General features: G+C 50.3%; 2 protein-coding genes and 1 long non-coding RNA gene across 5 annotated transcripts in view; 1 reads left to right on the plus strand and 2 right to left on the minus strand.

The window, feature by feature from the left end:
• Window positions 1-18724: 18724 nt before the first annotated feature.
• On the minus strand, window positions 18725-96333 carry LOC132396584 (complement component C7-like). Its single transcript, XM_059974264.1, has 18 exons — window positions 95217-96333; window positions 80333-80376; window positions 78477-78543; window positions 77646-77787; window positions 71513-71654; window positions 70174-70312; window positions 66255-66413; window positions 65723-65966; window positions 59736-59849; window positions 51716-51882; window positions 45256-45487; window positions 40288-40462; window positions 37231-37318; window positions 36126-36261; window positions 34371-34559; window positions 28429-28525; window positions 22932-23116; window positions 18725-22491 (listed from the first exon to the last, which is right to left on the minus strand). Exons 1-18 carry the CDS (start codon window positions 95220-95222, stop codon window positions 22316-22318), a joined length of 2502 nt encoding a protein of 833 aa, XP_059830247.1. The 5' UTR covers window positions 95223-96333; the 3' UTR covers window positions 18725-22315.
• Window positions 96334-97158: 825 nt separating this feature from the next.
• LOC132396587 (uncharacterized) lies at window positions 97159-120463 on the plus strand. The gene is made up of 3 exons (XR_009513030.1): window positions 97159-97192; window positions 116535-116631; window positions 120446-120463. It is a non-coding gene; the product is annotated as an uncharacterized LOC132396587 (long non-coding RNA).
• c6 (complement component 6) overlaps window positions 102984-143654 on the minus strand; it is a 119823-nt gene continuing 79152 nt past the window's right edge. For all 3 annotated transcript variants that reach the window (XM_059974261.1, XM_059974262.1, XM_059974263.1), the window contains exons 8-18: window positions 142238-142478; window positions 140177-140299; window positions 138524-138690; window positions 137392-137617; window positions 129053-129224; window positions 127097-127220; window positions 121727-121859; window positions 112021-112212; window positions 107445-107526; window positions 104113-104351; window positions 102984-103266 (exon numbers count right to left, since the gene is read on the minus strand). In XM_059974261.1, the coding sequence (XP_059830244.1) occupies window positions 103118-103266; window positions 104113-104351; window positions 107445-107526; window positions 112021-112212; window positions 121727-121859; window positions 127097-127220; window positions 129053-129224; window positions 137392-137617; window positions 138524-138690; window positions 140177-140299; window positions 142238-142478 (1848 nt within the window). In that variant the 3' untranslated portion in view covers window positions 102984-103117. The remainder of the gene's footprint in view (window positions 103267-104112; window positions 104352-107444; window positions 107527-112020; window positions 112213-121726; window positions 121860-127096; window positions 127221-129052; window positions 129225-137391; window positions 137618-138523; window positions 138691-140176; window positions 140300-142237; window positions 142479-143654) is intronic.

The raw sequence follows: 143654 nt of genomic DNA on the forward strand, positions 1-143654 counted from the left end.
ACATTCTCCCGTCACACACTCCCGGCAATAAGTTTTTCAGTTTGTACATGGACTTCCCACACACATGCCACTTCTGCGGGCTGGTGGAAACCGTATACCACGTGTACATGGAGTGTGTGAGGCTGCAGCCTCTTTTTGCATATTTGCGTGGGCTGCTTCTCGCCTTCTGGCTGCATTTTAGTCCCACCCTGTTTATATATGGTCATCCAGTAAGGAAGGGGGCAAGGAGGGATGAGGATGTCCTAGTCAACTTGCTCCTGGGGCTGGCGAAATCCGCCATCCGTGGGTCTTGGAAACGGGTGGCGGGAGGATCTCCCCGGGCAGACTGCCTGGCAATGTTTAGGGGGTATGTTCGTGCCCGGGTAACTATTGAAAAAGAACACGCGCAGTCCACAGCGGCCTTGGAGGAGTTTCGAGACCGTTGGGCTCCGCGGAGTGTAAATGCCATCGTAGATAGGGATGGCAACATTCTGGTGTAATGTCTATTGTCTATTTGTAGTGCAGTAATTGTGTTTGCCACTGTTTTGTATATATTGTATAGCACCGAAATTTGTAATAAAGGATTTTGTAATACAAAAAAAAGGGTCAGACACAGAGTGAAGCTCCCTCTACACTGTCCCATCACACACGAGTTGAGTAACTGGCGGGAAAAGTTTGTACTCGACAGTACCTTGCTGGCTCGGTGCCAGGAATTCCAACGTCGGCCCTGCAGAACTTCCAGGCCGTGAGAGGTCGAGACGTCCCAAACGATGCTTCGGCTGTGCTACACAGTTGGCAGCCGTCAACAAACCAAGTCCAAACTGGCAGAAAAACTCCAAACGAAGCTTCCACACCAACCCAGCCACTCACTCACATGTCTAACAGACAAACCACTTCCAAAGTATCTCACGAACTTAATACTGTACAGTATTTTTTCCTCAATTTCTCCCAGCTGAATCAGAACAGCTCCACACTGTGTCTGACCCCTTTTTTTTATTACAAAATCCTTTATTACAAACTTCGGTGCTATACAATATATACAAAACAGTGGCAAACACAATTACTGCACTACAAATAGACAATAGACATTACACCAGAATGTTGCCATCCCTATCTACAATGGCATTTACACCCCGCGGAGCCCAACGGTCTCGAAACTCCTCCAAGGCCGCTGTGGACTGCGCGTGTTCCTTTTCAATAGTTACCCGGGCACGAACATACCCCCTAAACATTGCCAGGCAGTCTGCCCGGGGAGATCCTCCCGCCACCCGTTTCCAAGACCCACGGATGGCGGATTTTGCCAGCCCCAGGAGCAAGTTGACTAGGACATCCTCATCCCTCCATGCCCCCTTCCTTACTGGATGACCATATATAAACAGGGTGGGACTAAAATGCAGCCAGAAGGCGAGAAGCAGCCCACGAAAATATGCAAAAAGAGGCTGCAGCCTCACACACTCCATGTACATGTGGTACACGGTCTCCTCCAGCCCGCAGAAGTGGCATGCGGGTGGGAAGTCCATGTACAAACTGAAAAACTTATTGCAGGGCACTGCCCTATGCAGTACCCTCCAGCCGAGATCCCCCAGGTGCATGGGAAGAACCCCGGCGTAAAGGGACTTCCAGTGTGGACCCTCCTCACCTCTGGGTGGAAGGACCGACCGCCATGGCGTGTCGGGACGGTGTACAAGGGCAAGGAAGTGGAGGATGTGGAGTAGCAGCCCATACAGATACCTCCTACTTGCATCCCTGAATGGGACTGTGGGTATCGATGAGAGACGGCTCAAGTTGTGCGGACACGGCTCCCGGAGAAGATTGCGGGGTCTGGGCCCGACCAGCAGCTCGGCCTGAGTCGGTCCACACAACTGAGCCGCACCGACAGCCACTGAGGTAGGGCAAGGGCCGGCCAGGACCCCGCCCTCCGCCTGAGGAGGGGATTCCCGGCCTGAGGTGACCATGTTCCAGACTCTCAGTAGGTCCTGATAGAAGCCGGGCAGACTCCGCAAAGCAGTACGGCTGACACCCGCCGGTGGTAGCCGCATGTCTTCATGAAGACAGCAGCCCCTCCGGAGGAAGAAAGTCGCCAACACGTGCCACCTGGGAGGGTGCTCGGCGTACAGGAATCTCTGCAGAGTCCTGAGGCGGAGAGCCGCCAGCCGCGTTCGGACGCACACCAGCGACTGTCCGCCCTCTCCCACTGGGAGACTCAAGACCGCTGCAGAGACCCAGTGTTTCCTGTTGCCCCAGAAGAAGTCCACTAATTTCCTCTGCAGTCTTGCAACAAACGGGGCAGGAGGGGCCAAGGTGACCATCCGATACCACAACATGGAGGCCACCAGCTGGTTTATGACCACCACCCTGCCTCGATAGGAAAGCACCCTGAGAAGGCCTGACCAGCGCCCCAGCCGGGCCATGACTTTCATCTCCAGGTCCTGCCAGTTCGCCAGCCAGGTCTCCCCAGAAGGACTCAGGTAGACTCCCAGATAGAGGAGACGCCGAGTACTCCACTCAAAAGCTCTCATCTCCTCCGGCAGGGAGTCCACCTGCCACTGACCCACTAAGAGTCCGGAACATTTCGCCCAGTTGATCCTGGCGGAGGATGCTGCCGAGAAAACTTCTTGGCACTCGCGCATCCTCCGCAGGTCATTGGGATCTGTCATCATGAGGAGTACATCATCGGCGTAGGCCGAGAGGACGACCTCCATGTCCGGTTCACGCAGAACCAGACCTGTCAGCCTTCGCCGTAGGAGGCTCAGGAATGGCTCGACACAGATCGCGTACAATTGACCGGACATGGGGCATCCCTGACGTACTCCTCTCCTGAAGGGAATGGGTGCTGCCAGTGATCCATTGACCTTAACAAGGCACTCTGCGGCAGAGTAGAGGAGCCGAACTCGGGCCACAATGTGTGGTCCGAGCCCAAAGGCCTGCAGAGTGCCCACCAGGAAACTGTGGTCTACCCGGTCAAACGCCTTCTCCTGGTCAAGAGAAAGAAACGCTGCCGGGGTCCCAGTCTCCTGGTACAGGTGGATCAGGTCCCGTACTAGGTGGACATTGTCCTGGATGGAGCGGCCCGGGACTGTGTAAGATTGGTCAGGATGAATCACCTGTCTCAGTACTGAACCAAGACGGTTGGCCATTGCCCGGGCGAAGATCTTGTAGTCCGCGCACAAGAGGGAGACCGGGCGCCAGTTCTTTAGCAGGCGAAGGTCTCCCTTCTTGGGCAGCAGGACCACGACAGCTCTCTGCCATGAGAGGGGCAATTCCCCGGTGGCTAGGCTCTCCCCTAGAACAAGGCTGTAATCGACCCCCAGGACATCCCAAAAAGCCTGATAAAACTCCACACTCAGACCATCTAAGCCAGGGGATTTACCCCTCCGGAGTTGCCGAAGGGCAGCAGACAGCTCCTCCCCAGTCAGGGAGGCGTCCAGACGCGCTGCGTCATCAGGGCTGACCTTTGGCAAATCTTCCCAGACCTCACTGCACGCCCCCGCATTTGACGGATCCGGTGAGAATAAGGACCGATAGAAAGTGCGGACTTCTTCGATAATTTCGTCAGGATCCGTGATGGAGGAGCCATCAGCAGCCAATAGCTCCACCAGCTGCTTTTGAACTCCCCGCCACTTCTCCAACGAGTAGAAGAAGGGTGAGCCGCGGTCCAAATCTTGCAGCATTTGGATCCGCGACCTCACATACGCACCTCGGGACTGCTGAAGCTGCAGATTCCTGAGTGCGTCCTTCTTCTCCTGGTATTCCTGCCACGTTTGATGGTCTCCACCGGTCGAACCAAGACGGGTCTCCAGGTCAAGCAACGCTCTCTCAAGCCGCTCAATCTCAGAGTCCCGCCTCTTTGTCGACCCCCTAGTGTGCTCCCGACATAAAAACCGGATGTGGGCCTTGCCCACATCCCACCACAGCCGTAGGGAGCAGAACTCTCTCCGTCTCTCTCTCCAGGCGGCCCAGAACGCTCGGAATGAATCATGGAATCGGCTGTCCTCCAGCAGCCGGTTGTTAAAGTGCCAATACCCGGATCCCACCCGAGGGTGCAGGGGAGTAAATTCCATCCACACAAGGTGATGATCCGAGCACGACACCGGCTGCATGGAGGACGCCGACATGAGGGAGACATAGGCCCGAGAGATATACAGGCGGTCTATCCGGGAACCCCCCTCTCTCGATCTTCTGGAGAAGGCGCTAGAGTCGGGGTGAAGATTCCGCCAGCTGTCCACCAAGTCAAAGGAGCCGACTAGCTCCTTTAACTTTTTCGCTGATGCCGGGTCGCGTTGGATGCCGAGCGGTCCTCCACCTCGAGGGTACAGTTGAAGTCTCCCCCGAGGACGACGCAGTCCCCCGGGTCGATGGAACTCAGCAAGGTGGACAGCGGACAGAAAAGGCGCGTCTGCATCACCCCGCGCCTCGGAGCGTACACGTTGATAAAATGTAACGGTACACCATCCAGGCGCACAGCCAGGTGGAGCAGACGGCCGGGCACAACATCTTGGACTCCTACGATTTCTGGCCGAAAGGTTGGGGCCAACAGGATCGCCACCCCACTAGAGTTGGAGCTAAGGTGACTCATGTAAACCCCGCCCTGCCACTCCAGGAGCCAAGCGGACTCGTCCCCCGGGGTGGTATGGGTTTCCTGCAGGAAACTCACCGCGTATCTCCCGTCCCTGAGGACTGAGAGATTGTTATATCTGCGGAGAGAGCCCCTGCTACCGTTTACATTGAGACTAGCTATGGTAAGCTTCATGTCGGAAGCACACTAGGCCTCAGCACCAGTCCCCTTCCCACTGAGAGCGATGGCGCCCTCAGCCGCACTCTCCCGAAGAAAACCGAGAATATCCTTTGCTTTCCGGGCCCGACTGCTACCATCGCTACCCTGTGACCCACCATCTCCCGAAGGAGCGAGGCTGCTTTTCATCCTGATGTCCCGCACCAGGTCATCCAGGAAGGATTTCAGCTGCCGCCTGTCATTCCCTGACACAGCATTCCTCTTCCCCTTCCCCTTCCGTCTGAGGATGACCCTCAGGGACTTCACCAGCCTCGGCATGCTAGGCCAGCGAAGCGAGGCTAGTTTAGGCCGATGCTTTGCACCAACGGAGGAGTGAATAAACTCTCTGATCTCCTCCACTGGTGTCAATGGGGACTTCTCTGGAGGGGTGAGGATGTCCATTGTCTCGCTGTCAAATGAATCCCCCTCCAACCCCTCACTGCAGACAGATCCCCCACCGTCCTCCTCAGGTGGTGTATTAGGTGGCTGCCCCTGTAACCTACACTGCACAGTGGGTACCTCCCCCATACCTTCCCGCTCCACCGTCGCAGCAGTCTTATCCACAGTTGCGACGATGGAGGGAAAATCCCAAGGGACTCCCTGCAGGCCATTAGTTGATGGGGTCGGCATGCAGGTTACATCACCCTCCCCAGGAGACAGGCATGAAGGGGACCCCAGCAGCTCTGGCCCAATGGATTCACTGGCAGCCTGATGCTGACTGTGAGAGAGCCTGGTCTCCGCTCCACCTGTACTACTTAATACATTTGCCTCCAGGGAGGCGCTGACTGCTAAGTCCTGGGTGGAGGGCTCCAGGTCTGTTTTAGGCGTGCAAACAGGCCCAGCACTAGCTTCATGCATAACCACACCACCCACCCCAGGACTGGTGTCTAAATCTGGGGATTCAGAGTTAGACACAACTCCCACCTGGATCCCCACCCCTTTCTGGGACTCCCCCTCATCTGCATTCTCTGCTCTCTTGGGGGAACAATCCCATCTCCTCTTCAAGCCGGAGGAGCACACAGGTGCGGAATTCACCGACAGCGCGGTACTCTCCGCTCCTATCGCCCCGTCCAACCGTACGCTTCCCCGAGTCTCCCCCTCCACCTCAGGGCAAATGGGCGTGAGCTCTGCGGTCTCGGGGGCCGACTTCTTCACGTGTTTCGACTTCTTCCTCGCTTTCTTGCCCCGCCCGGACTCCACCCCGTCCCTCGCCTGAACCTCCCCACACGTAGCCCCAGGATCACCCGCCTGAACCACAGGGGTAGGAGCAGACGTAGGAATAGGGACAGGGTTAGAGACAGGGTCAGGGGCAGGAGCAGGGGTCGGCACAGGTGTTGGAGCAGGGATGGGATCAGGGGCAGAGGTAGCTGGGGCACTGGTTCCCGAAGTGGACTCTCTGGGTTTTCGGGTGCTAGGACAGTCCCTCCGAAAGTGCCCCACCTCCCCGCACGCATGGCACCGTGGGCGCTCAGAGCTCCAATACACCTGATAATCTACCCCCCCGTGCCGGACAGTAAACCGGCCCTCAACTTCATCCTCCCGTGCCAGTTTCATGAATACCTGTCGCCGGAAAGAGATTACGGTCCGGAGGGTGCGCCTCCTGAATTTGTGCCTGATGGCAGTTATCTCTGACCGTACTTGCCCCAAGCGGGTCAATGCGGGAAGCAGGTCCTCGTTGGGGATGAAAGGCTGTACGTGACCGAGGACGATGCGTTGTGTGGGAGCTGTCACTAGCTCCATCTGTAAAAAGATGTTCTCCACCGTGATCCCTCTACTGAGGGCCCGATGCACCAACTCATCATTCCTCAGGTAAAACACCGCCTTCCCGAACTGCTTCTCAGCGGCCAAAACACCATCTCTCCCCAACAAGTCCTCCATGGCCTCCGCGCACTTTTCCAGGGTAGTTCCAGTTCGCAAAATACATTGCACCCCGCGTTCAACTTTCACCGTCCGAAACAGGGCGTTGTCCGAGGCCGGAGAGGCAGCCGCCTTTGCATAACTCCCCGAAGGCCTGCGACTCCCCGCAGACTGGTCCGGCATGTTACTTGTGTGTCCGAACCGAGAATGATACGGTGGTGCTGGTTATAAAGTCTCGGAGTGAGTTGAGTAACTGGCGGGAAAAGTTTGTACTCGACGGTACCTTGCTGGCCCAATGCCAGAAATTCCAACGCCAGGAAAGGCTCCGTTAGTCCTGTAGAAACTTCCAGGCCGTGAGAGGTCGAGACGTCCCAAACGACGGTTCGGCTCCAACACCGAACGAGAATCCCGACGATAGAGATGGAAGGAGGTTGCCCCGATGTCAGTGGGGACAAACAACGTCGTTTGCCTCCGGTTTTGGGAGCGAAACTGCTTCACGGCGAGTTGCCAGCCGCCACAGCAGAGTGCTACGCAGTTCGAAGCCGTAAACGAACCCCGTCCAAACTGGCAGAAAAACTCCAAACGAAGCTTCCACTCTAAACCAGCCGCTCACTTAGAAGTTCAAGGGACGTTGGAAACCAATTTCCAAGCCATTCAAGACCTTCATAAAGTAGTTTTTCCCCGATTTCTCCCAGCGCAATCAGAACAGCTTCACTCTGTGTCTGACCCTGGGAGTGTGTGATGGGTCAGTGTAGTGGGAGCTTCACTCTGTGTCTGACCCCGGGAGTGTGTGATGGGACAGTGTAGAGGGAGCTTCACTCTGTGTCTGACCCCGGGAGTGTGTGATGGGACAGTGTAGAGGGAGCTTCATTCTTTGATTGGCAGCGTGGTGGGAGCTTCATCCTGTATCGTATAAACGATGAGATTATTCTATCCAAGGGACATGGGCTTCATAAATTGAGCCAGTATTTAGTCGTTGATCAGCTTCACTCCATCTTCAAAAAGTGATGCTGAGTGGCGGCCACTCCCATTCCTATCCCATCCCGACAAGTTGGTCCATTGCCTCCTCTTCTGCCACTCTGAGGTTGGAGGGGCAACGCGGTATTCCAACCTAATTGCAAGAATATCGATTTCTCCAGCTTCTGGTAATTTCCCCGTCCCCCTCACTTTTCTCACTTCCCCATTCTGGTATCTTCCCTCTTCTCACCTGCCTATCACCTCCCCCAGTGACCCTCCTCCGTTCGGTTCTGCTGTGGGCCTGTCTCCTCTCGTCACAGAATACTCCACCGAACACGTCCCAAATTCTTACTTCATCCCCTCCCCTTCTCCCATCCACCCGGCTTCACCTATCTTGTCCTCCTTCCCCTTCCCTTCCTTATTCTGGCCTCTTGCCCCTTCCTTTGGCCTGATGAAATGACTCAACCTCTCCATGGTTGAGTTCCTCCAGCATTTGTGGAATCTGTCAGCTGTTCGCGTGTCCCCTCTGCTGGCCGGGCCGAGATTAGTGAGGACAGGCCAGTGACCTGTGCCTCCGGTCTAGTGAAGTGACCCTCCCGCGTGTCCGTGTTCACCGAGACCACCTTCAGTTCCGTGTCGTGTTTAAAGCGCAGGTGAACGTTTGCTGAGCCGTGTACCGCAAACTGTCAGCAAAACCCGCGCCAGGTCTCCCTCTACCACACGCAGTCTCCCTCGCACACATACACACTCACAGTTTATCTCTCTCACACACAGTCTGTCTGTCTGTCTCTCTCCTCCTCCACACAGTCTCTATCAAACACAGACTGTATGTGTGAGATAGAAAGAGTGTGTCTGTGTGTGAAAGAAAGACTCTCACAGTGTCCCTTTTACATGGTCTCTCTCACACAAGTCTCTCTTTCACACATTCTCTCTCACACAAATACATATACACACCACCTCTATCTCAAAAACAAGTCTCTCTGTCTCACACCCAGACTCCTCTTTCAAACACACACACAAGCTCTGCTGTGTTCTACCAGCAATTTGTGTGTGTTGTTTGAATTTCCAGCATCTGCAGATTTCCTCGTGTTTGCACAAGCTCTCTCTCTGTCTTACACCGTCTCTCTCTTTCACATACACAGTCTCTTCTCCCCCCCCCCCCCCCCTCTCTGTCTCTGTTTCTCTCTCACACCCAGAGACTTCCCGTCATTGTCCGGTCCATGAGATCCGCGTTCCGGTTCGCGGTCCGGTCCATGGACTCCAGACTCCGGGTCTTCTGGCAGTCCGTTGTTTCAGTTGGGCTTAATCACAGGCACCTAATTCTCATAGTGGGGCTGGAATATTCGAGTCTGGTGGCTGGTTTGTCTTGTCAATACCCTGTCCTTGCCTCTGTGGGGTTTGTCTCGTTGGTTTCTGTCCTCGTCTCTGTGGGGTTTGACTTGTCAGAATCCTGTCCTTGCCTCTGTGGGGTTTGTCTTGTCAGAATCCTGTCCTTGCCTCTGTGGGGTTTGTCTCGTTGGTTTCTGTCCTTGTCTCTGTGGGGTTTGTCTTGTCAGAATCCTGTCCTTGCCTCTGTGGGGTTTGTCTCGTCGGTGTCCTGTCCTTGTCTCTGTGGGGTTTGTCTTGTCAGAATCCTGTCCTTGTCTCTGTGGGGTTTGTCTTGTCAGAATCCTGTCCTTGTCTCTGTGGGGATTGTCTTGTCAGAATCCTGTCCTTGTCTCTGTGGGGTTTGTCTTGTCAGTATCCTGTCCTTGTCTCTGTGGGGTTTGTCTTGTCAATATCCTGTCCTTGTCTCTGTGGGGTTTGTCTTGTCAGAATCCTGTCCTTGTCTCTGTGGGGTTTGTCTTGTCAGTATCCTGTCCTTGCCTCTGTGGGGTTTGTCTTGTCAGAATCCTGTCCTTGTCTCTGTGGGGTTTGTCTTGTCAGAATCCTGTCCTTGCCTCTGTGGGGTTTGTCTTGTCAGAATCCTGTCCTTGTCTCTGTGGGGTTTGTCTTGTCAATATCCTGTCCTTGCCTCTGTGGGGTTTGTCTTGTCTGAATCCTGTCCTTGTCTCTGTGGGTTTTGTCTTGTCAATATTCTGTCCTTGTCTCTGTGGGGTTTGTCTTGTCAGAATCCTGTCCTTGTCTCTGTGGGGTTTGTCTTGTCAGAATCCTGTCCTTGTCTCTGTGGGGTTTGTCTTGTCAGTATCCTGTCCTTGCCTCTGTGGGGTTTGTCTTGTCAGAATCCTGTCCTTGTCTCTGTGGGGTTTGTCTTGTCAGAATCCTGTCCTTGCCTCTGTGGGGTTTGTCTTGTCAGAATCCTGTCCTTGTCTCTGTGGGGTTTGTCTTGTCAATATCCTGTCCTTGCCTCTGTGGGGTTTGTCTTTTCTGAATCCTGTCCTTGTCTCTGTGGGTTTTGTCTTGTCAATATTCTGTCCTTGTCTCTGTGGGGTTTGTCTTGTCAGTATCCTGTCCTTGTCTCTGTGGGGTTTGTCTCGTTGGTTTCTGTCCTTGTCTCTGTGGGTTTTGTCTTGTCAATATTCTGTCCTTGTCTCTGTGGAGTTTGTCTTGTCAATATTCTGTCCTTGTCTCTGTGGGGTTTGTCTTGTCAGTATCCTGTCCTTGTCTCTGTGGGGTTTGTCTCGTTGGTTTCTGTCCTTGTCTCTGTGGGTTTTGTCTTGTCAATATTCTGTCCTTGTCTCTGTGGGGTTTGTCTTGTCAGAATCCTGTCCTTGTCTCTGTGGGTTTTGTCTTGTCAATATTCTGTCCTTGTCTCTGTGGAGTTTGTCTTGTCAATATCCTGTCCTTGCCTCTGTGGGGTTTGTCTTGTCAGAATCCTGTCCTTGTCTCTGTGGGTTTTGTCTTGTCAATATCCTGTCCTTGTCTCTGTGGGGTTTGTCTTGTCAATATCCTGTCCTTGTCTCTGTGGGGTTTGTCTCGTCAGAATCCTGTCCTTGTCTCTGTGGGGTTTGTCTTGTCAGAATCCTGTCCTTTTCTCTGTGGGGTTTGTCTCGTTGGTTTCTGTCCTTGTCTCTGTGGGGTTTGTCTTGTCGGTATCCTGTCCTTGTCTCTGTGGGGTTTGTCTCGTCAGAATCCTGTCCTTGTCTCTGTGGGGTTTGTCTCGTCAGAATCCTGTCCTTGTCTCTGTGGGGTTTGTCTTGTCAGAATCCTGTCCTTGTCTCTGTGGGGTTTGTCTTGTCAGAATCCTGTCCTTGTCTCTGTGGAGTTTGTCTTGTCAGAATCCTGTCCTTGTCTCTGTGGGGTTTGTCTTGTCAGAATCCTGTCCTTGTCTCTGTGGAGTTTGTCTTGTCAGTATCCTGTCCTTGTCTCTGTGGGGTTTGTCTTGTCAGAATCCTGTCCTTGCCTCTGTGGGGTTTGTCTTGTCAGAATCCAGTCCTTGTCTCTGTGGAGTTTGTCTTGTCAGAATCCTGTCCTTGTCTCTGTGGGGTTTGTCTTGTCAGTATCCTGTCCTTGTCTCTGTGGAGTTTGTCTTGTCAGAATCCTGTCCTTGTCTCTGTGGAGTTTGTCTTGTCAGAATCCTGTCCTTGTCTCTGTGGGGTTTGTCTTGTCAGAATCCTGTCCTTGCCTCTGTGGGGTTTGTCTTGTCAGAATCCTGTCCTTGTCTCTGTGGAGTTTGTCTTGTCAGAATCCTGTCCTTGTCTCTGTGGGGTTTGTCTTGTCAGTATCCTGTCCTTGTCTCTGTGGGGTTTGTCTTGTCAGAATCCTGTCCTTGCCTCTGTGGGGTTTGTCTTGTCAGAATCCTGTCCTTGTCTCTGTGGAGTTTGTCTCGTCGGTGTCCTGTCCTTGTCTCTGTGGGGTTTGTCTTGTCAGTGTCCTGTCCTTGTCTCCGTGGGGTTTGTCTCGTCGGTATCCTGTCCTTGTCTCTGTGGAGTTTGTGTTGTCAGAATCCTGTCCTTGTCTCTGTGGGGTTTGTCTTGTCAGTATCCTGTCCTTGTCTCTGTGGAGTTTGTCTTGTCAGAATCCTGTCCTTGCCTTTGTGGGGTTTGTCTTGTCAGTACCCTGTCCTTGCCTCTGTGGGGTTTGTCTCGTTGGTTTCTGTCCTTGTCTCTGTGGGGTTTGACTTGTCAGAATCCTGTCCTTGTCTCTGTGGGGTTTGTCTTGTCAGAATCCTGTCCTTGTCTCTGTGGGGTTTGTCTTGTCAGTATCCTGTCCTTGTCTCTGTGGGGTTTGTCTTGTCAGAATCCTGTACTTGCCTCTGTGGGGTTTGTCTTGTCAGTATCCTGTCCTTGTCTCTGTGGGGTTTGTCTTGTCAGAATCCTGTCCTTGTCTCTGTGGGGTTTGTCTTGTCAGTATCCTGTCCTTGTCTCTGTGGGGTTTGTCTCGTCAGTATCCTGTCCTTGTCTCTGTGGGGTTTGTCTCGTCAGAATCCTGTCCTTGTCTCTGTGGGGTTTGTCTCGTCAGTATCCTGTCCTTGTCTCTGTGGGGTTTGTCTCGTCAGTATCCTGTCCTTGTCTCTGTGGGGTTTGTCTCGTCAGAATCCTGTCCTTGTCTCTGTGGGGTTTGTCTCGTCAGTATCCTGTCCTTGTCTCTGTGGGGTTTGTCTCGTCAGTATCCTGTCCTTGTCTCTGTGGGGTTTGTCTCGTCAGAATCCTGTCCTTGTCTCTGTGGGGTTTGTCTCGTCAGTATCCTGTCCTTGTCTCTGTGGGGTTTGTCTCGTCAGAATCCTGTCCTTGTCTCTGTGGGGTTTGTCTCGTCAGAATCCTGTCCTTGTCTCTGTGGGGTTTGTCTGGTCAGAATCCTGTCCTTGTCTCTGTGGGGTTTGTCTTGTCAGAATCCTGTCCTTGTCTCTGTGGGGTTTGTCTTGTCAGAATCCTGTCCTTGTCTCTGTGGGGTTTGTCTTGTCAGAATCCTGTCCTTGCCTCTGTGGAGTTTGTCTTGTCAGAATCCTGTCCTTGCCTCTGTGGAGTTTGTCTTGTCAGAATCCTGTCCTTGCCTCTGTGGAGTTTGTCTTGTCAGAATCCTGTCCTTGTCTCTGTGGGGTTTGTCTTGTCAATATCCTGTCCTTGCCTCTGTGGGGTTTGTCTTGTCTGAATCCTGTCCTTGTCTCTGTGGGTTTTGTCTTGTCAATATTCTGTCCTTGTCTCTGTGGGGTTTGTCTTGTCAGTATCCTGTCCTTGTCTCTGTGGGGTTTGTCTCGTTGGTTTCTGTCCTTGTCTCTGTGGGTTTTGTCTTGTCAATATTCTGTCCTTGTCTCTGTGGGGTTTGTCTTGTCAGAATCCTGTCCTTGTCTCTGTGGGTTTTGTCTTGTCAATATTCTGTCCTTGTCTCTGTGGAGTTTGTCTTGTCAATATCCTGTCCTTGCCTCTGTGGGGTTTGTCTTGTCAGAATCCTGTCCTTGTCTCTGTGGGTTTTGTCTTGTCAATATCCTGTCCTTGTCTCTGTGGGGTTTGTCTTGTCAATATCCTGTCCTTGTCTCTGTGGGGTTTGTCTTGTCAGAATCCTGTCCTTGCCTCTGTGGGGTTTGTCTTGTCAGAATCCTGTCCTTGTCTCTGTGGGGTTTGTCTCGTTGGTTTCTGTCCTTGTCTCTGTGGGGTTTGTCTTGTCAATATCCTGTCCTTGTCTCTGTGGGGTTTGTCTCGTCAGAATCCTGTCCTTGTCTCTGTGGGGTTTGTCTTGTCAGAATCCTGTCCTTGTCTCTGTGGGGTTTGTCTCGTTGGTTTCTGTCCTTGTCTCTGTGGGGTTTGTCTTGTCGGTATCCTGTCCTTGTCTCTGTGGGGTTTGTCTCGTCAGAATCCTGTCCTTGTCTCTGTGGGGTTTGTCTTGTCAGAATCCTGTCCTTGTCTCTGTGGGGTTTGTCCTGTCAGAATCCTGTCCTTGTCTCTGTGGGGTTTGTCTTGTCAGAATCCTGTCCTTGTCTCTGTGGAGTTTGTCTTGTCAGAATCCTGTCCTTGTCTCTGTGGGGTTTGTCTTGTCAGAATCCTGTCCTTGTCTCTGTGGAGTTTGTCTTGTCAGTATCCTGTCCTTGTCTCTGTGGGGTTTGTCTTGTCAGAATCCTGTCCTTGCCTCTGTGGGGTTTGTCTTGTCAGAATCCTGTCCTTGTCTCTGTGGAGTTTGTCTTGTCAGAATCCTGTCCTTGTCTCTGTGGGGTTTGTCTTGTCAGTATCCTGTCCTTGTCTCTGTGGAGTTTGTCTTGTCAGAATCCTGTCCTTGTCTCTGTGGAGTTTGTCTTGTCAGAATCCTGTCCTTGTCTCTGTGGGGTTTGTCTTGTCAGTATCCTGTCCTTGTCTCTGTGGGGTTTGTCTTGTCAGTATCCTGTCCTTGTCTCTATGGAGTTTGTCTTGTTAGAATCCTGTCCTTGCCTCTGTGGGGTTTGTCTTGTCAGAATCCTGTCCTTGTCTCTGTGGAGTTTGTCTCGTCGGTGTCCTGTCCTTGTCTCTGTGGGGTTTGTCTTGTCAGAATCCTGTCCTTGTCTCTGTGGGGTTTGTCTCGTCGGTATCCTGTCCTTGCCTCTGTGGGGTTTGTCTTGTCAGAATCCTGTCCTTGTCTCTGTGGAGTTTGTCTCGTCGGTGTCCTGTCCTTGTCTCTGTGGGGTTTGTCTTGTCAGTGTCCTGTCCTTGTCTCTGTGGGGTTTGTCTTGTCAGAATCCTGTCCTTGTCTCTGTGGGGTTTGTCTTGTCAGAATCCTGTCCTTGTCTCTGTGGGGTTTGTCTTGTCAGAATCCTGTCCTTGTCTCTGTGGAGTTTGTCTTGTCAGAATCCTGTCCTTGTCTCTGTGGGGTTTGTCTTGTCAGAATCCTGTCCTTGTCTCTGTGGAGTTTGTCTTGTCAGTATCCTGTCCTTGTCTCTGTGGGGTTTGTCTTGTCAGAATCCTGTCCTTGCCTCTGTGGGGTTTGTCTTGTCAGAATCCAGTCCTTGTCTCTGTGGAGTTTGTCTTGTCAGAATCCTGTCCTTGTCTCTGTGGGGTTTGTCTTGTCAGTATCCTGTCCTTGTCTCTGTGGAGTTTGTCTTGTCAGAATCCTGTCCTTGTCTCTGTGGAGTTTGTCTTGTCAGAATCCTGTCCTTGTCTCTGTGGGGTTTGTCTTGTCAGAATCCTGTCCTTGCCTCTGTGGGGTTTGTCTTGTCAGAATCCTGTCCTTGTCTCTGTGGAGTTTGTCTTGTCAGAATCCTGTCCTTGTCTCTGTGGGGTTTGTCTTGTCAGTATCCTGTCCTTGTCTCTGTGGGGTTTGTCTTGTCAGAATCCTGTCCTTGCCTCTGTGGGGTTTGTCTTGTCAGAATCCTGTCCTTGTCTCTGTGGAGTTTGTCTCGTCGGTGTCCTGTCCTTGTCTCTGTGGGGTTTGTCTTGTCAGTGTCCTGTCCTTGTCTCCGTGGGGTTTGTCTCGTCGGTATCCTGTCCTTGTCTCTGTGGAGTTTGTGTTGTCAGAATCCTGTCCTTGTCTCTGTGGGGTTTGTCTTGTCAGTATCCTGTCCTTGTCTCTGTGGAGTTTGTCTTGTCAGAATCCTGTCCTTGCCTTTGTGGGGTTTGTCTTGTCAGTACCCTGTCCTTGCCTCTGTGGGGTTTGTCTCGTTGGTTTCTGTCCTTGTCTCTGTGGGGTTTGACTTGTCAGAATCCTGTCCTTGTCTCTGTGGGGTTTGTCTTGTCAGAATCCTGTCCTTGTCTCTGTGGGGTTTGTCTTGTCAGTATCCTGTCCTTGTCTCTGTGGGGTTTGTCTTGTCAGAATCCTGTACTTGCCTCTGTGGGGTTTGTCTTGTCAGTATCCTGTCCTTGTCTCTGTGGGGTTTGTCTTGTCAGAATCCTGTCCTTGTCTCTGTGGGGTTTGTCTTGTCAGTATCCTGTCCTTGTCTCTGTGGGGTTTGTCTCGTCAGTATCCTGTACTTGTCTCTGTGGGGTTTGTCTCGTCAGAATCCTGTCCTTGTCTCTGTGGGGTTTGTCTCGTCAGTATCCTGTCCTTGTCTCTGTGGGGTTTGTCTCGTCAGTATCCTGTCCTTGTCTCTGTGGGGTTTGTCTCGTCAGAATCCTGTCCTTGTCTCTGTGGGGTTTGTCTCGTCAGTATCCTGTCCTTGTCTCTGTGGGGTTTGTCTCGTCAGTATCCTGTCCTTGTCTCTGTGGGGTTTGTCTCGTCAGAATCCTGTCCTTGTCTCTGTGGGGTTTGTCTCGTCAGTATCCTGTCCTTGTCTCTGTGGGGTTTGTCTCGTCAGAATCCTGTCCTTGTCTCTGTGGGGTTTGTCTCGTCAGAATCCTGTCCTTGTCTCTGTGGGGTTTGTCTGGTCAGAATCCTGTCCTTGTCTCTGTGGGGTTTGTCTTGTCAGAATCCTGTCCTTGTCTCTGTGGGGTTTGTCTTGTCAGAATCCTGTCCTTGTCTCTGTGGGGTTTGTCTTGTCAGAATCCTGTCCTTGCCTCTGTGGAGTTTGTCTTGTCAGAATCCTGTCCTTGCCTCTGTGGAGTTTGTCTTGTCAGAATCCTGTCCTTGCCTCTGTGGAGTTTGTATTGTCAGAATCCTGTCCTTGTCTCTGTGGGGTTTGTCTTGTCAATATCCTGTCCTTGCCTCTGTGGGGTTTGTCTTGTCTGAATCCTGTCCTTGTCTCTGTGGGTTTTGTCTTGTCAATATTCTGTCCTTGTCTCTGTGGGGTTTGTCTTGTCAGTATCCTGTCCTTGTCTCTGTGGGGTTTGTCTCGTTGGTTTCTGTCCTTGTCTCTGTGGGTTTTGTCTTGTCAATATTCTGTCCTTGTCTCTGTGGGGTTTGTCTTGTCAGAATCCTGTCCTTGTCTCTGTGGGTTTTGTCTTGTCAATATTCTGTCCTTGTCTCTGTGGAGTTTGTCTTGTCAATATCCTGTCCTTGCCTCTGTGGGGTTTGTCTTGTCAGAATCCTGTCCTTGTCTCTGTGGGTTTTGTCTTGTCAATATCCTGTCCTTGTCTCTGTGGGGTTTGTCTTGTCAATATCCTGTCCTTGTCTCTGTGGGGTTTGTCTTGTCAGAATCCTGTCCTTGCCTCTGTGGGGTTTGTCTTGTCAGAATCCTGTCCTTGTCTCTGTGGGGTTTGTCTCGTTGGTTTCTGTCCTTGTCTCTGTGGGGTTTGTCTTGTCAATATCCTGTCCTTGTCTCTGTGGGGTTTGTCTCGTCAGAATCCTGTCCTTGTCTCTGTGGGGTTTGTCTTGTCAGAATCCTGTCCTTGTCTCTGTGGGGTTTGTCTCGTTGGTTTCTGTCCTTGTCTCTGTGGGGTTTGTCTTGTCGGTATCCTGTCCTTGTCTCTGTGGGGTTTGTCTCGTCAGAATCCTGTCCTTGTCTCTGTGGGGTTTGTCTTGTCAGAATCCTGTCCTTGTCTCTGTGGGGTTTGTCCTGTCAGAATCCTGTCCTTGTCTCTGTGGGGTTTGTCTTGTCAGAATCCTGTCCTTGTCTCTGTGGAGTTTGTCTTGTCAGAATCCTGTCCTTGTCTCTGTGGGGTTTGTCTTGTCAGAATCCTGTCCTTGTCTCTGTGGAGTTTGTCTTGTCAGTATCCTGTCCTTGTCTCTGTGGGGTTTGTCTTGTCAGAATCCTGTCCTTGCCTCTGTGGGGTTTGTCTTGTCAGAATCCTGTCCTTGTCTCTGTGGAGTTTGTCTTGTCAGAATCCTGTCCTTGTCTCTGTGGGGTTTGTCTTGTCAGTATCCTGTCCTTGTCTCTGTGGAGTTTGTCTTGTCAGAATCCTGTCCTTGTCTCTGTGGAGTTTGTCTTGTCAGAATCCTGTCCTTGTCTCTGTGGGGTTTGTCTTGTCAGTATCCTGTCCTTGTCTCTGTGGGGTTTGTCTTGTCAGTATCCTGTCCTTGTCTCTATGGAGTTTGTCTTGTTAGAATCCTGTCCTTGCCTCTGTGGGGTTTGTCTTGTCAGAATCCTGTCCTTGTCTCTGTGGAGTTTGTCTCGTCGGTGTCCTGTCCTTGTCTCTGTGGGGTTTGTCTTGTCAGAATCCTGTCCTTGTCTCTGTGGGGTTTGTCTCGTCGGTATCCTGTCCTTGCCTCTGTGGGGTTTGTCTTGTCAGAATCCTGTCCTTGTCTCTGTGGAGTTTGTCTCGTCGGTGTCCTGTCCTTGTCTCTGTGGGGTTTGTCTTGTCAGTGTCCTGTCCTTGTCTCTGTGGCGTTTGTCTCGTCGGTATCCTGTCCTTGCCTCTGTGGGGTAAGTCAGGCCATCCTTGCCGTTACTTTATGGTGGGATCTGTCTCTTTCTGTCCTTGCCTCCATTGGGTAAGTCAGACTGTCTTTGCCGTTACCCTGAGGCTGGATTGTTCCCTTCCTTCGCTCTGAAGCCAGGCCTGAAGCCCTGCGGGCAACCCAGCCTGCGTCCTCGTCTGCATTGCTGTCAAGTTCAGCCACCGGAGTGAGACCGGAGCCTTGCCATGCCAACAGTAGGAACTATCGTTGAGCTTGGAACTGTCTCTTCATGTCCCTGTGTTTAGTGTCCGTGTATGAGTCCCGGCTCTATATCCTGTTCCCAAGGAGGGGTCCTGGCTCTGTGTTCAGTGTTCCTGTACTCCAGTCCAAGGCTCAGTGGAGGTTCTATTCCATGTCCAAGCCCAAGCCATAGCCTAGGCCCTGAGTCCTGGTCTCGTCCAGGACCAGTGTCCTTGTCCAGCTACGCCTCTCCCTGCTTCTGCTTTGCTCTTCCTCGATCAAGACCAGGTCTGAGCTTCGTGTCCTCATCCAGCCCTGGAGTCCCACGTCCTGCCCCCACGTCCAGTCCTCGCCTGGATCCAGAGCCCGAGTCAAGACCCAGGTTCCGGGTCCCTGTCCAGTCTCTGCCTTGGAGTCCTTGTCCAGGTTCCTAGTTCCCAGTTCCTAGTTCTTCATCCAGGTCCCACTTTCCTACTCTAGTTCTAGCCCATGCCCTGTCTCCTAGCCTTGTCCAGGGCCTGTGTCTTGTCCAGCATCGTTTCTTCCCCACTTCCCTTGCTTTCTCGATACACCTAGTCCTCTCCCTAGTACTTCAGTGTTTGTGTCTTGCATTTGGATCTGTTCCCAATGTCCACCTTATGACACTCCGTTTCTCACACAGACAGTCTATCTGTCACACAGTCTCTCCCTCTGTCTCTCTCACACAGACATGCACAAAATCTCTCTCTCAGATGCACAGTCTCTCCCTCCTCCTCCTTATCTCCCTCCCCCACCTCTCCCTCTCCCTGTTCTCTCCTCCCTTGCTTTTCCCTCCCTCTCCCTCCCCTCCACCATCCGTGAAGGAGTCTCCAGTCTGTGCAAACCTGCTAAGGTGACTGAACATTTATTGTGATGAAGGGAGTCAGTGACAGGGGGAAGAATGAACTGGACTTTCACTGAGAGCCACAGCGCCCTCTCAGGGCCGACCAAAGGTGCTTTTTACTTGGTGAGATTTGTTTTTTACGATCCAAAGACAATTCAACTCCAAGAACGGTGGGTACCGCAGGGCTCCCTCAGTGAGCTGCTCGTCGATTGAAGTAGCTGGACTGATGTAAGTGGCAGGGCCGGTCGGGATATCGGGAGGGAATCGGTCAGGAAATTGGGGGAGTTGGTCGGGACATCGGGGAAGGAGTCGTTTTGGTTTGGAAGAGTTGGCCAGGATATCAGAGGAGACTGTCTGGAAAGTGCTGGGCAAACTGAAAGGTCTGAAGGTGGACAAGTCACTTGGACCAGATGGACTACTTCCCAGAGTCCTGAGAGAGGTTGCTAAAGAGATAACAGATGCATTGGTCATGATCTTTAAAGATTCACTTGGTTCTGGCATGGTCCCGGAGGACTGGAAGATTACAAATGTCACCCCACTCTTTAAGAAGGGAGGAAGGCAAAAGATAGGAAATTATAGGCCAGTTAGTTTAACCTCAGTGGTTGGGAAAGTGTTGGAGTCCATTATTAAGGATGAGGTTTCAGGGTACTTGGAGACTAATGATAAAATAAGTCCAAGTTAGCATGGTTTCTGTAAAGGGAAATCTTGCCTGACAAATCTTGTAGAGTTCTTCGAGGAAGTAACAAGCAGGGTGGACAAAGGAGAGGCAGTGGATGTCATTTACCTGGATTTTCAGAAGGTGTTCGATAAAGTGCCTCACGTGAGGCTGCTTAACAAGATAAAATCCTATGGTGTTACAGGAAAGCTACAGGCATGGATAACGGAGTGGCTAACAGGCAGGAGGCAGCGAGTGGGAATAAAGGGGCCTTTTCTGGTTGGTTGCCAGTGACTAGTGGTGTTCCTCGGGTCAGTATTGGGACCGCTACGTTTCACATTGTCTGTCAATGATTTGATGGCTTTGTGGCAAAGTTTGCGGATGATACGAAGGTAGGTGGGGGAGTAGGTAGTGCTGAGGAAGCAATGCGATTCCAGCAGAACCTAGACAAATTGGAAGAATGAGCAAAAATGTGGCAGATGGAATTGGGAAATGTACGATAATGGATTTTGGTAAATGGAACAGTAGTGTAACACCATGGTTCATGTTTACTACTGTTACGCTGTATGTATCTCATTTTGAGCAGCTTGTTTTCAGCTTATGTTTAAGAAAGGAGAAATGTGTGCCATCCAATTAGAATAGTTGGATTCAGGGGAGGGACACTGAGGTTGGGCTTGGGGTTTTTGTTCGAGAGGAGATGAAGAGAGAAGATGCTGGGGAGAACCAGTCGAAGCGTATGATCCTGTGGGAGACCCGCTTGTCCCAGGCGGACTGCGAGCGACGTTCGGAAGCTGATGTGTGCTTTCACGTTGACCAGTTGAGGGTCCAGTGTGTGAGCGACAGAGAAGTTCAAGATGAGCTCCAACTTGTGCACGTTTGACGGTTTAATTAGAATGGGCCCTTTTCTTTTTGTTATTCTGCACTAACCCTTCAGTGAAGATCCATAAACATAATTCATTTAATCGTATGCAGTGTAACATCTGTTATTTCTTGGCATTAATTTGAAACAGGGTAGTAAATGACACAGTATCCACAGAAACTGGGGTTTAGGGTGGGATCGAGGCACCTCAATCTCACGAGTTTGGAGATTGTCTTCCCTAGGCTTACGCAGCCAAGGGAACCAGGGTATTTCAATGGTGCAGACTATTATCTAACTGGGGAGGAGGTTCAAACATCAGGTGCTGAGGGACTAAGGGAGTCCTCGTGCAAGAAGGTTAATTTACAGATTGAGTCTGTGGTAAAGAAGGCAAATGCAATGTTGGCATTTTAAAAAAACCTACAGCACAATTCAGGCCCTTCAGCCCACAAAGTTGTGCGGAACATGTTCCTACCTTAGAAATTACTAGGTTTACCCATAGCCCTCAAGCTCCATGTACCTATCCAAAAGTCTCTTAAAAGACCCTATCGTGTCTGCCTCCACCACCGTTGCCGGCAGAACGTTCCACACACTCACCACTCTCTGAGTAAAAAATTTCAAGGGGAACAGAATGTAAAAGCAAGGGGATAATGCTGAGTCTTTATAAGACACTAGTCAGGCCGTACTTAGAGTACTGTCAACAGTTTTTGGGCCCATATCTCAGAAAGGATGTGTTGTCATTGGAGAAACTTCCGAGAAGGTTCACAACGATGATTCTGGGAATAAAGGGGTTAACATGAGGAGCGTTTGGCAGCTTTGGGCCTGTACTCACTGGAATTTAGAAGAATGCGGAGGGATCTCATTGAACCCTACTGAATATTGAAAGGACCAGATAGGGTGGATGTGGAGAGGATGTTTCCTCAGGTGGGGGTATCCAGAACTAGAGGGCACAGTCTCAAAATTGAGGGGCTACCCTTTAGAACAGAGGTAAAGAGGAATTTTGTTAGCCAGAGAGTAGTGAATTTGTGGAATGCTCTGCCGCTGACTGCGGTGGAGGCCAAGTCCATGTGCATATTTAAGGTGGAAGTCAATGTTTTCCTGATCGGGCAGGGCATCAAAGGATATGGTGAGAAGGCAGGTGTGCGGGGTTGAATGGGATCCAGGATCAGCCATGATGGAATGGTGGAGAAAACTCGATGGGCTGAATGGCCTAATTCTGCTTCTATGTCTTATGGTCTTGCGACTGGAAAGGAGATGGTTGGGGTATCGGAGGAGCCAGTTTGGGTGTGGAGGAGCTGACCTGGCTGCAGTCCATGTTGCAGCCCGCTACTCAGAAACGTCGGATTTGGTGCAGTAAAACCGTGGGAAATTGCCTTGGACGTTACACTTGATATCGCAGGACACCGTTGGACAGTGATAATGTAAGTTGCCACAGGCCTGTTACCCTTGTCTGGTGGTGGGACAGGCAACATGGGAGCTGTGTGGCCTCAGCTGTAGTGAGAACTAAGCCTCAAGCCTTGGGCTAGCCAGCTGCTGCAGACCAGGTGAGAGACGTGGAAGTGCTACAGCATGGCGTCCGCACTCGGCTGTGGGCCTGTCATTGCTGCCCCCTGTGTTTGAGCTGTGGAATCACGTTGCCGGGAGACTCTACCATCGATTGCTGGACATTGTCACTCAGGGTCCTAGACTATTTATGTTTTTGTACAGTGAATTTGCTTCTTTGCTCGATATTTTGAATGTGCTATTCTACCTGCTTTGCCCCACTGGCCCAGGGTGCTGTTTTATTCGCTGTGCCCATAGCTGGTTAAATGATAATTAACTTGACTTGAGGGAGGGTGAGGCTTGGAGGCAGAAAGAACAAAGGTTTGAGGGGGAGAGAAGGTAGGATGTGGAGGTTTGTGGAGGGAGTTGTTGGGCTGTGAGGAAGATGTGGGTATCAGGTGGTGGGGAAGGGGGTAGCGTGTCAGCCTAGAGCAATGGAGAGGTGTGTTGCGGACTGTGCCAGGGGCATGAATGGTGGGCAGTGTAGGGGGAGGGATTGGGAGAGGCTATATGGACAGTGTAGGGAGAGGAGGTGCCCGGTGGTCAGGGGCAGGGATGCGAGGCGGTGAGGGTGAAGGCTTGACCCCGACACTGCCGGACAGCGGCCTGACACTCGCTAAGGGTCTGCTCACCCTCGCTGTCCTCCAGCTCGGCACAAAACTCAATCCCCAGCTGTGGACACTCCGCCAACTCCGAGCACACACAGCTGCCACTCTGGGCTGTAGGGAGAGAGAGGGGGTGAGGGAGAGGGGAAGAGAGAGAGAGCGAGAACTGTCATCAAATACCAGCCTAGACCCTCAGCACACCACTGTCCCAGGACACAGGGAGACCCTACTCAGCCCACCTATCCTTCCACAATGAGACTCTCTTCACCACATCCATACTCCCACAGTGAGATCAACTCCCTCCTAATGTTCCCTGCATTCTTACTGCCCCTTCCTCCTTACCATTTCCCTCGCACAATGACATCAGATGTTTCCACTCCACACCTCCCTCAGTACCACCCTACCACAGTGTGACCCTCCCTCAGTACCACCCTCCCTCGGTACTGCCCCTCCCTCAGCGTGACCCTCCCTCGGTACTGCCCCTCCCAATGCTTGTGTCTGGAGCAGTGTTGGAGGGGCTGCCCCTCAGCAACAGGCTGATGATCGATCCGTACCGTCACACGTCTCCCAGGGCGCGCAGGCCCCGCAGCGTCTGGCCATAGGGGCTGGGGCTGGGCAGTCTGCGTCTGCAGCCAAGTCGAAGGCTTGGCCGAGGCACTGCAGCGACTGTAGTTTACACCAGGTTAACAGCACGTTACGGCCGCTCCCTCTGTCCCTCACACAGACTGGCAGAGAGGCACTGAGGAGAGAGAGTCCGATCCGGATTAGAACCAGGTTCAATATCACTGGCACGTGTAAGGAAATTTCTTGTTTTGTGGCAGGACATTGCAGTACATCATAATTAAAAACACTCTTGAGTTTGGTGTTCAGTTCAGACATCTTGTGTAAGCACATTTGTACGTTCTCCTGGAGAGCACGTGGGTGCTCTAGTTTCCTTCCACAGTCCAAAGAAGTTCTGGACTATAGGGTAATTGGTCACTGTAAATTGTCCTGTGATTGGTTAGTTCGTTCACTATGTGCCACGTCGTATGACATGGGCGATCACAGTCTTTCCATGACCGTGTTTGTACCTGGCAGATTTTACTGCAGGAGTGGTTTGCCATCGCCGTCTTCTGGGCAGTGTCTTTACAAGACGGGTGACCCCAGCCATTATCAATACTCTTTGGAGATTGTCTGGTATTGGAGCTCACATAACCAGCACTTGTGATCTGCACCAGCTGCTCGTATGGCTATCTACCACCTGCTCCCATGGTTTCACGTGACCCTGATCCAGGGGAGGGAGGGAGGGGCTAAGCAGGTGCTACACCCTGTCCAAGGGTGACCTGCAGGCTAGTGGAGAGAAGGAGCACCTCACACCTCCACCCAGCCATCCACTTCTAACCTCTGATCAGGCTAGCGGGGTGATTTAAGTTCTCCTCTCCCTCATTCGCTGCCTTCTCACGTGTCCGACAGCATCTATCGTATTTGCCTCCCCCACCATCCCCGGCGACAGTCTGCACGCGGAGTAAAAAGCCTTGCCTGTGTAAAAAAAAAAAAATTGTCCCCCTTCATCCCAGAAGCTTGCCCTCAAGTATTCGGCATTTCTGTCCATGGAAAAAGTTTTAAAATCAGGTTTACTAGTATGTATGTATGTATCTATTTGTTTATTTAGAGATACTGGCCCTTCTTGTCCACCGACTTACACAGCCCATCAGCCTCCAATTTACCAGCAGCCTAATCACGGGACAATTTACAATCAACGATTAACCTCCTAATTGGACTGTGGGAGGAAGTCCACACTGTCACAGTGAGAACGTACAAAGGTGCTGGAATTGGACTCCAAATCCCAGAACAGCCCAAGCTGTAATCGTGCCACACTAATGCTGCCTACATTGTGAAACTGTTTAGTGCCAGTAGTACAGTGCAAGGTAGAAGATTACTATAAGATCTAATAAAATAATGCAAGAGAAAGCAATAATTGTGGAGAGCTGTGCCCACAATGGAGCAGCTGAGTTTACAAACCACTGTAACGGCTGTGCATTGGAGTCTCTGCGATTCTCCTGGCAGAATAATCGAGTTACCTAATTAGTCTGTTGTGCTCAGTTCTGGTTGCCTCATTGTAGATGTGTGGAAGCTTTAGAGAGAGTGCAGAGGAGATTTACCAGGATGATGCCTGGATTAGAGAGCATGTCTTATGAGAACAGGTTGAGCGAATGAGGGCTTTTTTTCTCTATGAAGTGAAGGAGGGTGAGAGGTGACTTGATAAACAGATACTTTATTGATCCCAACGGAAATAACAGTCTTGCAGTAGCATTACAACAGCACAGATACACAGATATTAGAAGAGAAGCAAGGAAGATTAATAAGTTACCTCAAACAGTTTGACAGTAGGGGGTCATCATTCCCCGGCTATAGGTTGACTCATTATAGAGCCTGATGGCCGAGGGTAAGAGTGACCTCATTTGCACTCTTTGCAGCAGCTCAGCAGTCTTAGTCTATTACTAAGAGTAATTAGTCTATTACAAAGAGTTGATGTTGATGTTGATGCCATTGCCCCAGCTCACCATTGCATAGAAGACTGTACTGGCAACAACAGACTGGTAGAACGTGTGAAGGACAGGCCTTCATGCTCTGAAGGACCTGAGTCCTCGTCAGGAGGTAGTGACGACTCTGGCCCTTCTTGCACACAGCCTCTGTGTTGATGCTCCACTCAAGTCTGTCATCCAGGTGCACCCCAGGTACCTATAGGTCCTCACCACGTCCACGTCCTCACCATCAATAGTAACAGGGAGCAGTGCAGGTTTAGTCTTCCTAAAGTCCACCACCGTCTCCTTTGCCTCACTGATGTTGAGCTGCAGATGATTCAGCTCGCACCAGTTGACAAAGTCCTCCACCAGGGCCCTGTATTCACCCTCCCACCCTCCCTCTGTTGCTGAGTCATCAGGGAATTTGTGCAGATGACGTGACTCAGTGTTGTATCAGGAAGGGAACCAATACAGTGTTCTGTGGGGTCCCAGTGCTGCTTATAGCCATGTCTGACACACGGCCCTGAAGCTGCATGAACTGTGGTCTGCCAGTCACGTGGTCATTATCCAGGATACAATGGAACTGAATGGAGCTTTTCCCCCGGCAGTGAGGGCCGTATGGTATTGAAGGACTTGAGAAATGAAAAGACATGATCGTCACAGTGCTGCCCAGCTTATCCACGTGGGAGCAGACTCTGTACAGCAGGAAGATGACAGCATCGTCGACTCCAACGTGCTCCCGGTCAGCATACTGCAGGGGATCAAGGCCTGATCTGACCAGGGGTCAGAGGTGAGCCAGGACCAGCCTCTCTAGGGTCTTCATGCTGTGTGAGGTCAGGCCACTGGACGGTAGTCATTGAAGATTTTCATTTGGCCCTTCTTGGGTACCAGGAAGTGGGTACATGATATTTTCCACACAGTCGAAACCCTTTCCAGGCTGAGACTCAGATTGGAAATGCACTGGAGAACTCCACACAGCTGATCAGCACTCTCCTTCAGGACCCTGGGGTTCACACCATCTGGTCCCATTGCTCTGCTGCGTCTGAGGTTCCCCAGAGCCCTTCTCACCCGCTCAGTGGTGAAGCTGAGTCCATGATGACTGGGGATTGGTGGAAGGAGGGGGCAGGGGGAGGTGAAGATCGGGACAGTAGCAGTTGGGGTGGATGGTAGATGCAGGGCAAGGAGGGGATGTAGACAGTGGTAGCCTGTGTTGTTTATCCATGTGTCAAACTGGAGGGAAGAGGAGGGTCCTGAGAGAACATTGGGTGCCTCTGCACCTGGTAGTGTTCTGAGGGGATTGTGGACGGGAGGGCAATGGTCAAACCTATTGAAGAATTGGTTTAACTCATTCGGCCATTCACGGCTGTACTCCGAGATTCTACAACCTGGCTGATTGAAGCCAGTGATGTTCTTCATGCCTCTCCACACCTCTTGTGGAATACCGTGGATCTGTATTCGTCTTTAATATTTGCTTACAGGAGATCCTGTGTTTTATTTTCTGATAATTGACAAACTGACTGAAGGTGGGTAGGGTTGTAGAGAGAGAAGTGTGGTTGAAGTCTCCCGGTACTGCAATGAACACATTGGGGTGTTGAGCCTGGAGTTTCACGATGGGAGTGTGTATGTCACACGTAGCATTGGGACTGTGTCGGGAAGGCAGAATGTAGACAACGAGCAATATGGCGTGCCTGAACTCACGGACACAAACTCACAGCAGCCAGTTCGACGTCCACACTGCAGATTCGTTCTTTCACAGAAATGTGACCGGATTATACCATCTGTTATTCACAAGCACAGCAAGCCCACGTTCCTTCCTCTCACTGCACTGTAGATGAACTCTTTCTGCTCGTATCTTTGACAGAGGTGTATGAGGTGATAACAGACAAAGATCGGACAGCCAAAGATTGTTCCCAGGGCGGAAATGGCCGTACCAGGAGGCATAATTTTGAAGTGATTGGAGTAAAGTTTAGGGGAGATGTCAGAAGTATGTATGTTTTTTTACACAGAGTGGTGGATGGGTGGAACACCCTGCCTGGGGTGGTGTTTGAAGCAGATACATTGGGGACATTTAAGAGTCTCTTGGACAGGCACATGGATGATAGAAAAATGACAGGTTTGATCTTGGAATAGGTTAAAAAGTTGGCACAACATTGTGGCCGAAGGGCCTGAAGTGCACCATAATGTTCGGGGTTTATCCGACCTGTGTCCCAAGGAGTTTTATAAAGTCTATAATTTTGTAGACTTTATATTTTTATAAACATAATCATTTTATGACCTTTTCCCACCCACCCTGGTGAATCTGTCGGGAGTTTTAGAGGCCACTGAGATCCAGAAGGAAAACTCTGATCTCAAACCTCAGCTGCATGGGCAACATCTCGCTCTCTATAACCCACTGCCCCAGACTGTGTATCACAGGACGTAACGGCTACGGTCGACCCCGACTGGCAAAGAGCCTCACTTGAGATTCCTTTGTAATCAGGAAAAGACTGAGGTCTGGTTAATCTGTCTGTCTGCCCAGGGACAGCTGGTGTACGTCACTGAACGCCGGCTCGCAGAAAGCCAAACATCGAACGCAGGAACATGAACAGATATCCTTCTCCAGTCAGGAACCATGCCGGTGATACCTTGCTGCAATATTGTGTTAGGCTCGGTCTCCCGGACGGAGTGGGACACCGATCACCCGGACGGAGGGGGACACGTGCTGGACGAATGGCATGAAGAGCCACCCTTTCGCTTCCCCTCCTCCCTCACCCATCATCCTTCTCGCACTCCTCACTCCCCTTTGCCCCCGTCTCCTCCCTCTCCCATCATCGTTCTCCCACTCCTCACTCCCCTTTGCCCCGTCTCCTCCCTCTCCCATCATCCTTCTCCCACTCCTCACTCCCCTTTGCCCCCTGTCTCCTCCCTCTCCCATCATCGTTCTCCCACTCCTCACTCCCCTTTGCCCCCTGTCTCCTCCCTCTCCCATCATCCTTCTCCCACTCCTCAATCCCCTTTGCCCCCTGTCTCCTCCCTCTCCCATCATCCTTCTCCCACTCCTCACTCCACTTTGCCCCGTCTCCTCCCTCTCCCACTCCTCACTCCCCTTTGCCCCGTCTCCTCCCTCTCCCATCATCTCCCACTCCTCACTCCCCTTTGCCCCGTCTCCTCCCTCTCCCATCAACTTTCTCCCACTCCTCACTCCCCTTTGCCCCTTCTGTCTCCTCCCTCTCCCACCTCCCATTTAATACCTCCCCTTCCAGTCTCCCCCTCTCTCACCTCTCCTCTGCCCCTCCTGTCTCCCCTTCCTCTCTCCTTTGCCCCTCCTGGCTTCCCTTCCTCTCTCCTATCTCCCCTTCCCCTCCTCTGACCTCTCCCCCTCCCCTCTCTTCCTTCTCCTCTCTTCCTTCCCCCTCCTTGCCTCCCCTCCCCTCTGCTACTTCCCTTCTCCCCTCATCCTCACCCTTCTCCCCCTCCCCACCCCAGTTCTCTCCCCCTTCCCCCTCCTCTCCTTTCTTCTCTCCTACCCTTCCCCTCACCTCTCCCCACGTGCAGCTTGCTGCCATACCTGCACTCGTAAGGCAATTTGCAGACACACTCCATTTGCACGAGCTTCTTCCATGGGGCACATTGAGGTTGTGGACTGACCTCCTCCTCCTCAGGGACTGAAAGGAAACAGGAGGGAGTCCTGAGGAAGGGGTCAGTGAGGCTCCAAGTGTCCTGCCCACATCCCAAGGCTCCTCCAACCCCTCTCAAGCCTACACTTGGGGAGTGTGAGAGCTGCCCTGTCACTGGTGACACTGGCTGTGAACACAAGTGACCACGGAGACCGGGTCGGGCAGCATCGACAGTGGCAGGAGGGTGTTTCGGGTGGAGACCCTCCATCAGGAACTGGGAGGGTAGAGGAGAGAGAGGTGGTGTAAGGAGGAGAGTTGAAGAGGTGCAACAGGGACTGGGAAGTGATAGGTGGATCCAGGTGAGGTGTGACGAGGCGTCAGGTGGACCCAGGTGAGGTGCGACTAGGCGTCAGGTGGATCCAGGTGAGGTGTGATGAGGTGTCAGGTGGATCCAGGTGAGGTGTGACTAGGTGGACCCAGGTGAGGTGTGACTAGGTGGATCCAGGTGAGGTGCGACTAGGTGGATCCAGGTGAGGTGTGACTAGGTGGATCCAGGTGAGGTGTGACTAGGTGGATCCAGGTGAGGTGCGACTAGGTGTCAGGTGGATCCAGGTGAGGTGCGACTAGGTGTCAGGTGGATCCAGGTGAGGTGTGATGAGGTGTCAGGTGGATCCAGGTGAGGTGTGACTAGGTGGACCCAGGTGAGGTGTGACTAGGTGTCAGGTGGATCCAGGTGAGGTGTGACGAGGTGTCAGGTGGATCCAGGTGAGGTGTGACTAGGTGGATCCAGGTGAGGTGTGACGAGGTGGATCCAGGTGAGGTGCGACTAGGTGTCAGGTGGATCCAGGTGAGGTGTGACGAGGTGTCAGGTGGATCCAGGTGAGGTGTGACTAGGTGGATCCAGGTGAGGTGTGACGAGGTGTCAGGTGGATCCAGGTGAGGTGTGACTAGGTGGATCCAGGTGAGGTGTGACTAGGCGTCAGGTGGATCCAGATGAGGTGTGACTAGGCGTCAGGTGGATCCAGGTGAGGTGCGACTAGGTGTCAGGTGGATCCAGGTGAGGTGCGACTAGGTGGATCCAGGTGAGGTGTGACTAGGTGGATCCAGGTGAGGTGTGACGAGGCGTCAGGTGGATCCAGGTGAGGTGTGACAAGATGGACCCAGGTGAGGTGTGACAAGATGGATCCATGTGAGGTGTGACTAGGTGGATCCAGGTGAGGTGTGACTAGGCGTCAGGTGGATCCAGGTGAGGTGTGACGAGGTGTCAGGTGGATCCAGGTGAGGTGTGACGAGGCATCAGGTGGATCCAGGTGAGGTGTGACTAGGTGGATCCAGGTGAGGTGTGACGAGGCGTCAGGTGGATCCAGGTGAGGTGTGACGAGGCGTCAGGTGGATCCAGGTGAGGTGCGACTAGGTGTCAGGTGGATCCAGGTGAGGTGTGACGAGGTGTCAGGTGGATCCAGGTGAGGTGCGACTAGGTGTCAGGTGGATCCAGGTGAGGTGTGACGAGGCGTCAGGTGGATCCAGGTGAGGTGCGACTAGGTGTCAGGTGGACCCAGGTGAGGTGTGACTAGGTGGATCCAGGTGAGGTGCGACTAGGTGTCAGGTGGATCCAGGTGAGGTGTGACTAGGTGGACCCAGGTGAGGTGTGACTAGGTGGATCCAGGTGAGGTGTGACTAGGTGGATCCAGGTGAGGTGTGACTAGGTGGACCCAGGTGAGGTGTGACTAGGTGGACCCAGGTGAGGTGTGACTAGGTGGATCCAGGTGAGGTGCGACTAGGTGGTAGGTGGATCCAGGTGAGGTGTGACTAGGTGGATCCAGGTGAGGTGTGACTAGGTGGACCCAGGTGAGGTGTGACTAGGTGGACCCAGGTGAGGTGTGACTAGGTGGATCCAGGGGAGGTGTGACTAGGTGGTAGGTGGATCCAGGGGAGGTGTGACTAGGTGGTAGGTGGATCCAGATGAGGTGTGACAAGGTGGATCCAGGTGAGGTGTGACAAGGTGGATCCAGGTGAGGTGTGACGAGGTGTCAGGTGGATCCAGATGAGGTGTGACTAGGTGGATCCAGGTGAGGTGTGACGAGGCGTCAGGTGGATCCAGGTGAGGTGTGACGAGGTGGATCCAGGTGAGGTGTGACTAGGTGGATCCAGGTGAGGTGTGACGAGGCGTCAGGTGGACCCAGGTGAGGTGTGACGAGGCATCAGGTGGATCCAGGTGAGGTGTGACTAGGTGTCAGGTGGATCCAGGTGAGGTGTGACGAGGTGTCAGGTGGATCCAGGTGAGGTGTGACGAGGTGTCAGGTGGATCCAGGTGAGGTGTGACGAGGCATCAGGTGGATCCAGGTGAGGTGTGACTAGGTGGATCCAGGTGAGGTGTGACGAGGCGTCAGGTGGATCCAGGTGAGTTGTGACGAGGTGTCAGGTGGATCCAGATGAGGTGTGACTAGGTGGATCCAGGTGAGGTGTGACAAGGTGGATCCAGGTGAGGTGTGACAAGGTGGTAGGTGGATCCAGGTGAGGTGTGACGAGGTGTCAGGTGGATCCAGATGAGGTGTGACTAGGTGGATCCAGATGAGGTGTGACTAGGTGGATCCAGGTGAGGTGTGACGAGGTGTCAGGTGGATCCAGGTGAGGTGTGACGAGGTGTCAGGTGGATCCAGATGAGGTGTGACTAGGTGGATCCAGGTGAGGTGTGACAAGGTGGATCCAGGTGAGGTGTGACAAGGTGGTAGGTGGATCCAGGTGAGGTGTGACGAGGTGTCAGGTGGATCCAGATGAGGTGTGACTAGGTGGATCCAGGTGAGGTGTGGCGAGGTGGATCCAGGTGAGGTGTGACGAGGTGTCAGGTGGATCCAGGTGAGGTGTGACGAGGTGTCAGGTGGATCCAGGTGAGGTGTGACTAGGTGGATCCAGGTGAGGTGTGACGAGGTGTCAGGTGGATCCAGATGAGGTGTGACTAGGTGGATCCAGGTGAGGTGTGACAAGGTGGATCCAGGTGAGGTGTGACAAGGTGGTAGGTGGATCCAGGTGAGGTGTGACGAGGTGTCAGGTGGATCCAGATGAGGTGTGACTAGGTGGATCCAGGTGAGGTGTGACTAGGTGTCAGGTGGATCCAGGTGAGGTGTGACGAGGTGTCAGGTGGATCCAGGTGAGTTGTGACGAGGTGGATCCAGGTGAGGTGTGACGAGGTGTCAGGTGGATCCAGGTGAGGTGTGACGAGGTGTCAGGTGGATCCAGGTGAGGTGTGACGAGGTGTCAGGTGGATCCAGATGAGGTGTGACTAGGTGGATCCAGGTGAGGTGTGACTAGGTGGATCCAGATGAGGTGTGACTAGGTGGATCCAGGTGAGGTGTGACAAGGTGGATCCAGGTGAGGTGTGACAAGGTGGTAGGTGGATCCAGGTGAGGTGTGACTAGGTGGATCCAGGTGAGGTGTGACAAGGTGGATCCAGGTGAGCTGTGACGAGGTGTCAGGTGGATCCAGGTGAGGTGTGACTAGGTGGATCCAGGTGAGGTGTGACGAGGCGTCAGGTGGACCCAGGTGAGGTGTGACTAGGTGGATCCAGGTGAGGTGTGATGAGGCGTCAGGTGGATCCAGGTGAGGTGTGACGAGGTGTCAGGTGGATCCAGGTGAGGTGTGACTAGGTGGATCCAGGTGAGGTGTGACGAGGCATCAGGTGGATCCAGGTGAGGTGTGACTAGGTGGATCCAGGTGAGGTGTGACTAGGTGGATCCAGGTGAGGTGTGACGAGGCATCAGGTGGACCCAGGTGAGGTGTGACTAGGTGGATCCAGGTGAGGTGTGACGAGGCGTCAGGTGGATCCAGGTGAGGTGCGACGAGGTGTCAGGTTGATCCAGGTGAGGTGTGACTAGGTGGATCCAGGTGAGGTGCGACGAGGTGTCAGGTGGAACCAGGTGAGGTGTGACTAGGTGGATCCAGGTGAGGTGTGACTAGGTGGATCCAGGGGAGGTGTGACTAGGTGGACCCAGGTGAGGTGCGACTAGGTGATAGGTGGATCCAGGTGAGGTGCGACTAGGTGGTAGGTGGATCCAGGTGAGGTGTGACTAGGTGGATCCAGGTGAGGTGTGACTAGGTGGATTCAGGTGAGGTGTGACAAGATGGATCCAGGTGAGGTGTGACTAGGTGGATCCAGGTGAGGTGTGACTAGGTGGACCCAGGTGAGGTGTGACTAGGTGGACCCAGGTGAGGTGTGACTAGGTGGACCCAGGTGAGGTGTGACTAGGTGGATCCAGGTGAGGTGTGACTAGGTGGATCCAGGGGAGGTGTGACTAGGTGGACCCAGGTGAGGTGTGACTAGGTGGACCCAGGTGAGGTGTGACTAGGTGGATCCAGGGGAGGTGTGACGAGGCATCAGGTGGATCCAGGTGAGGTGTGACTCGGTGGATCCAGCTGAGGTGTGACTAGGTGTCAGGTGGATCCAGGTGAGGTGTGACGAGGTGCCAGGTGGATCCAGCTGAGGTGTAACTAGGTGTCAGGTGGACCCAGGTGAGTTGTGACGAGGTGTCAGGTGGATCCAGATGAGGTGTGACTAGGTGGATCCAGGTGAGGTGTGACTAGGTGGTAGGTGGATCCAGGTGAGGTGTGACAAGGTGGATCCAGGTGAGGTGTGACAAGGTGGTAGGTGGATCCAGGTGAGGTGTGACTAGGTGGATCCAGGTGAGGTGTGACAAGGTGGATCCAGGTGAGGTGTGACGAGGTGTCAGGTGGATCCAGGTGAGGTGTGACGAGGCATCAGGTGGATCCAGGTGAGGTGTGACTAGGTGGATCCAGGTGAGGTGTGACGAGGCATCAGGTGGATCCAGGTGAGGTGTGACGAGGTGGATCCAGGTGAGGTGTGACGAGGCGTCAGGTGGACCCAGGTGAGGTGTGACAAGGCATCAGGTGGATCCAGTTGAGGTGTGACGAGGTGTCAGGTGGATCCAGGTGAGGTGTGACTAGGTGGACCCAGGTGAGGTGTGACTAGGTGGATCCAGGTGAGGTGTGACGAGGTGTCAGGTGGATCCAGGTGAGGTGTGACTAGGTGGATCCAGGTGAGGTGTGACGAGGCATCAGGTGGATCCAGGTGAGGTGTGACGAGTTGTCAGGTGGATCCAGGTGAGGTGTGACGAGGCATCAGGTGGATCCAGGTAGGTGTGACTAGGTGGATCCAGGTGAGGTGTGACTAGGTGGATCCAGGTGAGGTGTGACGAGGTGTCAGGTGGATCCAGGTGAGGTGTGACGAGGCATCAGGTGGATCCAGGTGAGGTGTGACTAGGTGGATCCAGGTGAGGTGTGACTAGGTGGATCCAGGTGAGGTGCGACGAGGCGTCAGGTGGATCCAGGTGAGGTGTGACGAGGTGTCAGGTGGATCCAGGTGAGGTGTGACTAGGTGGATCCAGGTGAGGTGTGACGAGGTGGATCCAGGTGAGGTGCGACTAGGTGGTAGGTGGATCCAGGTGAGGTGTGACAAGATGGATCCAGGTGAGGTGTGACTAGGTGGATCCAGGCGATGTGCAACGAGGTGATAGGTGGATCCAGGTGAGGTGTGACTAGGTGGATCCAGGCGATGTGCGACTAGGTGGATCCAGGTGAGGTGCGATGAGGTGATAGGTGGATCCAGGTGAGGGGTTGGTTGGTAATAGATAGATCCGGTAAGGAGTGGGGAGGTGATAGGTGGATTCTGATGAGGGGAATGTCTGAGTTAAGAGGCTCGAGGAGTGAAGGAAAAGGTGAACACAGAGTATGTGACCCTGTGTGGGTTTGTAGGAGAGGGACAAGTACACGGGGCTCCATTCCCCTCTCTCCCATCTCATGCTTTGGGGTGCCCCTCAATCCGACCAAAGATGAAGGAAGCCCTGGAGGTTTGGGAAGGGATGTGACGCTGGTGACTCACCTGACTCACACCTGGTTTCATGCGGATCAGGGTCCCAGAGCAGACTGGGGCCGCATGTGATGCTGGTGGGACCATGCAAGGCCAGGGACGCAGAACAGGACAGGGAGATCCTCTGCCCAATTTTGTGGCTGGGTTTGGAAGGAGAGACCACCACTCCGGGGCCCACCACGGGTGGGACGCATTCTGTCCCTGCAATTAGGAGAAACCATCTCAGCACAATGTATCTCCCGAGAGAAACCCAGCAACACCTCCCCCACCTCAATCCAATTCCATCCCTCGCCCTACCCCACCCTAATTCCGTCCCTTCCCCCACCTCAATCCAATTCCGTCACTCACCCTTCCCCCACCCCAATTCCGTCCCTTCCCCCACCCCAATTGGGTCCCTTCCCCCACCCCAATTCCGTCCCTCGCCCTACCCACCCCAATTCTGTCCCTTCCCCCATCCCAATTCCGTCCCTCATCCTACCCCACCCCAATTCCGTCCCTCGCCCTACCCCCGCCCCAATTCCGTCCCTCGCCCTACCCCACCCCAATTCCGTCCCTTCCCCCACCCCAATTCCATCCCTTCCCCCACCCCATTTCTGTCCCTTGCCCTGCAATAGGAGAGACCATCTCAGCACAATGTATCTCCCGAGAGAAACCCAGCAACACCTCCCCCACCTCAATCCAATTCCGTCACTCACCCTACCCCACCTCAATCCAATTCCGTCCCTCGCCCTACCCCATCCCAATTCCGTCCCTTCCCCCACCTCAATCCATTTCTGTCCCTCGCCCTGCAATAGGGGAGACCATCACAGCACAACGTATCTCTCAGGAGAAACCCACCAACACCTCCCCCCACCCCACCCTGCCTGATTCCATCCCTCACCCACCAACACCTCCCCCCACCCCGCCCTGCCAGATTCCATCCCTCACCCACCAACACCTCTCCCCACCCCACCCTGCCAGATTCCATCCCTCACCCACCAACACCTCCCCCCACCCCGCCCTGCCAGATTCCATCCCTCACCCACCAACACTTCCCCCCACCCCGCCCTGCCTGATTCCATCCCTCACCCACCAACACCTCCCCCCACCCCACCCTGCCTGATTCCATCCCTCACCCACCAACACCTCCCCCCACCCCACCCTGCCAGATTCCATCCCTCACCCACCAACACCTCCCCCCACCCCACCCTGCCAGATTCCATCCCTCACCCACCAACACCTCCCCCCACCCCACCCTGCCTGATTTCGTTCCTCACCCTGCAATAGGGGAGACCATGTTAGCACCACACAACTCCCGGGAGAAACCCTTAAATCCATGGAGTTCATACCAGGCCACTCTGCATCCCCACCATCTACTTGCCCTGATTCCACTAATCACCCTCAGGGGAGACTACCTCAGTGCAACGTATCGCCTGGAAGAGGCCTTTCAGCCCATTGAGTCCATACTAGCACTCTCCATCTACCAACAACTCCTCCATCCAATTCCGTTTCTCACCCACACGCTAGGGCCAGTTTACACTGACCTGCATTGGGATTGGGGGTGGGAACCGGAGAGCCCATTCCATTATTCTCCCATGGATGCGTGAGCTTCCTCCATCTGCTCTGGTTTCCTTCCCAGTCCAAAGACAGATGAGTTGGGTTAATTGGGCATTGTAAATTGTCCCACGGTTAGACTTGGGTTAATCGGTGGGCCGATTTCTGAATAAACAAGAATCAAACTGACCTTCAAAGGAAGTAAATAAGCGGTGGTCCGCAGAGCACACTCACGCAAACAGCGAAGTTCATTGCGCTCCCACTGTAGGTCTTCCCCACACCTCACTGCTCCATCGCCTCCTGACAGGTAGTAGCCAGCATGGCACACGTACATAGCGTGAGTTCCCACTGTATAAACACTCTGAGCTTCCTACAGTAAAGATAACACAGTCCCAGTGTCAAAACCCCACCCAGGCTCCCAGATACACCCTCCCTCCCTCCCACCAACCTCTCCCAGAGCCTGTGCTCTCAGTAAATGTTTGGGAAGAGTAGGTGATGGGGGATAGTGTAGGTGGGTTGAGGGAGGGGATTGAGTGGGTGGGGAGAGTGATTGTCGGCTGTGGGAGGGGATTCATTGGGTGAGGAGAGCGTCTGTGATGGGGCAGAGTTTCCAGGGGTTTGGAAGGAGAGAGAGTTGGTGACAGGAAAGAGTGTGGGCTGTAGAAAGGGAGAGTGTGTCAGTGGGCTGTGGAAGGGGAGAGAGTCGTTGATGGGGTACAGTGTGTGGACTGTGGAAGGGGAGAGAGTCGGTGATGGGGTACGGTGTGTGGGCTGTGGAAGGGGAGAGAGTCAGTGATGGGGTACAGTGTGTGGGCTGTGGAAGGGGAGAGAGTCGGTGATGGGGTACAGTGTGTGGGCTGTGGAATGGGAGAGAGTCGGTGATGGGGTACAGTGTGTGGGCTGTGGAAGGGGAGAGAGTCGGTGATGGGGTACAGTGTGTGGGCTGTGGAAGGGGAGAGAGTCGGTGATGGGGTACAGTGTGTGGACTGTGAAACGGGAGAGAGAGGGTGATGGGGTACAGTGTGTGGGCTGTGGAAGGGGAGAGAGTTGGTGATGGGGTACAGTGTGTGGGCTGTGGAAGGGGAGAGAGTTGGTGATGGGGTACAGTGTGTGGGCTGTGGAAGGGGAGAGAGTCGGTGATGGGGTACAGTGTGTGGGCTGTGGAAGGGGAGAGAGTCGGTGATGGGGTACAGTGTGTGGGCTGTGGAAGGGGAGAGAGTCGGTGATGGGGTACAGTGTGTGGGCTGTGGAAGGGGAGAGAGTCGGTGATGGGGTACAGTGTCTGTGGGCCCTCGAAGGACTTTCGGTTGGTAGTCCACAGTGTAATTTGAATAGGTACCTGAACGAACCCATTCTCCAGATGGGGAGGTGCAGTACAACCTCTTATTGGACCATCCTGCTCTTCGAAACAGTGTGGCTCCACCGTGCTGTTGGAAGTATGTCAGGTCAGGAATCTGCCCTCAAATGCCGCGCGATTTGAAAAGGTTATTAAGGTGGTGTGTTGGTCAGGGGGTTGAGGTGAGTGTGAGTTAATGTTGCAGTTCTATAAAACCCTGGTTAGACGACACTTAGAATATTGTGTTAGGTTTTGGTCGCCTCATGGAAGGATGTGGAAGCTTCAGAGGGAGTGCAGAGGAGACTTACCAGGATTCTGTCTGGATAGTTTGCATCTGTATTCACTTTGGAGAGGGACACTGAGTGTGCAGAAGTGAGGCTAAGCAGTAGTGAGGTCATGAACCCTCCATTACAGAGGAGGAGGTATTTGCTGCCTTGAGGTATATCAGTGTGGAGAGATCCTCAGTGTTCTCACTTGGACCCTGTGAGAGGCAAGTGCAGAAATTACAGGGACCCTAGCAGAAATATTTCGATTATCCTTTGCGCTAAGTAAGGTACCAGAGGATTGGGGATAGCCAGCGTTGTTCCACTGTTTAAGAAGGGCTCTAAACATAAACCAGGAAATTATAAGCCGCTGAGCCTGACATCAGTAGTGGCAAAATTATTGGAAGGTTTTCTGAGGGATCGTATCTCTCGACATGATCAGTATGGGAGTTCATCCAAGATGGCGGCGCGACGCAGCTTGCAGCGGCCACTCTGGAGCTGATTATCCGTTATTTGTGAAGTGGGGTGCCGTGTGCAATCATAATCAACTGAAAACGTACGTGGGAGCATGGAGGAACATCGGGAAATTCCAGGAAGACCTTCTTCGTTGTTGCTGCTGCTGTGAGGTCCGGGACTCTGCTGGGAAGAACAGGCCCCCAGTCCTTGGGGTCGAGTTGCTGACGGCCGTTGGCAGGGCCGTCTTAATATGCTCGGCAGAGGATGGTGCTCAGAGAAGCTGTGCCGGAGGGGATGGTCATCGGCTCAGAGGTTCGACGGACTCGGAGTCCTTTCAACGGACTCAGGTGTCTTTCGGTGTGTGCTGCGTCTGCGAGGCTGAGTCGGGCGGCGCCATGGAAGTCCATAGCGGGGGTATTCCCTTCTGCCACCGGCGTGGGATGGCAAGTCTGTCGGAACTTGTGGAAACTGTGTGGTGATTTCTTTTGAACTTACAGTCTTTTAACATCTTTGGACTATTTTTACTGTGCCCATGGTCTGTTTTTTTTTAATCAAATATGCTATTGTTTGCACTGTTGTAACTATATGTTGTAACTATGTGGTTTTGTGCAAGTCTTGTAGCTTTAATTTTTGGTCTTGTTTTGTCTGGTGGATTTGGAGCTCCTTTCCAGGGAACGTGCTTGACAGTAGCGCGATATTAATATGCAGCAGCCTCTCCGGACTCTGGAGTGGGGATTGCCAAACGTTACGTGCATTTTCTGGTGTAGTCTGTTTGTCATATGCTTTTGTGATATCATTCTGGGGGGACGTTGTCTCATTTTTTAACTGCATTGCATTTGTGGTTTCTAAATGACAATAAACTGAATCTGAATCTGAATATGTAAACCATCTCAGAGTTTTTCAAGGAAGTTACCAGGAAAGTGGATGAATGCAAGGCAGTGGATGTTGTCTATATGGATTCTAAATCCAGGAATTTGACAATGTCCTGTATGGGAGGTTGGTCAGGAAGGTTCAGTCGCTTGGCATTCAAGATGAGGTAGTAAACTGGATTTGACGTTGGTTTTGTGGGAGAAGCCAGAGAGTGGTAGGAGATGGTTGCCTCTCTGACCGATGTCCTGTGACTAGTAGTGTGCCACAGGGATCAATGCTGGGTACGTTGTTGTTGGTCATCTATATCAATGATCTGGATAATAATGTCTTTAACTAGATCAGCAGATTTGCAGATGACACCATGATTGGGGGTGGTGTGGATAGCGAGGAAGGCAATCTTGGCTTGCGGCAGCATTTGGACCAGCTGGGAAAATGGCAGATGGAACTTAATGGAGTCAAGTGTGAGGTCAATGGTCTAGGTGCAGGTCGATGGGAGTAGACAGTTTAAGTGGGTTGGCATAGACGAAGGGCCTACTTCTGCACTGTGACTCCATTAGAGAGCATGTCGTAAGAGGGTACGTTGAGTGAGCTAGGGGTTTCTCTTTGGAGCGGAGGAGAATGAGGGGTGTACAGGATGATAAGAGGCACTGATAGAGTGGACAGCTAGAAACTTTTTCCCAGGGTGAAAATGACTGATAATGAGGGGGCATAATTTTGAGCTGTTTGGTGGAAAAAATAGAGATGTCAGAAGTAAATTCTTTAAACAGACAATGGTGGGTGCGTGGAACACGTTACCACAGCTGGAGGTGGAGGCAGGTATATCAGGGGACGTTTAAGAAACTCTTTGATAGGCACGTGGATGATAGAAAATGGAGGTCTCTGAAGGAAGATTGAATTGAGTTAATGGCCCATTCTGTACTGGACTGTTCGATCTTCTATATGTTCCTGTACACCAACACTCCCCTCCTTCCCGTGGTGCGGAGTGTGGGAACAGATCAGAGGCACGTAGGTAGAATCACGTTCACAATCAGGGTGACAGAATGAGGAGCTCACCCTGGTGCCATGGGGAGGAGGGAGTGTCTTCCCTCAGAGGGCCATGTCCCAGAGGCTGTGAGATTTCCTTGCTGAGTGAGAGGGGATAGGAATGTGAGTGGAGGGGGGGGAAGAGGGCAGCATGGTGTAAGGGGAAGGGGAGGGAGGCAGAGAAGGGGTGGGGAGGGGGAAGGAGGAGAGGAGCATGAGACAGGAAAGTAAGGGTCAATGGAGGGTGGAGGAAGAGAGGAAAGTGGAAAAGGAGGTGGAAAGAGGAGGGGGGAAGGAGTGAGTGGGGAAGGAGGGGGGAGCATGGGGGAGGAGCAGAGGAGAGTGAAGGAAAGAAGGAGGGGAGTTGGGGAGGAAGGGAGAGGGGCAGAGTGGGGGAAGGGGAGTTTGAGGGTTGGAGTGTGGGGTGGGTGCGTGGGAGATGTCTCACCGTAGATACTCCAGTTCGGAGTCTGGACAGGCCTCAGACTGCTGGTGCTGGCCCGTGCATGCTCTCCCACCGGGGCCTGGCGCCGGGTTGTTACAGTTACGGGATCGGTGTCTCTGTCCTCCCTGACACTCCCTCCATCCACTCCAACAGCTCCAGCCTCCGTCTACTCCAGTCCCTGCAACAGGAGTTTATCAGTCAGGTCAGGGGTCACGGGCAGGGGTGAGGGGGATTGGTGCTGTGGGTAGGGGGGGAAGGTCAAGGCTCATGAGGTGGTCAGGGCTGAAAATGAGGTAGAGAATTGGGTGGTGAAGGAAAGGTCATGGTTGAGCGATTTGGGTCAGGGATTTTGGGGTAAGGGTTCAATATGAGGGAACAGAGGTCAGAAGGGTTAGGGGTCAGGTAGGGTTGGTGTGAGGGTGTGGGAGGTCAGGGTGAAGGGTCATTTGGGCTCAGGAAGAGGGGTGGTGGTGAGGGTCCGAGGCTGGAGTGTGAGGGTTCAGGGTTCTGGGCTTACAGTGAGGGGTCACACCCTCCAGCACAGAGTCTGGCCCTGTAGCTCAGAAGGGTAGGAAAAGGAAGAGGAAGGCAGTAGTAACAGGGGACTCGATAGTTAGGGGGTCAGATAGGCGATTCTGTGGGCGCAGACAGGAGACCCGGATGGTAGTTTGCCTCCCTGGTGCCAGGGTCCGGGATGTTTCCGATAACGTCCAAGATATGCTGAAATGGGAGGATGAGGAGCCAGAGGTCGTGGTACATATAGGTACCAATGACATAGGCAGGAAAAGGGAAGAGGTCCTGAAAGGAGAATATAGGGAGTTAGGAAGGAAGTTGAGAAGGACCACAAAGATAGTAATCTCAGGATTACTGCCTGTGCCACGCGACAGTGAGAGTAGGAATGGAATGAGGTAGAGGATAAATGCGTGGCTGAGGGATTGGAGCAGGGGGCAGGGATTCAAGTTTCTGGATCATTGGGACCTCTTTTGGGGCAGGTGTGACCTGTACAATAAGGACGGGATGCACTTGAATCCTAGGGGGACCAATATCCTGGCGGGGGGATATGCTAAGGCTACTGGGGAGACTTTAAACTAGAATGGTTGGGGGGTGTGAATCAAATTGAAGAGACTAGGAGAGATGAGGTTAGTTCACAAATGGAGAAAGCTTGTAAACGGTGTGTGAGGGAGGATAGGCAGGTGATAGAGAAGGGGAGCGCTCAGACCAAAGATGAAGGGGAGAAGGAAGAAAAAGAACATAATGAAGTTGTTTGCACCGTTAGTGATAAACAGAGAGGAAGAGGTGGAGAATTTCTTAAATGCATCTATTTTAATGCTAGGAGCATTGTAAGAAAGGTGGATGAGCTTAGAGCATGGATTGATACCTGAAAATATGACATTGTAGCTATTAGTGAAACATGGTTGCAGGAGGGGTGTGATTGGCAACTAAATATTCCTGGATTTCTTTGCTTCAGGTGTGATAGAATTGGAGGGACAAGAGGAGGACGTGTTGCATTGCTTGTCAGAGAAAATATTACAGCAGTGCTTTGACAGGATAGATTAGAGGGCTCGTCTAGGGAAGCTATTTGGGTGGAATTGAGGAATGGGAAAGGTGTAGTAACACTTACAGGGGTGTATTATAGACCAGCTAATGGGGAGCGAGAATTGGAGGAGCAAATATTTAAGGAGATAGTAGATATTTGTAGTAAGCACAGAGTTGTGATTGTGGGAGATTTTAATTTTCCACACATAGACTGGGAAGCCCATTCTGTAAAAGGGCTGGATGGTTTGGAGTTTGTAAAATGTGTGCAGGATAGTTTTTTTGCAGCAATACATAGAGGTACCAACTAGAGAAGGGGCAGTGTTGGATCTTCTGTTAGGGAATGAGATAGGTCAGGTGACAGAGGTATGTGTTGGGGAGCACTTCGGGTCCAGTGATCACAATGCCATTAGTTTCAATATAATTATGGAGAAGGGTAGGTCTGGACCCAGGGTTGAGATTTTTGATTGGAGAAAGGCTAACTTTCAGGAGATGCGAAAGGAATTAGAAGGAGTGGATTGGGACAATTTGTTTTATGGGAAGGATGTAATAGAGAAATGGAGGTCATTGAAAGGTGAAATTTTGAGGGTACAGAATCTTTATGTTCCTGTTAGGTTGAAAGGAAAGGTTAAAAGTGTGAGAGATCCATGGTTTTCAAGGGATATTGGAAACTTGGTTCGGAAAAAGAGAGAGATCTATAATAAATATAGGCAGCATGGAGTAAATGAGGTGCTCGAGGAATATAAAGAATGTAAACAGAATCTTAATAAGGAAAGTAGAAAAGCTAAAAGAAGGTACAAGGTTGCTTTGGCAAGTAAGGTGAAAATAAATACAAAGGGTTTCTACAGTTATATTAAAAGCAAAAGGATAGTGAGGGATAAAATTGGTCCCTTAGAGAATTAGAGTGGACAGCTATGTGCAGGGCCAAAAGAGATGGGGAGATTTTGAACAATTTCTTTTCTTCAGTATTCACTAAGGAGAAGGATATTGAATTGTGTAAGGTAAGGGAAACAAGTAGGGTAGTTATGGAAATTATGATGATTAAAGAAGAGGAAGTACTTGCACTTTTAAAGAATATAAAAGTGAATAAGTCTCCGGGTCCTGACAGGATATTCCCTAGGACCTTGAGGGAACTTAGTGTAGAAATAGCAGGGGCGCTGACAGGAATATTTTAAATGTCATTGGAAACGGGCATCCTGGAGGATTGGTATATTGCTCATGTTGTTCCATTGTTTAAAAAGGGTTCTAAGAGTAAACCTAGCAATTATCGTCCTGTAAGTTTGACGTCAGTGGTGGGTAAATTAATGGAAAGTATTCTTAGAGATGGTATATATAATTATCTGGATAGATAGGGTCTGTTTAGGAACAGTCAACATGGATTTGTGGATGGAAGGTCATGTTTGACAAAACTTATTGAATTTTTTGAAGAGCTTATGAGGAAAGTTGACGAAGGTAAAGCAGTGGATGTTGTCTATATGAACTTCAGTAAGGCCTTTGACAAGGTTCCACACGGAAGTTTAGTTAGGAAGGTTCAATCGTTAGGTATTAATATTGAACTAGTAAAATGGGTTCAACAGTGGCTGGATGGGAGATGCCAGAGAGTAGTGGTGGATAACTGTTTGTCAGGTTGGAGGCCGGTGACTAGTGGTGTGCCTCAGGGATCTGTACTGGGTCCAATGTTGTTTGTCATATATATTAATGATCTGGATGATGGGATGGTAAATTGGATTAGTAAGTATGCAGATGATACTAAGATAGGTGGTGTTGTGGATAATGAAGTAGATTTTCAAAGCTTGCAGAGTGATTTAGGCCAGTTAGAAGAGTGGGCTGAAAGATGGCAGATGCAGTTTAATGCTGTTAAGTGTGAGGTGCTACATTTTGGTAAGACTATTCAAAATAGAACATACATGGTAAATGGTAGGGCATTGAGGAATGCAGTAGAACAGAGTGATCTAGGAATAATGGTGCATAGTTCCCTGAAGGTGGAATCTCATGTGGATAGGGTGGTGAAGAAAGCTTTTGGTATGCTGGCCTTTATAAATCAGAGCATTGAGTATAGGAATTGGGATGTAATGATAAAATTGTACAAGGCATTGGTGAGGCCAAATTTGGAGTATTGTGTACAGTTCTGCTCTCCGAATTATAGGAAAGATGTCATCAAAATAGAGAGAATTCAGAGGAGATTTACTAGAATGTTACCTGGGTTTCAGCACCTAAGTTTACAGAGAAAGGTTGAACAAGTTAGGTCTTTATTCTTTGGAGCACAGAAGGTTGAGGGGAGATTTGATAGAGGTATTTAAGATTATGAGGGGGATAGATAGAGTTGACGTGGATAGGCTTTTTCCATTGAGAGTAGGGGAGATTCAAACAAGAGGACATGAGTTGAGAGTTAGGGGGCAAAAGTTTAGGGGTAACATGAGGGGGAACTTCTTTACAGAGAGTGGTAGCTATGTGGAACGAGCTTCCAGTAGAAGTGGTAGAGGCAGGTTCGGTATTGTCATTTAAAAAAAATTGGATAGGTATATGGACAGGAAAGGAATGGAGGGTTATGGGCTGAGTGCGGGTCGGTGGGACTAGGTGAGAGTAAGCGTTTGGCACGGACTAGAAGGCCCGAGATGGCCTGTTTCCGTGCTGTCATTGTTATATGGGTCAGGGCTGAGTGTGAGGGGTGATGGATCACGTTCCGAGGTAGGAGATGATGTACAGAGAGGAGGCAGAGTGGCTGGTAGAATGGGTCTATACGTGGAATCTGGGAGGGTGCAGCCAGCCCATCCCTCACTGCTCACAAGCAGCTCCTTCATGGGCAGAGTTGGGAGCACCAGGTTTCTGGGTTGTGAGCGTGACTGATGATCTTACCTGGTCCCTCGATACCACCTCTTTGGTCAGGATCATCTCCATTTCCTTAGGAGACTGAGGTGAGGAAGCCTCCACCACCCCCCCCCCCCCCCCACCCCATCTTAACCACGGCCTGAGCAGCTTCATCACTGTTTAACGTGCAAGATGCAAATCCCAACAAACGATCATCGGGGTCTCCCTTCCACTCGTCCGAGATAGTTATCAGGAGGGCCCTTTGCATTGTCAGTGATCGGACCCCTCCGTCCCACAATCTCTTTGACACCCCCCCCCCCACCATCAGGCAGGAGGTGCCGTAGTACGAGGACATGGACTGTTGGGATGGGAAACAGCTCCTTCCCCCAGGCCGTGAGACACCACACAGGTCTCATCGTGCATGAAGCAACAGTAGCGTTATAAAGTTTACTTCTTATGTCATATTACACCTCACTAGTTGTTAAAATGTTTGTGGTGATATTACTTCATGTGCTGTGTGTGAGTTATAGGTACTGTGTTGTGCACCTTGATCTGGAGGAATGCTCTTTCGTTTGGCGGTATACTGGTGTACGGTTGAATGACAATAAACTGAACTGGAACTTGGCTTACCGCTCTCCCGTTCCTGAGCCAGGACACCCCTCTGACACAACGGTCCGAACGTGTAGGGTTTGCAGAAGCACTGGCAGCTGGAGCCAATGACCAGGGCTTGGCCATTGTTGGCACAGGGCCTGCAACGGCACGGGTTAACCTCGGCTTCGTACTCGGCCAGTGCCCGGCGGAGGAAAAGTCTCTTCACCCCTGCACACGGTACCTCCTTCACCAGCTCATCCAATGGTGCCAGCTGTAAGAAAAGAGCAGGGGTCAGGGGTCAACAGGAGTGGTCCACCCTTATCCAACACCCCTGTGTGTATGTGTGCATGTATGTGTTTATCTGTGTATGTATGTTGTAAGTCAGCGTCTGCGAAGGTGTGTATCTGTCAGTCGATGTGTGTGTCTGTATGTCTGAATGTGCGTGTGTATGCATGTCAGTCGCGTATGTGTCTGTATGTCTGAGTGTGTGTATGTGTGTATCTGTTAGTCAGTGTGTATGTGTATCTATCTGTAAACCTGAGTGTGTGTGTATGTGTATCTGTCATTTGGTGGAGGGGGTGGTGGTGGTGGTAGTGTGTGTGTGTGTGTGTGTGTGTGTTTACAAACTCTCCACGCATCTCGGGACATTGCGGACACTGACCAGCTGTTTGATGTGCACGTTGTGGACACTGACCTGTGTGATGTGGACATTGTGGACACTGACCTGTTTGATGTGCACATTGCGGACACTGACCTGTTTGATGTGCACGTTGTGGACACAGACCTGTGTGATGTGCACATTGTGGACACTGACCTGTGTGATGTGGACATTGTGGACACTGACCTGTGTGATGTGGACGTTGTGGACACTGACCTGTTTGATGTGCACGTTGTGGACACTGACCTGTGTGATGTGGACATTGCGGACACTGACCTGTGTGATGTGGACGTTGTGGACACTGACCTGTTTGATGTGCACGTTGTGGACACTGACCTGTGTGATGTGGACATTGTGGACACTGACCTGTGTGATGTGGACATTGTGGACACTGACCTGTGTGATGTGGACATTGTGGACACTGACCTGTTTGATGTGCACATTGCGGACACTGACCTGTGTGATGTGGACGTTGTGGACACAGACCTGTGTGATGTGGACATTGTGGACACTGACCTGTTTGATGTGCACGTTGTGGACACTGACCTGTGTGATGTGGATGTTGTGGACACTGACCTGTTTGATGTGGACGTTGTGGACACTGACCTGTGTGATGTGGACATTGTGGACACTGACCTGTTTGATGTGCACGTTGTGGACACTGACCTGTGTGATGTGGACATTGTGGACACTGACCTGTTTGATGTGGACGTTGTGGACACTGACCTGTGTGATGTGGACATTGTGGACACTGACCTGTTTGATGTGCACGTTGTGGACACTGACCTGTGTGATGTGCACATTGTGGACACTGACCTGTTTGATGTGGACGTTGTGGACACTGACCTGTGTGATGTGGACATTGTGGACACTGACCTGTTTGATGTGGACATTGTGGACACTGACCAGCTGTGTGATGTGGACATTGTGGACACTGACCTGTTTGATGTGCACGTTGTGGACACTGACCTGTGTGATGTGGACGTTGCGGACACTGACCTGTTTGATGTGCACGTTGTGGACACTGACCTGTGTGATGTGGACATTGCGGACACTGACCAGCTGTGTGATGTGGACATTGTGGACACTGACCTGTTTGATGTGCACGTTGTGGACACTGACCTGTGTGATGTGGACATTGTGGACACTGACCTGTTTGATGTGCACGTTGCGAACACTGACCTGTTTGATGTGCACGTTGTGGACACTGACCTGTGTGATGTGGACATTGCGGACACTGACCAGCTGTGTGATGTGGACATTGTGGACACTGACCTGTTTGATGTGCACGTTGTGGACACTGACCAGCTGTGTGATGTGGACATTGTGGACACTGACCTGTTTGATGTGCACGTTGTGGACACTGACCAGCTGTGTGATGTGGACGTTGTGGACACTGACCTGTTTGATGTGGACATTGCGGACACTGACCAGCTGTGTGATGTGCACGTTGCGAACACTGACCTGTTTGATGTGCACATTGCGGACACTGACCAGCTGTGTGATGTGGACATTGTGGACACTGACCTGTTTGATGTGCACGTTGTGGACACTGACCAGCTGTGTGATGTGGACATTGTGGACACTGACCTGTTTGATGTGCACGTTGTGGACACTGACCAGCTGTGTGATGTGGACATTGTGGACACTGACCTGTTTGATGTGGACATTGCGGACACTGACCTGTTTGATGTGCACATTGCGGACACTGACCTGTTTGATGTGCACGTTGTGGACACTGACCAGCTGTGTGATGTGGACATTGCGGACACTGACCTGTGTGATGTGGACGTTGTGGACACTGACCTGTTTGATGTGCACGTTGTGGACACTGACCTGTGTGATGTGGACATTGTGGACACTGACCTGTGTGATGTGGACATTGCGGACACTGACCTGTTTGATGTGCACGTTGTGGACACTGACCTGTGTGATGTGGACATTGTGGACACTGACCTGTTTGATGTGCACGTTGTGGACACTGACCTGCTTGATGTGCACGTTGTGGACACTGACCTGTGTGATGTGGACGTTGTGGACACTGACCTGTTTGATGTGCACGTTGTGGACACTGACCTGTGTGATGTGGACATTGTGGACACTGACCTGTTTGATGTGCACGTTGTGGACACTGACCAGCTGTGTGATGTGGACGTTGTGGACACTGACCTGCTTGATGTGGACGTTGTGGACACTGACCTGCTTGATGTGGACATTGTGGACACTGACCTGTTTGATGTGGACATTGCGGACACTGACCAGCTGTGTGATGTGGACATTGTGGACACTGACCTGTTTGATGTGGACATTGCGGACACTGACCAGCTGTGTGATGTGGACATTGTGGACACTGACCTGTGTGATGTGGACATTGCGGACACTGACCTGTGTGATGTGGACATTGCGGACACTGACCAGCTGTGTGATGTGGACATTGTGGACACTGACCTGTGTGATGTGGACATTGTGGACACTGACCTGTTTGCTGTGCACATTGTGGACACTGACCTGTGTGATGTGCACATTGTGGACACTGACCTGTGTGATGTGCACATTGTGGACACTGACCTGTGTGATGTGCACGTTGTGGACACTGACCTGTGTGATGTGGACATTGCGGACACTGACCTGTGTGATGTGGACATTGCGGACACTGACCTGTTTGATGTGCACGTTGCGGACACTGACCTGTGTGATGTGGACATTGCGGACACTGACCTGTGTGATGTGGACATTGCGGACACTGACCTGTTTGATGTGCACGTTGTGGACACTGACCTGTGTGATGTGCACATTGCGGACACTGACCTGTGTGATGTGGACATTGCGGACACTGACCTGTGTGATGTGCACATTGCGGACACTGACCTGTTTGATGTGCACGTTGTGGACACTGACCTGTGTGATGTGGACATTGTGGACACTGACCTGTGTGATGTGGACATTGTGGACACTGACCTGTGTGATGTGGACATTGTGGACACTGACCTGTTTGATGTGGACATTGTGGACACTGACCTGTTTGATGTGCACATTGCGGACACTGACCTGTGTGATGTGGACATTGTGGACACTGACCTGTGTGATGTGCACATTGCGGACACTGACCTGTTTGATGTGCACGTTGTGGACACTGACCTGTTTGATGTGCACGTTGCGGACACTGACCTGTGTGATGTGGACATTGCGGACACTGACCTGTGTGATGTGGACATTGCGGACACTGACCTGTGTGATGTGCACATTGCGGACACTGACCTGTTTGATGTGCACGTTGTGGACACTGACCAGCTGTGTGATGTGGACATTGTGGACACTGACCTGTTTGATGTGGACATTGTGGACACTGACCTGTTTGATGTGGACATTGTGGACACTGACCAGCTGTGTGATGTGGACGTTGTGGACACTGACCTGTTTGATGTGCACGTTGTGGACACTGACCTGTGTGATGTGCACGTTGCGGACACTGACCTGTTTGATGTGCACGTTGTGGACACTGACCTGTTTGATGTGGACATTGCGGACACTGACCTGTGTGATGTGGACATTGCGGACACTGACCTGTGTGATGTGGACATTGTGGACACTGACCTGTTTGATGTGCACGTTGTGGACACTGACCTGTTTGATGTGGACATTGTGGACACTGACCTGTTTGATGTGCACGTTGTGGACACTGACCAGCTGTGTGATGTGGACATTGCGGACACTGACCTGTTTGATGTGGACATTGTGGACACTGACCTGTTTGATGTGGACATTGCGGACACTGACCTGTTTGATGTGGACATTGCGGACACTGACCTGTTTGATGTGCACGTTGTGGACACTGACCAGCTGTGTGATGTGGACATTGCGGACACTGACCTGTTTGATGTGGACATTGCGGACACTGACCTGTTTGATGTGGACATTGCGGACACTGACCTGTTTGATGTGGACATTGCGGACACTGACCTGTTTGATGTGGACATTGCGGACACTGACCTGTGTGATGTGGACATTGTGGACACTGACCTGTTTGATGTGCACGTTGTGGACGCTGACCAGCTGTGTGATGTGGACATTGTGGACACTGACCTGTTTGATGTGGACATTGCGGACACTGACCAGCTGTTTGATGTGGACATTGTGGACACTGACCTGTTTGATGTGCACGTTGTGGACACTGACCTGCTTGATGTGGACATTGTGGACACTGACCTGTTTGATGTGGACATTGCGGACACTGACCAGCTGTGTGATGTGGACATTGTGGACACTGACCTGTTTGATGTGGACATTGCGGACACTGACCAGCTGTGTGATGTGGACATTGTGGACACTGACCTGTTTGATGTGGGCATTGCGGACACTGACCAGCTGTGTGATGTGGACATTGTGGACACTGACCTGTTTGATGTGGACATTGTGGACACTGACCTGTGTGATGTGGACATTGTGGACACTGACCTGTTTGATGTGGACATTGTGGACACTGACCTGTGTGATGTGCACATTGTGGACACTGACCTGTGTGATGTGGACATTGCGGACACTGACCTGTTTGATGTGCACATTGTGGACACTGACCAGCTGTGTGATGTGGACATTGTGGACACTGACCTGTGTGATGTGGACATTGTGGACACTGACCTGTGTGATGTGGACATTGTGGACACTGACCAGCTGTGTGATGTGGACATTGCGGACACTGACCTGTTTGATGTGCACATTGTGGACACTGACCTGTTTGATGTGCACGTTGTGGACACTGACCAGCTGTGTGATGTGGACATTGTGGACACTGACCTGTGTGATGTGGACATTGTGGACACTGACCTGTGTGATGTGCACGTTGTGGACACTGACCAGCTGTGTGATGTGGACATTGCGGACACTGACCTGTTTGATGTGCACATTGTGGACACTGACCTGTGTGATGTGGACATTGCGGACACTGACCTGTGTGATGTGCACGTTGTGGACACTGACCAGCTGTGTGATGTGGACATTGCGGACACTGACCTGTGTGATGTGGACGTTGTGGACACTGACCTGTTTGATGTGCACGTTGTGGACACTGACCAGCTGTGTGATGTGGACATTGCGGACACTGACCTGTTTGATGTGCACATTGTGGACACTGACCTGTGTGATGTGCACATTGTGGACACTGACCTGTGTGATGTGGACATTGTGGACACTGACCTGTTTGATGTGCACGTTGTGGACACTGACCTGTGTGATGTGGACATTGTGGACACTGACCTGTTTGATGTGGACATTGCGGACACTGACCTGTTTGATGTGCACGTTGTGGACACTGACCAGCTGTGTGATGTGGACATTGCGGACACTGACCTGTGTGATGTGGACATTGCGGACACTGACCTGTTTGATGTGCACGTTGTGGACACTGACCAGCTGTGTGATGTGGACATTGCGGACACTGACCTGTGTGATGTGGACATTGTGGACACTGACCAGCTGTGTGATGTGGACATTGTGGACACTGACCAGCTGTGTGATGTGGACATTGCGGACACTGACCTGTGTGATGTGCACGTTGTGGACACTGACCTGTGTGATGTGGACATTGCGGACACTGACCTGTTTGATGTGGACATTGCGGACACTGACCTGTTTGATGTGCACGTTGTGGACACTGACCAGCTGTGTGATGTGGACATTGCGGACACTGACCTGTGTGATGTGCACGTTGTGGACACTGACCTGTGTGATGTGGACATTGCGGACACTGACCTGTTTGATGTGCACGTTGTGGACGCTGACCTGTGTGATGTGGACATTGTGGACACTGACCAGCTGTGTGATGTGCACGTTGTGGACACTGACCTGCTGTTTGATGATGACGGGGTTTTGACTGACGGATCCAGCCCAGCGCTGGTACACGTCACTGTTGGCCTGAGGATTCCTCATGTCCACAAGGCTGAGGGCAGCGATGAAGGCAGCTCGTCCACCCACCGTGGAGGACAGGCCCTCTGCCTTCCCCGTATGACTGCCTGGAAAAAATCCAGGACACAATTACTGTTCACAGTCCTGGGGCAGGGTGTAGAGAGGGAGGGTCACACTGTGGGAGGAGTTGGTACTGAGGGAGGGTCACACTGTGGGAGGTGTGGCTCTGAGGGAGGGTCACACTGTGGGGGGTTGGTACTGAGGGAGGGTCACACTGTGGGAGGTGTGTAGAGAGGGAGGGTCACTGTGGGAGGGAGTGGTACTGAGGGAGGGTCACACTGTGGGAGGTGTGTAGAGAGGGAGGGTCACACTGTGGGGGGTTGGTACTGAGGGAGGGTCACACTGTGGGAGGTGTGGTACTGAGGGAGGGTCTCACTGTGGGAGGTGTGGTTCTGAGGGAGGGTCACACTGTGGGAGGGGTTGGTACTGAGGGAGGGTCACACTGGGAGGGGTTGGTTATGAGGGAGGGTCACACTGTGGGAGGGGTTGGTACTGAGGGAGGGTCACACTGTGGGAGGGGTTGGTACTGAGGGAGGGTCACACTGTGGGAGGTGTGGTTCTGAGGGAGGGTCACACTGTGGGAGGGGTTGGTACTGAGGGAGGGTCACACTGTGGGGGGTGTAGAGAGGGAGGGTCACACTGTGGGAGGTGTGGTTCTGAGGGAGGGACACACTGTGGGAGGGGTTGGTACTGAGGGAGGGTCACACTGTGGGAGGTGTGGTTCTGAGGGAGGGTCACATTGTGGGAGGGGTTGGTAGAGGGAGGGTCACACTGTGGGAGGTGTGGTTCTGAGGGAGGGTCACACTGTGGGGGGTGTAGAGAGAGAGGGTCACACTGTGGGGGGTGTGGTTCTGAGGGAGGGTCACACTGTGGGAGGGGTGTAGAGAGGGAGGGTCACACTGTGGGAGGTGTGGTTCTGAGGGAGGGTCACACTGTGGGAGAGGTTGGTACTGAGGGAGGGTCACACTGTGGGAGGTGTGTAGAGAGGGAGGGTCACACTGTGGGGGGTTGGTACTGAGGGAGGGTCTCACTGTGGGAGGTGTGGTTCTGAGGGAGGGTCACACTGTGGGAGGGGTTGGTACTAAGGGAGGGTCACACTGTGGGAAGTGTATAGAGAGGGAGGGTCACACTGTGGGAGGGGTTGGTACTGATGGAGGGTCACACTGTGGGAGGTGTGGTTCTGAGGGAGGGTCACACTGTGGGAGGGGTTGGTACTGAGGGAGGGTCACACTGTGGGAGGTGTGGTTCTGAGGGAGGGACACACTGTGGGAGGGGTTGGTACTGAGGGAGGGTCACACTGTGGAAGGTGTGGTTCTGAGGGAGGGTCTCATTGTGGGAGGGGTTGGTACTGAGGGAGGGTCACACTATGGGAGTTGTGGTTCTGAGGGAGGGTCACACTGGGAGGTGTTGTTCTGAGGGAGGGTCACACTGTGGGAGGGGGTGGTACTGAGGGAGGGTCACACTATGGGAGGGGCAGTTCCAAGGGAGGGTCTTGCTGTGGGAGGGGCGGAACCAAGGGAGGGTCAAGCTGTGGGAGGGTTACTGTGGAAGGGGTGTAGAGAGTGTGGGTCGCACTGAGAGGGTTGTAGAGAGTGTGGGTCACACCGGGAGGGGTGTAGAGAGGGAGGGTCACACTGTGGGAGAGTTGTAGAGAGGGAGGGTCACACTGTGGGAGGGTTGTAGAGAGGAAGGTCACACTATGGGAGGGGTGTAGAGAGTGTGGGTCACATTGAGAGGGTTGTAGAGAGCGTGGGTCACTGCGGGGTGGTGTAGAGAGGGAGGGTCACTGCGGGGGGTGTAGAGAGGGAGGGTCACACTGTGGGAGGGGTGTAGAGAGGGAGGGTCACACTGGGAGGGTTGTAGAGAGGGAGGGTCACACTGTGGGAGGGGTGTAGAGAGGGAGGGTCACTGTGGGAGGGTTGTAGAGAGGGAGGGTCTCACTGTGGGAGGGGTGTAGAGAGGGAGGGTCACTGTGGGAGGGGTGTAGAGAGGGAGGGTCACACTGTGGGAGGGGTGTAGAGAGGGAGGGTCACTGTGGGAGGGGTGTAGAGCGTGGGTCACACTGGGAGGGTTGTAGAGAGGAAGGGTCACACTCGAGGGTGAGTGTCACACTACGAGGTGTGGTACCACACAACCCACCACTCTGTATAAATAAAATACCTCTACTTGCCTCCAATCACTTAATATTTATGCCCTCTGGTATTAGCCATTCACACTCTGGGGGGAAAAGTCCCTGGCTGTCTTATCTGTCTATGCCTTTTATCATTTGGTACACCTCCATCAAGTCACCTCTCATCCCCCTTCATTCCAAGGGAAAAGCTCATACTCACTCACCCTATCCTCAAAAACTGTGCTCTCTAACCCTTGCAAATTTCCTCTGCACCCTCTCCAAAGCTTCCACATCCTTCCTATAATGAGGTGACCAGAACTGGACACAATGAGATGTGAGGTCATTGGTTGTGGGAACATCTCAATAGAATGAGTGTAGTTATTCTCTTGTGTTCAAGAGCCTGATGGTTGTGGGGTAGTAACCATCCCTGAACCTGGTGGTGTGAGTCCTGAGGCTCCTGATGGCAGCAACCAAGGTGTGGTCCAACCAAGGTCTTACAGAGCTACAACATTATCTCACGTCTCTTGAACTCAGCCTCCTGACTAACAAAGGCAAACACATCATTTGGCTGCTTAATAACCCTGTCAACTTGTGTGACAACTTTGTAGGATCTATGGACATGGACCTCATGATCTCTCTGCCTCTACACTGCTAAGAATCCTGCCATTAACCCTGCATGACCTTCCCAAGTGAAACACTTCACACTTTGCCAGGTTGAAATCCATTTGTCAGTTCTCCGCCCAGCTCCGCATCCTGTCAATGTTCCTTTGCAGCCCATGTACCACAGCACAAGGGGATACAATAACAGAGTGGAGAAGGGAGTGTTACAATTACTGAGAAGGTGTGGTACAGGATCGTAATGAGGTAGATGGTGAAACTGAGAATTCATTCTAATACATATAAGTAATTTCTTCAGTCCTGTCAAGATCAAGGATCAACTATTCATTTATGGGTATAGGAAATTTCCTGTGGTGTGTGGCTCAGGGAGTGAAACACAACAAAAAACAAAATTCAACAATTACATAGAATCATATAAATGAATTATATAAATTATACAAAGGATAGAGAATTATATAATCATATAAATATTATATTGGTGTATCAGTATTACAGTGGAGTAAAGGAAATTATAGAGGCATGAGCGAGGAGTTGGCTAGAGTCGATCGGAAAACAACACTGGCAGGGATGATGGCAGAGCAACAATGGATACAGGATACACACAACCCAAAGAGGAAGAACTATTCTGAAAGCAAGATGACACAACCATGGCTAACAAGAGAAGTCAAGGCCAAAGGGAGGGCATATAATAGAGCAAAAATTAGTGGGACATTGGAGGATTGGAAAGATTAAAAGAGATGTGAGAGTGGATACTGGACTGCTGGAAAACAATGCCGGAGAGTTAGTAATGGGGGACAATGAAATGGTGGATGAATTAAATAAGTATTTTGCATCAGTCTTCACTGTGAACGACACTAACAGTATGGTAGAAGTTCCAGGCATCAGGGGTCATGGGCTGTGTGAAGTTGCCAAAACTAAAGAGTAGGTTCTTGGGAAACTAAAAGGTCTGAAGGTAGATGAGTCACCTGGAGCCGATAATGTACACTCCATGGTTCTGAAAGAGGTGGCTGAAGAGATTGTGGAGGCATTAGTAATTGTCGTTCAAGAATCACTGGATTCTGGAATGGATCCTAAAGACAGAAAAATTGAAAAATGTTGCTCCATTCTTGAAGAAGGGAGAGAAGCAGAAGAAAGGAAACTATTAGCCAGTTAGTCCAACCTCAGTAGTTCAGTGGTTGGGAAGATGTTGGATCATTAAGGATGAGGTCTTTGGAATTCAGAAGTATGAGGGGTAACCTCATCAAATCCTATCGAATGATGAAAGGCCTTGATAGAGTGGATGTGTAAAGGATGCTTCCTATGATAGAGGACTCCAAGACCATAGGACACAGCCTTAAACTAGAGGAGTGTCCTTTTAGATCAGAGATGAGGAGGAATTTCTTTAGCCAGAGAGTGGTGAATCTGTGGAAATTTTGCCGCAGGCTTGTCACATGAAGAACATCTGATGGCTCTGGGCCTGTATTCACTAGAATTCAGAAGAATAGTGAAAGGCCTTGACAGAGTGGATGTGGAGAGGATCTGTCCTATGGTGGGAGAGTCTAGGAACAGAATAGAGGGACGTTCTTTTAGAATGGAAATGAGGGGGAATTTCTTTAGCGTGAGAGTGGTAAATCTGTGGAATTCTTAACCACAGGCAGCTGTAGAGGTCAAGTCTTTATGTATTTTTAAAGCAGAGGTGATAGATTCTTGATTGGTCAGGGCATGAAGGGATATGGGGAGAAGGCAGGAGATTGGGGTTGAGAGGAAAATTGGATCAGCCATGATGAAATAGCAGAGCAGATTCAATGGGCCAAATGGCCTAGTTCCACTCCTATATCTTCTGGTCTTAGAAACATAATGATCTATATATAAATTAAATAAACTCAAAAAAGTTCAGAGGTTAAAGTACAGTTATGGAATAAAATGTGTGCCAATACATAAACTCCAGTATGTAATTACAATGTAAACAACATTATAAAATGAGGTTTAATGTGGTTACAGTGCACAGCAGTGACTGACAACTGGCCAGAGTCGGGCCTAGTGCTAAGGGTAGAGGCCAGACGAAGAGTGGTCCACCATTCCTCCAACCCTGACTGGTCAAACAAAACTGTTAGGAAACAGCAATGACGATTCCTTCTATGTCTGTGTGCGACAGTATTGGCTGAGGACAGGCAGAGGTGGAGGGCCTCATCGCTGCTCTAAACGTCAGTGGTGTAATAAGCAGTAAGTAAGACTCAGGTAATAGATAGAGGCGGTGGGGTGCTAACGACAACGGTTAACTGCCTGGGGAAAGAAACTTTTAAGATGGTGTGGTTTTTGTTTTAATAGCCCTATAGAACTTTTCAGAAGGGAGCTTTTGGAAGAGGCAGTTTGCAGGGTGCCCACGATGACTTTTCTTGTCCGTTGCCTTGTCCTGGACACATACAAACCCCTCAGTGATGGTAGACAGCCACCGATAACTTTTTCTGCCGACCCGACAGTTCACTATAGTTTTTATATTGTGAGAGGATTTACCATTTACCTGTGCTATACACCTCATGCATTTTGAATTATATTGTGGTAAGTATTCAGTCCATGATGACAAGCGAGAACACCTTGTTTATCTCAACTGATGTTTTTTATTGCGACAAGTATTAAACCAGACCAGGCACTAGGACCCAGGGAGATAACCACCCCCACCCCAGTCACATACAGATGGGGGAGGGAATTATTACACACCCCGGTTACCTCAGTCAGGGTGACCCACAAGTACACGTGAGGATAGCTGTATAACCAGAGCTAAAGTGTAACAATGTGAACTTCAACAACCCACCATAATTCCACAACAGCATTTTAAAACAAGAACAGTAAATAACCCTGGCCAATTGAAATGCTAGGCTGGGGATGTCGACCCCACGCTCCGCCCCCGGAGAGCCACCATATTTATTAACTAACTTTATTTTATAAACTTATTAATGGTAATACTTTGTTTTATATGCATTGTGGACTGGAGGAATATGTTTTGTTTATTTGTACAGTCATATTGCAATAAACATGAACTTGAGGAATTCACCAAATCAGAGAGTAATGGATACGGTACGAGGTGAGAGGATCAGACAGTAATGGAAATGATAGGAAGGAGAAGATCAGACAGTAATGGAGATGATAGGAAGAAGATCAGACAGTAATGGATATGATACGAAAGAGAAGATTAGGCAGTAATGGATATGATACAAAAGAGAAGATCAGACAGTAATGGATATGATGTGATGTGAGAAGATCAGGCAGTAATGGATATGATACGAAAGAGAAGATCAGACAGTAATGGATATGATGTGATGTGAGAAGATCAGGCAGTAATGGATATGATATGAAAGAGAAGATCAGACAGTAATGGATATGATGTGATGTGAGAAGATCAGACAGTAATGGATATGATACGAAGGAGAAGATCAGACAGTAATGGATATGATGTGATGTGAGAAGATCAGACAGTAATGGATATGATGTGATGTGAGAAGATCAGACAGTAATGAATATGATGTGATGTGAGAAGATCAGACAGTAATGGATATGATATGAAGGAGAAGATCAGACAGTAATGGATATGATGTGATGTGAGAAGATCAGACAGTAATGGATATGATATGATGGAGATCAGACAGTAATGGATATGATGTGATGTGAGAAGATCAGACAGTAATGGATATGATACGAAGGAGAAGATCAGACAGTAATGAATATGATGTGATGTGAGAAGATCAGACAGTAATGGATATGATATGATGGAGATCAGACAGTAATGGATATGATGTGATGTGAGAAGATCAGACAGTAACGGATATGATGTGATGTGAGAAGATCAGACAGTAATGGATATGATGTGATGTGAGAAGATCAGACAGTAATGGATATGATACGAAGGAGAAGATCAGACAGTAATGGATATGATGTGATGTGAGAAGATCAGACAGTAACGGATATGATGTGATGTGAGAAGATCAGACAGTAATGGATATGATACGAAGGAGAAGATCAGACAGTAATGGATATGATGTGATGTGAGAAGATCAGACAGTAACGGATATGATGTGATGTGAGAAGATCAGACAGTAATGGATATGATACGAAGGAGAAGATCAGACAGTAATGGATATGATGTGATGTGAGAAGATCAGACAGTAACGGATATGATGTGATGTGAGAAGATCAGACAGTAATGGATATGATACGAAGAAGATCAGACAGTAATGGATATGATACGAAGGAGGAGATCAGACAGTAATGGATATGATACGAAGGAGGAGATCAGACAGTAATGGATATGATATGAGGTGAGATCAGACTAATGGATACGATGCAAGGTGAGAAGATCAGACAGTAATGGATATGATGTGATGTGAGAAGATCAGACAGTAATGGATATGATACGAAGGAGAAGATCAGACAGTAATGAATATGATACGAAGGAGAAGATCAGACAGTAATGGATATGATGTGATGTGAGAAGATCAGACAGTAATGGATATGATGTGATGTGAGAAGATCAGACAGTAATGGATATGATGTGATGTGAGAAGATCAGACAGTAATGGATATATGATACAAAGGAGATGATCAGACAGTAATGGATCCGATGCGAGATGAGAAGATCAGACAATAATGGCTGATATGATGTGATGTGAGAAGATGGCCATGGGGACAGGTCGAGCCCCGACTCTATCCTCCAACAGTCTGTGCCCTGATAAGGAAGGGAAGCCAAGGGAGCTGGAGGCTGAATACCCTTCATCTTCCAGTCTTCTTTACTGTCTACCTGCATTGCACCTCTCCACACTGCCTATTACCTCTGGTTCCCCTTCTCCTTCCCTTTGTCGCATGCTCTACTCTCCTATCAGATTCCTTCTTTTTCAGCCATTCACCCCCTTCTACCTATCACCTCCCAGCTTCTTACTTTATCCCCCTCCCCTCCTCACCTGGTCTCACCTATCACCTGCCAGCTTGACCTCCTTTCCCTCCCCCCCCCCCCCAATTCGGGCTTCTTCCCCCTGGCTTTCTGGCTCAGGGAGGGGAGGGGTTTGGAGAGGAATGGGCTACAAGCAGACTGCGGCTCTGTGGAGATGAAATGAAAGCTCGTTTCTCCAGCGACCATGATCATCCCCAGAGGGCATGCATCACCGTGGGCAGGCAGGTACCTGAAGGCGGGGTCGCCCTTACCCAAGGCAGTCTGGAGAGCATTCTGGTAATTCCTGCACTTCCCGCTGTGGTACTTGATGAAGAACAGGTTGATGGAGGTCTGTGAGCATTTCGACATATCCTCCTTCGTGATCCCTGCGGAGAAAAGGCCACTTTGTGAGCAACAGCAGGTCCATCCAATTGTACAAATGAGGGTGGGAGAGCCGTCGAGACCCACACTTCTGCCCACACAAGGGCTTACCTCTCAGAAGACCCACACACGATGGTTCAATTCAACAGTTTATTTACAACACCAATACACAAGGTAAGTCATTCAGTACTTACAGTGAGTATACTCAAGTTAAAAAATGGTTACTACCCGTCTATAAAACTGTCTACACCGTGGGGGACCAGGGCTCTCAGAAATCTCCCACTGTGCCCGCTGTGACCACGTGCTCCATCTCCGAGGACAGCCAGGCACGGACATATCCTTGGAAAAGGGGCAGGCAGTCGGCCCAAGCACACCCTCCACCTTCCGCCACCAAGACCCGTGAATGGCCAGGAGATCTGCTCTCACCCCGCTCCCTTCCAAACTGGATGAGGATCACGGGACTGAAGGAGCCCCTTCAGACACTCAAACAGGGGCTGCAACCTCTCACACTCCACTGGCGTGGTACACCGACTTCTCCCGGACACAGAATGGACAGATGGACGGGGTGTCGGTAACCCTGTTGTACGGTACTGCCCGACACAACACCTTCCATCCAGGCCCCCAAGGTACATGGGAAGGACCCCTGCATAAAGAGACTTCCACTGGGGACCTCCTCCACTGCCAGATGGTAACACGGACCGCCAAGGTGAGTCCGGTCGGCAGAGGTGAGGAAGTGAAAGGTGAGCAGGAGCGGCCCGTACAAAAAGCGCTTCAGAACGTCACAGACTGGCTGCCCTCTGTGATCGGAAGACTCGGCACCACAGCAGACACCCAATGCCTCCTGTGCCCCAGAATGTGCCCACCAGCCTCTTCTGCTAACCCTCTGTAAATCAACCAGGTCGGTGACCATGAGGAGAACGTCATCAGCATATACCGAAAGGACAACCTTCATGCAAACAGAGTACAGCTGCCCCAACATGGGGTACCTCTGACACAACCCTCCCAAAGCACAAGGGCGCTGTCAAGGACCCGGTAATCTTAACAAGGCAACCCCCAGCTGTGAACAACAGTCAAACCGAGCCTGAATACTTGCTAAGTCCCAAAAAGGTACTCGTGGTCCACCCTGCCAAATAAGAGCATAAGAAATAGGAGCAGGAGGAGGCCATCCGGCCCATTGAGCCTGCTCCGCCATTCAATCTGGCCACAGGCTCATCCCCACCTACCTACCTTTTCCCCATGACCTTTGTCCCCTACTATGTAAAAATCCATCCAACCTTGTATTAAATATATTTACTGAGGACACCTCCACTGCTTCTTTGGCAGAGAATTCCACAGATTCACCAATCTCCGGGAAAAGCAGTTCCTCCTCATCCCCATTCTAAATCTTCTCCCCAGAATCTTGAGGCTATGTCCTCTAGTTCTAGTCTCACCTACCAGTGGAAACAACTTTCCTGCCTCTACCTTATCTATCCCTTTCATAGTTTTATATGTTTCTATAAGATCTCCTCTCATTCTTCTGAATTCCAGTGAGTACAGTCCCAGGCGACTCAATCCCTCCTCATAGTCTAACCTCCTCAACTCTGGAATCAACCAGGTGAACCTCCTCTGCACCACCTCCAAAGCCAGTATATCCTTCTTCAAGTAAGACCAGAACTGCACACAGTACCCCAGGTGCGGCCTCACCAGTACCCTGTATAGTTGCAGCATGACCTCCCTGCTCTTAAATTCAATTCCTCTAGCAACAGGGGCCAACATTCCATTTGCCTGCTTGACAGCCTGCTGCTCGTGCAAACCAACCTTTTGCGATTCATTCACAAGCACTCCCAAGTCCCTCTGCACAGCAGCACGTTGCAACATTTTACCATTTAAATAATAACCTGCTCTTCCATTTTTCCTCTCAAAGTGGATGACCTCACATTTACCAACATTGTATTCCATCTGCCAGACCTTGGCCCGCTCACTTAACTAATCTATATCTCTCTGCAGACTCTCCATATTTTCTGCACAATTTACTTTCTCTTGGCCAAGGGAGAGAAGGACGACTGACAGATCAGCCTCTTGGCACAGGTAGATGAGATCCCGGACAAAGTGAATATTGTCCTGGAGCAAACACACCTGCGACCTTGTAGACTGATCAGGGTGGACTACTTCAGCAAGCATGGAGCCCATTGGCCGTCGCCTCTGCGCTGAAGTAGTCCACCATGATCGGTACTCAATGTGGATCTTGTACTCTGCACTGAGGAGGGATAGTGGGTGCCAATATCGCAGGCTACAGAGAACCCCCTTCTTTGGCAGCAAGGCCACGACTGCTCTGGGCCAAGAGAGGGACATCTCACCCGTCGTCATGCTCTCCCCCAATACCCCTGCATAATCAGCCTCCAGGATGTCCCAGAAGGCCCAGAGAAACTCCACCATTAACCCATCTAGTCCCAGGGACTTGCCTCTCTGTAGCTGGTTGAGGGCACTGGTCACCGAGGGCTGACACTTGGTAAGTACTCCCACAGAGCCCTGCGTGCATCCTCACTGCACAGGTCCGGCTAGAATAGACCCTCATAAAAGGAATGGACGACTGCGATAATTCTCATCCTCTGCCAGTAACTCCACTAGCTGCCTGCGGACAGTCCTCCCACTATCGAGAGAGGATCCCACCCGTGTGGGCAGAGCATTCAGCTCCGCCACACCAGGCAACCGGCCACACAGAAGCTGGTGACACCCGAGAAACAGGCGCCCTAGAGATAGAGAGTTGGTCAATCCACGAGCCTCCACCCTCTCTGCAGCTCCTTGAGAAAGCACAGAGGTCAAGGTGAAGGCCCCGCCAGGAGTCTCTTAAACTGGTGCCTCTCCTTATGGGTCACCTAAGGTACCCTCCCCTCCTGGTGACCTCTTCCAGACCCATCGATCAGTGGCCAACTGGGCCTTGAAAGGTTTGCTCCAGTAATCCATTACAAATTGTCGGATATCCTCCAGAGAGGAGGGCCGCGACTCGGTGTTGGGGTTGAGGAAGTCTGCATCGAATGCTCTCGTCACCCTCCAAGCAGTCATTGTCTGCACCCGATGTGAACACCTCACTCCTCACCACAGCCCAACCATGGGCTCTATCCCATCCCCAGGACCAGCGGACGAGGGAGTGGATCCAGAATCCACAGCCAGGATACCAGCTTGCTGGACCGTACCCATCTCCACACCCTTGACACCCTCCCCGGAAACAGCACTGGGAGAGTCCGCAACCTCCTCAACCCTTGGGACACACTCCAGCAGCCGGCTCGCTACACGGGATAGCAATTCAGGGCTGCTCGCATTCCCCTCATAGACAATAGGTGCAGAAATAGACCATTCGGCCCTTCGAGTCTGCACCGCCATTCTGAGATCATGGCTGATCATCTACTATCAATACCCGATTCCTGCCTTGTCCCCATATCCCTTGATTCCCCTATCCATAAGATATCTATCTAGCTCCTATGAAAGCATCCAGAGAATTGGCCTCCACTGCTTTCCAAGGCAGTGCATTCCAGACTCCCACAACTCTCTGGGAGAAGAAGTTTTTCCTTCTCTGTCCTAAATGACCTACCCCTTATTCTTAAACCATGCCCTCTGGTACTGGACTCTCCCAGCATCTGGAACATATTTCCTGCCTCTATCTTGACCAATCCCTTAATAATCTTATATGTTGCAATCAGATCCCTTCTCAATCTCCTTAATTCCAGCGTGTACAAGCTCAGTCTCTCTAACCTCTCTGCGTAAGACAGTCCAGACATCCCAGGAATTAACCTTGTGAATCTACGCTGCACTTCCTCTACAGCCAGGATGTCCTTCCTTAACCCTGGAGACCAAAACTGTACACAATACTCCAGGTGTGGTCTCACCAGGGCCCTGTACAAATGCAAAAGGATTTCTTTGCTCTTGTACTCAATTTCCTTTGTAATAAAGGCCAACATTCCATTAGCCTTCTTCACTGCCTGCTGCACTTGCTCATTCACCTTCAGTGACTGATGAACAAGGACTCCTAGATCTCTTTGTATTTTTCCCTTACCTAACTTTACATCGTTCAGATAATAATCTGCCTTCCTGTTCTTACTCCCAAAGTGGATAACCTCACACTTATTCACATTAAACGCCATCTGCTAAGTATCTGCCCACTCACTCAGCCTATCCAAGTCACCCTGAATTCTCCTAACATCCTCATCACATGTCACACTGCCACCCAGCTTAGTATCATCAGCAAACTTGCTGATGTTATTCTCAATGCCTTCATCTAAATCATTGATGTAAATCGTAAATGGCTGTGGTCCCAATACCGAGCCCTGTGGCACCCCACTAGTCACCACCTGCCATTCTGAGAAACACCCATTCACTGTTACCCTTTGCTTTCTATCTGCCAACCAGTTTTCTATCCATGTAAATATCTTCCCCCCAATGCCATGAGCTCTGATTTTACCCACCAATCTCCTATGTGGGACCTTATCAAATGCCTTTTGAAAATTGAGGTACACTACATCCACTGGATCTCCCTTGTCCAACTTCCTGGTTACATCCTCGAAAAATTCCAATAGATTAGTCAAGCATGATTTACCCTTGGTGAATCCATGCTGGCTCAGCCCAATCTTATCACTGCTATCTAGATATGCCACTATTTCATCTTTAATAATGGACTCTAGCATCTTCCCCAACCGATGTTAGGCTGACAGGACGACAGTTCTCTGTTTTCTCCCTCCCTCCTTTCTTAAAAAGTGGGATAACATTAGCCATTCTCCAATCCTCAGGAACTGATCCTGAATCTAAGGAACATTGGAAAATGATTACCCAATGCATCTGCAATTTCCAGGGCCACCTCCTTTAGTACCCTAGGATGCAGACCATCTGGACCTGGGGGTTTGTTAGCCTTCAGTCCCATCAGTCTACTCATCACCATTTCCTTCCTAATGTCAATCTGTTTCATTTCCTCTGTTACCCTATGTCCTTGGCCCATCCATACACCTGGGAGATTGCTTGTGTCTTCCCTAGTGAAGACAGATCTAAAGTACTTATTAAATTCTTCTGCCATTTCTCTGTTTCCCATAACAATTTCACCCAATTCATTCTTCAAGGGCCCAACATTGTTCTTAACTATCTTCTTTCTCTTCACATACCTAAAAAAGCTTTTGCTATCCTCCTTTATATTCCTGGCTAGCTTGCGTTTGTACCTCATTTTTTCTCCCCATATTGCCTTTTTAGACAAAATGCTCCTCAGCGGGGCACGGCCTCAACTGAGGCAGCAATCTGGGAAACCAATCCCACAGGCGACCCCTGTTCAATGGGGCTCTGCCTCTTCCCAGGGAATATGCACTCTGGGTTCGCAGCCTCTACTGGAGGCAAGTCTGCCTCCCCACACCTCCTCTACAGTGGTGCCTCTCACCAGCCCAGGGGATGCATGTTCAGGAGATGCCACCCCACAAAGGGCCCCTGCTCAACAGAGCTATCTTCCAGCTTGGAGGGGACATACTCTGCACGTATAGCCTTTACTGGGAGTAAACTCTCCTTCTCCTTCTCCTCTTCTGGTCCCTGATCTACGGCCTCAGGGGATACATCCCTCTACCGTTTCAGGCCACAGATATGTTGAGGCACATTGATCTCCACTACAGAGGCGTCCTCAGCCTCCGGCACTACCTGCCCTCTCCTGACGTCCCCGGGCTCTGGCTGGATTTCCGGAGACACAGGACCCTCCGGACGGGTCAGCTGAGAGGTGGGCGAAGGGGAGAAGGGAGTGGACAGAAGGTCAGAGGGGATGTGGAGGGGTGTGGGGGGATGAAGGGCAAGGTGAGGGGTGAGGGTTGGAATCTGGGGAAGGTGAGGTAGAGGGGCGAGGGTGCCTGGGGCAGTGAGGGGGTATCACGGCCCTTACCTGCGTTGCTGAGTCGCTCCTTGTCGATGAGGAAGAGCAGGCGGTATCGGCCGCCCAGGGAGCCACGCCGGAGGTAGTGGGTGCCGTAGAGCTCGATGAGGCGGCGGTAGGCATTTCGCTCGTAGACGGCGGGGAGCTGCAGCAGCTCGCGGTGGAAAGCGCTCGGTAAAGGCAGCCGGTCCGGCCTCTCGTTGCCAAATTGCGCCACTTCCACCTCATTCTCCACCTTCAGGTACAGCTGCTCCTGTGGGTGGTGAGGGAGAGGGTAATTGTGACCGGCCATCCCTTCTCCCATATACTCCAGCACACCCCAACCCTCCCTCTCCCCATCCACACCCCTCCCTGCTCACCCTGGAACAGTCTGGGGTGCAACCCCATTGCCCTCCCTGAGCACAGTCCGGAGAACACCCACCAGCCCACTGGGATTCCCCCTTCTATTCCTCGTGGATCAGCCTGGATTCAAGATCCCATTCCCATTCCCCGCACATCCCTCTTTCTCGCATCGTGACGGTCAGGGGTTGGCTGGGGCTACCTTTGACTTCTGGTTGTTTTTGTCTCTGAACGTGTTGTATGCCTCGTTGTAGCTGGAGAAAGTGCTGCGACCCGAGGCAGAGTACGAGCCCGACTCCTGCTTCATGTAGGACCAACTACTCTCGTAGGCTTGGAAATTGAAATCATTCTTCACCTGCACCTGGAACCAGGAGTCCAAGGGTTAAACCACACCACCTCGAACCTCAGAAAGGCACATTCAGAGTAATCAGAATCGGGTTCAATATCACTGGCATAGGTCGTCACATAGTATGCTTTGCAGCAGCAGTACGCAGAAATACGTAGTAATAATAATAATAATAATAATAATAATTACTATTATAAATATAATTGTCATCATTATGTGCCATGTTGATGTGGGCAGCCATGGTCTTTCCATGACCATGATTGATCTAGGCAGTTTTTTCAGCAGAAGTGGTTTGCCATTGCCTTCTGGGCTGTGTCCTTACAAGCTGGGTGACCCCAGCCATCATCAATACTCTTCAGAGACTGTCTGCCTGGCGTCAGTGGTCACATAACCAGGACTTGTGACCTGCACCGGCTGCCCATGCGACCATCCACCACCTGCTCCCATGGCTTCTCGTGGCCTTGATAAGGGTGGGGGGGGGGAGGGGGACTTAGCAAGTACTACTCCCTACCCAAAGGTGGCCTGCAGGCTAGTGGAGGGAAGGTGAAGATGTATGTGCAAAAAAAGAGAAAAAGAAGTGAGGTGGTGTTTGTGGGTTCACTGCCCACTGAGAAATCTGATAGCAGAGGGTAAGAAGCTGTCCCTGAAACATTCAGCGTGTGTCTTCAGGCTCCTGCACCTCCTCCCTGATGGCAGCAATGAGAGGAGGACACGTCCTGGGCGATGGGGTCCTTAATGATGGATGCCTCCCGTTTTGAAGATGTCCCCAGTGTTGAGGAGGCTTGTGCCCATAATGGAGCTGTCCGAATTTCCAACTTTCTGCAGATTTTTCCAACCCTGTGTGAGTATACAGTTGTGAGTGTAGAGTGGAGAAGTGGTGTAAGCACACAGTCTGTACGTTGTGGGTGTCGAGAGAGTGGAGAAGTGGGCTAAACACACAGTCTGTACGTTGTGGGTGTAGAGAGAGTGGAGCAGTGGGCAAAACACACAGTCTGTATGTTGTGGGTGTTTAGTGGAGCAGTGGGCTAAACACAGCCTGTACGTTGTGGGTGTAGAGAGAGTGGAGCAGTGGGCTAAACACAGTCTGTACGTTGTGGGTGTAGAGTGGAGCAGTCGGCTAAACACAGTCTGTACGTTGTGGGTGTAGAGAGAGTGGAGCAGTGGGCTAAACACACAGTCTGTACGTTGTGGGTGTCGAGAGAGTGGAGCAGTGGGCTAAACACAGTCTGTACGTTGTGGGTGTAGAGAGAGTGGAGCAGTGGGCTAAACACAGTCTGTACGTTGTGGGTGTAGAGAGAGTGGAGCAGTGGGCTAAACACAGTCTGTACGTTGTGGGTGTAGAGTGGAGCAGTGGGCTAAACACACAGTCTGTACATTGTGGGTGTACAGTGGACCAGTGGGCTAAACACACAGTCTGAAAGTTGTGGGTGTAGAGTGGAGCAGTGGCTAAACACACAGTCTGTACGTTGTGGGTGTATAGTGGAGCAGTGGGCTAAACACACAGTCTGTACGTTGTGGGTGTATAGTGGAGCAGTGGGCTAAACACAGAGTCTGTACGTTGTGGGTGTAGAGAGAGTGGAGCAGTCGGCTAAACACAGTCTGTACGTTGTGGGTGTAGAGAGTGGAGCAGTGGGCTAAACATACAGTCTGTACGTTGTAGGTGTAGAGTGGACCAGCGGGCTAAACACACAGTCTGTACGTTGTGGGTGTATAGTGGAGCAGTGGGCTAAACACACAGTCTGTACGTTGTGGGTGTAGAGAGAGTGGAGCAGTCCGCTAAACACAGTCTGTACGTTGTGGGTGTAGAGAGTGGAGCAGTGGGCTAAACATACAGTCTGTACGTTGTAGGTGTAGAGTGGACCAGTGGGCTAAACACACAGTCTGTACGTTGTGGGTGTAGAGTGGACCAGCGGGCTAAACACACAGTCTGTACGTTGTGGGTGTAGAGTGGACCAGCGGGCTAAACACACAGTCTGTACGTTGTGGGTGTAGAGTGGACCAGCGGGCTAAACACACAGTCTGTACGTTGTGGGTGTATAGTGGAGCAGTGGGCTAAACACACAGTCTGTACGTTGTGGGTGTAGAGAGAGTGGAGCAGTCCGCTAAACACAGTCTGTACGTTGTGGGTGTAGAGAGTGGAGCAGTGGGCTAAACATACAGTCTGTACGTTGTAGGTGTAGAGTGGACCAGTGGGCTAAACACACAGTCTGTACGTTGTGGGTGTAGAGTGGACCAGCGGGCTAAACACACAGTCTGTACGTTGTGGGTGTAGAGTGGACCAGCGGGCTAAACACACAGTCTGTACGTTGTGGGTGTAGAGTGGAGCAGCAGGCTAAACACAGTCTGTACGTTGTGGGTGTAGAGTGGAGCAGCAGGCTAAACACAGTCTGTACGTTGTGGGCGTAGAGTGGAGCAGTGGGCTAAACACATATTCTGGAGGTGCACCAGTGTTGATTGTCAGTGAGGAGATGTTATTTACGGGCACAAGGTGTGACACTGAATGACTTTTTAACTTCTTTCAAGGGTTTTGCAGGCTGAGCTTGCATCTAATTGCCCTGTGCTAGTTGCCTTGGGAAGGTGGGGATGAGTTGATGCAAGAAAGGAGAGGAGAGCCCTGATAGAGTGGAGGTAGAGAGGATGTTTCCATCCGTGCAGTTTGCGAGGAAAGGAAATGTTTTTTGGCAAACTTATTAACCCTCTTTGGGAATAAATATTGAAGCTTTGTAAGGCATTTGTCAGGCCATATTTGGAAGTTTTGGGCCCTTATCTAAGAAAGGATGTGCTGGCATTGGAGAAGATTCATGAGTATTGTTCTGGGAATGGAAAGATTAACATAAGAGGAGTGTTTGATGGCTCTGGGCTCTGTGCCCTGGAGTTTCGAGGATTGAGGGAAGAATCTCATTGAAACCTATCCAATATTGAAAGGCCTCAATAGAGTGAATGTGAGGAGGATGTTTCCTATAGTGGGAGAGTCTAGAACTAGAGGACACAGTCTCAGAAAAGAGGGATGTCCATTTAGAACAGAAATGAGAAGGAATTTATTTAACCGGAAGGTGGTGAATCTGGAATTCATTGCCACAGACCAGAGCAACACACATGATCTGCTGGAGGAACTCAGCAGGCCAGGCAGTATCTATGAGGGGATTTAACAGTTGATATTTCAGGCTCAAACTCTTCAGCAGGACTGGAAAGGAAGAGGGAAGAAGCCAGAGTAAGAAGGAGCAAGGAGGAGAAGTTGTATAAGCTAGAAGGTGGATGGCGAGGAGGGGGATGAAGTAAGAATGTGGGAGGTGATAGGTGTAAAAGGTAAAGGCTGAAGAAGAAGGAATCTGATAGGAGAGGGGAATGGTGATGGGAGTAAAGGAAGAGGGAGGAGATGGGCAGATGAGGAGAAGAGAAGAGGTAAGATGGGAACCAGAATGAGCAAATGAGAAAGAGAGAAGGGAGAGAAACTACCAGAAGTTGGGAAAATTAATATTCTTGCCATCATGGCAACCAGATGAAGTTTGAGGTGTTGCTTCCCATCCTGAGTGTGGTCTCTTCTTGGCAAGAGAGGAGGCAATGGTCTGACGTGTAAGATTAGGACTAGTAAGTTGAATTGAAATTGGTAGCCAACGGGATATCCTGCCTTTACCTGGAACCTCTTCCTCCCATTACCTGTTGAATTGTCCCCGTTCACAGCCAGATGGGGTGGGGCTTTAGGGGTTGGATCTGGCCCAGGGTGTATTGAGGGGGTTCGTGGTCGAGGGCTCACTCCTCACCCCCACCCCCATACCTGGAAGGTGTACCGGAGGAGGCTCTGTGGAAGCCGGTAATAGTTCCGAGTGTCCTCACTGAAGACCTTCCGGCAGGTCCCCCCGAAAAACTTGGTGTTGATGACAGGCCTTCGAAACTCACCCTTGATAATATCAAAACTCAAGGAGAAAGGGGTGAGAGAGGACAGTAAATTCACCACGGCCCCTTCTTCTCCATCCCCACCCACCTCACAGTCCCTCCTCCCTCCATCCAAAACCTTCCAAATCACATTCCCTTCTTGTTCCACACCTCTCGATCTATTCACGTTCCCTCCTTCCTATCACCCCCTCTCCAAAACACTAGCTTCCACACCCTGTGATGGGTGTAGGAAGGTCTTCATCACACATCCTGAAGAAAGGTCTCAGCCCAAAACGTCGACAGTTTATTCATTTCCATAGATGCTGCCTGACCTGCTGAGTTCCTCTGGGATTTTGTGTATGCTGCTCGGATTTCCAGAATCTGGAGATTTTCTCCTGTAGTGCTTCCACATCCCACCATGACCTCACCCCTATCCACACCTATCCCTCCATGACCTCACCCCTATCCACACCTATCCCTGCATGAACTCAACCCTATCCCTCCATGACCTCCCCCTATCCCTCCATGACCTCCCCCCTATCTGTCCACTACAGACTTCCCTATCCTCCAACTCCACCAGTACATATCTTCCTTCCCAAACTGCTCCCTCCATATCCCTCACCTATATATCGCTTTCTTCCCCCTTCAATTCCCAACTCCTTGCTGATTGTTCTAGACACTGGAGCCCCTCACCCTCCTGCTCTGCATCCTGTCCTTCAACTCTCCCCCTCCCTTCCCTCACTATCCTACTCTGCACCGTCTTTCAACCCTCCCCCCTTCCCTCACCCTTCTGCTCTGCACCCTGTCTTTCAACCCTCCCCTCCCTCACTATCCTGCTCTGCACCCTGTCTTTCAACCCTCCCCTCCTTTCCCTCACCCTCCTGCTCTGCACCCTGTCTTTCAACCCTCCCCTCCCTTCCCTCACTATCCTGCTCTGCACCCTGTCTTTCTCCCCTCCCTATCCCTTCCCTCACCCTCCAGCTCCCCAACCTTTCACACTCCCTCCCTCCATTTTCCATTTACGCACTTCCCTCTCTCCCCTCCCCACACTCCTCCTTCTCTCCCCTCCCTTTCCCCATCACACTCCTCCCTCTCTCCCCTTCCCTCCCCTTCAGACTCCTCCCTCTCCCCTCCCCTTCCCCATCACACTCCTCCCCTGCATCACCACCTGCTGAAAGCTTGTGCACTCAAGCACCCCTCTTTCCCCTTCCCTGGACCCCGGGGCGCCATAGCCCACCTACCCATTTCCAGTGAGCTCGGCCTGAGGTGGAAGCTTATCGATGTCACAGGCCATTCTCCATTCATCACAGCCGGTCTCGTCGGAGCCGTCTCCCTCACAATCCTCGTCCCCATTACACACCAGGTTCTGACTGATACATTGACCTGAGACAGAAATCCCCACTGATCACATTTGCCATTCAACCCCTTCCCAGGTGACACACCAAGGTCTGGCTGACACACTGATGTGAGGCAGAAAAATCTCCACCAATCACATCTGCCATTCACTCCCATCCCAGTTGCACACCAGGGTCTGACTGACCTGAGGCAGAAACCCCCACTTTGCAATTTTGCCCCATCCCAGTTACACATCAGGGTCTGACTGACACACTGACCTGTAGCAGAAATCCCCACCGATCACATCCAGATTTCACACTCATCTCCGTTGCACACCAAAATCAAACTTTGACAAAAATCTTTCAATGTATGGTGGAGAGTTTATTGACTGGTTGTATCACAGCCTGGTATGGAAATACCAATGCTTTGAACAGAAAATCCTACAGAAAGTAACGGATATAGCCCAGTCCATCACAAGTAAAGCTCTCCCCACCATCTACATGAACTGCTGTCGCAGGAAAGCAACATCCATCATCAGGGTCTCCCACCACCCAGGCCATGCTCTCTTCTCGCCACCATTAGGAAAAAGGTACAGGAGCCTCAGGACCCACGACACCAGGTTCAGGAACAATTATTACCCCTCAACCATCAAGCTCTTGAACCTGAGGATAACTTCACTTGCCCATCACTGAACTGTTACTACAGCCTATGGACTCGCTTTCATGGACTCATGTGCCCAATAGTATTTATTTATTTATTTATTTATTTATTGCTTTATTTGGTATTAGCACAGTTTATTGTCTTTATTGCGCTGATTGTTTGTCCACACTGTGTGCAGACTTTCATCAATTCTATAATGTTTCTTTGACCATCACATAGTCGAAGAATTAGGCCATTTGCTCCATCGAGTCTGCTCTGCCATTCAATCATGGCTAATCCTTTAACCCCCTCCTCAGCCCCACTCCCCGGCTTTCTCCCTGTAACCTTTGATGCCATGTTCAATCAAGAAACTATCAAGCTCTGCCTTAAATACACCCAATGACCTGATCACCACAGCTGCCTGTGGTAATAAGTTCCACAAATTCACCACCCTCTGGTTAAAGAAATTTCTCTGTATCTCTGTTTTAAATGGACGCCCCTCTATCCTGAGGCTGTGTCCTCTTGTCCTAGACTCCCCCACCATGGGAACCACCCTTTCCACGTCTACTCACTCTCAGCCTTTCAACATTAAAATGTTTCAATTAGATTCCACCCCTTATCCATCTGAATTCCAGTGAGTACAGACCCAGAGCTATCAAACGTTCCTCATGTGATAGCACTTTAATTCCCAGAATCATCTTTGCAAACCTCCTCTGGACCCTGTCCAATGCCAGCACATCTTTTCTTAGACGAAGAGCCCCAAACTGTTCACAATACTCAAGGTGAGGCCTCACCAGTTCCTTATAAAGCCTCAGCATCACATCCCTGCTCTTTTATTCTGGACCTCTTGAAATGAATGGTAACATGGCATTTGCCTTCCTCACCACCAACTCAACCTGCAAGTTAACCTTTAGAGTGTTCTGCACAAGGACTCCCAAGTCCCTTTGCATCTCAGATTTTTGGAATTTCTCCCCAATTAGAAAATAGTCTGCACATTTATTTCTACTACCAAAGTGCATAACCATGTATTTTCCAACATTGTATTTCATTTGCCATTTTCTTACCCATTCTCCTAATCTGTTTAAGTCCTTCTGCAGCCTACCTGTTTCCTCAACACTACCTGCCCCTCCACCAATCTTCATATCATCTGCAAACTTGGCAACAAAGCTATCTATTTCATCATCTAAATCTGATATACAACATAAAAAGAACTGGTCCCAACACTGACCCCTGTGGAACACCACTGGTCACTCACTGGCAGCCAACCAGAAAATTATCCTTTTAATCCCACTGCCTGCTACCAATCTGCCAATGCTCTAACCATGTCAGTAAATTTTCCTGTAATACCATGGGCTTTTAACTTGGTAAGTTTCCTCATGTGTGGCACCTTGAAAAGGCCTTTTGAAAGTTCAAATATACAACATCCACTACATTTCCTTTATCTATCCTACTTGTAATCCCCCCTAAGAATTCCAGCAGGTTTGTCAGGCAAAATTTTCCCTGAAGGAAACCATGCTGACTTTGTTCTGTCTGGTCCTGTGTCACCAAGTACTCCATCACCTCATCCTTAACAATTGACTCCAATATCTTCCCAACCACTGAGGTCAGGCTAACTGGTGTCCTAACAAAGGGTCTCGGCCCGAAACGTTGACTGCTCCTTTCAGTGGATGCTGTCTGACCTGCTGAGTTCATCCAGCCTGTTTGTATGTGTTGATTTGACCACAACATCTGCAGCATACTTTGTGTTAATTGGTCTATAATTTCCTTTCTGCTGTCTTCCTCCTTTCTTAAAGAGTGGAGTGACATTTGCAATTTTCCAGTCCTCTGGCATCATGGTCCAATGATTTTTGTAAGATCATTTCTAATTCCACCACAATCTCGGACAATACCTCTTTCATAACCCTAGTGTGCAGTTTCTCTGGTCCAGGTGAATTGTGCACCTTTAGGTTGTTCAGCTTTTTGAGCACCTTGTAATAGTAACTGCTCTTACTTCTCTTCCCTCACACCCTTCAACATCTAGCACACTGCTTGTCCCTCATTATTATTTCTCATGCTTTATTTTCTAGCGGTCCTATATCCACTCTCATCTCACTTTTATTTTTTACATACTCGAAAAAGCTTTTACTATCCACTTTGATATTGTTTTCTAGCTTGCTTTCATATTTCATCATTTTCCTCCTAATGATTCTTCTAGTTGCTCTCTGTAGGGTTTTAAAAGCTTCCCGATCCTCTATCTCTCCACAAATTTTTGCTTTGTTGTATGCCCTCTCTTTTGCTCTTACATCAGCTTTGATTTCCCTTGTCAACCATGGTTGTAATATTTTGCCATTTGAGTATTTATTCATTTTTGGAATACATCTATCCTGTACCTAACTAATTTTTTTCCCAGAACTCACGCCATTGCAGCTCTGCCGACATCCCTGCCAGCAGCTCCTTCCAATCTACTTTGGCCAACTCCTCTCTCATACCACTGTAATTTCCCTCAATCCACTGAAATATTGCTGCATCAGACTTTATTTTCTCCCTATCAAATTTCAAGTTGAACTGAATCATATTATGATCACTGTCTCCTAAGGGTTCTTTTACCTTGAGCTCCCTAATCGCCTCTGGTTTATTTACATAAAGCCCAATCCAGTATAGCTGATCCCCTAGTAGGCTCGATGATGAACTGCTCTAAAAAGCCATCTCTTAGGCATTCCACAAACTCATCCTTTTGAGATCCATTTCCAATTTGATTTTCCCAATCGACCTGCTTGTTAAAATCTCCCATGACAATCATAATATTGCCCTTTTGACATGTCTTTTCTATTTCCTGTTGTAATCTGTGGTCCACACCCCAACTACTGTTGGGAGGCCTGTATATAACTGCCATCAGGGTCCTTTTACCCTTGCAGTTTCTTAACTCAACCCACAAGGATTCAACATCATCTGATCCAATGTCATGTTTCTACTGATTTGATGCCGTTCTTTATCAGCAGAGCCACACCACCCTCTCTGCCTTCTTTCCTATCCCTCTGATACAAGTGTAACCTTGGACTTTTAGCTCCAACTACGACCATCCTTCAGCCACGATTCACAATGGTGCAACAAGAATGCCTGCAAGAACATGCATCCCAGGGTTGTATATGGTGACGTACCTGTACTTTGATATTAAATGTGCTTTGACAGCCCGGCTTCTTATTTCATCCCCCCTCCCCGACCCACCTACTCTTTAGTTGGGATCAAATCCTCACTGTGACCAATCACCCTCTCTTAAACTTTTACCTGTGCCAAGCTTTCTCCGAAACCTTAGCACTTCACTCTGCATTCTGTTTCTGTTTTCCTGTGTACTGCCTCAATGCACTGTGAAATGATTTGATCTGCATGAACAGTATTAAGGCAGGTTTTTCACTTTCTGGGTATCTGTGACAATTATAAACCAAGTCCAGTTTCACGGTCAGCAGATATCAGATGGGCAGAAGGACATGTTCCTGTTCTGTGTGGCTTTCTGACTGTGCTGACTCTTCACCGCTGTTGACCCAGACTCCAAAATACCTTCCCTCTCTCCAGGACCTGATTCCACACAGGAGCCCCCTCCGTAATGGAATCGAGTCAAATAACACTTTAGCACAGAAACAGGCATTTGGCCTATCTAGTCAGTGTTGAAATATTAATCTACCTAGCCCATCAACCTGCACCATAGCCCTCAGTGCCCCTCCCATCCATGTACCGATCAAACTTTCTCTTAAATGTTGAAATTGACCAGGCATTTAGCACTTGCGCTGTCAGCTCATTCCACATTCTCACCACCCTCAGAGTGAAGTTCCTCATGTTCACCTTAAACTTTTCACCTTTCACCCTTAACCCATGACCTTTGGTTGTAGTCTCACTTGTCAGTGGAAAAAGCCTATTTGCATTTACGCTATCTACTGTATACCCCCTATAATTTTGTATACCTCCATCAAATCTCCCCTCAATCTTCTACGTTCCAAAGAATACAGTCCTAACCTGTTCAATCTTTCCTCATAACTCAGTCCTCCAGGCCCAGCAATTTTCCTTCAACCTTACTTACATCTTTCCTGTAGGTAGGTGACCAAAACTGCACACAATGCTCCAAATTAAGCCTCAACATCTCATACAACTTCAAAGTAACAAACTGTCTCCTGTCCTGTCCCACACCACACTGGCTGGTTATCCGCTCATTGACTCCCACTACTCCCATATCCCCAGCCTACCCCTGACTCTGGTGATCCTGGTGGCTCTCTCCTGCCCCTTTACACAGGAGTCCCATGGTGGGGAGTGATGGGGCTCACAGAGTGGATAAACAGGTTTATATTGCTCTTGAAACACCCACCACAGCCTCAAAACCCTGTTGCTCTGACTCCTCACACTTATCCTTCCCTCAAATATCTCACAGCCCCCACCTTGTCATCTCCCCTGTCCCCAGTCTACACTCACCCATCAACCCCGTCACTCACACCTTTCCCTTGATATTACCCCCCACACTCCGTTTCTATTTCCACCCCAACCCCCACAAACCTCTCCTATTCCCACAAACCCCACCTCCTCCTTCAACTCCTCCCATTCCCACAATACTCCTCTCTGTTCCCTCAATCCCCCTCCCATTCCTACAAATGCCATCTTCTCTCTCAACACCAACCCCTCCTAATCCATCAACTGCCACCATATCCATCAACCACTCCTTGTCCCATACCTTCAACCCCTCCCTCTCTCATTCCCACAACCTTCACCTCTTCCCTCAACCCCTCACTCTCCTATTCCCTCAAACCCCACCACCTCCATCAAACTCTCTCTCTTCCAATACTTCAAGGCAACCTCCCTCATCAGCCTCTCCCTCTCCCATTTCCTCAACCTTCTCCCCTCCCATTTCCTCTACCTCAACTTCTCACTCAACCCCTTCTCCTCCCAATCCATCTATCCCCACTTCCTCCAACACAACATTGTGGGCCGAATGGCCTGTAATGTGCTGTAGATTTCTATGTTCTAACCCCTCCCTCTCCCATTCCCCCAATCCCTTCCCACTCCCTCCATTAGCCCCCACCTCCTCCCTCAACCTCGCCCTCTCCCATTCCCTCAAACCCCTTCTCCCAATCCCTCAACCCCTCCCTCTCCCATTTCCACAGCCCCAACACCTCCATCAGCCTCTCCGTCCTCCATTATATATCAACCCCTCTCCCATTATATCAACCCTCCCTCTCCCAATCCCTCACCTCCTCCCATTCCCTTAACACCTCAATCCTCCATTCCCACAACCCCCATCTCCTTCTGGTTGCCTCCTCTTAATCCTCATCTCCCTCTCCCCTTCTGCCCTTCACATCCTCCCAAATCTCCTCTCAACAACCACCCCTCACCTCCAGTCTCCCCCTCACTGCCATGGCCCTCCCCAGCCAGGAGACAAACCTAAGGCACAGCGGAACTTCTCCCCACAGCCCTCCTCCATGGGGCAGCCCCGGGTGGGTGTACAGGATCGCATCTCGAACCGTTCGCCAGTGCAGGGCTTGCCTCCGAACTCCGAAAACTCGGCTACTGCTCTCCAGCGGCTCTGCAACATAGGGGAGGGGTTGTGAGGATCACCTAAGGCAACCAAACCCCACTACTACCCCCGCACACTGGGTCACATGCATGTGGCTGAGGAGAAAAACCAGCCTAGACCCAAATGCCAACTCTAACAGGCCCCTCTGTCCACCAATGATTGTGTGTGTATGTACATACGTGCACGCGTGTGTGAGTGCAGCTGAATGTGTGGATCAGTGATGCATAATTCCACCTGCAATGGTTGTGTGAGTGTATGTCAGAGTGAAGTGTGTGTGTCTGTGTGCACAGGAGAGTGAGTGAGTATCTGTGAGAGTGTAAGTCTGTGTCTGGGTGTATGGAAGAGTGTGTAACTATCTGTGAGCGTGCAAATATGAATAAGTGTATGTGTGTCTGATCCAGTACCAGCGATCAGCCCATGCAGGACGGGTGGGGGGGAGTTGTCAATCAGGGTTAACTGCTCTGTCACATTACCCCCTGCCTCATCTTCATCCTCAACCTCCCTCGCTCACAGTTCCACCTTACCTTCAAGCTCCCCTCCTCTCCTATACCCCTCCCCACCTCACGATACACTCCAACAACTCACCCCTCTCACCTTTCCTGTCTCAAAGGGTACACACGTGGTGAGTGTGTGAGGATAAGGGGGTAGGTTTAGAGTGGGTGGGGTGTGGGTCCAGATGGATGGGGGTAAACTCTTACCTGTGTGTGGTTGCAACCCTCACACTCGCTCCATGGGGTGAAGGGACCCCAACGGCAGTGACGGGCACTGCAAGAGACAGATGGGGAATGGAGAGAGAACTCAAAAACAACCACACTCACCCTGACATCTCAAACCCAACACCACATCCACCCTCTCATCTCAAACCTAATACCACACCCACCCTCTCATCTCAAACCTAATACCACACCCACCCTCTCATCACAAACCCAATACCACACCCACCCTCTCATCACAAACCCAATACCACACCCACGCTCTCATCACAAGCCCAATACCACACCCACCCTCTCATGGCAAACCCAATACCACACCCACCCTCTCATCTCAAACCCAATACCACACCCACCCTCTCATCTCAAACCCAATACCCACTCTCTCATCTCAAACCCAATACCCACTCTCTCATCTCAAACCCAATACCCACTCTCTCATCTCAAACCCAATACCCACCCTCTCATCTCAAACCGAATACCCACCCTCTCATCTCAAACCCAATACCACATCCACCCTCTCATCTCAAACCCAATACCACACCCACCCTCTCATCTCAAACCCAATACCACACCCACCCTCTCATCGCAAACCCAATACCCACTCTCTCATCTCAAACCCAATACCCACTCTCTCATCTCAAACCCAATACCCACCCTCTCATCTCAAACCCAATACCACATCCACCCTCTCATCTCAAACCCAATACCCACCCTCTCATCTCAAACCCAATATCCACCCTCTCATCTCAAACCCAATACCACATCCACCCTCTCATCTCAAACCCAATACCACACCCACCCTCTCATCTCAAACCCAATAACCACCCTCTCATCTCAAACCCAATACCACACCCACCCTCTCATCTCAAATCCAATACCACATCCACCCTTACTCATCTCAAACCCAACAGCCACACTACCAACCCAACTGCTTGCAGGGACACTTATTGTGACCTCCACCCTCACTGAGCCCCACCATCACTCACTAACTCCACCTGGCTGACTCCCACATTTACTGACTGACGAACAACCTCACTGACTTACCCTCACTAACCCCAATCCCCTCTGACTGACCCACACAGTCACTACCCCACCCTCACTGACCTCCTCATTTAGTGACTAACCAATAACCTCACTGATCTCGTCCCTCACTATCTTCCATCCCCACTTACTGACCCCCACTCTCAGTAACCCACACCCTGACTGACCCCCAACCTCACTGATCCCCTGTGAGCCCCACCATCACTAACTGACCCCCAACCTCCCTGACCCATTACCCCACTGACCAACCCCTACCTGTACTGATTGACCTCAGACTGACCCCACCCTTACTAACTGACTCCCACACTCAATGACCCCCACTGTCTCTGACTTCCAACCTCACTGACTGACCCCCACCCCTACTGACCGCACTCTTAGTGACTGATCTCTGCTCCTATTGACCCCACACTCACTGTCTAACCACCACACCTAAATTTTTGTTTAGCATGTCAACCAGACAGTCAGCCATTCCTGCCTGACGCGTGGTGTCAGGGTTGGTCTCCTTTCAGATTAACCGGGTCACGGCATGAGTGTTCCTGCTTGACCTTTGTTTGTTTTTACAAGGCCGAGCGGCTAGCTCAATGCTCAACCCGGCTCGGACGGAGAGCGTGCTTGGTGGGGAGGGACATGCGACTCAGATTCGAACTCGGGAGCCTTCGCTCTGGAGTCCAGCGCTGATACCACTGTGTCACCAGCCGGCCATCACACCTACTGACTGCCCCGCAACCACCGAATGAGCCACACCCACCGTCACTGACCCCCAGCTCACTATGCCCTCCCCCGAACCAGGGGTCACTTACTTCCCTTTCGCATGGGTCAGCAGCAGGCAGATGGACAGCAGGGCCTATGTGAGAGAGAGATGGAATAAGTTCTTGTACCTCATGCTGTTGAGTCATTCAGCCAATGCACATCAGTGATCCTGTACCCGTTAGCAAGATCAGTGTACTCAAATAACCCCTTATCCCAAGGTGAAATTCGACCCCTTTACCCCCTATTCTTCTCTCCCCCTCCCTCTGTCCATCGCTCCCTCCCCTTCAATCTGTCTCTCCCACTCACCCTCTCGACCTCCTCACCCTCTCTCCCCGTCACTCTCTCTTTCCCTCTCCCTCTCTCCCCTCACCGTCCCTATCCCAGGGCAGTTGTCTCTTGTCCTCTGGTCTATCTTCTGTGTGACCCACATTGAAGCCGACGTTCTCCAGTGTGGTATCTGTCCTGGGTTTTAGCTCCCTGCTCTCATACCGACACAGATAGACTGTCCCAGGGGGCAGACAACGTGTGTGTGGGTGTGTGTGGGTTGTGTTTTTTCAATCGAAGCAAGCGGCTGAGAGTGGAAGACTGAAGCATCGCGGAGGGAAGGTCGTTTCTCTTGAACTGAGCGGGGAGAAGAGGCTCTACTGCGCAGGCGCGTGATGCAGCGCGCCAAGGTTTGAAAGGGAGACCGCCATGTCCAGCGGCCTGAGTCGGAGTGGCACGGCTTTGGCTCAATCAGGCTTCGGTGAGAAACACGCAGAGGCGAGGGTAAGTTTTTGTTTTTCTTTTTTTTCCCCTTTTTTTTTGTTCAGACTAGAGAATATGCCAGGAAGGAGGTTGGAATGCTCCTCTTGCAGGATGTGAGAAGTCAGGGAGATCTCTGGTGTCCCTGACAACGATACCTGCAAGAAGTGCATCCAGCTGCAGCTCCTAACAAACTGCGTTAGGGAACTGGAGCAGGAGCTGGATGACCTCCGGATCATTCGGGAGACTGAGCAGTTTATAGACAGTAGCTTCCAGGAGGTAGTTACACCTAAGGAACAGGGCACAGGTAATTGGGTTACCATCAGGCAAGGGAAGGGGAAAGGGCAGGTAGTGCAGGGCTCCCCTGTGGCCATTCCCCTCCAGAACAGGTATACCAATTTGGATACTGTTGGGGGGGGGGGGGGAATGGCTTACCTGGGACAAGCTGTGGCAGCCGGATCTCTGGCATTAAGTCTGGTTCTGCAGTGCAGAAGGGAGGGAGGAAGAAGAGGAGAGCGGTAGTGATAGGGGACTCCATAGTCAGGGGTACAGACAGGAGATTCTGTGGTCATGATAGAGACTCCTGGATGTCTTGTTGCCTCCCGGGTGCCAGGGTCAGGGATGTCTCTGATCGCATGCACAGCATTCTGAAGTGGGAGGGAGAGCAGCCAGATGTCATGGTACACATCGGTAGGGGATTTTCATTTTCCAAACATTGATTGGGACTCCCATGTTGTTAAAGGTCTAGATGGGTTAGAGTTTTTGAAATGTGTTCAGGAAATTTTTCTAAATCAATATATAAATGAACCGACTAGGGAGGATGCAATATCTCCTATTAGGAAATGAGTTAGAGCAGGTAACAGAAGTGTGTGTAGGGGAACACTTTGGTTCCAGTGATCATAATGTCATTAGTTTCAGTTTGATCATGGATAAAGATAGATCTGGTCCTTGGATTGAAGTTCTAAACTGGAAAAAGGCCAAATTTGAAGAAATGAGAAAGGATCTAAAAAGCGTAGATTGGGACAGGTTGTTCTCTGGCAAGAATGTGATTGGTAAGTGGGAGGCCTTCAAAGGAGAAATTTTGAGAGTGCAGAGTCTGTACGTTCCTGTCAGGGTTAAAGGCAAAACGAATAAGAATAAGGAACCTTGGTTCTCGAGGGATATTGGAACTCTGATAAAGAAGAAGAGAGATATGTATAACATGTATAGGCAACAGGGAGGAAATAAGATGCTTGAGGAGTATAAAAAGACTAGGAAAATACTTAAAAAAGAAATCAGGAGGGCTAAAAGAAGACATGAGGTAGCTTTGGCAGTCAGGGTGAAGGATAATCCTAAGAGCTTCTACAGGTATGTTAGGAGCAATTTTAAGGGATAAAATTGGTCCTCTTGAAGATCAGAGTGGTTGGCTATGTATGGAACCAAAAGAAACGGGGGAGATATTAAATGGGTAGTTTGCATCTGTATTTACTAAGGAAACTGGAATGGAGTCTATAGAACTTATACAGATCACAGAGGAGGAGGTGCTTGCTGTCTTGAGGCAAATCAGAGTAGATAAATCCCCAGGACCTGACAGAGTATTCCCTTGGACTTTGAAGGAGACTAGAGTTGAAATTGCAGGGGCCCTGGCAGAAACATTTAAAATGTAGATATCCACGGGTCAGGTGCTGGAGGATTGGAGGATAGCTCATGTAGTTCCGTTGTTTAAAAAAGGCTCAAAAGGTAAGCCGGGAAATTATAGGCTGATAAATTTGACATCGGTAGTAGGTAAATTATTGGAAGGAATACTAAGTGATAGGATCTACAAGTATTTAGATAGACAGGGATTTATTAGAAACAGTCAGCATGGCTTTGTGCGTGGTAGGTCATATTTAATCAATCTATTAGAGTTTTTCGAAGAAGTTACCAGGAAAGTGGATGAAGGGAAGGCAGTGGATGTTGTCTACATGGGCTTCAGTAAGGCCTTTGGCAAGGTCTCGCATGGGAGGTTAGTTAAGATTCAGTCGCTAGGTATACATGGAGAGGTAGTAAATTGGATTAGACATTGGCTCAATGGAAGAAGCCAGAGAGTGGTAGTGGAGGATTGCTACTCTGAGTGGAGGCCTGTGACTAGTGGTGTGCCACAGGGATCAGTGCTGGGTCCATTGTTATTTGTCATCTTTATCAATGATCTGGATGATAATGTGGCAAATTGGATCAGCAAATTTACTGATGATACAGACTGGAGGTGCAGTGGACAGTGAGGAAGGTTTTCAAAGCTTGCAGAAGGATTTGGACCAGTTGGAGGAATGGGCTGAAAAATGGCAGATGGAGTTTAATGTGGTCTAGTGTGAGGTATTGCACTTCAGAAGGTCAAACCAAGGTAGAACATACAAGGTAAATGGTAGGACACTGACGAGTGCAGTAGAACAGAGGGATCTGGGAGTACAGATACATAATTCCCTAAAAGTGGCGTCACAAGTAGATAGGGTTGTAAAGAGAACTTTTGGTACATTGGCCTTTATAAATCAAAGTATTGAGTATAAGAGTTGGAATGTCATGGTGAGGTTGTATAAGACATTGGTGAGACCGTATTTGGAGTATTATGTGCAGTTTTGGTCACCTGAATACAGGAAGGTTATTAATAAGGTTGAAAGAGTGCAGAGATGTTGCCGGGACTTGAGAAACTGAGTTACAGAGAAAGGTTGAATAGGTTAGGACGTTATTCCCTGGAGCATAGGAGAATGAGGGGTGATTTGATAGAGGTGTATAAAATTATGATGGGTATAGATAGAGTGAATGCAAGCAGGCTTTTTCCACTGAGGCCAGGGGAGAAAAAAAACAGGTCATGGGTTAAGGGTGAAGGGGGAAAAGTTTAAAGGGAACATTGGGGGGGGCTTCTTCACGCAGAGAGTGGTGGGAGTGTGGAATGAACTGCCAGATGAAGTGGTAAATGCGGGCTCACTTTTGACATTTAAGAACAACTTGGACTGGTACATGGATGAGAGGTGTATGGAGGGATATGGGCCAGGTGCAGGTCAGTGGGACTAGGCAGAAAAATGGTTTGGCACAGCCAAGAAGGGCCAAATGGCCTGTTTCTGTGCTGTAATGTTCTATGGTGAGTGGATGTGGGTGTGAGTATAAGTGTGGTTGTGAGAGTGAATATACCAGAACCCCAGAATGCGTTATTTCATTAGATGCTGAAAAAGCTTTTGATAGAGTTGAATGGATATACTTATTTAATGCCTTGAAAAATTTTAATTTTAGTTCTAATTTTATATCATGGATTAAATTAATATATTATAAACCTGTTGCTTCTGTTCTTACAAATAATCATAGATCCTATTTTTTTTCAATTATCTCGTGGTACGAGACAAGGTTGTCCCTTAAGTCCTTTATTATTTAATATTGCATTAGAACCTCTAGCCATTGCTATTCGTGAATCTCCTAATATTTTTGGTATTACCCGTAATGAGAAGTTATACAAGTTATCACTTTATGCTGATGACTTGTTGTTATATATTTCTGATCCTGATAGGTCTATTCCCGCTATTCTATCCTTGTTGGTTCAATTTGGTAGTTTCTCTGGTTATAAATTAAATTTGGATAAGAGTGAATTATTCCCTTTAAATGTGCAAACTTTATTGAATGACAGGATACCATTTAAAGTTGTTACTGATAACTTTATTTATTTAGGTATAAAAATTACCAAGAAATATAAAGATTTATTCAGATTGAATTTTTTACCTATGCTTCATCAAATTCAACAACTTACTACTAGATGGTCTCCCTTATCCTTATCATTGGTTGGTCGGATTAATGCTATTAAAATGATGATTTTACCGAAATTTTTATATTTATTTCAAGCTTTACCAATTTTTATTCCTAAATCTTTTTTTGATAACATAGATTCAAAAATTTCCTCATTTGTGTGGCAAAATAAAAACCCCAGGTTAAGTAAAAAACAGTTACAGAAGTCTAAAAAAGATGGTGGTTTAGCTTTACCTAACTTCAGATTTTACTATTGGGCGAATAATATTTGAAACTTAATATATTGGAAACTAGATTTGGATTCACCATTGTGCCCACAGTGGGTAAATTTAGAATGTAATGAAGCACAAGGATATTCTTTATTCTCCGTTCTTGGTTCTTCTCTTCCTACTGATTTAGTCAAATTCAATAAACAGGTATCCAACCCTATTGTCAAACACACATTACGAATTTGGTTTCAATTTCGTAAGTTTTTTACTCTGAAAAACTTTGTTCTTGACAGCCCTATCTTATTTAACTTCTTTTTTTAAACCTTCTTTAACAGATCAAGCCTTTAGCATATGGAAAAGGAAAGGTATAATATGTTTTCGTGATCTTTTTTCTGAAGGTAGTTTGATGTCTTTTGACCAACTTTCCAACAAATTTAAGTTACCTAAATCTTATTTTTTTAGATATTTACAAATCAGAAATTTTTTATATAAAATTTTACCATCCTTTCCCAATTTAACTCCGATAGATTTTTCAGACATGATTTTTACCTTGAATCCTTGTCAGAAGGGATTAGTGTCTCTTATTTATAATGGGATTATGAAGATACAACCAGAAATGTCAGGCAGAATTAAACAAAAGTGGGAAAAAGAACTTCAATATAATATATCAACAGAAAAATGGGAAAAAATTCTACAAATGGTTAATTCTTCTTCTATATGTGCTAAACATGCTTTAATACAATTTAAAATTGTACATAGTGCTCATATGTCTAAAGATAAGCTTGCTCGATTCTATTCTCATATTAACCCTCAATGTGACAGATGTCATTCAGATGTGGCCTCATTGACCCACATGTTTTGGTCATGTCCCACTTTACATAACTATTGGAAGGACATATTTGCTACCATTTCCTCAGTTTGGAATATTGATTTACAACCTCATTTTATTACTGCAATTTTTGGTATACCAAATGAGGATGGTAGTCGACTTTCCCCTTTAATTAGACGAATGATCGCCTTTGCAACCCTAATGGCTAGAAGGTCTATATTACAAAATTGGAAAGAAGTAAATCCTCCTACCACGTTTCAGTGGTTCTCTCAAACTATTTCTTGTTTGAGCTTAGAAAAAATTAGAAGTACTATTTTCGATCCATCAATTAAATTTGAAGAAACTTGGGGACCGTTCATTCGACACTTTCATATGAATTAATTTGGCCTCTTTCAGACCTTTTCTCTTTTTATTCTTGTTCTGGTATGGAGTTCTGGAGTTCTTGACACTATCATGTACATATAAACTGTTATTATTGCCCATGTTAGTTTACGTTTATTTTTTTTTAATATACATTTTTTCTTGCATTTTTGTATTTTTTTTCTTTTGGTGATTATTTTTTCTCATGTATAATCAATATAGGTTTGATCGATTATTGTACGATGTTTTTTTTGCTGATGTTTTAATAAGATATTATTATCTTATTACTAATTTTATTTCAAACCTAGTGTATTTATAACTTATTTAATATTATGTTTTTCTTTGTATATGAAAATTAATAAAAAGATTGAAAAAGAAAGAAAGAGAGTGAGTGTGGGTGTGTGTGTGAGTGTGAGTACGGGAGTAAGTGTGGGTGTGAGTATGTGAATGTGTGTGTAACCCCCTGGCTCGCCTCAGGCTCGCTCAGCTCGCTTCCATCCAGGGGGAGCAGCCTTCGGCCCCACCAAACTGGGTAATCAGCTGGTGTGGATGCTGTGTGATGTCCCCAACACGCCAAATAACAGACAGTACATCATATGCGATTAAATGAGTTCACTTTATAGATCTTACTGGAACTATGTACTCAATAGAGATACAATATAAAAGGAAAAGGCGCCAAACTTATCAAAGTCCAAACCACTTCGTGCACAACCGTTGGAGCTCAGTTAACGACGTCTTCTGGCCACCATTCGATCCCCTCAGACCTCCTCGACCCGCCGCCTGGGACCAACCACGGTGGTCGACCAGACGCTCCACACGAATCTGTCTTCGTCTCCTCTCCTTGCCGAAGACCCTGGGCCTCGGACCCCCACTCAGGGTCAGTTCCGTCACCCAGCTTACAGCATCATGTCTTCTCTCTCTCTCATCCCCTCGCACCGACTCCCCAAAAGTCCCCGCAACACTAGTTTAAAGCCCCACAAAAAAGAATAACATCTATCCCAATTGGTTAACAAATGAATACAATTCTCATTATCAGTAATTATAACCCAAACAAGCTGTTGGAGAAAGCACTCTCCCTCCAGTTAACATAACAAAGAAGCCATTATATTAGCTTTAGCAGTAACATAAAAGAAGAAACTCCTTACACTCTCTCCCACCAAACCTCATGACTCCCCCACCAATGTCCTCATGAATGCTAAATAACTCACCAACCCTTCCTGCAGACACAAAACCCAATCCAGGTACAAACAGTGACTCTGCTCCCCAAACTGTAGACCTCATGCCCTGTTTCTCAGGCGCTACATAGGTCAACCTATCTGGGAGTTTCCTAACCCTCCGAGACCTCCGTAACCCCTCACCTGAACCTTTCAGGCTCGGACACAACTGGGGATACCTCGGGTCTGCTTGCCAGCTCCTCTCTCAATCTCTCACTCATACCCCACTGCAACTCGGAGCCCCCGTCCCGTGTCCAAGGTCCTGCAGTAACCCAGGCTGCCCACAGCTAGCCCCCCCCCCCACTACACCTGACAGTTGGAGAAGGGCCAAAGGTCTCTCCCTCAATCAAGGGGAAGTTAGCAAAAGGCAGCATGTACCACGCATCCAGCACTGCAACCTTCGAATCCGTATTCGTCCTCATTTCTGCGATCGGTAGCTGCTGTTTGATTTTCTCCAAACTGAAACACTTAGCCTGGACTGCTCCTGCAGCCTCTTCAGCCTCCTGCAATCGAGTCTCCTCTGACTCCTCCAACTCTCGCCACAGTCTCAGCAGTTCTGACTCGTGCTTCATGTTCATCTCTTTTTGGGACGCAGTTACTCCACCAGCTTCTTGCACCCTGACCTGAAAAGCAGGCATTAAAGGTTGGTCAGCCTCCAGTTTAGTGTTCACTGAACTTATCTCCAGCTTTTCCTTCCTATTGCCTTCTTGCAGGTCAACTTCCAGGTTTTCCACTTCGTAAATTCTTTGCCTCCTGGGCTCCGGCACTCGCCTCGCATCATAGTTCCCCAAGGCAAATCCAAACCGTAGACGATCATCCACATACGCCAAAACCCCAAACACCTCCACATCCCCCATGGTCTTCCACATGCCCCGCGGGAAGGTTGCAAGGGCTCCGGATATGCCCTGTGGCATCTTTTTGGACCGGAAGAATCCTAGGGGACCTATAACAGCCATCTTCTCCTTGTTGGCCTCACTCATCAGGATCTGGCAACATCCATTCCTCAGATCCAGCACCTTAAACCACTTTGCACCACTCAGACAGACCATCGCCTCTTCGGCCCTCAGGACCTTATTCTGGTCAATGACAGTGCGCCTGTTCAGAGTCCTATACTCCACACACACGCTGCCTACGTCTTCCACGGCTACAGGGGCCAGTCGCCACGACCTCTCTCTCACCAAGATGTCTTCAGCAGGCAACTCCCCTCTCTCATGGTATTTCGGAGCGTCCACTAAGAGGGTCTCACCCTCAGATACTTCCCCCAGGCCGTACCACCACTGGCTCTCGTTTAAATTCGGTACCGGCCCACTGCTGCTACACAAGTCCTCACAAGCAGCTTTCACGGGGTGTACAGACAATGTCTCCAAACAGCTCTCACCCGCCTCCTCCTGGCAGGCCCCCATGCGCCTCCACGCCAGCGGGGTGTTGATCTCCTCCCGAATGGAAACGCTGCCCGTCTCAACAGTGTCTGGACACATCAGCATTAACAATTCACAAACTTCAGTCACCCCCCACGTTGGCCTCCAAGAACTGCAGTTTCACTGACCAATAACCGTCGTCTGGATAATCACCAGCACCGGTACCCCAAATCTCCAGTGCCCTCAATGTTGTCGAGGGTAAATGCTTCAAATACCGGTTGTAAAACGAACTGTACAACAACTTGACCTGCGCCCTGTTGTCACGGATGGCTTTAGCATGGCTTCCATCTATCAGTAACGACACCCGAGTGCGTGGTCCCTCTAAGCCTTCAGGAAGAGGGTCTGTTCCTTTCGGGAGTTCCTTGGGACATTGCAGGGAACGTGCTCCCCCAGAGACCCCAAGCCGTTCCCCCACTGGGCCTCCTCTAAGTTTCCCAACACCTCTTGGATCAGTTGAACGACTGAGGGAGGGGCTGATTCCCTTGACAGATCCCCCTGGCACCGCAAGCAATTCATCTGTCCCCATAGCCAAAGAAGATACCCTGAAAACTTCCCACCAATCTCCTGCCACAGATATGGTAGGCCCCCCCCACCCCGCTGCGTTATTTGACTTCCAGTTGAACCAAATGCATTTTCCCCCGCTTTCCGATAACTGGCAGCTGTCACTTCGAGGTAATTGGACCAGACAGTTCTGACAACGTCACCAGCCCGCCTACTCAAACTTCCAACCAATCCCTGTTGCTTTCCCTCAGCCAAGCACTGCCACTCACCTAACAACTGAGAGGTCCGCTCCGCCTATGCCTCTGGCCCTTTAGGGCTGGACATTATTCCAACAACCAGGCGGAGCCTACCACTGCAGAAACATCCCGACCAGTCGTTCCTCTCTCTCCTAACAGTATGGATAGTCCATGGTCCCACCATCATTTCATCAGCACTAGTCTGAACTCGAACAACAACCTCCGCGGTGCCAACTGCCACCCTACCCAACACACATGCAGTGATAACCAATCGCACAGAGACACACCAGCTTTCCATCCCCGCAGCATGCATAATTTAAAGAGGGCGATCACACAGCTTCCACTAAAATTCAATCTGGGATGAGCCCCCCACAATGTAGCTGCCTGGCTCGCCTCAGCCTCGCTCAGCTCGCTTCCGTCTAGGGGGAGCAGCCTTCAGCCCCGCCAAACTGGGTAATCAGCTGGTGTGGATGCTGTGTGATGTCCCCACCCCACCAAATAACAGAGTACACCATATGCGATTAAATGAGTTCACTTTATAGATCTTACTGGAACTATGTACTTAATAGAGATACAATATAAAAGGAAAAGTAAAAGGTGCCAAACTTATCAAAGTCCAAACCACTTCGTGCACAACCGTTGGAGCTCAATTAACAAAGTCTTCTGGCCACCATTCGATCCCCTCAGACCTCCTCGACCCGCCGCCTGGGACCAACCACGGTGGTCGACCAGACGCTCCACACGAATCTGTCTTCGTCTCCTCTCCTTGCCGAAGACCCTGGGCCTCGGACCCCCACTCAGGGTCAGTTCCGTCACCCAGCTTACAGCATCACATCCTCTCTCTCTCACCCCCTCACACCGACTTCCCAAAAGCCCCTGCAACACTGGTTGACAGCCCCACAAGAAAGAATAACAGCTATCCCAATTGGTTAACAAATGAATACAATTCCTGTTATCAGTAATTATAACCCAAACAAACTTCGAGAGAAAGCACTCTCTCTCCAGTTAACATAACAAAGAAGCCATTTTATTAGCTTTAGCAGTAACATAAAAGAAAAAACCTCTTACATGAGTATGTGTGTGGGTGGGGGTGTGATGATAGTGCACGTGTGAATGTGGTTGCGGGTGTAGGTGTGGACAAGGGTTGTGATGGACATGCTCACGGACACTTTCTGCATTAGCGATGGTTTATAGAGGTGGTTGTAACAGGAAGATAACAAATTGCAGAAAAGGACCTTCAGCCCATCAAATCCATGCAAACCCTGAACCACAAGATCGCAATGTATTCTGCACACTTTGTCATTCCAACACTAGGGTGTAATTAATCCCCCACATGGTTGGGAGTCAGAGCTCCTGCTGGGGCGGTGGTGGGCACAATCCACCGGCTTGCTGGGACAGTGTCACAAACTCTTGATGGACGGCACCGGCTGTCAAGATTGAACTTGGCATGGTGGTGACGGTAAGTGGGAGAGGGCATCCCATGTTGGCTGGGATGATGGTGGAGAAACTCACGAACAAGGGCATCCTGACCCCCCAGCAGCACTCTGCAACACAGAGATCTGCCTAGGGAGCTTCCTGAATGGACCAGATCACGGAGGATCGGGGGGACCTCTCCCTATCAAAGCTCATCTAGGCCATTCCATCATAGCTGATTTATTATCCATCTCGACCCCATTCTCCTGCCTTCATAGCTTTAATGCCCCGTCTAATCAAGGTCCTATCAACCTCAGTGGGTATATTTAAAGTATACCCAACAACTTGTTTTCCACAGCCATCTGTGACAGTGTGTTCCACAGATTCACCACCCTTTGGCTAAAGAAATCCTCTTCTCTGCCCTCTGCTCTCTGGTCCACTCTTGGAAACGTCCCATCCACATCCACTCTATCTTGGCCTTTGATATGTTTCAATGAGTTTTCCCCTCCCACCCCAGAATGTTCCCTCTAAAGGTTTTCACAGATGCACAGACAAACCATTGCTCTGAACAGGAGATTTTTACACAACACTTCATATAAAAGAAAATTTCAGCTGCCTGGTAACGAAGGCTACGTGTGTGAGAACATTTCCGTCACTGTGCGGCTGTGCAGCTTCGAGAGATCAGTGATCACCCTCATGTTTCTAAACTCCAGCGATTACCGACCTAGAACCATCAAAACACGCTCATTCATTAACCCTTTCATTTCCGGGATCATTCGCCTGAACCTCCTCTGGACCTTCTCCAATGCCAGCCCATCCTTTCCTAGACACCATCATCATTATGTGCCATGTCACATGGCATGGGTAATCATGGTCTTCCATCTGCCTTTGAACATGATTGTTCCTGGAAAACTTCTCCACAAAAGTGGTTTGCCATTGCTTTATTCTGCACAGTGTCTTCACAGGACGTGTGACCTCAGCCGTAATCAATTCTCTTCAGAGACTGTCTGCCTGGCAATCTGCCGTGGTCAGATATCCGGGACTGGTGATATGTACCAGCTGCCCGTACAACCATCCACCACCTGCTCCCACGGATTCACGTTCCTCAGATAAGAAACCCAAAGCTGCTCACAACACTCCTCACGGTCTGACTGCCTTATAAAGCCTCAGCGTTACATCCCTGTGTTCGTATTCAGTCTTCTGGGCAAAATGTAAATAGGGTAACGGGGAGCACGGATTGGGAATTCTCTGCCTGTGGAGTCTGGAAAACTGAGGGGAATTGCATCAACACTGTAGAGGAATCATCTCCTGAGTGGTGGGGAAAGATTGGAGGGGGGGGTAAGGTGGAGTGGTGGGAGGATAGGCCCAATGGGATTGTTCCACCGGGATCCAGCACAGTCATCAAGCCAAATGGCCTTTCCTGCAGTCCACATTCTTAGGCACAGCCCACCCTGGCACAGATCTGGGCACAGTCCTCCCCTCCTCTCCCCCATCCTGGCACAGATCTGGGCACAGTCCTCCCCTCCTCTCCCCCATCCTGGCACAGATCTGGGCACAGTCCTCCCCTCCTCTCCCCCATCCTGGCACAGATCTGGGCACAGTCCTCCCCTCCTCTCCCCCATCCTGGCACAGATCTGGGCACAGTCCTCCCCTCCTCTCCACCATCCTGGCATGGATCTGGGCACAGTCCTCCCCTCCTCTCCCCCGTCCTGGCGCACATCTGGGCACAGCCCTCCCCTCCTCTCCCCCGTCCTGGCACAGATCTGGGCACAGCCCTCCCCTCCTCTGCTCTGTCCTGGCACGGATCTGGGCACAGTCCTCCCCTCCTCTGCTCTGTCCTGGCATGGATCTGGGCGCAGTCCTTCCCTCCTCTGCCCTGTCCTGGCACAGATCTGGGCACAGTCCTCCCCTCCTCTCCACCATCCTGGCATGGATCTGGGCACAGTCCTCCCCTCCTCTCCCCCATCCTGGCACAGATCTGGGCACAGCCCTCCCCTCCTCTCCACCGTCCTGGCGCACATCTGGGCACAGTCCTCCCCTCCTCTCCCCCATTCTGGCACATCTGGGCACAGTCCTCCCCTCCTCTCCCCCATTCTGGCACAGATCTGGGCACAGTCCTCCCCTCCTCTCCCCCGTCCTCGCACAGATCTGGGCACAGTCCTTCTCTCCTCTCCCCCATCCTGGCGCACATCTGGGCAGTGCCCTCCCCTCCTCTCCCCCGTCCTGGTGCAGATCTGGGCACAGTCCTCCCCTCCTCTGCCCCATCCTGGTGTGGATCTGGGCACAGTCCTCCCCTCCTCTCCCCTGTCCTGGCACAGATCTGGGCACAGTCCTCCCCTCCTCTGCCCCATCCTGGTGTGGATCTGGGCACAGTCCTCCCCTCCTCTCCCCCGTCCTGGCACAGATCTGGGCACAGCCCTCCCCTCCTCTCCCCCATCCTGGCACAGATCTGGGCACAGCCCTCCCCTCCTCTCCCCCGTCCTGGCACAGATATGGGCACAGCCCTCCTCTCCTCTCCCCCACCTTGGCACAGATCTGGGCACAGCCCTCCCCTCCTCTCCCCCGTCCTGGCGTACATCTGGGCACAGCCCTCCCCTCCTCTCCCCCGTCCTGGCGCACATCTGGGCACAGTCTTCCCCTCGTCTCCCCCATCCTGGCATGGATCTGGGCACAGTCTTCCCCTCCTCTCCCCCATCCTGGCATGGATCTGGGCACAGTCCTCCGCTCCTCTCTCCCATCCTGGCATGGATCTGGGCACAGTCCTCGACTCCTCTCTCCCGTCCTGGCGCACATCTGGGCACAGCCCTCCCCTCCTCTCTCCCATCCTGGCATAGATCTGGACACAGTCCTCGACTCCTCTCTCCCGTCCTGCTGCAGATCTGGGCACAGCCCTCCCCTCCTCTCTCCCATCCTGGCATGGATCTGGGCACAGCCCTCCCCTCCTCTTCCCCGTCCTGGCGCACATCTGGGCACAGCCCTCCCCTCCTCTCCCCCATCCTGGCACACATCTGGGCACAGCCCTCCCCTCCTCTCCCACGTCCTGGCACACATCTGGGCACAGCCCTCCCCTCCTTTCCCTCGTCCTGGCACACATCTGGGCACAGCCCTCCCCTCCTCTCCCCCGTCCTGGCACACATCTGGGCACAGTCCTCCCCTCCTCTTCCCCGTCCTGGCACAGATCTGGGCACAGCCCTCCTCTCCTCTCCCCCGTCCTGGCACAGATCTGGGCACAGCCCTCCTCTCCTCTCCCCCGTCCTGGCACAGATCTGGGCACAGCCCTCCTCTCCTCTCCCCCGCCCTGGCACAGATCTGGGCACAGTCCTCCCCTCCTCTCCCCCGTCCTGGCGCACATCTGGGCACAGCCCTCCCCTCCTCTCCCCCGTCCTGGCACACATCTGGGCACAGTCCTCCCCTCCTCTCCCCCGTCCTGGCGCACATCTGGGCACAGCCCTCCCCTCCTCTCTCCCATCCTGGCATGGATCTGGGCACAGTCCTCGACTCCTCTCTCCCGTCCTCGCACAGATCTGGGCACAGTCCTCCCCTCCTCTCCCCCGTCCTGGCACAGATCTGGGCACAGCCCTCCCCTCCTCTCCCCCATCCTGGTGTGGATCTGGGCACAGTCCTCCCCTCCTCTCCCCGGCTCTGGCGCACATCTGGGCACAGCCCTCCCCTCTTCTGCCCCGTCCTGGCGCACATCTGGGCACAGCCCTCCCCTCCTCTCCCCCGTCCTGGCGTGGATCTGGGCACAGTCCTCCCCTTTTCTTCCCCAGTCCTGGCACGGATCTGGGCACAGCCCTCCCCTCCTCTGTCCCGTCCTGGCATGGATCTGGGCACAGTCCTCCCCTCCTCTGCCCCGTCCTGGCCCGGATCTGGGCACAGCCCTTCCCTCCTCTTCCCCGTCCTGGCGTGGATCTGGGCACAGTCCTCCCCTCCTCTGCCCCGTCCTGGCCCGGATCTGGGCACAGCCCTTCCCTCCTCTTCCCCAAGCCCTGGCATCCCCACCCGCAGCACTGCGAGTCCTTGGCCCTACCCCAGCACCCAGTCTGACCCCCACAGAGCTGGGGGGTGGTCAGAGGACGGACACCTCACCCCCTTGTCACTCTAAGTGTTGACAGTACTCTGCGCACTGCATCAGACAAACCCCTCACCCCTCGAGTGGCTGGGGCAGTTCCAGTGGGTTTGGGCTTACTCCCCTCTCCTCTCCTCCCCACCCCACCCGGCATGGGAGGGTCGCGGTGTGCCCGGGGAGGGCAGGAGCCCTACCTTCATGTTGTGTTCTCTCGCCCTCAGTTTAATTGACAGCAGCCTGGGTTCTGTCTGCCTGCAGCCTCTCGCTGATCACAGCAACCACTGATTTCACAACTCTGGGACCCGGGGGAGCTTCTGAATAACTGGTTCTCATCACCGGCCACCCGGCTCCTGGAAGTGCTAATGAGAGGGAGGGAAGGGAGGAGAGAGAGTGAGAGACAGAGAAACAGAGAGTAAATGCGAGAGAGTGAGAGATGGAAGAGGAGAGAGATAGGAAAGGAGAGAGAGAGAGATAGAAGGGAGGAGGGAGAGGGAGATAGGAAGGGAAAGAGGAAGGAGTGTGTGAGGGAGATAGGAGATGGGCAGAGTGAAGGGAAGTGAGACACAGGTTGGGATTGGGTGTGTGAGAGAGAGAAGGGGTGAGAGGAGAGTGGGGTACCAGAGTGAATGTGAGGGAGAAGAGGGATGGCGAGAGACAGAGAGGTTTGAGCGAGAGAGAGAGGAAAGATATAAGAGAGAGGGGGAGAGATGGGGGCAACAGGGCAAGAAGAGAGGGGTATTAAGAGAGAAAGGAAGATATGTGGAGAGAGCAAGAAATAGCAAACGTGTGGGAGAGAAAGGGAGAGGTAGAGAGAGGGTGAGGGAAAGAAGATGGGAGATGGAGAGTGAAAGAGTGGAAGGAGAAGAGGTTTGAGATTGAGTTAGGAGAGAGAGGGTAAGTGACAGAGAAGGGATGGGGGCTGGAGTGAGAGGGAAAGAGGGGGTAGGGGAAAGAGAGAGGTGGGGATGAAGAGAGTAGAGAGAGGGTATGAGATACCAGCAGATGGTCAGAAAGCGAGGGAGAGAGTGAGAGTGAGGGAGAGAAACGGAATCTGGCAGGCTACAGCTAGGAAGTGGAAGCCATTTTAAACATTATCCCAGAGAGTCAATGGTATGTTCCTGTAAGGGTGAAGGATGAGGAAGGCATAATCAGGGAACTCTGATATTCAAAAGCTATTGGGGAGATTGGAAAGGCAAAAAGAAATCAGAATTAGGTCTCAAGAAAGGAAACAGGAGGCCCTTTGGGAGGAGGTATCTTCATTGCTCGGTCTGGAGTTTCAAGATGGGCTCCCAGAGTCCAGGGGAGTGGACACAGCAAGACCATTGTCTGGCGATGGGGGTGGGGCAGGCCTTGGCCTCTCACTTGCCCTGAAGAGTGATGATTGGTTTCTTATGGTCATGTGCACCAGGGTTCACACTGACCAGTCAAATGTAAGCATGACTAAACCTGAAACCACAGTGACTGTGAGACCCAGATAAGCCACAGGAGGGGGCCATTAGTTCTGCGATGGTTCGATCCTGTAACTACCACTTCAATTATTGAACTATTGAATTAACTGCAACTCCAATGGTAACTATTGAATTAACTACCAATCTTATTGTAATTATTAAAATAACCACTGCTCCAATTGTATCAATTGAAGTAACTATGCTCCAATTGCAGCTAGCACTCTGACTGTAACAATCATCCCATCTGTTACCGTTGTGGTAACTCCACAATTCACTCTCTCAACACCACCAGCTGGTGATTAGGAACAGTTAACACCCCTCAATCAGGCTTCTGAACCAGAGGGGATAACTTCACTCACCCCAACACTGAACTGTACCCACAACCTGTGGACTCACTTTCAGAGACTCTTTGTCTCATGTTCTCCATATTTATTATTATTTTTGTTGTTTTTCTCTTTTTGTATTTGCACAGTTTGCATGCCGGAGAAGCATTCCCGCGCAAATCCTGTGAAGAGCAGTAAAAAGCAGGAAGTTTTTTTTAGCGGAGTTGATGACTGGAGTACTATGCAGACACAGGAATAGTGTTCCCATGCAAGTCTGGTGAAGAGCTTTAAAAAAAACTTGTCTCCAACAAACAGGGGGTGTCATCTAGCAGAGTGGTCATCATCAGAGTGGTAAGGCTTTGGCTCAACAAAGCTTCGGAGAGAACAGGTGGAGGCAAGGTAAGTGGGTAAGTTCATTCCTTATTTCTTATTTAACTCTTGGGAGAACGGGGTTATGTATACAGAGACAAAGTTCTGTTCTTGGTGTCAGATGTGGGATATTTGCAGGAGACTCCCAGCATCCCTGATGGCCACATCTGTTCAGGTGCATCGAGATGTAGCTCCTAGAGACTGTGTTAGGAAACTGGAGCTGAAGCTCGATGACCTTCGGCTTGTTAGGGAAAGTGAAGCAGTGACAGACAGGAGCTACAGGGAAGTAGTCATCCCAAGGCTACCGGAGGCAGATAGATGGGTGACGGGCAGGAGAGGGATGGGAGGACATCAGATAGTGGAGAGCACCCCCGTGGCTAGCCCCCTCAACAATAACTACTCCATTTTGAGTACTGTTTGGAGGGGGGAAATTGACCTACCTGTGAGAAGCAACAGTGGCAGTGCCTCTGGCACTGAGCTTGCCCCTGTGGCTCAGAAAGGTAGGGAACGGAAGAGGGTGGCAGCGGTAACAGAGGACTCTTTAGGGGGTACACATAGGTGATTCTGTGGATGCAAAGAGGAAACACGGATGGTCATTTGCCTCCAAGGTGCCAGGGTCTGCGATATTTCTAAACACGTCCACAGTATCCTGAAAAGGGAGGGTGAGCAGCCACAAGTCGTGGTACATCAGAATCAGAATCCTTTATTATCGCCAAGTATGAGGACACATACAGGGAATTTGATGCCGGTTTCCCTGAGCTCTCTCTGTACAGAATTAAAAGCAAACAAAAACAATAGTGCAAATAATCATAAACTATATACAATGAGGTCCACCTCATTGAACGTACAGGTGGACTTGATTTATAATAAACTAAAATTCAAGAGTTCATAAGACTGATGGCATACGGAAAGAAACTGTTCTTGTACCTATTTGTCCTGGCATACAGTGATCTAAAGCACCTACCAGAAGGAAGGAGTTGGAACAGGTGATGTCCAGGGTGTGATGGGTCTACAATAATGCTGCTTGCTCGCTTCCTGACTCTAGATGCATATAAGTCCTGGATCGAGGGCAGCTTCACACCAATAATCCTTTCTGCAGCCCTGACGGTTCTTTAGAGTCTATTCTTGTCTTGTTTGGTAGCTGATCCAAACCAGACAGTGATGGACGAGCAGAGAACAGACTGGATTATTCCTGAATAGAATTGAATCAGCAGCTCCTGAGGCAGGTTGTACTTCCTGAGTTGACGTAGGAAATACAACCTCTGTTGAACCTTTTTGATAAGAGTGTCCGCGTTGGGTGTCCACTTCAGGTCCTGGGAGATTGTGACACCCAGAAATCTGAAGGTCTCCACAGTAGACACAATACTGTTTAGTGAGTGGGGGCTCCTCCTGAAGTCCACTGTCATCTCCACAGTCTTGAGCATATTTAGCTCCAGATTGTTCTGACCACACCAGAGAGCCAGCCATTCCACCTCCCATCAATATGCAGACTACATATATATTGGTACCAGTGTCAGAGGTAGAAAAAGGGAGGAGGTCCTGAAAAAATAATATAGGGAGTCAGGAAGGAAGCTGAGAAGCAGGACCTCAAGGGTAGTAATCTTGGGATTGCTGCCTGTGCTGCATGACACTGAGAATTGGAATAGAATGAGGTGGCAGATAAATGTGTGGCTGAAGAATTGGAGCAGGGTGCAGGGATTCAGTTTTCTGGATCATTAGGACCTCTTCTGGGGCAATTGGGACCTGTATAAAAGGGACGGGTTGCATTTGAATCCAAGGGGGATCAATATTCTTGCAGGCAGGTTTACTAGAGCTGTTGGGAGTGGTTTAAACTAATATGGCAGGGGGATGGGAACCAGGATGATAGAGCGGAGGATCAGACAGCAGGTTTACAAGGAGATAATGGATGTAACATGAATTAGGAAGGACTAGCCAATGATTGGGTACAAATACAGACAGAGCAAAGTGTTGAATTGTACCACAGGAGCAAAATTCAAAAGGGTGAAGAATGCAGGACTGAAGGTGCTGTATTTAAATGCACATAGCATTTAGAATAAGGTGGATGAACTCGTGGCACAATTAGAGAATGATTGGTATGACGTTGTGGGCATCACTGAGTCGTGACTGAAAGATGATCGCCATTGGGAGCTTATCATCAAAGAATATACTTCCTATTGAAAGGATGGCATAAAGGTATAGATGGTGGTGCGGCTTTGTTGGTGAGAGATGGAATTACATCTTTAGAAAGAGGTGACAGAGGGTCAGAGAATGTTGAGTCTTTGTGGGTGGAGTTAAGAAATTGCAAAGGTAAAAAGAAATTATGGGATTCATATATTCGCTTCCAAATAGTAACCAAGATGTAGGGTTGAGATTGCAAAAGGAAGCTGGAAAATGCCTGTAATAAGGGTAATGTCACAATTGTAATGAAGGACTTCAATATGCAAGGGGATTGGGGAAAAGCAGGTTGGTGTCAGATCGCAAGAGGGGGAATTCGTTGAATGCCTATGAGATGGCTTTTTTGAGCAGATTGTGCTTGAGCCTACTCAGGGAAAGGATCTCTCAGATTGGGTGTTGTGTAATAAGCCAGAACTTATTAGGGAGCTTAATGTAAAGGAACCCTTAGGAGACAGTGATCATAATATAATTGAATTCATAATGCAATTTGAGAGGGAGAAGCATAAATCACATGTATCAGTATCGCGGTGGAATAAAGGGAATTACGGAGGCGTGAGAGAGGAGCTTTTAAAATCCAACAAAAGGCAATTAAAAAGCTATAAGAAGGAAAAAGATGAAATATGAGGGCAAACTAGCCAATAATATAAAACAAGATATTAAAGTATTTTCAGTTATACAAACGGCACCAGCACCAGACTCCGGAGCAAAGGCTTCTGAGTTCGAATCCAGGTCAGGCCACCCCAAGGCACACTTTCCATCTGAGCCGGGTTGAGCATCGAGCTAGCAACTCGGCCTCGTAAAAAAAACACAAGGGTCGAGTCAGGAACATTCATACCGTGACCCAGTTAATCCGAAGGGAGACCAATCCTGACACCACGCGGCAGACAAGAATGGCTGACTGTCTGGTCGACACGCTAAAAAAAAGTTATATAAAGAGTGAAAGGAAGGTGAGGGTTGATACCACTGGAAAATGATGCTGGTGAGATTGTAATAGGGGACAAAAGAAATGGCAGATTAACTTAGTGGATATTTTACATCGGTCTTCACCGTAGATGACACTAGCAGTGCGCCAGAGGTCTGTGAGTGTCAGGGAGCAGGAGTGAGTCCCACTGCTATTACAAAGGAAAATGAGTAAGGCAAACTGAGAGGTCTTAAGGTGGATAAGTCACCTGGGCCAGATGGTCTACATCCCAGAGTCCTGAGAGAGGTTGCTGAAGAGATTACAGATGCATTGGTCAAGACTCCCAGAAGGTTAATTTGCAGGTTGTGTCTGTGGTAAAGAATCGGGTAGATGGAGCTCATCAGCCTGGGAAGGCAGTCCATCTGAGAGAGGGAAAACTCTGATTTCAAACCTCTGCTGCTTTGCGGACATACCCACTATGGGAAAGGCTTCGGGAGTAAACCCTGAGGACAAATCCGGAGCTGGAGTCCCTAAGGCAGTCCGACGTTGCTTTCAACCTCTGGCAACTCCTGCGATGATACTGGTGCCAAGCTGTATCGGTCCTTGCCCTTTCTTTGGACAACATTGGTGGCGTGGAGAGGGAAACTTGTTGCATGGGCAACAGCTGGTCTTCCATACAACCTTGCCCAGGCTTGAGTCCTGGAGAAATCTTTGCAAGCACAGATCCATGGTCTCGTGAGACTAACGGCTGCCATGCAATGAAGGCAACTGCAGTGTTGGCAATTGTTTCGAGAGGAATGGAACATAAAAGCAAGGAGATAATGCTGAGGCTTTATAAGACACTAGCAGACCACACTTGGAGTATTGTCAACAATTTTGGGCCCCATATCTCAGAGAGGATGTATTGTCATTGGAGAGAGTCCAGAGGAGGATAATTCATGAGGATAATTTTGACAATAAGGGGTTTAACATACCTGGAGCAGTTGGCAGTTTTGGGGTTTTTTTTGGAATTTAGAAGAATGCAGGGAGAATCTCATTGAAACCTACTGAGTGTTGAAAGGACTGGAGAGTCTGGATGTGGAGAGGATGTTTCCTAGGGTGGGGGTATCCAGAACTGGAGGGCACAGCCTCAAAGTTGAGGGGTGACCTTTCAGATAAGAGGAAAGGAGGATTTTTTTTTAGCCAGAGAGCAGAGAATCTGTGAAATGCTCTGCCACAGACTGTAGTGGAGGCCAAGGTCCGTGGGTACATTTAAGGTGGAAGTTGTTAGTTTCCTGATCGGTCAGGGCATCAAAGGATATGGCAAAATGGCAGGTGTATGGGGTTGAGTGGGATCAGGGATCAGCCATGATGGAATGGTGGACCAGACTCGATGGGCTAAATGGCCTAATTCTGCTCCAGCATCTTATGGTCTTATGTACTTTTATATACACACACACACACACACACACACACACACACACACTTAGATAATACATTTATTCTGAACTTTGAACTGAGCAATCACCTGTAGCTCCATTAGTTGTCTGCATGTAACAGTGGCCAAACCCCATTACACTGCTTTAACAGGCAGGCTAAACCAGGTGAGGGCAGCCAACGGCCTCCCACTCCATTGAGTGTCTTGTCCTAGTCTGTGAAGCCAGCTCTGCTGTCTGGGCAGATGAGATCTACAGTGAAATCCAGTGGCCAGGAAGATCGTTTCGTGGAGAGGAAAGGGCACAGATGACATCATGGTTATGCATTGCACCAAGTTTGTGATGACTACTCATACCACTGGTCCCAGATTGCTGAGGCTGAGAGACTGGAACTGCCGTGGGGCAATGGCTTTTCAACTTCAGAAGCTCCCACTCAGGTTTCTAACCATCATCATCAGGTAGGACAGACATCAATCACCGTCTATCACACAGAGCCAACTCCATGGCCAAATGCCCTATGCTTTATGGTACCGAGATACAGTGAAAGGCTGTTTGCCTCTCATTCACACAGATCATTTCGTACGTCAGTACTCTGAGATTGTACAAAGCAAAACAGAATATAGAATGAAGTATTCCAGTTACAGAGAGAAGCAGAGTAGGCAGACAATAAGGTGCAAACCTCATGCAAGACAGATTGGTTGACCAAGAGTCAATCTTATCATACACGAGGTCCATTGAGGAGTCTGATAGTACCAGGGTAGAAGCTGTCCTTGAACCTGGTGGTACGTGCTTCCAGGTTTTGCATTTTCTGCCCAGTGGGGGAAGAGAAGAGAGTATGTCTGGGGTGAGTGAGGTCTTTGATTACGTATTATCAAGGCAGCAAGAACTTTACTCACCCCATCACTGGACTGTTCCCTCAACCTCACTTTCAAAGGATCTTCATCTCAAATTCTTGATATTTATTGTTTATTTGTTTATTATTATTCCCTTTTTGTATTTGCACAGTTTGTTGTAATTTGCACTCTGTCTGTCCATCCTGTTGGATGCAATCTTCCATTGATTCTATGGTGTTTCTTTGTACTTACTGTGAATGCCCACAAGAAAATGAATCTCAGGGTATTGGGTGACATACATCTACTTTGATAATAAATTTATTTTGAATTTTTTTGAACTTTGAGAAGTGCTCAAGGTCAGGTTTAACTGTTATTCAACCATATACATGAACGCAGCCAAAGGAAACAGCGTTCCTCCATTGAGAGAGTCCATGGAGTGGGGACTGGATGGATCGCGAGTTGAAGGTGGAATAGAATAAACTTCTCAGCACAGTGTCAACAGCTCAGCTTTTCTTTATTAGTGGGAGTGTTATACAGGCAGGCAGCAGCTCCGTACAGGTACACAGCAAGCTGAGGATTCCGGGAGGATGTGGCAAGCGCATTTCTACATCCGCTTGGGGGTGGAGGAGGGTCAACACATCTGAAATGGGACCTTCCTGCACTTCAGTGCTCCCAGAAAGCATAGGCTGACCATCTTCGGCTGCGAGCCTACCATGATGCAGTGGTTGTTGGCTCCGGCCTGCGGACACTGGTTGGGAAGGAGGCAACGACAGATGGACCCTGCAGAAATAGAGCGAGGAGAGGCTGGTCAAGTGCTTCTTTCTGGAGGTGCAGGAATGTCTCCCCTCCACCCCCCACCCCGTGGGACAAGCAGTATAACACCAACGAACGGGGCACTGCAAGGGACTTGAGGACCTGAGTCCTCACAGTTGAATAGGTAAGGAGCATGGGAGAAAAGATTTCATAGAGTAATACTACATTATGAGGGGTGTCGACAGGGTAAATGCAAACAGACTTTTTCCACTGAGGCTGGGTGAGACTAGAACCAGAGGTCATGCATTAACAGTGAAAGGCGAAACATTTAAGGGGAACCACTTTGAACTTTGGAGTTTGCTCCACCATCCACCATTTCCACTGACAGCTCGTTCCACACTCTCACCACCCTTAAACAGTTCACCTCTCACCCTTAACCCATGACCTCTGGTTGTCATCTCACCCACCTCAGTGGTGAAAGCCAGCTTGCATTTACCCTATCTATAATGCATAACCATGTATACACGTAGCAGATCTCTGCTCATTCTCCGACACTCCAGAGAATGAAGTCCCAACCTATAACCCTTTCCCTGTAATTGAGGTCCTGAAGTCCTGGCAAACACATTGCAAATTTCCTCTGCACTCTTATTGCTCAGCCTAGAACATGAAATCCCTATCTGGGTCCTGAACTATGGTGAATATGATTTTCAGCAGCTGGAATTCTCGTCTGCCAGTCCTGCCGTATGAGGAATCGGCCTGGTTTAGCCCTCAGCTCGGTTACAGGGCCCAGCTGACTCGGGGTGGCCTCAGGCTTCGCTGGACGGGTGGGGGACGTTCTGTGCTGCGGGATGGATCTATCCACTGGGAGCTTACCTACGCACTGTTCCCATGGACCACAACTGTCCAGGGACTCACAGGGCTGCCTCGGGCTCTGTGCCAGTAGCTGGGCTCGCTCCACCGCCCACGGCAGGTCAGATTCCTGGCACTGTCCCATCTTCACCAGCTCCAGGTGCCGCCCATCACACCTGTCCGCCAGGTAGGCACACCTGGAGGTGCCCACCAGCTCCTGGGTCGCAACGTCAAACACGCACATCTCAGGGGGGTCGGCCGGTCTGCAAGTACAAAAGCAGAATAAGACCAAGTGGCTGCACACTCACCCTCACACCCAGCCGCGTCCCCACACACACACTCACCCTTATACCCAGCCGTCCCCACACACACTCACCCTCATACCCAGCCGTCCCCACACACACACACTCACCCTCATACCCAGCCGTCCCCACACACACACACTCAACCTCACACCCAGCCATCCCCACACACTCACCCTCACACCCAGCCATGTCCACACACTCACACACTCCCTCACACCCAGCCGTCCCCACACACACTCACCCTCAACCTCACACCCAGCCATCCCCACACACTCACCCTCATACCCAGCCGTCCCCACACTCACACTCACCCTCATACCCAGCCGTCCCCACACACACACACACTCAACCTCACACCCAGCCGTCCCCACACACTCACCCTCACACCCAGCCGTGTCCACACACTCACACACTCCCTCACACCCAGCCGTCACCACACTCACACTCACCCTCACACCCAGCCGTCCCCACACACACCCTCATACCCAGCCGTGTCCCCACACACACACACTCACCCTCATACCCAGCCGTCCCCATACACACTCCCTCACTCACCCTCACACCCAGCCGTGTCCCCACACACACTCACCCTCACACCCAGCCATGTCCCCACACACACACACACACACACACACACTCACCCTCACACCTAGCCATCTCCCCACACACACACACTCACCCTCACACCTAGCCATCTCCACACACACACACTCACCCTCACACCCTAACACTCATCCCTACACACACACACTCACACACCCTCATCCTCACACTCTTCTGACAGACACACCCTCACACTCATCTCTATACACACATTGTCACACACACACATACTGACACTTCCCTCTGGGACACACACAGAGACTCATATTCACACACTCACATACAGTGACCCTCTCACATACTCACACCTCTGACACGCACATCTTCCCACCCCCCCCACACACACTCACAGACACACACGCCCTCACACACACACACGTTCACAGACACAGCCTCACACTCAGACCCTCACCTTCACACAGACACACAGCCCCACACACTCAGACCCTCAGATACCCTCACATCATCTCACACACAGTAATACACACTCACTCACACCTTCATACAGACCCACATTCACCCTCACCCCCACTCTTGCACTTACCTCCCCCCAGCCAGCCCCTGTGTTGCGGGAAGGCCGAGGGGTGAGTGGAGAAGTTCAGCCAGGATCTCTCCCAATCAGTACCCTATAGAATTATTCAGCACCCACCTTTTGTTCACATAAATGACTATTATAAATTACAATCTGATAGATTAAGTCCTTGCTAGCTTTGCACAATGTGATGGAACAAGTTTTGCCCATTGTAAAATTGCTCAAGCTGTTTAGTTGGGGAGTGGAGGTGGATAGCAATGTTGAGGTCTTGCCGGAGATGTTCGATTGGGCTGAGGTCCAGACTCTGACTGGGCCACTCAAGGAAATCTACTTCCTTCATTTGAAGCCTCTGGCAGTGTGCTTTTATCCTGCTGAAAGATGGACTTCCTCCTCAGTTTCAGCTTTCTGGCAGAGTCTCGCAGGTCTTTATCCAGGATCTCATATAGCAGCATTCATCTTCCGATCGATCCTGACCAGATTTCCTGTCCCTGCTGCTGAAAGGCATCCTTACACCATGATGCCACCTCCACCACACTTTACGGTAGGGATGGCGTTATCTGGCTGATGCACAGTATTAAATTTACACCACATGAACTGCTTAGTGTTGAGGCCAAAAAGTTCCACTTTAGTTTCATCTGACCACAAGATGTTCTTCCACTTCGTTACAATATCTTCTCACTGATGCTTTACAGACAAGGATATGTTTTTTAGAGCCAGGCCTTCTTCCTTGCCATTCCTCCATAAATACCCTCTTTGCACAAGGCCTTTGAGCCCATGGAGCATGAACTTCATGTCCAGTTACAGCCACTGACTTCAGCAGCTCACTCGGAGTGACCAGTGGCATCACAGTAGCCTCTCTTACAAGCGCCATTCATTCTTCTCTGTGAATGAGTTTGGAGGGACAGCCTGACCCAGGCAGTGTGTCTTTTCCACGATGGACTGCACTGAGCTCCAAGGGACACAAGGGACAGCACATTCGGTGCCTTTGAGATGGGCTTGTACCCTTCCCCAGATTTGTGCTTCCTTATCATCTTTTCCCTGTCTTTTCTTGAACGCTCTTCTGTCTTCATTTTGGTTTGGTCTGTTGAAAACCTACCACACTGTTGGACCTTACTGGGAGAGGAAGCATTTATGCTTATGAATTCATTGAAAACAGGTGATCCTCCAAGTTTCTACATCAACAAATTGGGTGAGTTGGTAAGGGAACTGGGTCACCCCAGCTATGGGCAAATAGCCCACGTCCTCCCAGCAGCTTCTGGAGGCAGGCTGGTGCCAAACATTGTTTCATAAGCTTTCCTTTGGACTAGACTGGTGAGGCCGAGAGGGCATGAGGATCTCCATTCCTTCTGCCCAGGCTCATGCTGCTATCCATGGTCCTTCAGGACAGACAGATGGTAAGATAATATTCAGTATCGCCCCTGAGCAACATTACTGTCGTAATTAAAAACTTTTCAGCCTCACAAGTTTGGTTTTTAAATCTTTAGTCGATAGTTGACAGGTTTCGGAATTTTTCCTTCAATTTGACATGATACACATGTTTTGTAGATAAGCTCAAAGAATCACACCTCAATACATTTTAAATTTAGAAAATGGGACAGCAAAATGTGACCATTGGTGTGGGGGCTGAATATTTTTTCAAGGCACTGTATGAGGTGAAATTTGTCCATGCCACAGAAATACATAGATGTAATACATATGTAGAGATTTCAGAATAAAACATGGAGACCCACCATACACATGACAATAGTCATCCAAACATGCAGGCAGACAGAGGGTGAGACACAGACTAAGATAGACTGACAGACAGTGAGACACAGACTCAGACAGACTGAGGGTGAGACGCAGACTGGCAGACCAAGGATGAGACACAGATTCAGACAGATAGATGAGGCCGGCCTGGCCTGTGTGTAACCTACCCACAGTCCTGCTCTGAAGACATGCAGACACATCCTGAGCCACTTTGCTTTTGCCCCAAGGAGCATCCCCTGGTGTCGACCGCTGCACAGAGAGGTGACCGGGGTTAGAGACAGAGGACAATGGGTGTCTGACCCATGTAACTCGAAACCCGCTGCGTTTGTCGAGGCTCCATTTCCCTGTACAGATGCTGAATTCTGTGTGTTGATCCAGTACGGACCCTTCCCTGGTTGGACTATCCATGTATTGTGCCACGAGACTTTCCTGGATGCGCCAAGAAAAGTCTAACCCTCCAGCACAGAGACTTCTAGTAAATATTGTTCAAATTAAAGTCTCACTACAACAACCATTTTTCTTCCACCTCCTGTATGTAAATTTCCCAATTTCCCACTGGGTATCAGAAGGTCTATAATATAATCAACATGTGCAGTCGTCACACAATCTCCCTTCGAATACACACAGATATGCATGCACACACCCACACAAAAACTCAAATACAAACACAAATAGACACACAACCACCCACACACACAAACACAGACACAAACTCATACACAGACACACGTAGCCCATTTGCACTGACACATACACAGACGTGCATAGACACAAACACGCATACACAGTCACCCACGCAGAGACAGACACACACACACACAGAGGCAGACTTAAGACCCCACACACATACAGACAGACACACACATCGTTAGACCATAAGACATTAGAGCAGAATTAGGCCATTCAGCCCATCGAGTCTGCTCCACCATTCCATCATGGCTGATCCCTGATCCCACACAACCCCATACACCTGCCCTCTCACCACATCCTTTGATGCCCTGACCAATCAGGAAACTATCAACTTCTGCTTTGAATATACCCTTGGACTTGGCCTCCACCAGAGTCTGTGGCAGAGCATTCCATAGATTCACCACTCACTGGTTAAAAAATATCCCCCTTATTTCCATTCTAAAAGGTTGTCCCTCAATTTTGAGGCTGTGTCCTCTAGCTCTGGATACCCCCACCATTGGAAACATCCTCTACACATCCACTCAATCTAGTCTTTTCAACATTTGGTAAGTTTTAATGAGATTCTCAAACAATCTTCTAAATTCCAGTGAGTACAGGCCCAAAGCTGCCAAATGCCCCTCATATGTTAACCCCTTCATTCTCTGAATCATCCTCGTGAACCTCCTCTGGACTCTCTCCAATGACAACACATCCTTTTTGAGATATGGTGCCAAAACCTTTGACAATACTGCAAGTGCGGCCTGACTAATGTCTTATATTCCATCTTTAACATCTGTTTTTCCCTTTCAGGGTTCTTTTGAAGGCCCTGACCTGGGGTTACACACTGACTAGCTCTTTGCAGGAATGGGACCCGTTCTCAGGGAGTCACAACTGACCGTAATCTGACATGTTAAGGACATGGCATAACATTTCGGCTTGCTTTTGGAGGCCTAGGTTGTCAGGGTTCTGGAGATGGGCAGATCGAAGGTCGATGTCCCAGACTATTGTGTTGTGGGAGTAGAAAGATCTTTGGCTGTGTGCCCAGAGACGTGAGATCTCTGGGCACAGAGTTCAGAAAAAGCGATGCAATGGACTTTTAACATCGAAAACCTGTCACTTTTGCTGCACGCTTGAGTGCTCGGTGGCGGGTACCAAGTTTCTTTTTGCCATGGGGGGAGGGGGGGATAGTTGCTTGCTGCACAGGAGGGAGGGGAGCTGGTGGGTCCTTTGGGGTTCTAACATTTAACTGTCATTCTTTGGGGCACTCCTCTTTCTGTGGGTGGTTACAAAGAAAAAGCATTTCACAATGTAATTTGTATACATTTCTCTGACATTAAATGTACCTTTGAAACCTTATAAAGCTTCAGTGTTATCTCCTTGTTTTTATAGTCTGTTCCCCTTGAAATAAATGCCATCATTGATTTGCCTTCATTACCACAGACTCAACCTGTGAATTCACCTTGCAACCTGTGCAATTCCTTAATTTCACCCACAAAGATTCACCATTCTCTGACCCTCTGTCAACTTTTTCTAAAGATGTGATTCCATCTCTTAACAACAGAGCCACACCACTGCCTATGCCTTCCTCCCTGTCATTTCGATATAAAATATATCCTTTGATGTTAAGCTCCCAACTATGGCTATCTTTCAGCCACGACTCAGTGATGAGTCTCTAATTGTGCCACAAGTTTACCCACCTTATCCCGATTGCTATGTGCATTTAAATACATCAACTTCAGTCCTGCATTCTTCACCCTTTGGAATTTTGCCTCTGTGATTGAACTCTTAGCTCTGTCTGCATTTGTATCCAGTCATTGGCTTGTCCTTCCTTACGTTCATGTCACACCCATCATCTACTTGTAAATTTACTGGCCCATCCTCAGCTCTATCACACTGCTTCCTATCCCCTGCCATATTAGTTTAAACCACTCCCGACAGCTCTAGTAAACCTGCCCAGGATATTGGTCTCCCTTGGACTCAATTACAACCCATCCCTTTTGTACAGGTCACACCTGCCCCAGAAGAGGTCCCAATGATCCAGAAATCTGAATCCCTGCTGTCTGCTCCAATTCTTCAGTCCTGCATTTATCTGTCACCTCATTCTATTCCTATACTCGCTGTTGTGTGGCACAGGCAACAATCCCGAGATTACTAACCTTGAGGTCCTGCTCAGCTTCCTTCCTAACTCCCTGTATTCTTTTATCAGGACCTCCTCTCATTTCTTACCTGTGTCGTTGTTACCAATATGTACCATAACTTCTAGCTGCTTACCATCCCTTTTCAGGATATTGTAGACGTGTTCAGAAACATGGACCCTGGCACCTGGGAGGCTTTCCTTTCCACGTCCGCAGAATTGCCTATCTGTCTCCTTAACCACAGAGTCCCCTATCGCTGCTGCCATCCTCTTTTGTTCCCTACCATTCTGAGCCACGGGGCCAGACTCAGTGCCAGAGGCACTGTCGCTGCCCCCGGGTAGATTGTCCCTCCCAACAGTTTTTGGAGATCATCCCTGTGCAGTCAAGGCGTTTCAATTGATTTTTGTAAAACTACACCTGTATCTGGAAGGTCCAACTGCTGGTGAGTCAGTATCCTGGCAAAAACTACACCGTGAAGGCAAAAGACCACTCCATACAGCTCCGCAAAAAAGTTATTGGAAAGCACAAGTCAGGAGATGGATACAAGAAAATTTCCAAGTACAGTTAAGTCAAACATCGACATGGAAAGAATATGTCACAGCTGTAAACTGCCTAGAGCAGGCCATCCTCAAAAACTGAGTGACCGTGCAAGAAGGGGCTAGTGAGGGAGGCCACCAAGAAACTCATGACAACTCAAGAGCGTCCCAGATGCCTTCTGGCAAACTGTCGGCAAGTGGAAGACCCTGAAGTCAGCTGGAAGAAGGTTCTATGGTCTGATGAAACCAAGATTGAGTTTTTTGGCCATCAGATTAAATGCTATGTTTGGTGTAAACCAAACATCGCACATCATCAAAAACACACCATCCCTACTGTGAAGCACGGTGGCGGCTGCCTCGTGCTGTGGGGATGTTTCAGTGCAGCAGGCCCTGGAAGGCTTGTGAAGGTAGAGGGTAAAATGAATGTAGCAGAATGAATGGAGGAAAACCTGATGCAGTCTAAAAGAGAACTGTGACTTGGAAGAAGATTTGTTTTCTAGCAAGACAATGACCCCAGGCACAAAGCCAAACTACACAGGAATGGCTTAAAAACAAAATAGTTAATGTCCTGGAGTGGCCAAGTCAGAATCCAGATCTAATCCAATTGAGAATTTGTGGCTGGACATGAAAAAGCTGTTCACTCACAATCACCATGCAATCTGACAGAGCTTGAGTAGTGACAAATTGCTGTGTCCAGATGTGCAAAGCTGGATGAGACCCGTCCACACAGACTCAAGGCTATAATTTGCTACCAAAGGTGCATCTACTAAATACTGACTTGGAGGGGGTGAGTAATTATGCAATCAATCATTTTTTTCTTTAATGATTGTAATAAATTTAAATCACTTTGCAGAGATCTGTTGTCACTTTGACACAAAAGAAAAATCAGTGTGAAAAAAAACAAATTAAATCCATTGTGATTCAATGTGGTAAAACAATAACACATGAAAACTTCCAAGGAGGGTGAAGGGTGAATAATTTGTATAGGCACTGCGCACACACACACACACGCACACAGATTCACATTCACACATAAACACACACACCTGCATATACAGACACACACAAACTCACATTCACACACACACACACACACACACAAACTCACATTCACACATTAACACACACATACACAGACGCACACAAACTCACATTCACACACACACACGCATACAAACACAGAGCTGGGAGTAAAAACAAAACAACATTTCTTCAGCAAGTTAGGATCTACAAAGAATATGAAGATATCAACAATTAATTTTTTCTTCCTTTCCCTCCACGCCCATTCCCTCTCCCTACCTCTCGCCCTCTCTCATTCTCCCTCCACCTTCCCCACTGTCAGAGTGCAGTGCCTGATCACGCTGGGGGTGTGGTTACCCCCCCGGGGGAGGCACGAAACTCACCGATCCGACAGCTGACTTGGTCAGGAGGCTCTGGTTCCCAGGTGAGGCTGGCCGTACAGGTGTAGCGGGCGTGTCCTGTGGTAACCATACCGTGAGGACACCTCACCTCCACCTTCTCGCCCACTTTGTACTCTGTTTGGAAAGGCTGTAGCATAGCTGTGTCAGATGTCACTGGCTGGCTGCACACCTCCCCTGCAACACAACACACAGGCGTCTGACACCCTCGGGGCTCTTGGTGGGGGGAAGGGAGGGAGGACGTGAGGTGTGGCGGAGAAAAGGCTGATGGTGCGGGGAGCAAGAGTTTGGGGACGGCTCCTCAGGCCACTGTGAGTCAGACATTAAGGACATCTTCAAAAGAAGAAGGCATCATCATTAAGGATCCCCATCACCGAGGACATGCCCTCTTCTCATTGCTACCATTAAAGAGGAGATACAGGAGCTTGAAGACACACACTCAGTCTCTTAGGAACATCTTGTTTCCCATCACCATCAGATTTCTGAATGGATTATGAATCTATGAATACTACCTCAGCATTATTGCTCGCTTTCTGCACTCCTTGTATTTTTAACATATATTTCTTACTGAAACTTAAAGTATAGTCTTTTTATTACACTGTGCTGAATCAGAAACAGATTTATTATCACTGACGAATGTCATGGAACTTGTGTTGTGGCAGCAGTATAATGCAATACATAAAATTATGATAAATCGTAATGTATTTAAGTGGATTCCAGTTGTTGGGCCATTGGTAAACTGGGACACCTGTTGATTTGGGGCAACACTTAAAGAACAAAAACAAATGAAGAAAATAGCTGGGACGCCATTTGTCTATTTGGGACGTGATGCCACTGAACTGGGACAGGACATTGTTGCCAGTTTCTAACTATTGTCAGACATTTCATCACTGATAATTGGTGAGAATAAACTGGAAGACAATTCACAACTGTTTTGCTCACTGCCGTTTCAAAACGTTCAGGCTTCGAGATGACAGAAACGGCATATATATATATATGTACACACGCATATACATTCCTCAGATGAGGAATCGCTGTGGACTCCAGGATACAAAGGTGGTCCGAAGTTTCTCCACCCTTCCCCGGTCTGACCCAAGTGCAATCTCCTGGTGGAATGCACCAATCACCTCACACTCTGACCAGGCAGTTTCAGATCATTCCAGTTTGTGCTGCAATGGCCTTAACCAACACCTGGGTTACAGCTGAGGGTCATGCTTGCTTTACCAACATTATTCCATGTAGGGCATGTGAGCTTCACAGACTGAGCGAGCATTTAATTGCTGCTCCCTAGTTGCCCCTTGTGAAGGTGGTGGTGAACTGCATTTTTGAACCTAGAAACAGTACTGTTAGGGAGAGGTCCATAGTTTGGACAAAGTGCCAGTGATGGAACGGAGAAATTTCCAAGTCAGGACAGTGTCTGGATTGGACAGATCTTCCAAGAGTTGGTGTTTCCTGTGCTTTTGCTGCCCTTGTCCCCCCAGCTGCTAGGGGTGGTGGGTCGGGAAGGTGCTGGTGGAGACGGTGGGTCGGGAAGGTGCTGGTGGAGACGGCGGGTCGGGAAGGTGCTGGTGGAGACGGCGGGTCGGGAAGGTGCTGGTGGAGACGGCGGGTCGGGAAGGTGCTGGTGGAGACGGCGGGTCGGGAAGGTGCTGGTGGAGACGGCGGGTCGGGAAGGTGCTGGTGGAGACGGCGGGTCGGGAAGGTGCTGGTGGAGACGGCGGGTCGGGAAGGTGCTGGTGGAGACGGCGGGTCGGGAAGGTGCTGGTGGAGACGGCGGGTCGGGAAGGTGCTGGTGGAGACGGCGGGTCGGGAAGGTGCTGGTGGGTCGGGAAGGTGCTGGTGGGTCGGGAAGGTGCTGGTAGGTCGGGAAGGTGCTGGTGGAGACGGCGGGTCGGGAAGGTGCTGGTGGAGACGGCGGGTCGGGAAGGTGCTGGTGGGTCGGGAAGGTGCTGGTGGGTCGGGAAGGTGCTGGTGGAGACGGCGGGTCGGGAAGGTGCTGGTGGGTCGGGAAGGTGCTGGTGGGTCGGGAAGGTGCTGGTGGAGACGGCGGGTCGGGAAGGTGCTGGTGGAGACGGCGGGTCGGGAAGGTGCTGGTGGAGACGGCGGGTCGGGAAGGTGCTGGTGGAGACGGCGGGTCGGGAAGGTGCTGGTGGAGACGGCGGGTCGGGAAGGTGCTGGTGGGTCGGGAAGGTGCTGGTGGAGACGGCGGGTCGGGAAGGTGCTGGTGGAGACGGCGGGTCGGGAAGGTGCTGGTGGGTCGGGAAGGTGCTGGTGGAGACGGCGGGTCGGGAAGGTGCTGGTGGAGACGGCGGGTCGGGAAGGTGCTGGTGGAGACGGCGGGTCGGGAAGGTGCTGGTGGAGACGGCGGGTCGGGAAGGTGCTGGTGGAGACGGCGGGTCGGGAAGGTGCTGGTGGAGACGGCGGGTCGGGAAGGTGCTGGTGGAGACGGCGGGTCGAGAAGGTGCTGGTGGAGACGGCGGGTCGGGAAGGTGCTGGTGGAGACGGCGGGTCGGGAAGGTGCTGGTGGAGACGGCGGGTCGGGAAGATGCTGGTGGAGACGGCGGGTCGGGAAGGTGCTGGTGGAGGTGGTGGGTCGGGAAGGTGCTGGTGGGTCGGGAAGGTGCTGGTGGAGGTGGTGGGTCGGGAAGGTGCTGGTGGGTCGGGAAGGTGCTGGTGGGTCGGGAAGGTGCTGGTGGAGGTGGTGGGTCGGGAAGGTGCTGGTGGGTCGGGAAGGTGCTGGTGGAGGTGGTGGGTCGGGAAGGTGCTGGTGGGTCGGGAAGGTGCTGGTGGGTCGGGAAGGTGCTGGTGGAGACGGCGGGTCGGGAAGGTGCTGGTGGAGACGGCGGGTCGGGAAGGTGCTGGTGGAGACGGCGGGTCGGGAAGGTGCTGGTGGAGACGGCGGGTCGGGAAGGTGCTGGTGGAGACGGCGGGTCGGGAAGGTGCTGGTGGGTCGGGAAGGTGCTGGTGGAGACGGCGGGTCGGGAAGGTGCTGGTGGAGACGGCGGGTCGGGAAGGTGCTGGTGGGTCGGGAAGGTGCTGGTGGGTCGGGAAGGTGCTGGTGGGTTGGCGAGGTGCTGGTGGGTCGGGAAGGTGCTGGTGGAGACGGCGGGTCGGGAAGGTGCTGGTGGGTCGGGAAGGTGCTGGTGGAGACGGTGGGTCGGGAAGGTGCTGGTGGGTCGGGAAGGTGCTGGTGGGTCGGGAAGGTGCTGGTGGGTCGGCGAGGTGCTGGTGGGTCGGGAAGGTGCTGGTGGAGACGGCGGGTCGGGAAGGTGCTGGTGGAGACGGCGGGTCGGGAAGGTGCTGGTGTTGGTGGCGGGTCGGGAAGGTGCTGGTGGGTCGGGAAGGTGCTGGTGGGTCGGGAAGGTGCTGGTGGGTCGGCGAGGTGCTGGTGGGTCGGGGAGGTGCTGGTGGGTCGGGAAGGTGCTGGTGGGTCGGGAAGGTGCTGGTGGGTTGGGAAGGTGCTGGTGGAGACGGCGGGTCGGGAAGGTGCTGGTGGAGACGGCGGGTCGGGAAGGTGCTGGTGGAGACGGCGGGTCGGGAAGGTGCTGGTGGAGACGGCGGGTCGGGAAGGTGCTGGTGGGTCGGGAAGGTGCTGGTGGAGACGGCGGGTCGGGAAGGTGCTGGTGGGTCGGGAAGGTGCTGGTGGAGACGGCGGGTCGGGAAGGTGCTGGTGGAGGTGGCGGGTCGGGAAGGTGCTGGTGTTGGTGGCGGGTCGGGAAGGTGCTGGTGGAGACGGTGGGTCGGGAAGGTGCTGGTGGAGGCGGTGGGTCGGGAAGGTGCTGGTGGAGGTGGTGGGTCGGGAAGGTGCTGGTGGAGGTGGTGGGTCGGGAAGGTGCTGGTGGAGGTGGTGGGTCGGGAAGGTGTTGGTGGAGGTAGTGGGTCGGGAAGGTGCTGGTGGAGATGTTGGGTTGGGAAGGTGCTGGTGGAGGTGGTGGGTCGGGAAGGTGCTGGTGGAGGTGGTGGGTCGGGAAGGTGTTGGTGGAGGTGGTGGGTCGGGAAGGTGCTGGTGGAGATGGTGGGTCAGGAAGGTGTTGGTGGTGGATTGGGAAGGTGCTGGTGGAGGTGGTGGGTCGGGAAGGTGTTAGTGGTGGTTTGGGAAGGTGATGGTGGAGCTGGTGGGTTGGGAAGGTGTTAGTGGTGGTTTGGGAAGGTGATGGTGGAGCTGGTGGGTTGGGAAGGTGCTGATGGAGGTGGAGGGTTGGGTGGTGCTGATGGAGATGGTGGGTCGGGAAGGTGCTGATGGAGATGGTGGGTCGGGAAGGTGCTGATGGAGATGGTGGGTTGTGAAGGTGCTGGTGGTGGTGGTAGGTTGGGAAGGTGCGGGTGGAGATGGTGGGTCGGGAAGGTGCTGATGGTGGTGGTGGGTTGGGAAGGTGCTGGTGGTGGTGGTGGGTTGGGAAGTGTCACAACCATGGTTACGGCAGTGCAGCAGATTCGTCAATTGCGCTCGTGGATAGACAGGTGTCAGCTAATTACTGTTTCATTGTGCTCCATTGTAGTACTTGTCGAGACTTGAACCCAGGACATAGCTTTGATTTGCTGTCCCCATTGCCTGAGATATTTGACTGTTGGGTCAACTTACTCTGAAGATGACTGGTATTTGTTTTTAGTTCTTTTCATTGTGGTGTAGGCTTCATTTTCCATTTGAGAGTTTTAGTTAATGGCCCCGATTGGCCTCGTGTTTATTGTTTTCTTTTCCTTTTAACACTGTTCACGTTAAAGTCTGTGCACTATCGACCTGCTTCAGTGTCTCTCACTTCGCTCCTGGGCCATATCTGCATCGTTTGTGACAGGGTGGGGGAGTTGATGGGGAGGTCTGGGTGGGGGAGTTGATGGGGAGGTCTGGGTGGGGGAGGTGATGGGGAGGTCTGGGTGGGGGAGGTGATGGGGAGGTCTGGGTGGGGGAGTTGATGGGGAGGTCTGGGTGGTGGAGGTGATGGGGAGGTCTGGGTGGGGGAGGTGATGGGGAGGTCTGGGTGGTGGAGGTGATGGGGAGGTCTGGGTGGGGGAGTTGATGGGGAGGTCTGGGTGGGGGAGTTGATGGGGAGGTCTGGGTGGTGGAGGTGATGGGGAGGTCTGGGTGGGGGAGGTGATGGGGAGGTCTGGCTGGTGGAGTTGATGGGGAGGTCTGGGTGATGGGGAGGTCTGGGTGGTGGAGGTGATGGGGAGGTCTGGGTGGTGGAGTTGATGGGGAGGTCTGGGTGGTGGAGGTGATGGGGAGGTCTGGGTGGGGGAGGTGATGGGGAGGTCTGGGTGGTGAAGGTGATGGGGAGGTCTGGGTGGGGGAGGTGATGGGGAGGTCTGGCTGGTGGAGTTGATGGGGAGGTCTGGGTGATGGGGAGGTCTGGGTGGTGGAGGTGATGGGGAGGTCTGGGTGGTGGAGTTGATGGGGAGGTCTGGGTGGGGGAGGTGATGGGGAGGTCTGGGTGGTGGAGGTGATGGGGAGGTCTGGGTGGTGGAGGTGATGGGGAGGTCTGGGTGGTGGAGGTGATGGGGAAGTCTGGGTGGTGGAGGTGATGGGGAGGTCTGGGTGGTGGAGTTGATGGGGAGGTCTGGGTGGTGGAGTTGATGGGGAGGTCTGGGTGGGGGAGGTGATGGGGAGGTCTGGGTGGTGGGGGTGATGGGGAGGTCTGGGTGGGGGAGGTGATGGGGAGGTCTGGGTGGTGGAGGTGATGGGGAGGTCTGGGTGGGGGAGTTGATGGGGAGGTCTGGGTGGGGGAGTTGATGGGGAGGTCTGGGTGGTGGAGGTGATGGGGAGGTCTGGGTGGGGGAGGTGATGGGGAGGTCTGGGTGGTGGTGATGGGGAGGTCTGGGTGGGGGAGTTGATGGGGAGGTCTGGGTGGGGGAGTTGATGGGGAGGTCTGGGTGGTGGAGGTGATGGGGAGGTCTGGGTGGGGGAGGTGATGGGGAGGTCTGGCTGGTGGAGTTGATGGGGAGGTCTGGGTGATGGGGAGGTCTGGGTGGTGGAGGTGATGGGGAGGTCTGGGTGGTGGAGTTGATGGGGAGGTCTGGGTGGTGGAGGTGATGGGGAGGTCTGGGTGGGGGAGGTGATGGGGAGGTCTGGGTGGTGAAGGTGATGGGGAGGTCTGGGTGGGGGAGGTGATGGGGAGGTCTGGCTGGTGGAGTTGATGGGGAGGTCTGGGTGATGGGGAGGTCTGGGTGGTGGAGGTGATGGGGAGGTCTGGGTGGTGGAGTTGATGGGGAGGTCTGGGTGGGGGAGGTCTGGGTGGTGGAGGTGATGGGGAGGTCTGGGTGGTGGAGGTGATGGGGAGGTCTGGGTGGTGGAGGTGATGGGGAAGTCTGGGTGGTGGAGGTGATGGGGAGGTCTGGGTGGTGGAGTTGATGGGGAGGTCTGGGTGGTGGAGTTGATGGGGAGGTCTGGGTGGGGGAGGTGATGGGGAGGTCTGGGTGGTGGGGGTGATGGGGAGGTCTGGGTGGGGGAGGTGATGGGGAGGTCTGGGTGGTGGAGGTGATGGGGAGGTCTGAGTGGGGGAGTTGATGGGGAGGTCTGGGTGGGGGAGTTGATGGGGAGGTCTGGGTGGTGGAGGTGATGGGGAGGTCTGGGTGGGGGAGGTGATGGGGAGGTCTGGGTGGTGGGGGTGATGGGGAGGTCTGGGTGGGGGAGGTGATGGGGAGGTCTGGGTGGTGGAGGTGATGGGGAGGTCTGGGTGGGGGAGGTGATGGGGAGGTCTGGGTGGTGGAGGTGATGGGGAGGTCTGTGTGGTGGGGGTGATGGGGAGGTCTGGGTGGTGGAGGTGATGGGGAGGTGATGGGTGGTTGAGGTGATGGGGAGGTCTGGGTGGGGGAGGTGATGGGGAGGTCTGGGTGGTGGGGGTGATGGGGAGGTCTGGGTGGTGGGGGTGATGGGGAGGTCTGGGTGGTGGAGGTGATGGGGTGGTCTGGGTGTTGGAGGTGATGGGGAGGTTGGGTGGTGGAGGAGATGGGTGGGGGAGTTGATGGGAGGTCTGGGTGGTGGAGGTGATGGGGAGGTCTGGGTGGTGGAGGTTATGGGGAGGTCTGGGTGGGGGAGTTGATGGGGAGGTCTGGGTCGTGGAGTTGATGGGGAGGTCTGGGTGGTGGAGTTGATGGGGAGGTCTGGGTGGGGGAGTTGATGGTGAGGTCTGGGTGGTGGAGGTGATGGGGAGGTCTGGGTGTTGGAGGTGATGGGGAGGTCTGGGTGGTGGAGTTGATGGGGAGGTCTGGGTGGTGGAGTTGATGGGGAGTTCTGGGTGGGGGAGGTGATGGGGAGTTCTGGGTGGGGGAGGTGATGGGGAGGTCTGGGTGGTGGGGGTGATGGGGAGGTCTGGGTGGTGGGGGTGATGGGGAGGTCTGGGTGGGGGAGGTGATGGGGAGGTCTAGCTGGTGGAGTTGATGGGGAGGTCTGGGTGGTGGAGGTGATGGGGAGGTCTGGGTGGTGGAGGTATGGGGAGGTCTGGGTGATGGTGAAGTGGAGGTCTGGGTGGTGGGGGTGATGGGGAGGTCTGGGTGGGGGAGGTGATGGGGAGGTCTAGCTGGTGGAGTTGATGGGGAGGTCTGGGTGGTGGAGGTGATGGGGAGGTCTGGGTGGTGGAGGTGATGGGGAGGTCTGGGTGATGGTGAAGTGGAGGTCTGGGTGGTGGATGTGATGGGGAGGTCTGGGTGGGGGAGGTGATGGGGAGGTCTGGGTGGGGGAGGTGATGGGGAGGTCTGGGTGGGGGAGGTGATGGGGAGGTCTGGGTGGTGGAGTTGATGGGGAGGTCTGGGTGGTGGTGAAGTGGAGGTCTGGGTGGGGGAGGTGATTGGGAGGTCTGGGTGGGGGAGGTGATGGGGAGGTCTAGGTGGTGGATGTGATGGGGAGGTCTGGGTGGTTGAGGTGATGGGGAGGTCTGGGTGGTGGGGGTGATGGGGAGGTCTGGGTGGTGGGGGTGATGGGGAGGTCTGGGTGGTGGAGGTGATGGGGAGGTCTGGGTGGTGGTGAAGTGGAAGTCTGGATGGTGGAGGTGATGGGTGGGGGAGGTGATGGGGAGGTCTGCGTGGTGGAGGTGATGGGGAGGTCTGGGTGGTGGAGGTGATGGGGAGGTCTGGGTGGGGGAGGTGATGGGGAGGTCTGGGTGGGGGAGGTGATGGGGAGGTCTGGGTGGTGGAGTTGATGGGGAGGTCTGGGTGGTGGAGGTGTTGGGGACGTATGGGTTGTGGAGGTGATGCGGAGGTCTGGGTGGTGGAGGTGATGGGGAGGTCTGGGTGGTGGAGTTGATGGGGAGGTCTGGGTGGTGGTGAAGTGGAGGTCGGGGTGGGGGAGGTGATGGGGAGGTCTGGGTGGGGGGGGTGATCGGGAGGTCTGGGTGGGGGAGGTGATGGGGAGGTCTCTGTGGTGGCGGTGGTGGATCGTTGGGATGCCTACAAGGGGTCTCCATGCTTCCGGTGCCAACAGAGCAGGACTGCAAGTTACTAACCCAACGTACTGGAAGCCGGTGAATCTGGAGGAAGACCACACACTGACAGAGAAAAGGTGCAAACTCTTAACAGGCAGTAGACTGAATTGAGCAACAATTGATCTGGGAATAATAGTGCATAATTCCGTGAATGTGAAATGTCATGTGGATAGGGTGTTGAAGAAAGCTTTTGGTATGGTGGCTTTATAAATCAGAGCATTGAGTACAGGAGTTGGGATGTAATGTTAAAATTGTACAAGGTATTGGTAAGGCCGGATTTGGAGTATTGTGTACAGTTCTGGTCACCGAATTATAGTAAAGATGTCAACAAATTAGAGAGAGTACAGAGGAGATTTTCTAGAATGTTACCTGGGTTTCAGCACCTAAGTTACAGAGAAAGGATGAACAAGTTAGGTCCTTATTCTTTAGAGCGTAGATGGTTGAGGGGGGACTTGATTGAGGTATTTAAAATTATGAGGGAATAGATAGAGTTGACGTGGATAGGCTTTTTCCATTGAGAGTACGGGAAATTCAAACAAGAGGATATGAGTTAAGAGTTAGGGGGCAAAAGTTTAGAGGTAACACGAGGGGGAACTTCATTACTCAGAGAGTGGTAGCTGTGTGGAACGAGCTTCCAGTAGAAGTGGTAGAGGCAGGTTCGATATTGTCATTTAAAAAAAAATTGGATAGGTATATGGACAGGAAAGGAATGGAGGGTTATGGGCTGAGTGCAGGTAGGTGGTACTAGGTGACAGTAAGCGTTTGGCACAGACTAGAAGGGCCAAGATGGCCTGTTTCCGTGCTGTAATTGTTATATGGTTATATAATTGCAGTTGCTGGTACCTTCCACAGGACTTGCAGAATTAGGCCATTTGGCCTGTTCAGTCTGGTCCACCATTCCACTTTGGCTGGCTTCTGAATCCCATTCCTCTGCCGTCTCCCCGTAACCTATCGAGAACCTACCAACCTCCACTTTAAGCATACTGTGAGTGACCTGGCCTGCAGAGCCATCGGGCAACTAATCCCACAGAATCACCACCCTCCAGCTAAAGAAATTCCTCCTCCATTCTAAAGGAGGTATGCTCCGTTGTGAGGCTCTGCCCCCGGTCCTAGATTCCTCCTCCTTCGGAACATCCCCTCCATATTCACTCAGTCATTCCCTGTACACCAGCCACAGTGCTCGGGGAAGTGGTGCTATCATGTTAAAACTGCTGTTGAGAGGCAGTGGAGCAGTGTGTATGGATCGTGGATGCCTCCGACAGAAAACACGGTTCACTTACGCTGACACTCCAGTTCCTCCTTGAGCCAGGAGCCATTGGGCAGACAGCGGTAGAACTGATAGCCGGTCGGAGCATATCCTGTGAAACACACCACCTCCACCAGCTCCGCCACTTGGTAGCGAGGCTTAGATACCTGTAACAGACACAGAAGGCAAAGGGTGCTGGGAGATGGACTGTATTGTGCCTGAAGGTCAGTACTGGCAGGGATCTGTTTTTGAATCTCTGCTCTTTGTGACTTTTATAAATGACTGATGAGGAAGTGGAAGGGTGGGCTGGTAAATTTGCAAATAGTTCACAAGGCGCAGGATAGATATGTCCCACAGAGAAAGAAGGTCTGAAATGGCAGGGGTAGGCAACTGTGGCTGACAAAGGAAGTTGAGGACTGCATAAAAGCCAAGGAAAGGGCATATTAGGTAGCAAAAGTGAGTGGGAAGTTGGATGATTGGGAAGCTTTCAAAATCCAACAAAAGGCAACTAAAAAAGCTTATAAGAAGGGAAAAGATGAAATACAAGGGCAAACTAGCCAATAATACAAAACAGGTATTTAACTGAAAGTTTATTTCAGTTATATAAAGAATAAAAGGGAGGTGAGAGTTGAGATCGGACCACTGGAAAATGATGCTGGTGAGGTAGTAATGGGGGGACAAAGAAACGACAGATGAACTTAATAAGTAGTTGGTATCAGTCATAACTGTGGAAGACACCAGCAGTGTGCCAGAGGTCCATGAGTGTCAGGGAGCAAGAGTGAATGCTATTGCTATTAAAAAGAAAAAATTGTAAGGCAAACTCAAAGGTCTTAAGGTGGATAAGTCACCTGGACCAGATGCACTACATCCCACAGTCCTGAGAGAGGTTCCTGAAGAGATAATGGATGCATTAGTCATGATCTTCAAGAATCACTTAATTCTGGCATGGTCCCAGAGGACTGCAAATTCCATTCCACTCTTTAAGGGAAGAAGGGAAAAAGAAAGGAAATTATAGGCCAGTTAGCCTCACCTCAGTGGTTGGGAAAGTGTTGGGAGTCTATTATTAAGGATGAGGTTACAAGGTACTTGAAGACTAATCATAAAATAAATCAAAATCAGCAAGGTTTCTGTCAAGGGAAATCTTGCCAGACAAATCTGGTAGAGTTCTTCGAGGAAGTAACAACTAGGGTGGACAAAGGAGAGGTAGTGGATGTCATTTACTTAGATTTACAGAAGGCATTTGATTAGGTGCCACACATGAGGCTGCTTAGCAAGATAAACTGGAGGCAAGGCAAGGACAAGATAGTGCTGAACAGCCACGCATTTGCTTGTATCTTTGGAAACAGCTCTATTTCTATCTTTGATACCTCTTTTTTTCCCTTTCAGGGTTCTTTTGAAGACCCTGACCTGGAGTTACACTCTGACCTCGGTTCTTTGCGGGAATGGGATCCATTGTCAGGGCCTCACAACCGGCAGCTTTTTGATATGGCAAGGGCGCAATCTGGAAGGTGAGTGTGCTTCAGGGTTCTGGATTTTCATGGCTCTGGACACGGGCTGATTCTAGGCCGGTGTCCCTGACCGAAGCATCGTGGGAGAAGACGGAACATCAGGAGCAGCGGGTTAGCTGCTGGGTTTGTTGTGTGGCTACACCTTTTTAGTGCCAAATCTCCGGGAGCAGAGCTCGGAAAAAAGCGACACAAAAGTCTTTTAAGATTGCAATCATCCAGTTGTTTGTTACGTCTCCCCTTTCGCTGTGAAACGGGACACCTCTTTCTCCCTCACTAGGGAGAGAAGGAGCCTGTGTTATGTCAAATTATCGGGTGAACATGTAATTTTTGGGGTACTGCAAATCTCTGTCTTTATTGATGCTTTGCTGCAGATTCGAGTGCTCAGTGGAGGGTGCCGATGCTTTTTGCTGGTGGGGATGGATGTTGGGGGGGTGGTCATTGCCTTGCTGCTGTTTGTGCATGTGAGGGGGAGCTGGGGGGGGGGTTTAACGGTCATTCATGCTTTGGGCACTCCTCTGTTTTCATGGATGTTTGTGACGATAAAGAATTTCAGGATGTATATTGTGTACATTTCTCTGACATTAAATGTACCTATTGAAAATCCTATGAGGTTACAGGACAGAAACTGACATGGGTAGAGGAATGGCTGACAGGCAGGAAGTAGTGAGTGGGAATAAAGGGAGCCTTTTCTAGTTGGCTGTCAGTGACTAGTGGTGTTCCTCGGGGGTTCAGTATTGGGACTCCTACTTTTCACATTGTTTGTCAAAGGTTTAGATAATGGAATTGATAGCTTTGTGGAGTATTGTCTAGAGTTTTCAGCCCCATATCTCAGAAAGGATATGTTGACATTGGAGAGAGTCCAGAGGATGATTCCGGGAATGAAGGGGTTAACGTATGAGGAGTGTTTGCCAGCTTTGGGCCTGTACTCACCGGAATTTAAAAGAATGCTGCGGGGGGTGGGGGCGGATCTCATTGAAACCCACTGAATGTTGAAGGGACTGGATAGGATGGATGTGGAGAGGATGTTTCCTATGATAGGGGTGTACAGAACTAGAGGGCACAGCCTCAAAATTGAGGAATGACCTTTAGAACAGAGGTAAGGAGGAAGTTTTTTAGCCAGAGAGTAGTGAATCTGTGTGATTCTCTGCCACAGACTGCGGTGGAGGCCAAGTCAGTGGATATATTTAAGGTGGAAGTTGATAGTTTCCTGATCGGTCAGGGCATCAAAGGATATGGTGAGAGGGCAGGTGTATGGGGTTGTGTGGGACCTGGGATCAGCCATGATGGAATGGGGAGCAGAATTGATGGGCTGAATGGCCTAACTCTGCTCCCATATCTTATGATGTTATGATCTACTGGTGAAATGACTCTGGTATTAGGCATTTCAATCCTTGGAGGGAGACACTGTCTGTCTGCTCTCTCTATGCCACTCATAATCTTATAAACCTCTATCAGATCTCCCCTCAGCCTCTGCCACTGCAAAGATTGCCCATGCAGTGTCCACATCTCTCAGCAATCTCACCGGGTGCTGGCTACGAAGGGATTAGCGTACCTTATGAGAAGCATTGCATGGCTCTGGGTTTGTACTCGCCGGAGTTTAGAAGAATGAGGAGGTAATCTCTTTGAAGCCTATCCAATATTGAAAAGCCTAGATAGAGTGGAGTTAGAAAAGATGTTTTCAATAGTGGGGAAGTCTAGAGCCAGAGGGCACTGCCTCAGAATAGAGGGGCGCCCATTATTTATTTATTTATTTATTTAGCCAGAGAGTGGTGAATCTGCAGAATGTATGGCCACAGACGGCTGTGGAGACCAAGTCATTGAGTATACTTAAAGTGGAGATTGATAGGTTCTTGATTGGTCAGGGTGTCAAAGGTTATGGAGAGAGGGCAGCAGGATGGGGTCAAGAGAGAAAATAAATCAGCTATGATGGAATGGCAGAACAGATGAGATGGGCCAAATGGCCCAATTCCTCTCCGATGTCTTATGGTTTTCTCATGATCTCGGCAATTCAAGCTAGGATGTGCATCTGGATAGGATGCTTCCTGTAAAGACTGGTGAGGGTCAAAGTGGATATGGTGGATTTCCTTAGCTCCAGAGCTGATAGAAGTCTCTGAAACCATGAGACATTGTCAGAGGTAGATGGTCAGAATGTTTCTCTCAGAGTAGAAATGTCTAATACTAGAGGTGGGGGTGGGGTACGGTTCAAGATTCAAGATTTAAGATAGTTTAAGATAAAGAACAATAATAATAACACACAGTTGATATAGATACATCAGATAGCTTATGTACATAGATTGATTGTATGTCCATAAAGTGACACTAGGCACGGGAGTGTGTGTACGTAAGGTGACTGACAGGAAATGACAAGGTAGTGGTGGTTGAGGACGTGTCTGGGTGGGTTAGTGGGTGGAGGTCTCGATCAGCCTCACTGCTTGGGGAAAGTGACTGTCTTTGAGTCTGGTGCTCCTGGTGTAGATGCTACATAGCCTCTTCCCTGATGGGACTGGGACAGTCCATGAGCAGGGTGGGTGGGATCCTTCATGACGTTCCTGACCCTTCTCTAGTACAGGTAATTTCGAAGGAGATGTGTGGGCTGAGGTTTGTACACAGAGTGGTGGGTTCCTGGAATGCACTGCCTGGATGGTACTGGAGGCAGATAGAACAACAATATTCTTGAGGCTGTTAGAGAGACACATGAATGTAGAGGGATAGGGACCATGTGCATGATTTAGTTTAATTCTTCATAATGTTCAGCACAAATATGGTGGCCCAAAGAGCCCTTTCCTGCCCTGTACTCCTCTCTGTTCTACAATTGGCCAACGTCTTCCCCACCGTCCTATCATGAAGCAGGAAGCTGAGAGGGTGCAGACGGGTTGTCCTCTGTTCTACAATTGGCCAACGTCTTCCCCACCGTCCTATCATGAAGCAGGAAGCTGAGAGAGTGCACATGGGTTGTTCTCTGTTCTACAAATGGCCCAAGTCTCCACCACCATCCTATCATGAAGCAGGAAGCTGAGAGGGTGGGTACAGGCTGTTCCCACCCAGCCTGTGTACAGGGGTTAAAATACCCGATTAGCAAATGATGTTGTAGACCAACAGTCTGGAGACATTAGTTCAAATCTTACCAGGGGAATTAGATACATAGAACCTTGAATATCAGCACAAACTTGTCTCGGTAAAAGAGAGGCCTAAAACAACCCATTGTACCCAGTCCCACCTGGTTACCAAACCTTCTCTGGGATAAGTTCAAAGATCAAAGTAAACTTATTATCTAAGTATGGATATGTTATCATAATCAAATTGAGATTCATTTTCTCACAGGAAAAATAAAAAAATGCAATAAATTTGAGAGAGTTGCCAGGATGTTGCCTGGATTAGCGAGCCGGTGCTGTAACGAGAGGCTGGACACGGAGTTGTTTTCTCTGGAGTGGCGGAGGCTGAGGGGAGATCTGATTGAGGTTTATCAGATCATGAGAGGCATAGGCAAACAGATTCTGTTGCCCAGGGTTGAAATGTCTAACAGCAGAGGGCACACATTGAAGGTGAGAATCGGTAATTTCAAAGGAGATGTGAGAAGCAGGTTTTGCTTTCACTCAGAGTGGTGGGTGCCTGTATGCGTTGCCTGGGGTGGTGTCGTGGCAGAAACATTAGGGACTTTTAAGAACCATTTAGATAGACACACGAATGTGAGGAAAGTTGAAGGATATGGACATCGTGTTGGTAAAGGGGATCAGTTTACTTGGCCATTTGATTACTAATTGATTTGGTTTAGCACAACATTGTGGGCCGAAGGGCCTGTTTCTGTGCTGTACGCCTCTGTTTTTTGTTCACCAGTTGCCTACCACTGACTCATGGCTTTGACTGCTTTCGTTTGAGGGTAAGGGGTTAGCACTTACCCTAAGGTAGCCGTTCTCTGGAGGGTCAGGTTTGGGGCAGTATATGGTGCCATCACTGGGTTCTGTTGGCTCTGGGTCCACCATCTCTCTCCGTTCCTCGTCATCACCGATACATAGGGTTTTCCTGAGAACGAGTAGAGACACTCAGCCCAAGCCCACGTGTAGCAGGAACCATTATTTCTTGAGACACGCTCCTGACAACCCCTCTCCCTCTCTACCCACAAGGAACCAGAGGTCACTCCAGTCCCAATTCCCTTCACTCATCCACCAGCACTTGCTCCTGCCTGGTCTCCCCCTCCCCGGATTTATTTTCTGTCCCCCGCCTCCCACATTCCTGATCCTTGGATCATTCCATCAGTCCAGACCAACCACAAGAGCATGGCTGGGATATGCCCAGCCTCCCCTGTTCGGAGGCTCAGGTGTTGTTGTGCTAACTCCTGACCAACACGCGTGCAGTGTTAGCACGTTAATGGTGCTACGTAAATAGAGACTGGCATTAACATGTTAACGGTGTTATACCCTCAGCAGCCACTTTATTGCCCACCTCCTCTGCCTAATGAAGTGGCATGATAGCAGCTACATTTCATCAGGAGTCTGAGAAGAATTAGTATGCAATCAAAGACACTTGCACATTTCTTCTGAAGTACCATGGAGAGCATTCTAACTGGTCACATCACTGTCTGGTACGGAGGGGCCACTGCACAGGGTTGGAAAAGGCTGCAGAAAGTTGTAAACTCAGTCAGCTCCATCATGGGCACCGGCCTCCCAGCATCAAGGAGACCTTAAAAAGGCAATGCCTCAAAAAGGCAGCATCCATCATTAAGGATCCTCATCACCCAGGACATGCCTTCTTCTCATTGCTACCATCAGGGAGGAGGTACAGGAGTCTGAAGACATACACTGAATGTTTCAGGAACAGCTTCTTCCCCTCCACCATCAGATTTCTGAATGGACACTGAACCCATGAACACTACCTCACTACTTTTCCTCTCTTTTTGCACTACTTATTCAATTTAAGTTTTGTTTTTGTATATAGTTCTCATTGTAATTTATAGTTTTTATTTTCAAGTTTTCCAATGTCCTGCTGCGACAAAATAACAAACTTCATGACACGTGCCAGTGATGTTGAACCTGAGTCTCATTCTGATTCTGTCAGTTTGAACCAGTCCTGCCATTCTCCTCCAACCTCTCTCACTAACAAGAACTGCCACCTTTTGTTTTGTTTTACATCACTCTCTTTAAACTCTAAACTGTTGTGTGAAAATCCCAGGAAATCAGAAGCTTCTGAATTACTCAAACCACCCCATCTGGCACCAACAATCATTCCACAGTCAAACTGACTGAGATCACATTTCTTCCCCATGCTGATGTTTGCTCTGCACAATATTTGATCCTCTTGACCATGTCTACGTGCTTTTATGCATTGAGTTGCTGCCACATGATTGGCTGATCAGATATTTGCATTAACAAGGTGTACAAGTGTACCTAATGAAGTGGCTATTGAGAATATAAATGGTAGCCTCCTCCCAATGGCCAATCCAAACCCCTCCTCCCAACGACCAGTCCAAACATCTCTTCCCAACAACCAATCCAAAACTCTCCTCCCAACGGCCAATCCAAACCCTTCCTCCCAACGACCAGTCCAAGCATCTCTTCCCAACAGCCAATCCAAAGCTCTCCTCACAGTGGCCAATCTAAATCGCCCTCCCCCACAACCAATCAGAGCTGAGAGTTCCTGAACCAGAGGCAGGATGAAGGGCTCTGTTGGATGGTCTGGGAAGCCCAGCTGTGGATGCCTGTGGCTCGGCAGATCTTTAGGAGACCCTCGGGGAGAGATAGAGTGTGAAGGGACTGAACTCAATTGCCAGTAAGCTGGCGTGGACACATTCTGATTTGAGCTGGGCTGTTCAGGGACATTTCCACCTGGGGCCAGGGCAATTGGTGAGGCAAGCCTACCCATCAGCGAAGAGGGCGATGGCGCATGGCTCCTGCTGGCTGGCCTGACCCGCGCATCTCTTCCCACCATGTCGTGGAGCCGGGTTGTCACACCGGCGGCTCCTCCTCCTTCGGTGAGAAGCATCGCATGAGCTCCACGACGACCAGCAGCTCCAGGACCCGTCTTGCACGTCTGCGGGGAACACACGCGCACATACCGTCAGATACAGTGTGCAGGGAAAACACTGTCCATTGCTGCACTGAAAACACAAACACTAACTGAGTTTTTGAACAAAGGCTAATGAATTTCTGTGGTGTCTCTGGGTGAAGTTAGTCTTCTGTGGGAGTCTGTATGAGTCCATATGCAACTGCAAGACTCTGTGGGAGTCTGGTCCGAGTCTGTGGGGATCTGTATCAGTTCGTCAGTTCGTCAGGGAGACAGCAGCAGGCAGAACAGACATGGCATTCACCAGGTAATTGAAGACCCAATGGTGCATGGAATCATTAACTGTATCCAAATGTTGAGATCCATGAAGTGAAAGTGGGATCATTGCTTTGATGTGCATCATCTCTGTCATCATGGCCAGACTTCAATGGTGGCCAAAGCCTGGGGAACAGTTTCATATAGTCCACTATCTCTGTCCTTTCTCAATCTCAATACTACACTGGCAGCTGAGGCGTTGATCACAGAAGTTGCAATGTGGGTTGTCAATAAAAATGAAATAAAGTTGGCCACTGAAGCTTGAAAGGATAGTCTGCAGAGTCCATGGACAACCTTTACAAGCTCAGGCTGCCTGACATATCTTTGAACTTGCTCATTGGCCTTCCCCCATGGTCCATCAAAAAGGTCATCACCATCCTGCGGAGCAGAGCAACTCTGTTCTCCGGTGAGCTAAAACCTCTCTACTCCCTCCTTCTGCTCCGGCTGCAGGCCGCTTCAGTAAACCGTACATAATCTCCCCACCAGTGTACGGAGTGTCAGTCAGGGCACCGGTTCCTGAAGATCCTAGGTCCTGGATTTCTAGGAGTCTGTTGGAGTGTGTGGCAATCTGGGGAAATCCATGCGAGTCTGTTGGAGTCAGCAGGACTCTGTGGGAGTTTGGAAGACAGCAGTGAGACAGATTTCAGAATTGAGCATGGACGTTGATAGGGTGATGGAGTTCAGGAATGTTTCTAGACATTGGCAGGGCGACAGAACAATCGTGGACATTGGCCTGGTGACAGAGTTCAGGAATGATTGTAGATGTTGGCAGAGGGATGCTGTTCAGGGATGTTTGTGGACATTGGCGGGGTAACGGAGTTCGGGACTGACTGTGAATGTTGGTGGGGTGATGGACTTAAGGAATGATTATGGGAATTGGCGGGGTGATGGAGCTCAGGAATGATTGTAGACATTGGTGGCGTGATGGCCTTCAGGAATGATTGTGGATGTTGGCTGGTGACAACATTCAGGAATAATTATAGACACTGGCAGCATGACAGAGTTCAGGAATTTGGATGTTGGGGAGGACTAAGTCTGCTTTGCTGAAACCGAGTTGAAAATAAGAATATAAGAGATAGGAGCAGGAGTAGGCCAATCGGCCCCTCAAGCCTGCTCCGCCATTCAACAAGATCATGGCTGATCCAATCTTAACTCTAGTTATCACCGAATCCCACAAGGCAACAGTGCCAACCAACAGGGCACCATGCCGCCCATTTTATTTTATTATTCATCCTGCCCAAACCCATGTGATCACCCGGGGAAAAAAAAAACGATTTGCCAATTGTGGAGAAAAAATCTGGAAAATTCCTCTCCGACCCATCCAGGCTATCGAAAACTGGCCCAGGAGATCACATGGCTGATCTAAACCTAGCCTCACGTCCACTTACCTGCTCGCTCACCATATCCCCTAATGCCATTTTTATCCAGGAAAATGTCTATCTCCGTTTTGAATATATTGAGTGTAGTAGCTTCCACAGCTCTCTGGGGCAGTAGATTCCACAGCCCCACTACCCTCTGAGTGAAGAAATTTCTCCTCATCTCAGTCCTGGAACGGCATCCCCTTATTTTAAGATTATGCCCCCTAGTCCTAGTTTCACCCATCATTGGGAACATTCTCCCCGCATCCACCCGATCAAGCCCCTTCACAATCTTATATGTTTCAATAAGGTTGCCTCTCATTCTTTGGAACTCCAATGAGTAGAGTCCCAATCTACTCAACCTCTCATCATACATCAACCCACCCATCCCCAGAATTAACCTAGTGAACCTTCTCTGCACTGCCTCGAGAGCCAGTATGTCCTTTCTTAAATATGGACACCAGAACTGCACGCAGTACTCCAGGTGTGGTCTCACCAATACCCGGTACAACTGCAGTAAGACCTCCCTGTTCTTATACTCCATCCCCCTAGCAATAAAAGCCAGCATTCCATTGGTCTTCTTGACCACCTGCTGCACTTGCATACTAACTTTTTGTGTTTCCTGCACCAGGACCCCAGATCCCTTTGCACAGAAGCACTTTCCAGTTTCTCTCCATTTAGATAATAACTTGCTCTATTATTTTTCCTGCCAAAGTGCAAGACCTCACACTTGTCAGTATTATATTTCATCTGCCAAATGTCTGCCCAATCGCTCAGCCTATCTATGTCCCCCTGCAGGGTTTCAATGTCCTTCGCACTCATTACACTCCCTCCCATCTTTGTGTCATCAGCAAACTTCGATACGTTGCACTTAGACCCTTTCTCCAAATCATTAATGTAGATTGTAAAGAGTTGGGGTCCCAATACCAACCCCTGCGGAACACCACTAGTCACCAACTGCCAGTCTGAGAATAAACCATTTATCCCAACTCTGTTTTCTGTTAGAAAGCCAATCCTCCACCCATGCCAGAATATTATCCCCAATCCCATGATTTTTTACTTTAAGTAATAATCTTTGGTGTGGCACCTTGTCAAATGCCTTTTGGAAGTCCAAATACACCACATCCACTGGTTCCCCTTTATCTACCCTATATGTTATGTCCTCAAAGAACTCCAACAAATTTGTCAAACATGACTTCCCTTTTGTAAAGCTCTGCCAATTCCATCATGGGTACTAGCCTCCCTGGCATTAAACACTTTCAAAATGCAATGCCTTGAAAAGGTGGCATCCATCATTCAGGACCCCCATCACCCAGGACATGCCCTCTTCTCATTGCTACCATCAGGGAGGAGTACAGGAGCTTGAAGACACACACTCAGTGTTTCAGGAACAGCTTCTTCCCCTCTGCCATCAGATTTCTGAATGGACAATGAACCCATGAACATTACCTCACTATTTGTTCATAACGTACAGTATGCCGGTGATCTTGAACCTGATTCTGATTCAGACTCACCGCTGAGGGCCATCTCTGATAGTTAGTGATTACAATCCACAATGCGCTTCTCACCCTAATTCCATTTGTTAGCTGATCACCACTGACTGCAGGATTCACACCCAAAGCTGTGAGTTCTCACCTTGTTCACATGAGTCCTTTGTCCAAGCGCTGTCATTGGTTGTTATTCCTTTACCTACACCGTGTGATATATAGTCCGTGTTATAGGAGGAAATTAGGCCATTCGGCCCATTGAGTCTGCTCCACCATTCCATCATGGCTGATTTATTACCCTTCTGAAACTCATTCTCCTGCCTTCTCCCTGTAACCTTTGACAACCTGACTAATCAAGACCCTCTCAACCCCCATCCACAGCTATCTGTGGCAATGTGTGACTGACCGCAGCATCAAAGGTTACAGGACGAAGGTCAGGGAGTGGGGTTAAGGAAGGGGATAAAAAGGATCAGCCATGATGGAAAGGCAGAGCAGACTCAATGGGCCGAATGGCCTAATTCTACTCCTATGTCTTATGGTCAATGAATTTCACAGATTCACCACTTTCTGGCTAAAGAAATTCCTCCTAACCTCTGTTCTAAAGGGACATCCTTAAACTTGGAGGCTGTGCCCTCTGGTCCTAGACCCACCCACTCTCCACATCCACTCCATCTAGGCTTTTCAATATTCAATAGGTTTCAATGAGATCCTCCCTTCCACACACCATTCTTCTAAATGCCAGTGAGTACAGACCCAGAGCCATCAAATACACTTCACATGTTAACCCTTTCATTCCTGGGATTATTCTCGTGAATCTCCTTTGGACGCTGTCCAATTCCAATACATTCTTAGACAGGAGGCTGGTCAAGATGCCTCATGCATACAATGCTCTTTTTGTTAACATCTTTTGGATAGGTCATGAAACCACTTTTTCACCACCTTTCTTTTATGTCTTAAATTTGTTGCTCATCTTGAATGTGATTCTGGAACAGTCGGAGCCCATGTTTTGCTGTTTGGAGACCGGTTGGGGGCTTCAGCGCTCTGCAGTCCTTGAGAGGTTTCTGGGAGGCAGAGGCAGTGTGAGAGAATCTCGTGGTGAGAAAGCTGCAGAATGGACCTGAGCTGATATTTGGCTCCATTTCACCGATCATGGCTTCCATTATTTGCAGTTTTAAGCAACGAGGGAGATTGAAGCATTGAAGAGAGTGCAGAGGGTGAATGCCGGCTGCTTGCCTTTTGATCGGTTGCTCTGCACTGGGGAGGGGAGAGCCTGCTGCTGCCCAGAGAGTGTTGCTCAGGTGATTTCTGCGCTTTGGATGTGGACTTTGACATATTTTCAGTCTTCCAGTTTTTATATTCTGTGTTTTTTCATCCGATCTATTTTTTGTGCGGGGAAGGGGGATTTGGGGAACGACATGCCTGATCCATTTTTCTCAGATGTTGTGTGGGAGGAGGGACTTGGTGTGCCTATCCTGTTTTTTTTAGTGGGGAGGTGGGATTTAGGGGAGACGGTTGATGATCGTGCTCCCTTTCTTTCCTTTCCTGCTTTCATGACGACCTGGAGACCTGATAGAGGTGTATAAGATGATGAGAGGCATTGATCGTGTGGATAGTCAGAGGCTTTTTCCCAGGGCTGAAATGGTTGGCACAAGAGGACACAGGTTTAAGGTGCTTGGAAGTAGGTACAGAGGAGATGTCAGGGGTAAGTTTTTTATGCAGAGTGGTGAGTGCGTGGAATGGGCTGCCGGAAACAGTGGTGGAGGCAGATACGACAGGGTCTTTTAAAAGACTTTTAGATAGGTACACGTAGCTTAGAAAAATAGAGGGCTATGGGGAAGCCTAGTAATTTCTAAAGTGGGTACATGTTCAGCACAGCATTGTGGGCCGAAGGGCCTGTATTGTGCTGTAGGTTTTCTGTTTTTAATTTCAGAGATGTATACTTTGATAAATGAACCTTTGAAAACTGCTGACAATAGTCCAAGTGTGATCTGACCAATGCATTATAAGGCCTCAGCATAAAGTGTGTTAATAAAGAACACTTCCATTTCTCTATAACTGCACTAATCCTGCTGAATGTTACTTTAATTTTTGCAATGTTATTTCTTTTTCAGTAACTAATGCCAGCATTTCCCCGTTGATAGATGTTTTAATAGCTGGCCAATATTTCCCAAGATGTTAAAATGCTCTGGGTCCTCCGAAGGATCCAGGGAATGTTGGCAGATTATGGAATTGCAGCCATTCTTGTTAGGGTCTGATGGACTGCTTGGATTTCACCTGTTACTTCAAACTTGCACTTGCATTCTCTGTTCACTTTTAACACTTTAAGCGTCTCAGGTGTGAAAATGGAAACAAAATGTTTGTGCAATGGCTCTGCATTTCATCCGCTCCCAGTACTAATTCCCAACAAGCTGGTCACTGCTTGGCACGGGAACTTCACTAAAGGGGACAGGAAGACTCCTTCGCCCTGTGGTCAAACCCTCCCCACCCCACAACCCCAACCACCACAACTCTATCACTTCCTGTCAGTCACCTTCTGTGCAGACACTCCTGGGCCTCGTGTCTCTTTGTGGACATACAATCAATCTGTGTGTGTAAGCTACCCGATGTATTTATATTTAATATGTTTTAAAGCGATTACTGTTTTCTTTACCTTAATTATGTTTTTTTTTGTTTCTCCCTCTTTGGTTACTTTTAATTGGCTTCTAATGGTTCACAAACCTCTGATCAACCACTGATCTCTGCATCTTTCTGTGACTGCCCTATCTTCAATACAGCACTGAGGATTGGCAAACCACTTTGTTGTGAACCTCCACTCCATCTGCAGGGTTTCCCAGTGACCAACCATTTCAATTCCCATCCCCATTCCCACTCCGACATGGCCTCCTCTATTGCCAAGATGAGGCAACCTTCAGGGTGGAGGGGCAACACCTCATATTCTACCTCGGTAGTGTCCAACCTGACGGCATGAACATCAATTTCTCTAGCTTTTTTCTCCCACCTCATTCACTCTTCAATTCCCTCTGGTGCCCCTCCTACTTTGCTTTCTCCCATGGTCCACTCTCCTCTCCTGTCTGCTCAGATTCCTTCCTCTCCAACCCTTTGCCTTTTTCCACCTATCACCTCCCAGCTTCTCACTTATTCATTTCCAGAGATGCTGCCTGACCTGCTGAGTTCCTCCAGCATTTGTGAGTCTGGCTCTGGATTTCCAACATCTGCATATTAAGAGCAAAAGGCCATAAGATATTGGAGCAGAATTCAGCCATTTGGCCCATTGAGTCTGCTCCACCATTTCATCATGACTGATCCAATTTTCCTCTTGGCTCCCAATCTCCAGCCTTCTTCCAGTATCCCTTCATGCCATGACCAATCAAGAATCTATCAACCTCTGCCTTAAATCTAGATAAAGACCTGCCCTCCACAGCTGCCTGTGGCAAAGTGACATACTATTCTCGTGTTTATGATTTGTGGCATTGAGGCCCACTGGGACCATGCGGCTCACAGCAGTAAAGTCCCATCAGCCCCATCCCGCCAGCCCCAATGCCTTCTCACTGTCGAGAGACCCAAACAATTATCTGACATGAGGCTACGCTATTGGTTCAGTGTTGGGAAATGTACGGTCATGCACTTAGGTAGAAGGAATAAAGGCCTAAACTATTTTATAAATGGGGAGAAAATTTAGAAATCAAAAGTGCAAAGGGACTTGGGAGTCCTTGTGCAGGATTTCCTAATGGTTCATTTAGGGGTTGAGTCAGTGGTGAGGAAGGCAAATGCAATGTTAGCATTCATTTCAACATGACTAGTGTTATGCTGAGGCTGTATGAGGTGCTGGTCAGACTGCACTTGGAGTATTTTGAGCAGTTTTGAACTCCTGATCTTAGAAAAGATATGCTGGCATTGGAGAGGGTCTGTATTCACCAGAATTCAGAAGAATGAAGGGGAATCTCATTGAAACCTATCGAATATTGAAAGGCCTAGATAGAGTGGATGTAGATAGGATGTTTCCTGCAATTGGGGAGACCAGGGCACAGCTTTAGGATAGAGGGATGTCCATTTAGAACAGAGATGAGGAGGAATGTCTTTTTCCAGGGGGCGGTGAATCTGTGGAATTCGTTGCTCAGATGGCTGTGGCGGCCAAGTCATTGGGTATGTTTAAAGCGGAGGTTGATAGGTTCTTGATCAGTCAGGGTGTCAAAGGTTATGAGAGAAGGCAGGAGAATGGGGCTGAGAGGGATAATAAATCAGCCATGATGGAATGGGCCAACAGGTCGTATGTCTGAAAGTTTTGCTGTTTCTTATTAACCTTCACTGTAAATTTATGTTGTTTCTGTTCATTGCAACCGTCTCTCTGAACACACAAAGCGATAAACACACACCACTACTGCTGAGGGACAATACAAAGCACAAGCAGCAAAACACATTCAACATGGACGTAAGGACAATCATTTTAGGAGAAACATTTTAATGGCCAGTAACATCATGAAAGATCCCATCCACCTGGCTCATGGACTGTTTGTCCCACTCCCATCAGGGAGGAGGTTATGTAACATCCACAGGACCACCAGACTCAAAGACAGTTACTTTCCCCCAGTAGTGAGGCTGATCAACACCTCCACCCACTAACCAACCTTCCACACCCCCAACCACCACTACTTTATCATTTCCTGTCAGTCATCTTATATACAGACACTCCTGTGCCTAGCATCACTTTATGGACACATAATCAATCTGTGTATATCAGCTATTTGGTGTATTTAAGTTTATTGTGTTTTTTTAATTATTGTGATCTTTATTTTATTCTGGGTTTTTTTTGCTTCATCGGTTCTAGAGCAGCAATTATTTTGTTCTCTTTTATACTTGTGTACTGGAAATGACATTAAATAATCTGTAGATGTTAAACATGCTGCTAGATCTTAAGTCAGTTCTAAATTTGTTGGAGATTGTTGGTCAGCCATGATGGGATGGGCTGAATGGCCTCACCTTCTCCTACAGTGTTATGGTCTGATGCTGTGGCTCTGGGCTCCGGTGCGAGTTTACCTGAGGTGAAGTCCGGTAAGCGATATTCACAGCTGTCCCCGTACGTCCCTGCCTTACAAATGCACATACAGCTGTTGTCCACCATTACAACCTTGCCGTTGTTGGGGCACGGACGGCACCGACAGGGGTCGAACTCCTCCATGTACTCCAACACGGCTCGCTCCAGATTCCGGCGCTTGGTCACCGCACAGGGAATCCCCTTCACCAGCCCCAGGATCGGCCGCAGCTGCAGATGGAAGGCATCCCTAAAATCCCAGGTCAGCCAGAAGAAACTAGGACCAGGACACAGAGGCAAAGAGCGGGAAAGCGAGAGGGTGGCTCACTGAGGTGAGGTTTACAAGGATGATCCCAAAAATGAAAAGGTTACTGTATGAGGAACACTTGGTAGCTCTGGGCCTGTACTCACTGGGGTCTTGAAGAATTATGGAGGGGTGGGCAGTTGGATCTCATTAAAATCTATCAAATATTGAAAGGCCGAGACAGAGTGCCCACTGAGGTGGGAAAGTCTAGGAGCAGAGGGCACAACAGAATTGAAGAATAGATGGAGAAAATGAGAAAGAGTCAAAGAATTGAGGGAGGAAGAGCGAGAGAAAGAGAGAATTGAGAGAGAATTAAGAAAGAGAGAGTATAAGAGGGAGGCATTGGAAAAGGAAGAGAGAGATTGGAACAGAGAGAGAGAGAGAGAGACGGACAGACATTGGGACAGAAAGAGAGAGAATGGAACAGAGAGGGAGAGAGTCAGACAGACATTGGGACAGAGGGGGAGAGAGAGAGAGGAGAGAGACAGAGACACTGGGACAGAAAGAGAGAGAATGGAACAGAGAGGGAGAGAGTCAGACAGACATTGGGACAGAGGGGGAGAGAGAGAGAGAGGAGAGAGAGACAGGGACATTGGGATAGAGAGATTAGGGAAATAGAGAGAAAGGATGTCACTGAGGTCAGGACACCAGAGAGGGAAAGGAATTGGGAGAGAGGAGGTGTCAGTGACACATTAAGTCAGAGACTGGGAAACAGAGAAAGGAGGGCAGGAATGGTTGGCGATGAACGTTGTGGATAATATTTGGGGCTGGGGTGTGGAGTCCTGGGGAATCGGGGGCATGACAGGGAGTAGACTGCAGCGTTATGGTCTTACCTTGAAGTCCACCACAGTGGGGTTTTCCCGGACGGATTTCTCCCAGTCATCGTACGTCTTGTTTGAGGGGAACGTTTTCCCCTTCTGCCAGGCGAGGGCAGCTGCATACTCCGCCCGGCCCCCCTGTACCATCGACACTGACTTCTCCGCAACTTCCAGGATCGAACCTGCCAGTGGTGAGATGATGACGGGGGTGAGGAACACAGCAGTGGGCATCAGGAATGGCACAGTGCTCACCTGCCTACAGGAAAGATGTCAATAAGATTGAAAGAGTGCAGAGAAAATCTACGAGGATGCTGCCAGGACTTGAGTTATAGGGAAAGGCTGAGCAGGGAAGGACTTTATTCCCCAGAGCATAGGAGAATGAGGGGAGATTTGATAGAGGTATACAAGATTTTGAGGAGTGTAGATAGGGTTAATGTAAGCAGTCTTTTTCCACTGAGGGTGGGTGAGACTAGAACCAGAACGAAGGGAGAAAGGTAAAATGTTTGAGGAGAATCTGATGCACAGCCTCTTCACTCAGAGGGTGGTGAGAGTGTGGAATGAGCTGTCAGCACAAGTGGCGGATACTGGGTCGATTTCATTACTTAAAAGGAGTTTGGATAAGCACATGGAGGGAAGGGGTATGGAGGGCTATGGTCTAGGGGTTGTGTTGATGGGTCTAGACAGCGTGGACTAGATGGGCCAAAGGGCCTGTTTCTGTGCCAGTGCCCGTCTATGATTCTATCCCTCCAGAAGATAATAAATGCCCCAGACTTTGTGACTTGAATATGAAGATTTTGAATTTCAAGTTCTCCGCCATGGTATAATTTCTTCAATTTCAGTCTGTAGGGCTCACATCAGCTTTTAGTTTAAATTTTCCAGTTTACGTATCTGTAGAAACAGTTACTTTTCTTGCTAACATCCTCATGTTATCCAACATACTTATCAGTTTCTCAGTGCCTCTCTGCTGAATTCAGAAACGCTCCAATCCTGAGACCAATCCAGTCTTGAACTCCCTCCTATGGCCTCATCCAGAACACTTCCCTAGGGGTTTCAGTGTTGTTTTTGTAAACTATAGATTAATTCTTGAAACGTTGGCCAGTGTCTGTTCCCTGTCAAACTCTGCTCCAGAACTCTTGTCATACAAAGCAGCTGCCAAGCAGTCAGGGGTGTTTCCAAAACTCCTTGTACAATCACAACATCCCCACGGCCTCTGGGAACCCGGGGCCATAAACTGAGAGGGGGTATTGAGGGAGGGGGCCACTAAAACCATCAATTGCATGTGTTGGGAACAGCAAAATGATAAAAGATTAGCTTTTAGCTTTACTTGTCACATGTACCGTCGACAGATAGACTGAAATTCATCGACCAGTTCAGCAAAGATTGTGGAGGGATGGGTGGGGGGGGGGGGGGGGGCAGTCCACAGGTGTCACCACAAAGCATGCCCACGTCGTACTCACCCGAATCCATACGTCTTTGGAATGTGGGAGGAAGTTGGAGCACACGGAGGAAACCAGCGCATCCCGCCCCGCCCCGCAGGCATTTCCTGAATATGGGAGGCGAGTCTATTCCCCACACCGCCCTCATCGGCCACCTCAGAATGGGGAAGCCTCCATCACAAGGCCCAGTCGTGAAGCCTTGCCCACTGCTGGTGTGGCCTTTACTACTCACCTTTGGTCTCTATGGTCATCCTGTTGTCAGTACACCTTCTGGACTTCTTTTTGAACTTGATGCCGAAAACACGTGTCACAGTTTCAATGGTCAGACATTCCCGCAGCTCGGACTGCGTGAGGCCTGTGCGGAGAGAATCCACATGTAGTAGGGACGTGTTGTCAGGATGATGGGGGCAGGCAGAGAGAGAGAGAGAGTAATTCCCTACTCTTCCCTATCCGTGCCTTCCCTCCCTCCCTCCTCAGTCCCTTTCTCTGCACCTTCCACTGTTGGTATCACCTCTCTCCGATACCCGAGCCCCATCTCAATGCCTCCTCACCCTCTCTTTTCTCACACTCCATTCCCAACCCTCCCTCACTCCATTCTCCACAACCACACTACCCACCTCCTACCCTTGTCCTCCAAACCCATCCTGCTCCAGCAAAACCTACAAAAACCCACCTCTGACCCTACCCCACTCTCTGCATCACAGCCCATCCCCACCCTAAACTGAGAGATGTCCGCCATGTCCAACAATGACAGGACACCTGTGTGGGTGAGTCTTTCTCCACCTCACAAGCCTGGGTGCAGAGGTATGAGTGGTCTCCACAAACTGGGGGCTTCCTTCCTTGCAGTGGGTATCCATGACATCTTCTGTGCCTTGTCCTGCCCTTCTCTCTCTGTGGAGCGTTGCAGAACCACCTTCCTGGCCGTTGGATCTCCCTGCCCAGCCCTCCAGAGCTGACTGCATGATAGGATAAGCACGTCCCTACCTCACTGGGGTATGAGGCCGCCGGCTACCCTCAGCTGGCTTAGCCCGCCTGTCGAAGCTGTGTTCCGGGGTGTGGCCACTGCTGAATGTAAACAGCTACTTGTAAACAAGTGGGAACTGAGCGCCTGGTGGGAACCAAAGGTGAGTGAGCTGTCCCAGAATGGACACAACAAGCCCCTTCACCAGAGGTGCACTCCCTCCCTGGACATCATATACACAGCTATACCCCATTGCCTGATTGGAAAACCTCCTTCCCACTCACTCACAAGCCTCCCTCAATCCTGCACACACTCCAATTGCCCTCTCCCACTAAATGCCACACCCTAACACACACGTTTCTCGTCCTACACCACATTCACTGATTTAACGTTTCCAGATCCAAATGTTCCCCATTTCAACATCTCATCGACAACTGTCCCAGATCTCCAACATCCCACCACGTCATCTCCAACTCTCCCTGAAGCCCAATTTCCCATCTTCTCCTTACCCTCTCATCTCCAAACCTCCCTGAACCCCAATTCCCCACACTTCTCCTTATCCTCTCATCTCTAAACCTCCCTGAACCCCAATTCCCCACACTTCTCCTTACCCTCTCATCTCTAAACCTCCCTGAACCCCAATTCCCCACACTTCTCCTTACCCTCTCATCTCCAAACCTCCCTGAATCTCAATTCCCCACACTTCTCCTTATCCTCTCATCTCTAAACCTCCCTGAACCCCAATTCCCCACACTTCTCCTTACCCTCTCATCTCCAAACCTCCCTGAATCTCAATTCCCCACACTTCTCCTTATCCTCTCATCTCTAAACCTCCCTGAACCCCAATTCCCCACACTTCTCCTTACCCTCTCATCTCTAAACCTCCCTGAACCCCAATTCCCCACACTTCTCCTTACCCTCTCATCTCTAAACCTCCCTGAACCCCAATTCCCCACACTTCTCCTTACCCTCTCATCTCCAAACCTCCCTGAACCCCAATTCCCCACACTTCTCCTTACCCTCTCATCTCCAAACCTCCCTGAATCTCAATTCCCCACACTTCTCCTTATCCTCTCATCTCTAAACCTCCCTGAACCCCAATTTCCCAACCTCATTCCCTCCCGCTGTTCTCCAAACCTCTGCAAACCCTACTTCCCCACCCATTCTCCTTCATGCACAACTCTGAAACTCCCAGATTTCCAGTTTCCTTCCCTCTCCCTAACCTCCTGATCTGCAAACCTCCCTGAACCCCGGATTCTTGCATTCCTCCACCCAACCACATCCTGACTCTCTCCAGGACAAAAGCCACAGGAGCGATGTTAGCCAGCCTACCTGAGCTCTTGATAGTATTCCTGTCGTACTGGTATAGGAGGTCATAGATGCCGCCCACAGTCCCGGAGTGGAAGTAGTGCGTTCCGAAGTCCTGGAAGATTCGGCTGTAGAGAGCGTAGCTGTACTCCACTGGCAAGCTGCTCATGGCTTTCAGAAAGGGTTCAGATGCATGGAGGTTCGTCTCCTTCATCGTGAACTCCGACACGCCAATTTTTTTATGAATTCGTACGAAGGCAGAGTCCTGAGCAGCATCAAGACAGGCACGAGTTACATCAGTAATCGTGAGTTGCATCGGTAATCGCGAGTTACATTGGTAATCGCCTCCAACCCCACCAGACTGATATCACACTCTCTGCATACCTGGAGAGATGATAACTCCGTCCACACCGTCCCATCACACACTCCCAGGGTCAGACACAGAGTGAAGCTCCCTCTACACTGTCCCATCACACACTCCCGGGGTCAAACACAGAGTGAAGCTCCTTCCACACCATCCCATCACACATTCCCAGGGTCAGACGCAGAGTGAAGCTCCCTCTACACTGTCCCATCACTCACTCCCGGGGTCAGACACAGAATGAAACTCCCTCTACACTGTCCCATCACACACTCCCGGGGTCAGACACAGAGTGAAGCTCCTTCCACACCATCCCATCACACACTCCCGGGGTCAGACACAGAGTGAAACTCCCTCTACACTGTCCCATCACACACTCCCAGGGTCAGACGCAGAGTGAAGCTTCCTCTCCATTGTCCATCACACACTCCCAGGGTCAGACACAGAGTGAAGCTCCCTCTACACTGTCCCATCACACACTCCCAGGGTCAGACACAGAGTGAAGCTCCCTCCACACCGTCCCATCACACACTCCCGGGGTCAGACACAGAGTGAAACTCCCTCTACACTGTCCCATCACACACACCCAGGGTCAGACACAGAGTGAAGCTCCCTCTACACTGTCCCATCACACACTCCCGGAGTCAGACACAGACAGAAACTCCCTCTACACTGTCCCATCACACACTCCCGGAGTCAGACACAGAGTGAAACTCCTTCTACACCAGTGGTTCCCAACCTTTTTTTGGCCATGCCCCACCTAATCACCTCTAAAATCCTGATGCCCCTTGTGGTGATATATAATTCTTATTATTCAAAAAGTGAACTCCTATTCACCTGGAGGAAGCCTAAAAGACCATTAACTTGGTTTAAACAAGCTTCCAAAGAACATGGCATTCATGAAAGAGAAAAATAAAAGAACCAAAGGACTGTTAAAATTCTGAGGAAGAGATTACTAAGAAATTGTAAAAAAAAAGAACATTAAGTGATATTAAAATAATAATAATAAATAAATAAAACAATGCCGATTCGTTTCTACAGCATACAAAGACAGATACACCGTTTAAAAGAGATGACGCA

This window comes from Hypanus sabinus, chromosome 7 (genome assembly GCF_030144855.1).
Source record: "Hypanus sabinus isolate sHypSab1 chromosome 7, sHypSab1.hap1, whole genome shotgun sequence".
Taxonomy (NCBI): domain Eukaryota; kingdom Metazoa; phylum Chordata; class Chondrichthyes; order Myliobatiformes; family Dasyatidae; genus Hypanus; species Hypanus sabinus.

Bases quoted from the DNA above. Each gene is read 5' to 3' on its own strand.
- LOC132396584 (XM_059974264.1), bottom strand. The intron at 28,526-34,370 runs GTGAGTCACCAG...GTTTCCTTTCAG, and splicing joins TGAAACCAGGTGTGAGTCAG to TCCCTGAGGAGGAGGAGGTC. The intron at 23,117-28,428 runs GTATGGCAGCAA...CTCTCTCCTCAG, and splicing joins AAATTGCCTTACGAGTGCAG to TGCCTCTCTGCCAGTCTGTG.